The sequence below is a fragment of the Papio anubis genome, chromosome 6 (assembly GCF_008728515.1).
Source record: "Papio anubis isolate 15944 chromosome 6, Panubis1.0, whole genome shotgun sequence".
Classification (NCBI taxonomy): Eukaryota; Metazoa; Chordata; class Mammalia; order Primates; family Cercopithecidae; genus Papio; species Papio anubis.
In genome coordinates, this window is record NC_044981.1 from 166,357,117 (window position 1) to 166,500,866 (window position 143,750).

Sequence of the window (143,750 nt, forward strand, 5' to 3'; positions counted from 1 at the left end):
TGATACACATAGAAGAAATAATAATGTGGATTTTTTAATATTAAAAGTTTACACTCTGGAAAAGATCTTACTAAGAGAATAAAAAAAACAAGCCACATATTGAAAGACAATATTTGCAAAATACAAATCTGAGAATTTGTATTCAAAATATGCAAAAAAAAACCCTTAAAACTAAACAATAAGTTAAGCAGCCCAATTAAAGATGCACACAGATCTGAACAGACACCTCACCAAAGAAGATCTACAGATGGCAAGTAAACATACAAAAAGATGCTCAACATAGTAGAGAACTGAAAACCACAATGAGATAGCACAGCTGGTATATATCTGTTAGAATTGCTAAACTCTAAAAAAATGACAAATTGCTGGAGGAAAGACAAGAACTCTTCATTGCTGGTGGAACACAGTGTAGAAGACCATAATATGCCACCTCAAAATATAATGGTAGGAATCTAGAATATGCCAACCCAAAATATGTCTCTTTGGCTTAAGAATTATTCCAAGATGATTATTTTGAAAAAATGCTATGAAAGAAGTTCTGAAAACAGAGTAGAAGTTACTCTTGTGTAAGGAAAATTTACATCTATAAAGGAAATCCCCATTTAAAAGCTACCTATCTCTCTTTCCACCAAGAAGAGAAAGATAACTAAATCACTGAAGAGTCTTATCAACAGAGAATGCACGCACTTAAGTCTGTATATCAAACTTTACCTACTGTCCTTTTGCTGGTTACCTTCCCATTACTGCACCTCAAATCTTCTTTAAGTTGAAGATAGTATTTACACTTGAATTGAAAGCCAATTGTTGGAGATTTACTCATTTTTCCCTGAGTGTCTCCCATGTATCCATAAGGTATACATGTTTTCAGACTTTTCCACATTTTTCTCAGTTTAATCTGTCATTTGTTACAGAGGGTCCCATCTAAGAATTCTGAAAACAGAGAGAGAAAATTATTTTTCTTCCCCTATTACAAGTGGGGCAGATTTTCCCAAAGCTCAACAAGTCTCACCTTACAATCCAAAAATCACATTCCTTAATACTTTAGCAAATACTTTGATGTTATTTCCAAATAAAAGGTACCATGCAATTATGTACAGAAACCCTATCCATAATGACCAAAGGGGAAAAAAAGAATCAGAAAGTCTTACAATAGATGACTGTGTGGGAACCCACTCAGACATCAAAAATTGTTATAAAGATTATTGGAATGAAAACATTTGAGATACTGAGGATAAAGGAACAAATCTTACCAGAACTTACTTTATCAAATTAGAGCAGAGCTCCCAAAAAATACAGCTGCCATTAATATCATCCAAGGAGTTTCTTGCAAATTCAGCTGATATGAAGACAGCCTGATCATTCCCATTAGCACTGATAAATGAAAATGAAATCCTAACCTCCCAACTGACTGAACAGATCCATGGTTCAATTATCTCCCCCCAGGTCCCTCCCATGACACGTGGGGATTATAGGAACTACAATTCGAGATGAGATTTGGGTTGAGACACGACCAAACCATACCATTCCACCCTGGCCCCTCCCAAATGTCATGTGCTCACATTTCAAAACAGAATCATACCCTTCCAACAGTCCCCCAAAGTCTTAACTCATTACAGCATTAACTCAAAAATTCAAGCCTATGAGCCTGTAAAATCAAAAGCAACTTAGTTACTACTTAGATAAAATGGTGGTATAGGCATTGGATAAATACACACATTCCAAATGGGAGAAATTGGCCAAAAAAAAAAAAAGAGCTACAGGCCCCACACAAGTCTCAAATCCAATAGGGCAGTCTTTAAGCTCAAAGGTCCAAAATGATGTTCTTTGACTCCATGTGTCACATCCAGGTCATGTTGATGCAAGAGGTGGGCTCCCATGGCCTTAGGCAGTTCTGTTCCTGTGACTTTGCAGGGTACAGCTCCTCTCCCAATTGCTTTCATGGGCTAGCATTGAGTGTCTGTGGCTTTCTCAGGCACACAGTGCAAGCTGTCAGTGGATCTACCATCCTGGGGTCTGGAGGACAGTGGCCCTCTCCTCACAGCTCCATTAGGCAGTACCCCAGTGGGGACTCTATGTGGGAGCTCCAACCTGACATTTCCCTTCCACACTGCCATAGCAGAGGTTCTCCATGAGGGCTCTGGCCCAGCAGCAGACTTCTGCCTGGACATCCAGGCCTTTCCCTACATCCCCTGAAATCTAGGCAGAGGTTCCCAAACCTCAATTCTTGACTTCTGCACACTTACAGGCCCAATACCACGTGGAAGCTGCCAAGGCTTGGGGATTGCACTATCTGAAGCAACTACCTGAGCTGTATGTTGGCCCTTTTTACACACGGTTGGAGTGGCTGGGACACAGGGCACCAAGTGCCAAGGCTGTACACAGCAGGATGGCCCTGGCCCTGGCCCAGGAAACCACTTTTCTCTCCTAGGCCTCTAGGCCTATGATGGGAGAAGCTTGCCGTGAAGACCTGTGACATGATCTGGAGACATTTTCCCCATTGTTTTGGTGATTAGCATTCAGCTACTTATTACTTATGCAAATTTCTGCAGCAGGCTTGAATTTCTCCCCAGAAAACAGGGTTTTCCTTTTTATCACATCATCAGGCTGCAAATTTCCCAAACTTTTATGCTCTGCCTCCTCTTGAATGCTTTGCCACCGGATACCCTAAATCATCTGTCAAGTTCAGAGTTCCACAGATTTCTAGGGCAGGGACAAAATGCCCCCAGTCTCTTTGCATAGGAAGAGTGACGTTTACTCCAATTCCCAACAATTTCCTCATCTCCATCTGAGACGACCTCTACCTGGACTTTATTGTCCACATCACTGTCCGCATTTTGGTTAAAGCTATTCAACAAATCTCTAGGAAGTTCCAAATTTTCCCACATCTTCCTGTCTTCTGAGCTCTCCAAGTCTCTAGAAAGTTCCAAACTTCCCCACATTTCTATAACTTCTTCTGAGCCCTCCAAACTGTTCCAGCTTCTGCCTGTTACCCAGTTCCAAAGTTGCTTCCACATTTTGGGGTATCCTTATAACAGCACCCCACTCTCTGTGGTACCAATTTACTGTATTAGTTTGTATTGGGCTGCTATAAGGACACGCCCAAGACTGGGTAACTTATAAAGAAAAAAGGTTTAATTGACTCATAGTTCTGCAAGGCTTGGGAGGCCTCAGGAAACTTACAATCATGATGGAAGGGTAAGCAAACATGTCCTTCTTCACGTGGCAGCATAAAGGAGAACTGCATAGGGAAGTTGGGGGAAAGCCCCTTATAAAACCATCAAATTGCATGAGAACTCACTCATGATCCCAAGAACATCATGGAGGTAACCACCCCCATGATTCAATTACCTCCCACTCTGTCCCTCCCACAACACATGGGGATTATGTGGACAATTCAAGATGAGACTTGCATGGGGATACAGCCAAAAAATATCAGGAGACATCAAAATTAAATGCGGCCGGGCACGGTGGCTCAAGCCTGTAATCCCAGCACTTTGGGAGGCCGAGACGGGCGGATCACGAGGTCAGGAGATGGAGACCATCCTGGCTAACAGGGTGAAACCCCGTCTCTACTAAAAAATACAAAAAGCTAGCCAGGCGAGGTGGCAGGCACCTGTAGTCTCAGCTACTCGGGAGGCTGAGGCAGGAGAATGGCGTGAACCTGGGAGGCAGAGCTTGCAGTGAGCTGAGATCCTGCCACTGCACTCCAGCCTGGGTGACAGAGCGAGACTCTGTCTCAAAAAAAAAAAAAAAAAAAAAATTAAATGCAATGTGTTATCCTGTATGGGATCTTGGAACATTAAGTTAAAAAGGACATTAGTTAAAACTAAGGAAATCTGAATAAAGTATGAACTTCAGTTAATAATAATGTATTAGTAATGGCTTATTAATTATAAAAAATATACTATATTAATATTAGATGTTAATAATAAAGAAAAATGGCTACGGTGTATATGGGAACTCTGGGTGCAATCTTCACTTTTTTTTTTTCTTTGGAAATCTAAAACTTTTCTTTTCTTTTCTTTTCTTTTGAGACAAAATCTCTCTCTATCACCCAGGCTGGAGTGTAGTGGCATGATCTCAGCTCACTGCAACCTCTGCCTCCCAGGTTCAAGTGATTCCCCTTCCTCAGCCTCCCAAGTAGCTGGCATTACAGGTGTGCACCACCATGCCTGGCTGATTTTTGTATTTGTAGTAGAGATGGGGTTTCACCATGTTGTCCAGGCTGGTCTTGAACTTCTGAAGTTCAGTGATCTGCCTGTCTCAGCCTCCTAAAACTTTCCTAAAATAAAATTTTATTGTAAAAAAAGGGATCATAGAGGAATATTATGAGTAACTGTATGCTAACAAATTGGATAACCTAGATGAAATAGGCTCATTCCTAGAAAAAGACACAAACTACCAAAACTGACTCAAAAAGTAGAAAATCTGAATAAATGTATAACAAGAGATTGAATTAGTAATTTTAAAATTCTCACAAAGAAAAGTCCAGACTCAGATGGTTTCACTGGTGAATTCTACAAAGTGTTCACAGAATCAAAATCAAACATTTACAAATTTTTCCAAATAATAAGAGGAAATGCTTCCCAACTTATCTTATGGGGTCAGTTTTCACCTGATATCAAAATCAGAAAAGGACATCACAGAAAAAGAAAACTACAGTACAATATCTGTTATGAATAGAGACACAAAAATTCTCAAGAAAATACTAGCAAACCAAATCTAGCAACATATAAAAAGGACCACACACCATGACCAGGGAGATTTATCACAGGAATTCAAGGTTGGTTTAACATTCCAAATCAGTCAATATAATAAACAATATTAAATGGACAAAAGCCATATGATCATGTCAATAGATACAAAAAGAGTATTTGACAAAATATAACACCCTTTATGATGAAAAACACTCAACAAACTAGGAATAGAAAGAGACTTCGTCATCCTACGTAGAGAACATCTACGAAAACTCACAGTTAACATCATACTTAATGGTTAAAGACAATGATTTACCCCAAGATCAACAAGAAAACAAGAATGTCTATTTTCACATCATCTATTTAACACTGTACTATAGTTTCGACCCAGGACAGTTAGGCAAGAAAATAAAAGACATGAGATTGTAATGAAAGAAGTTAAAGTATCTCTATTCACAGATAATATGCACTTGTATGTAGAAAATCCTAAGGAATTCATAAAAATACCTTATCAGAGTTAATAAATGAGTTCAGCATCGTTTTAGTATACAATACCCACACACAAAAATAATTGTATTTCTAAACAGTAGCAATGAACAATCTAAAAGTTAAGAAAATTCCATTAACAACAGCATTACAAGTGATAAAATAGGAATAAACAAAATAAGTGAAAGATTTACACATTGAAAATTACAGAATATTGCTTAAAAAATAAAGAAGATCAAAATTAATGGAAAGACATTTCATCCTCGTGGATTAGAAGACTTACTTTTTTCTTTTTTCTTTTTTTTCAAAATGAAGTATTTCTCTGTCATCCAGCCTGGAGTACAGTGGTGCAATCACAGCTCACTGCAGCCTCAACCTCCTTGTCTCAAATGATCTTTCTGCATCAGCCTGTTGAGTAGCTGGAACTACAGGCATGCGCCACCACACCTGGCTAATTAAACAAAAAAAAATTGTAGAGATAGGGTCATTCCTATGTTACCCAGGCTGGTCTTGAACTCCTAGGTGTGAGCGATCCTCTTGTCTTGGCCTCCCAAAGTGTTGGGATTATAGGCAGGAGCCATGGCACCCAGCCAGAAAACTTAATATTGTTAAGACAATAATACTCCCCAAATCGATCTACAGATTCAATATGACCCCATCAGAATCTTAGCTGCATTTTCTGTAGTAATCAGCAACCTGATCCTAAATTGAAAGGACTCACTATACCCAAAATCTTGAAAATGAAAAACAGAGTTAGAGAACTAACACTTTCCAATTTCAAAACTTACACATAGTACTAACATATTGACGTATAAATGACCAGAGTAATAGAATTGAGAATCCAGGAAAAACCCTTATATTTGTCATCAATTTATTTATTCATTCATTTTTTGAGACAGGGTCTTGCTCTGTCACCTAGGCTAGAGTGCAGTGGCATGATCTTGGCTTACTGAAAGGTCCATCTCCTAGGCTCAAGCAATCTTCTCACCTCAGCCTCCCAAGTGGCTGGGACTACAGGTGCACACCACCACGTCTGGCCAATTTTTGTACTTTTTGTAGAGACAGGGCTTTGCCATATTGTCCAGGTTGGTCTCTAACTCCTGGACTCAAGCTATCCACCTGCCTCAGCCTCACAAAGTGCTGGGATTACAGGCATGGGCTACTGCACCTGGTAATCAATTTATTTTTGACAAGAATGTCAAGATAATTCAATGGGGAAAAAGTAGTCTTTTGAACAAATGGTGCTGGGACAACCGCATATCCACATGCAAAGCAATAAAGCTGGACTCCTACCTCATGCCATATATAAAAAGTAACTCACATTGGATTACAGACTAAATGTGAGCTAAACTTATAAAACTCTTAGACAAATACATAGAATTAAATTTTCATTACTGGAGTTAGGCAATACTTTCTTAAATATGATTCCAAAAGCATAAACAACAAAAGAAAAAATAGATAAATTGGTCTTCATTAAACTTAAAAACCTTTGTGCTTCAAAGGATACCATGAAGAAAGTAAAAGGTTAATCTAGAATGACAGAAAATATTTGCAAATCAGATGTCTGATAAGGAACTTGGTCCAGGCATATTAAAAGAAAACTCTTAAAACTCAATAATAAAAGACAATCCCATTAAGAAGTGGGCAAATAATTTGAATAGACATTCTCCAAAGAAGATGACCAAAAAACACATGAAAAGATGCTCAACCCCCTTAGTCACTAGGGAAATGCAAATCAAAAGCATAGGGGTTACTTCTTCAGACTCACCAGAATGGCTGCAATAAAAAAGATAATATGTTGATAAGAACGTGTAAGAATCTTAACCTTCACACATTTTTGGTAGGAATGTAAAATGGTGCAAATGATTTTGTCAACAGTCTGGCAGTTCCTCAAAATGTTAAATGTAGAGTTGCCATATGACCCAGCAATTGAAGGCTAACTAGAAGCCATGTTCGGAAACATGAAAACCCCAAGGATAGCACCAGTAGGCACTCAGTGGAGACTCTGCTTTTGCTCCAGGCAAACAGGATGTTCCAAGGGACCAAGGGAGGCCAGCATCTGCTGTAAGCACACAACCCATTTAGAAGATGAAGAGTTAAGAACTCTGGGAAGGCTCATGCCTCATCGCTGCTGGGCCTTACAGAGGAGGCACAGGATATGAGGTTTGGTCCAACCCAGCTGGCAGGGCTGGCTTTTTCAGTTAAAATGGGCCCAACTTGGCTAGGTAAGGAGGACAGAGGGCAGGCACTCCAAACAGGGTTGAACTTGCGTTCCCTCACATGCCTGTCTCCACCCTGACCCCAAACTACGAAAGTCCTCAGTCCTTCTCTAATTCAGGAACCAAAACTGTTTATGAATGATATTTCTGGAGTCACAGGGCTCTGGCAACATAAATCTATTTTCATCATTCAACTTCTATACTAAAGGATAATTCATCACGATTACCATCATTATGTCTTATATTCCATGTTAAAATATACTACAAACAAAGTTTTCTTGATACCTAAGAGGGTCTATCTAAACTTACCATATGTTTAAACAAATCAGAGCATGTATGATTCTAGAATGTATAAAACTCTGTCTAAAACAGAAATCCAAAATCCTTTTGGCTTGCCTGATTGCCTGGTTCTTGATTCAGTATGTTTTGGACAAACCTCCTGATCGTGTGAGGTTCTCTCACTGTCAGCACAAACAGGGCTCATGTTTGGTGTGTACTTCAAGGCTGGATATCTGTCTTTGTGCCCTGAATTAAATCATAAGCTTCCTGATTGAAAGTGATCTTCTAAGCCCCTGCACTGATGGCTCAGAGAGGGTGAGAGACTTTCTCAAAGCCACAGAGAAACTTGATTCCAGGCTGGAAATAAAATCCTTATTTCCTGACGCTGACCCAGCGCTCCAACTGTGTATGCATTCTTCTTACCACTGAAAACATAGTCTCCTGCTGGTTTCATCTTAAACTCAGTTACTATTGACTTAAACACTTTAGGATGTCACGCTTTTGCTGATCAAGGTGCAGCTCTGGCTCAGAACCATCCCCAAAGGAACCGCCGCACCGTTGCTCAGTCTACACATGAAGTGGCCATCACCCGCATGTTGGACTTACGTTTGCATTTCCTTCACGAGCATCCAAAATAATGAAGAGGAGAATTTTAACAGTGTTTTCTTGTACCTAGGTCCTTTTACACTAGGGAGGAACCTTAGGGCCTGAACTCATGTGATGTTCTTTAACAAACCAAAGGGAGGGAAGCTCCTGGCCATTTCCATCACTCATGCAAAGGCCCATGCCATGTTGAAGCTCTCATAGCTACTTTGGCATGAGATGCACATACATTATTTTTAATCTTTTAGCACTTGGGAGATGTAGTGTCCCCTTTATAGAGGCAGACAACCGAATGCCCCATTCACGGTCATCCTGCTCACTCTCTGCCACAGTGCCTGACTCAGTTCCCTCCCAGCTAACCTCCCCCTTCAGGCTGGTTTTCACAAAAAAGCAAAATTAAACTTGAAGGGCAAATGTTTCTGACACTGTATTTCTATTGTCCTTTGTCATTTCTTCAAAATACTCGTGTTTTTTAAAAGCATTCTTTTTCTCTTTTGCACCCAAATCAAGGTAGTGTTGCCTGAAGTAGTCAGAGAAGCTGGGGAAAGTAGCAAGTTTCAACGTAGATGCCCCCTCCCACATGCACAAGACATACAAAGAGGGAAGTCCAGGTCTACTGTGACACCCAAGGTGCTGCCAGAGGACAAGAAGATCAGAGCACACCTAGTCATCTCTGGGCTGCTCACAAGGGCCCCACACAAGGACGTCTAACTGTGCACATCACCCCACCAGAAAGAAAGCCACCCTAATGTGTTAGAAGACATTCTTCCAGGCTTCTTTAACATGTATGTTTTTAAAAAATTAGGATCGTACACTGTTTTATTTTTCTTTATGGTTTGAATAGAGCTATATAACCACATACCTCAACATTCAAAAGGTATTTAGTGAAATCTCCGGCTACCCAGCCCACTCCCCAGAGGTAACCAATGACTTCAGCTTTTAATGTGCCCTTCCAGAGATTTCTTACGCATATGAAGGCAAACAAATGTGAATTGTCTCTATCTTCCCTCTTCTAAACAATGGTACACACTACCCACACTGGCCCACTTCATGCTTTTTTCATTTAATTGGAGTATTTTGAAAACAGTCTTTTGCTGGATGTTCATAGTTCTACTGGGGCAGTACCCCTGATTCACAGCTGCCCCTGAACTGGAGAAAGATTACGTCTCATAATTATAAGGTGCCCCCAGAGATGTGACAGGCTCCTGTCACACTGGCCAGCAAAGAACCAGGCTGAAGACCCAGGCATTAATTTATCAGTCAAAATTTGCTGAGGAACAGGCCACTTCCCAGACCCCAAGCAGCCATACATTTAAAAGTTTTAATTGTCATATTATGAGTGGCAGGAAACTGCTGTGGCTTACCACAGACTACAGGCACACAGCAGGCACTGGAATCTTCACTGAATTAATGAATTAAACCTGTTGACCAGTTTTTTGTTGTTGTTGTTTATTTGTTTTTTGGAGAAAGGGTCTTATTCTGTTGCCCAGATTGCAGTGCAGCAGTACTCACTGCAGTCTCAACCTCCCATGTTCCAGCAATCCTCCCACCTCAGCCTCTCCAGTAGCTAGAACTATAAGCTCACAACCACCACACTCTATTTTTTTTTTTTTTTTTTTGTATAGACAGGGTCTCACCATGTAGCCAGTGCTGGTCTCAAATTCCTGGGTTCCAGTGATCCTCCTGCCTCAGTCTCCCAAATTGCTAGGATTACAGGCGTGGCCTGACTTGACCAGTTTTAAAATAAAACTCTAAAATTTTATTAAATTGATGTTGGCTGACAATGTCAGAAAACAGGAAGACAGCACAAGGTTTGAGCACAAAGTCATGAAATGTGTTCCATGCCCCTTATAGAGCAATGATTCCCACCAGTCCGGCCTTGTGGACATTGCATTTGCCATAATCTTCCCCCATCTGGAGCCAAATATCAGCATGCAGGTGAAGATGTTTTCAAACAACAGAAACAAGGAGGCAATGTTTCAAAGAATACTTGCACACGGTGACAAGAAGCAAGGCTGTTTTCTTGCAAAAGGCTTTGCCTCCAAATAACTCAAGAAGGAAGCACTGAATTGCTCTGACCAGCTCCACCCTTCTTCTGGTCAGACTTCGGTGGGAGCCACCGGGTCACACACACTAGGTGGTGTTCCACACTAGCGACTGCATGGCAGGCACTGCGTCTGTTGCAGGCAGGTGGATTCTCCTAAGAGTCTGAGGACTTCCCACCCACTCCCCATCCCACATCCTTCCCTTCAGCAGAACAGACCTTAGAAAGAGAAGAATGTCTGAGAAATCCCATTCATGAGAGGGCAACCCCGGGAGCCACCAGGCCACCAGGGCTTCAGAAAGGCCTGGAGGTTCACAGAAGTGTCCTCTTGAGTGGCTGTGTCTCTATTTGAACTCACTTCTTCAAGCTAGGTAGAAACTTACTCATTGAATCCATATTTTCCTGTGCTGGGCTGAACAGTAAAAGAAAATGTGGTCTCCATTTTATCCCCAAGAGAGCTTGGTATACAGTAGATACTAAAAGCATTTACTAAACGGCAGGTGACCAGCATGAGGCAGGCCCTACCTTTGTTCAAGGCCTCTGAGCACAGCAGGAAAAGGGCCCAACCCAGGGCACAGGAAGTCGCATCCCACGGGGCAGACGGCAGTGAGCAGTGAGACATGTTGGCCAGGCTAGTCTCGAACTCCTGACCTCGTGATCCATCCGCCTCGGCCCCTCAAAGTGCTGGGATTACAGGTGTGAGCTACCACGCCCAGCCAGAAGTGATATTTTAAAAGGGTTTAGGGGCTCAAGGAAGCCTTTACAATGTAGCAAATTTAAACACACACACACAAGAACACAACACCAAATCTGCAGTGAGGTCCCAATTAGGTCAGAAGTTACTTTGGCACAACACAGCACAGATGGGCAAGGCCCCTGGGCTAGGAATATTGTCTAAGCCAGGAGCCACTCAGGCCAAAGAAGTCAGGACCTCTGGGCTGGGCCCAGGCAAGGTCGTTTCAGAAAGTTCTAGCTCCTGCTCCTCAAGGATATTCCTTGAACCAGAATCATTCCCTAGAGCCAGCTGGAGATGTTCTACACCAGACCCAGAGTCCAAATCTGCACTCTCATGAGATTCAGCATTAATGTGCACATTAAAGATTGAAAAACAGGGTCATAAACAGCCCAGTAAGCATCTCACTAGTCACAGCTATCAGCTGTTTTTCAGTGTTCATTCATTCAACAAAATGAATGCCAGAGAGGCCTGGGCCTGAATGGGTGTTGACTCCAAGGTGCTGAACAACTGACCTGTCTTCATGCGGCTGATGGTTTGCTCAAGTCAGAAGTTAAGACAGTAATCACACATGCAAATATGTAATTGCAAACTATGAGAGACGCAAAAGAAGACTGGAAAACACAGGCCCTGATTTAAACTGAGTGTATAAGGAGTGGAAATAATCAGGTGAAGCATGAGGACAGAGAGCATTTCATCCCATGGCACAACCAAAGGAGCCTGGAGAGTCCCAGGGACGAGGAGGACGGTGTGGGCGGCCAGGCAAGCAGGAGCTTGTGTGTGTCTGAGATGCTCCAGGGAAACGCTGACACGGGAGTTGGCTCCAGGACGTGCTGGGGGCCTTCAGGTGTCTCCCACATTCCCCCACGCATCCAGGTGGGTCACAGGGTCACAGTATCACCACGTAAGAAGAAGACCCTCAAGTCTCACTGTCAGGGTGGGGTCACATGCACAGCTCTAGACCATTCACTGGCAGGGGCTGAGACTCGCCTTAGACTGTCAGAGTTCCTGGCCTAGAGCAGGGTCTGTTGGGAGGGGATGGCGATGCTGGCCTGCCATCCAAGCCCAGGGATATTCCAGCTGTAAAGGAGCTCACGCGTGTGCATGGCAAACATGAGCCGCCTCGGACCTTCAAGCCAGGGAGCATATGTGCACATCTGTGTCCTGTAGGAAACTAAGAAACACAGAAAGAACTCCATGTAGGAAAACAGAGTGCAACGGGTCTTAAAAGAAATACAGGCGGACATCCCAATGAGGAACCTGCTGGAGCATGGGACTCGGCAGTTGTTTGCTATGGAATGACTTCCTGGGCTGGCACGTTGGGACCGTTTAAAATCGGGCCACACACCTATGAGTCAGATGAGGTGGAGCCTGGTGCCTGCCCAGGTGCTGTCCACACAAGATCCACAGTGATGATGGCCCAGCCGTTGGCACTCGCAGAACTGCCCAGACGAGCATCGTGTCAGACTGCCCAGGGTGATGGCTAAACCCACTGTACCCTGTGGTCCCCTCTGAGCAGAGACAGTCCCTGCAGAGGGCCTGCCACTCTGGTTCACGCATGTGTTCTGCACCGACGCACCCAGTCCTGCTAAATGTAGAAGTTGGGGAGGGGTAGAAGTGGAGGACACAGAGGTCTCTGAACGTGGTCTCTGTCCAGAAGGGATTTACCGTACAGGAGAGAAGACAGAGTCTGTGCCAAGCTTTGTGTGCATGCTGTCTTTAATCCTGATGGCAACTCTAGGGAGGTGTCATTGTTCCCACTTTACAAATGAGGAGAATGAAACCTAGAGGGGTTTAATAACCTGCCCATAGTCACAAGACTAGTAAATGAAGGAGCTGAGGCTGAATTCAAGAAGGCAATTTTGAAAACACCTAAAGAGCTACAATGATGGGAGAGAGAATTCCAAATGGAAGGTCAGATACAAAGGGTGCCCTTTGTGGGAAGAAACACCCCAGGTGGGAGGAGATGCCCCTCACGGAGGGAATGGACAAGGATGGCCCATCAGCAAGGGAGCAGGATGAACAGGCCAGGTCCACTCCAGAAACAAGTGAGGGCTCAGGAGACTCTAGTGCTGAGAGGTGGGGCCAGGGGAGGGGTGCTAGGGGGTTGGCCTGGGCCCAAGTGTGTGAGGCATGAGCACAGGCTGTTCATCTGTCCCTGCCTTCACAAGACTTTCCTGAAAGGTTAATTCACTTAGGCAGATGCCTAGAACTCCAGCCTGTGGAAGAAAGTGGGGTCCCATTCCAATGTGAGCTCATGATACATGGAGGAATTAGGCAGTTCTCCATCCGAGCTGTGCTGCCCCCTGGGAGGGGCTGAGGGGATGCAGACTGGGTCACTGGAGTTGTATAAATACAGACAGAAAACACAGCAAAGTTGCAAAGAGCCAGGCTCTGAGTGGACACACCTGGGTTCCAATCCTCACCTGTATTGGCTGTGTAACTTTGGATAATTTATTTAACCTCTCTGATCCTGTTTCCCCTTTGTAAAATGGATAAAAACATTCATCCCAGAGTAGTAGTGCAAATCTAATATGAATACATGTTCTGTGCTCAACACAGGCCCTGGTGAGTGAATAAGACCCCAGCCAATGGGAGCAATTCATACACTCAACTTGCTCACCAAGCTGTTTGTTCTCCCCCAGGCCTAGAGATGGGTTCAGCATCTCACAGCCATCCACAGGGATGGCTGCTGAGCCCTTCTCAAAAACCCAAAGTTGCAAGCACAGTAAAGGGTGACCTCTTGCATGTGTGGAATTATAATAGTGCAGAATAGTAAACCTGTTTTGGGCTCACACTGTGGGCCTGAGCTGCTGGCAGATTCAGCCTTCCTGCAGCTGAACCACAAGCCCTCATCTCTGAGTAGAAGCCACTGCTTTCCTAGGCCTGTCCCTTTACTGCTGGTAGGTGGCTGTTTTCAGGGCATTTTTTAAAAATGAAAGAATCTTTTCATAATTCCATGAGCGAAAAGCTGTGTTGAGTGTGACCAGAGCCCACAGCTCTGAGTGGAGATAAAGAGTGGTAGGTTCTGCCCCCACCCCCCAAGCCACACAATTCAATCGGCCTCTGCTAGGTGACATCCACACCAGGGTCCATGGTGGGTGGGGTGGGTCACCAGGAGTACTCTGACCTCCACCACAGAAAGCCTACTGCAGGGCTGCTGACGGAAGTGGATGAGGTGGCCAGGCCTGCAGTCCTGGGCCTGTGCTCCCTGCATGTATTAGTCTGTTTTCATGCTGCTGATAAAGACATACCTGAGACTGGGAAGAAATAGAGGTTTAATGGGACTTACATTTCCACATGGCTGGGGAGGCCTCAGAATCATGGTAGGAGTTGAAAGGCACTTCCTACATGGTGGTGGCAAGAGAAAATGAGGAAGATACAAAAGCAGAAACCCCTGATAAAACCATCAGATCTTGTGAGACTCATTCACTATAACGAGAACATAGTGGGGGAAACCGCCCCCATGATTCAAATTATCTCCCACCAGATCTCTCCCACAACATGTGGAAATTCTGGGAGTATAATGTAAGATCAGATTTGGGTGGGGACACAGAGCCGAACCATATCATTTTACCCCTGGCCCCTCCAAATCTCATGTCCTCACATTTCAAAACCAATCACACCTTCCCAACAGTCCCCCAAAGTCTTAACTCATTTCAGCATTAACCCAAAAGTGCACAGTCTAAAGTCTCATCTGAGACAATGCAAGTCCCTATGAGCCTGTAAAATCAAAAGCAAGCTAGTCACTTCCTGGATACAATGGGGGTACAGGTATTGGGTAAATACAGCCATTCCAAATGGGAGAAACTGGCCAAAACAAAGGGGTTACAGGGCCCATGCAAGTCTGAAATCCAGTGGGGCAGTCAAATATTAAGGCTCCAAAATGATCTCCTTTGACTCCAGGTCTCACATCCAGGTCATGCTGATGCAACAGATGGGTTCCCATGGTCTTGGGCAGCTCCGTCCCTGTGGTTTTGCAGGGTACAGCCTCCCTCCCAGCTGCTTTCACAGGCTGGCACTGAGGGTCTGTAGCTTTTCCAGGTGAACAGTGCAAGCTGTCGGTGGATCCACCATTCTGGGGTCTGGAGGACTTTGGCCCTCTTCTCACAGCTCCACTAAGCAGTGCCCCAGTAGGGACTCTGTGTGGGAGCACCAACCCCACATTTCCCTGCAGCACTGCCCTAGCAGAGGTTCTCCACGAACATCCCGCCCCTGCACCAAACTTCTGACTGGACATTCAGGCATTTCCATACATCTTCTGAAATCTAGACAGAGGTTCCCAAACCCCAAGTCTTGACTTCTGTGCATTCGCTGGCTCAACACCACGTGGAAGCTGACAAGGCTTGGGGCTTGCACCCTCTGAAGCCACGGCCTGAGCTGTACATTGGTCCCTTTCAGCCATGGCTGGAGCAGCTGGGATGCAGGGTACCAAGTCACTAGGCTGCACACAGCTCAGGGACCCTGGGCCAGGCCAACAAAACCATTTTCTCTTAGGCCTCTGGGCCTATGATGGGACGGGCTGCCATGAAGCTCTCTGACATTCCCTGGAGACATTTTTCTATTGTCTTGGGGATTAACATTAGGCTCCTCATTACTCAAGCAAATTTCTGCAGCTGGCAAGAATTTCTCCTCAGAAATTGGGTTTTTATTTTCTATCACATTATTAAGCTGTGAATTTTCCAAACTTTAATGCTCTGCTTCCTTTATAAAACTGAATGCCTTTAATGGCACCCAAGTCACCTCTTAAACGCTTTGCTGCTTAGAAATTTCTTCCGCCAGATACCCTAAATAATTTCTCTCAAGTTCAAAGTTCCACAAATCTCTAGGGCGGGGTAAAATGCTGCCAGTCTCTTTGCTAAAACATAACAAGAGTCACCTTTGCTACAGTTTCCAACAAGTTCCTCATCTCCATCTGAGACCATCTCAGCCTGGACCTTATTGTCCATATCACTATCAGACTTTTGGTCAAAGTTATTCAAAATATCTCTAGGAAGTTCCAAACTTCCCCACATTTTCCTGTCTTCTTCTGAGCCCTCCAAACTTCCAATATCTGCCTGTTACCCAGTTCCAATGTCGCTTCCACAGTTTCAGGTATCTTTTCAGCAATGCCCCACTCTACTGGTACCTATTTACTGTATTAGTTCCTTTTCACACTGCTGATAAAGACATACTCCAGACTGGGAAGAAAAAGAGGTTTAATTGGACTTACAGCTCCACATGGCTGGGGAGGCCTCAGAATCACAGTGAGAGGTGAAAAGCACTTCTTACATGGTGGCTGCAAGAGAGAATAAGGAAGATGCAAAAGTGGGAAACCCCTGATAAAACCATCAGATCTCATGAGGCTCATTCACTACCACGAGAACAGTATGGGGGAACCACCCCCATGATTCAAATTATCTCCCACCAGGTCCCTCCCACAACATGCGGGAATTATGGGAGTACAATTCAAGATGAGATTTGGGTGAGGACACAGACAAACCATATCACTGCACCTGCCCCATCTCCATCAGACAGACCTGACACAGGGCCAAACACACCCACACCAGCATTCATGGGCAGGATCAGAGGCTCAGGCTGCTGAGAAGAGGGTCTAGGATGCATGAGGGCATTTAGGAAGCAGCTCATCCCTGAGTGGTGTCCTTCCTACAACCCATGGGGCCACATCCCTGGGGAACTGCTACCAGCTCGCGGTGCAGGACAGGTGAGTGTGGGCTCACAGGTAAACCCTTCTGAGGGGCAGACCTCCTTGCACACAGGGACCTGGGGCTGCTCATATGCTGAGGAGTGGAGTGAAGCCTCCTCAACAGTGAGACCCTCAAGGGACAGACCTCCACACATGCAGGGACCCCAGCTGCTCACCTCCTGAGGAGGGGAGTGGGGCTACATCAACATACTATTTATCTCAATCACATCTCTCTGATGTCTGCTGCTCCTGTCCATGCAGACACACGGTGTCACCTTCCAGGTAAACTATCCCACCTCTGGCAAAGAAGCATATTCATGCAAAGTTTTTAAACAAAACAAACCCACCTGAGGTGGTACAGGATTTAATACTCAGCACCAATCACTCGTGTGCCACCGCATAGCGAGTTGACTGGCACCAGTGGGCCTCACACAGGACCTCATGCATATGCGTACCATCTATCCTATCTCAGAAGTCAAGGCAAAAAGAGAGATCTGACATCACAGAACTAACTGATTTGTAATCCAGCTTTTGACAAGCGTACTGATGTGATAAGACAGAAAATAAATGCACCCACTCAGCAGGCAGGCTTTTAGGAGGAGCAGAGAAATTCCCACAGTGCTCTGACAGCTCTCGAGACAAAGGCTTCACAAACACCCTCCCGTGAGTGCAGAAGGGATGAGCTGCCAGCCAGGCAAGCCAGGCACACCTCCCAGGCTGAAGGTGGAGTGCAAACTCTTGGCCCTGCGGGTATCCACAGCTCACCACGAGTGAAACTGCTGTGAGATCTCCATTCCACACATGAAGCTCAGGCACGTTTTCCAAGAAAGATTGTCCAACTTTCATTGTACACAAAGAGCCCCGGCACAGAGATGTCCTGGGACCTCTGGCACAGTGCCAGGCCTGTTCTCATCTCAGGTCTCAGCTTCTCCTACAACATCCAGCCCACCAGCAGGGCCCCAGAGATTGGTCAGCTGGTATGAACTCAAGGAAAGCCAGGAAATGCATAAGAGCAGCCAATCAAACCACAGAATTAGAAGAAGCGTTGTGAAAGCCCTTCACACATCTGCAGCGGGGACCTTAAATTTTGTAAGATAAAGGATCTTTTCCAATTTTGATTAATCAACAAACAGCTAATAAGCTGTGGTTGAAGGCCTCCAGGATGTACAACTGCCTCACCCCAAATCCAGATAGGGGTCACAGTCTCTGTGTACACTGGAGCCAGGAACAATCTCAGTGCTGAGTCGTAGGTAAGATCAATGACGGAGACCACCCCCATAGGGCAGATTTGCATCACTGAAAGCCAGTGTTAGTGGAGCATGGTGGGGTGCGCCTGTAATCCTGGCTACTCGGGAGGCTGAGACAGGACACACACAAGCTGCAGTTCACTTACACAATGGAATACTAAGCCTCCATCAAAAGTAAGGTCTACTGATACATACAACACAGGATCACTTAAGCCCAGGTGGTCGAGGCTGCCGTGAGCCATGATTGCATCACTGCACTCCAGCCTGGGCAACAGAACAAGACCCCATCTCATAAATAAAGCCGTCATCCTAAGTGGCTAAAGGTCATGAGCATGAGTTTCCGTGTGAGTAGTCAAAACAGCAAGCGTGTTATGTGCTGAATGTGGCCACCAGAGAACATGGGCTAGAACATCTGCTGGGAACAGCCCCCACCTCCATCAGCAGGACACACACAAGCTGCGGTTCACTTACACAATGGAATACTAAGCCTCTATCAAAAATGAGGTCTACAGATACATACAACACAGATGGATCGTGAAGACATGACATTGAACTAGAGAAGACAGAAAGTGCTCAGCCTAATAATAAACTGGTCTTTGGCAATAGAGACCCTGATAGTGGTTACCTTGGGAGTAGGTACTCACTAGAAAAGGGCATAAAGGAACCTTCCTGGATGCTAGAATGTTCCACATCTTGATCAACAAGCTGTACACTTAAGATGAGTGTACTTCACTGTAATACACGCATTCACTGAACACAGCAGACACTGTCATTGGGCTAAGGGGGTCTGGGACAGCTTCCTGAACAGGCAGTGAATTGAGCCCTGAGGCAGGGATGCAGAGCTGAACTTCCACTGGCAAGAGTAGGAAAGGTTCAGCTTGCTGGGAGGTCACAGAATGGGTGAGGGGGGGGGCGGGGGGGAGGGAGGTGACAGACACCTGCAAATAGAACTTTCCTCATTAAAGTAGTATGTTGGATACTGTGATTTTCCCCTGATATCCATTTCTCCCCTTTCTAAAAATTGACTATCTCCATCTTCTTCAATTTTAGCAAGGTCTATCCCACAGCCTCCCTTGCAGCTAGATGTTACCACCAAAGCAAGCTCTGGCCAATGAACCTAAGTGGAAATGATGATCTACCCATTATCCACCACCCCATCTTGCCCACTGCCTGTTGGCCTAGGATTAGCAAGCAGTGGAATGCTTGGCTCTGGGTGGGAAGCCGTGGGTTAGGGATGGCAGAGTGGCCCTGTCAGCCCTGGAGCATTCTTTCAGCCTGGACAGTGAGTGTGTTTGGAGCTTTCAGCTGCTTCATTTTAGTTGTGCTGTATCCAAAACTTTAGTAACTGAAACCAAGTGTGTTCTCAATTTCCCCATGGATATGACTCTGGAAGGAAAAGATGTAAGGAGAACAGATGGAACACTGTAGAACCTTCAATGTGCAGGGCAGCAAAGTCTGTAACGACTCAAGTTCTAAATAGCACAGCTATCTGGTGGTAACAAGGTGGGATTTGTATTAAGGCGGCATTTATGCAGCAAGCATAAATGTAACCATATGATTCAGTTGATCATGTAAATGGGGGTCCGATATCCCCATGAGCCATCTTGTGCCTAAGTAGCAGGCCCATAATATTGTCTGATTCTCTCAGAGGGCCATTTATCAGTTTTTCAATTTCTTATAGCTATGCTTCTCTTTTCATGGGAAGCACAGACAGGGAACCCCAGGAGTTCACCTGTTTTTATGGGCAGTAGGAAGAAAGATGGCTTAATAGTGCCAATAACACAATTGCCTGCCTACTGGTCAGGTAATTTGGTGCCAGCTCTATGCCTACATATCCAGTATAATCCAGTGGGGGCTGTCCAGTCCTGGTTGGACTCCGGGTGGGTCCACACGGTTTGCAAGTTTGGGAATTTACTAAATGGATTTCTCTCTGTGTGATTTGAACTCCATCAAGTGACTGTTTTTGTGGTACCATTATACAGTTTCTGTCTCAGATAACTAAGTTGTCCTATGAGGTGAGTGAATTCTTTTCCTTCTCTAGCTATGCAATATTGTCCAATAATTGAGGCTTTTAGGACCTTTATCAGGGTGATTCTTTTGAGTCAGGAATTCATCAGGAACTGGGTCTGTAGTTACTAATTCTCGGGCTTCCCATGGCCATTGATCTCCCATTACAATTCCTCCACATACATAACATGAAGTGACATTGAGAGAGTGGGCTACATGCTAGGCTAATTGTAAAAACAAATTTCTTGTTTTTCTTGGAATTTCTACTGGCACATTTAATTCATCATAGAAAGTTTGAAACACTGGCTCAGGAGAGCGTTTGTAAACTCTCCTTGAACCAAGATATTTACTCGAGGATCCAGTCCAGCCCCGTCAATTCCTAAGGTCACACACTCCTCTTTTTTCCAGCGAGGATCAGGGGATTGGTTATTACTAGCTCTAAGGGGTTACATTGTCTCTTAGTACAGGAAGGGCCATTTTTTCCTTTCTGAAGGTGGACTGGATCCTTTTCTTTCTTTTTTTTTTTTAAATCTAAGTGGCCTAGATGACACAAGACCAATATTTACATTTATTTCCACACAGTCTTAATTTATGACAGATGTACTTATTTTCTGTCATATAGCCTCTTTTCCAATTAAGAGAACCACACCTTATTCCTAACATAATACTATTAATGACAGCACAGGCATCAAATTTTAACGTGACTTGTTTGGGCACCCCTTTTTCTTCTGTTTTGGCTAACACTTTACTTGTATCGTTTATGAGCCCCCACCAGTCCTCAGCCCTTAATCTTATTTTTTAAAATGTGGTCATGGAAGGCTCAGATGGAGAATAACACACATCAGGTTGGTCATTTCCTGGGCTACATACCTTGTATAGAATAACATTATACAAACAAGTTCTTTTTAAAGAGTTCCAGCACACTTTTAATAACCATAAAACAATAGGACTGTAGCAACCTCTTGTCCTACTTCAGTGACTTGATGTATATACTGGGAACAGTCCTCAGTCTAGGAAGGTCAGTTGAAGTCCTTACTGTAAAAGTCCAAATTTTAAGGAAAATGAGTCCTGTGATGAGTTTCCTTATGCTTCGGCCGTGCATGGACCAATCAGCTTCCGAGTGTGACTGGAGTAGGGCTTGTTGTCAAAGCTGCTCCCGTCCACGTACCGCTCAGTCTACTGATGTTTAAGGATGGTCTTGGAGGTTGGGCCTGCTAGAAAAAACTGAGTCCAATACCTCTACACAGTTATATTTAACTGGGCTCTCAGCTACCAGGAGCAAGGTGGTGGGGTTTAGAGTGTTGCAAACTTCAATGGCTATGTGGGGATTTTCACATAGCAAGCTTTGGTACTTGGTTAATCTAGTATTTGTTAACCAATGATGTCTTTTGGTAGTCATTAAGTTACCACAGCATAGGGGACCTTTATATTCAGGTTTTGCCTAAGGGTTACTTTATCTGCTTCTTGTGCTAACAGGGCCGTTGCTGCTAGGGCCCTTAGACCTGGGGACCAGGCTTTGGAAATCCTGTCCAGTTGTTTTGAGAGATAGACCACTGGCCTTGGCCAGGGCCCCACAGTCTGGGTTAAAACTCCAACTGCCATTTTTTCTCTTTCTGACACACAGAGTGTAAAGAGTTTTGTCAGGTCAGGTAGCCTCAGGGCTGGGACTGACATGAGTTTTTCTTTTAACTCATGAAAAGCTCGTTGCTGTTGCTTGTAATAGATGTAGTTTATCTAATCTACATTTTTATTAACCGTTACCTACTAAAATACTGACTCAAATCCTGTAGCTATTTGATTTCAAGCTTTAAATTGATCTAGTATTCCTCGTGGGACTTCATTTGTGTCTAAATAGACATGAGAGTCGAAAGCCCCATAAGGGACTTCTCTCGCTTTCCAATGTCTTATTTTTTTTCCTTCTGGTTGATGAAATGCCAGGGTGAAAGGGATAGCCAATTGGACTAAAGTGCAAGTGCCACTCCAGTTATTCGGCAGAGTGCCCAGTAAAGGTCCACCACAATACCACCACACATCTGCTTGGGGATGAACAAGGGCTAACTGATTGATAAGCTCTTGAAAATTCTTAACCTCACTGCATCCTTTCAGGTCTCCAAGGAACACTAAGTTTTCTCCCTGTTGTGAGAGACACGAAGTGAACTTAGTTTTGGGAGATGGAAGCTGGATGGCCCTCAGGGGCTGACTCGCATGATGCTGGACTTTGGGATATAGCAGAGAGAGCTTGGCATGACTTATTACTCCAGACTGTAGAATCCTTGAAAAGAGCTACCATGCAGCCCACACCTGGTCAACTGGAGGACCACCTTAGTGGAAAGGGGACAATCTGGGCCTCTGGCCTGCCATGTGCACAAGTGTAACAATTGCTTCTGTTTAACGTGCAGATGGAATATTTGATCTATTTTAACCAGGCATTTGCATCTTGGTATCCAGTCTTAATTGCTAAAGTTTGTTTTAAGTCTTTAAATTCTATGATCCTCTAGTAAAATGAATGTATGGTTTTAGGAAATCACAAAAACTGGTTGGGGCAGTCCATCCTTGCTCTTTAGTGGTCCACAGAACGTTGGACCAACTGTGGCATGAAAGCTCTACATCGGAGGGCAACACTCCTGGTTGGCACAGGGGTCTTTATTGAAATCTCCCTGGATTAAATGGTCCCAGTTTACTAATGCCCAGTCTGAGGAGAGTCAGGAGGGACAGAAGTACTTTTCTGAAGTAGAAAGCTGTCTTTGACTTGGCAAGTCCTCACAGGGTATAACAAAGCAAGCATTAAATGCAAGAGTTAGAGGTGAAATTGACTTGGTTATGTTAATAACTAGATGGTCAGCAATAGAACGAGGAAAGAAAAAAGAGTAATAGAATAGATGAAAAGAGTTAAATTTTTCTTAGCTTTAATTTGGTAGGGTTTTCCACTGGGACTATGGCCCATGACTCTGGAGGTCATGGCGCTTTCTTGACTTGGGTGTGATGAGTCCGTCCTTTCTTTTTTTTCCTTAGGATTCTTCTGAACTGGTGACGTGTGCTCACAATGAGGTTTCCTCTAAGAGTTTGTTTTTTTTTTTTTTACTTTTTTTTTTTTGGTTAGCAAAGCAGTTGCTGCTACAGATTGAATGTATTTGGGCCATCTGTTGGTTAACGGGTTAAGGATTTTTGATAGGAAGGCCTCAGTGCTTTCAGGATAAGTCCTTGTTTACACTGACAACAAAGTGGTACTGGAGTGTTATAAGGTTATGGAGAATACCTTCAATTATCAATTATAGGTTTTAAATTTACCTTAGCTTTTAAAGGAATAGGGTACACTTTCTTTTTAACTACTTGTATATCTCTCTCTTTGACTTTCCTTTTGCCTCTATCTGTTCTCTCTCTCTGCCTCTTTCTTTCTCTCTCTCTCTCTCTCTTTGACTCCCTCTTTGTCTGTCTCTTCCTTTCTGTCTCTTCCTCTCTCTCTTTGCCTTTTTTCCTCTCTGTCTTTTTGTTTTCCTCTCTCTGCTGGTCTTTCCTTGCCTCTGCCAGCCGCTTATGCTGCTGTTCTCTCAACCACTGTGTGTTGGGGGCAGGGGATCTAAAACCAGCTGTAACCAAGTGTCTACATACAGGAACTGCTCTGGGTTCCCTGGCTTACAGGTTACCTTGTGCCATACCTTTGAAACAAAGGACCTCTCCAGGCTTCCTTACAATGGCCAACCTATTTCTAATGCTGGCCAGTCTATCTTACACAAAGTTTTAAGTTTTCCTAGAGTCATAGTACTCCATAGTCTCCTTTAAATTCTTTCTTGACATTTTTCAATATAGTTCCTAGTAGCGTGGGCTTATTTGTGCCTGACCTATGCTTCTTTGAGACAAACCACCATGCTCACACCACATGCACACCACAAAACAAAGAATGGGTAAAAAGGGCACACACACACTTTTGCAGTTTGTGCCAAACTAAAACCAAAACCAAAATCAGAGTACCCAGAAATCCAAGCCAGGTCAAAACCAAAACCAAAGTATCAAGCAATCAAAGTCAAGTCAAAAACACCAAAGTGCCGGTACAGGCACACGAAGGGTGATCAGGCCATGATTCCACTCAAATGGAGTGGGCAAGTTCCCAAGACCAATCCTGTCAAGCAATTCAAACCAAGTCAAAACCAAAACCAAAACCAAAGTGCCAATAAAGGCACGCCATGGGTGATCAGGCCATGCTTCCACTCAGAGGGGGCAAGTTTCAAAGACTAGTCTTACCAAGTTTTAGATGTCCAGCCTCCAAGTGCCCATTCCTTCCCGGTGTTTAGCTCCTGCGTTGATTCTCCATGGGGGCCTGCCACACACTGCTCTGGCGAGGTGTCCCACCGAGGCGAATGCCTACTTGGGAGCGCTCTCAGGATCCACGTCACTTGGGCTGGTCGGAGTCCCCCACAAGGATGTTCCACAAGTCGCAGACAAAACTCCTCAGACACCGAGTTAAAGAAGGAAGGGGTTTATTTGGCTGGGCGCATTGGCAAGACTCCTGTCTCAAGAGGCGAGCTCCCCAAGTGAGCAATTCCTGTCCCTCTTAAGGGCTCATGACTCTAAGGGGGTGCACATGACAGGGTCGTGATCGATTGAGCAAGCAGGGGATATGCGACTGGGGGCTGCATGCACTGGTGATTAAATTGGAGCAAAATAGGATAGGAATTTTCACAGTGCTTTTCTATACAATGTCTGTAATCTATAGATAACATAACTGATTAGGTCAGGGGTCGATCTTTGACTACCAGGCCCAGGGTGTGGCGTTCAGCTGTCTGCTTGTGGATTTCATTTCTGCCTTTTAGCTTTTACTTCTTCTTTCTTTGGAGGCAGAAACTGGGCATAAGACAATATGAGGGGTGATCTCCTCCCTTAAAAGGGTAAAGTCAAGCTGGGAACTATGTCAGACAAACCTGCCTCCCATTCTATTCCTAAATAAGATATAGCTACCAAGATAAGAGGCTACATACCTCCCTTAAAATTTGCATACAAGGAAATTTCTTGTGGAAAAAGGACGGACAGAACTCAAAAGTTATCCCTCTAAGGTGCACCTGAGACAAATGCATATCTGATTGTTTCCCCTCCCCTACTGTTTATGTAAAAATGATGATTCACTAAGCCAGACTAAATTGTGTATTCAGTGGAAGGCTGATCAAGGACTCAAAAGAATGCAATCTTTTGCCTCTTATCTACTCATGACCTGGAAGCCCTTGCCTCAAGTTCAGCTTTACCTGACTAAAGTACATATTACACATACTGATTGATGTCTCATGTCTCCCTAACATGTACAAAAGCAAACTGTACCCTGACCACCTAGGGCACATGTTGTCAGGGCCTTCTGAGGCTGCCATGGGCGCAACCTTAACCTTGGTGAAATAAACTTTCTAAACTGATGGATGCCGGATGCGGTGGCTCATGCCTATAATCCCAGTACTTTGGGAAGCTGAGGCGGGCAGATCACCTGAGGTCGGGAATTCGAGACAAGCCTGGCCAACATGGCGAAACCCTGTCTACCAAAGATACAAAAATTAGCTGGGTGTGGTGGCACACACCTATAACTCCAGCTGCTCAGGAGGCTGAGGCAAGAGGATCACTTGCCCGGGAGGCAGAGGTTGCAGCCACTGCACTCCAGCCTGGGTGACAGAGCAAGATGCCATCTCAAAAAAGAAAAAAAAAATTGATGGAGAGTTGAGATAACTTTTCGTTCACAATGTAAATGTTTATTTAAAAACAGACATTATTTTATGTACCATTACAAATATACTACTACTCAACTGCTCGGGAGGCTGAGGCAGGCGAATGCTTGAACCGGGGAGGCGGAGGCTGCAGTGAGCCATTGCTCTCTAGCCTGGGCGACAGAGCGAGACTCCATCTCAAACAAAACAAAAAGAAAACAAATATACTGCCAATTAAACTGTGATTTTATCAAAAATAAATGTTGTTGATGACTTTACTTCCATTAAAGCCACTGTAGTAGCCAATGGAAAGCTTCCTTTTTGTTTTCTGAAGGTTCACTGAAAAGTCAACTGACAAAAGGCAGATTAATTGGAGAAAGGGCATACAAATTTATTGACATGCACATGGGGGAGAACTAGAGTGATTTTGCTGAAGCCCCAAATGGGGTTCAGAAGCTTATATACCATCTTGAGGTTACAGAATGGGGGTTTGGATTGTGGCATAACAGGTTATGGGAGTGGGAGACCTGGCTGACAACCACGGTCTTGTTATGTAAATGAGACCTCACAGGTAGAAGTCCTCAGAGAGAACAGCTGGTGCATGTTTCTTTCAGACCTCTGCAAACCAACAGTAAAATTCGAAACCCTCCAACCTACTGATGGACCCTCTGCTTGCCCAAGGGCATTCTTAAGTTAACCTGAAAAACCAGTTCAGGCAATGACTCTTTTGCAGAGGTTTCTTCATTACCTTCAGGGCACACAGGATTCTCGCTTTCCACTGTACGGTCCTCACTTTACCTGTTCAATCTTCATTTATCTTTCACTGCCTACTCCTGGGTAACACTTGGCCAGCGCACAGGTTTCCCACATCCTGAGGACACCAGCAGGCAAGGTTTGAGTGAGGGCTCTGCCTGCCTGGCGGTCACCCGCAGGTCCACAGCAGGACATGAGCAGAGGTGAGGGGGGCGCCGTCACCAGCTGCGACTCTTCCAAAGACCAGAACCATCCCTGAGCACCCGGAGGAACCAGGTAAGCGGCTCGGAAGCAGAGGCGCCAGGGGCGGGGCTAACGCTAGGAGGTTTCCTTACCCCGCTCCCTCGCTTGGGTCCTGCAGCCGCTCTCAGGCGTTCCGCCTGCCCTCCCAGGTGACCGCCTCTCTTGCAGCCCCGGCCCCCCGCGCCCGACTTCCGCCTACCGGCCCGGCTGTGGGCTGCGCCCCACGCCCCTCCAGCCGCCCTCCGCCAGCCGCCCCTCCGCCAGCCGCCCCTCACGCCAGCCGCCCGCCGCCAGCCCCGCCCCGCCGCCCGGCCGCCCTCGCCAGCCGCGCCCCTCCGCCAGCCCGCCCCTCCGCCCAGCCCCGCCCCTCCGCTGGTCCGCCCCTCACGCCAGCCGCGCCCCTCACGCCAGCCCCGCCCCTCACGCCAGCTCGCGCCCCGCATGGCTGCCGCCGGGGCCAGACCTGTAGAGCTGGGCTTCGCCGAGTCAGCGCCGGCGTGGCGACTGCGCAGCGAGCAGTTCCCCAGCAAGGTGGGCGGGCGGCCGGCATGGCTGGGCGCGGCCGGGCTGCCCGGGCCCCGGGCCCTGGCTTGCGCGCTGTGCGGCCGCCCGCTCTCCTTCCTGCTGCAGGTGTACGCACCGCTGCCCGGCCGCGCTGACGCCTTCCACCGTGGCATCTTCCTCTTCTGCTGCCGCGAGCCGCCGTGCTGTGCCGGCCTGCGAGGTGAGCCGCCTGACGGGGTCTAGACGGGGCCATGCCTCCCACGCGTGCGCGTTAATTCCGGGAGCCAGGAGGGAGACGGCGGAAAGCACCGCTGCTGCCCCATCCTCGAGCTCCCTCCCCCGCGCTTCCCCAGGAGCACCTTCTCCCGGGCCCTTCCAGGATGTCCTCATTTTTACTGCACAAGCTTCTAACTGCCCATGCGCATCGGTAGCCCCCAGCTTTTAATCAGTGGGTGCTAGGTATGGTGCTATTCAGATAATAGAAATTGTCTTGGAAAGATGGGTCCCAGTAGCTTTTTCGTATTTTTGGCAGTCGTTCTTAACGATCAGTCTTACTAATTTGATTAACTCAGACTAGCTCCAGGAGGCAACTCAATTGCGTGTACCAGACGAAATCTAGTTTCGGGATTTTAAAAGCTTATTCCTGAAAGCAAAAATTTTCATTTTTTAAAAAAGTATTTTCAGTTTTATGTGTAGAGGATGAAATATTTGAATTGCTGTTTTGTTTGAAGATATAACTTTTCTCTGCATTCTCTTTTAGTTTTTAGGAATCAGCTACCCAGGAAAAACGATTTTTACTCATATGAGCCACCTTCTGAGAATCCTCCCCCAGAAACAGGAGAATCAGTGTGTCTCCAGCTTAAGTCTGGTGCTCATCTCTGCAGGGTTTGTGGCTGTTTAGGCCCCAAAACGTGCTCCAGATGCCACAAAGCATATTACTGCAGCAAGGAGCATCAGACCCTAGACTGGAGATTGGGACATAAGCAGACTTGTGCACAACCAGGTGAGTAATCTTTTTTTAAAAATCTCAGTTCAGTTTCATCGCCTTTGTCAACCCAAATATTTCCAGGATAACTTTAAAGTTAAAATTAGGGAAGGTATAGTACTTTAAAATTTTTCATACCTCGAACACCTTTGTAAAAAAGAGGCTGTAAAGTCTGAATCACTGGGTAGTGTCACCATATAGGCATTTAATTTATGACCCTTTATCTAAAATGCCAGAACTATAGGGAATATAGTACTTTAGAGACAGCCAATTATTAAACTGTCTTCAAAACTAAATGATTACTAATAGTGCTGTCCCTTTCGTTTCAGATCATTTCGACCATATAATTCCAGACCACAACTTCCTTTTTCCAGAATTTGAAATTGTAATAGAAACAGAAGAGGAGATTATGCCTGAGGTTGTGGAAAAGGAAGATTACTCAGAGATTACAGGGAGCATGGGTAAGCAGTTTGAGGACTTCATCCATTAAGTGGTTAAACATAATGCTTGGAAGAAAGCTCAGTGTGTCTAGAAGAGAGGTACCTCAGCTGAAAATATACTTCCCGGACTGTGTTTTCTGACACCTATGAGGTGTGTTCCGCTCCCCGTAAAGACAAGGGTGGGTCTCCAGATGGTCACATAAATAGGGCTGCACAAGACGCTGGAAGCTTGGTAAGTTCCTCTGGGTCCCAGATCTGTTTCTCAGGTTGGGATAGTGTGAGTGCCTAGCACAGTGTCGGGCATGCAGAAGGGCCCCTTAAAAGTTTCTCTTTCATCTGGCCAGTTTTAGATACACAATTTTGTCAGTTTACTTACAGTGCATATTCGGGTAGTACTTGTGCTGACCAAGTATCTTAGAGGTTTATTTTATTATAGTAGCCAACATTTATCCAGCACTTACCTTACATACTGTTTGTGCATGAGCTCATTAAAATCCTGACAGCAGACCAGTAAGTCAGAAACTGCCCCATTTTGAAGGTGAGGAAATTGAGGTTCTGGGTATAACTTGCTTTGGTCACATAATGTTAAATTTTACAATTTGAGCCTTGAGCCATACACAAAACCACCACAAAATTAGATTTATAGACTCAAAATGAAAACATTAGCTTACTGGTTTGTAGTTAATACCAGTCCTACATTCCAAAACATGTTTGAGTCTTACTCTGTGCCTGACCTTGTGCTTGATAATAGGGATATAATGGGAAGCAACACTCCAGTGGTCAGATGCTCACAGTCTCATGGAGGATCCCAAATAATACTTGGGGAAGTTACATTCCATGTAATGACTGATAAGAGTATAATACTGGTGCCATCAGAACACATGTGACATCACTGAAGATTGCCTGGAAGGGACCACACGTGTGTCCATACCTGTACGATAAAAACGATCATGAAAATGCTTACCTTTAGGAGAAGGCAGAGCCTAGAGTAGGAGGATCAAGGATGAAAGCTGGACTTCAAATATGCCTTATTAGTATAAATGTGACTGTGGAACTGTGTATTTTAAGATTATGAAGTAAGGTAAGTTAAAAACCAGTCCCTAATCATCACAAGTAAAAAACTCTTGATGTAGTCATATAACCACACTAAGAACTCTTCTAGGTGACTTCAACACATAGGACAGTACATCTCTAGTGGAATATACCCTGAGAATGAAAAGAACGTAACAGTGTTAGTATTTTCAATAAACATGTTATTAATAAACTGTTGCTCTTATTTTGAGATGGTTGTGTGTATATTGGGGGGATAAAGGAAATGAGTAATTATGTTGGTGTTACTGAAAACTGAGGTGCTGGGCGTAGGAGGAAGATAATGTTGATTGTGTCTATGTACCATTTCTCTCTAAAAGGAACTCCAGGCTCTTTGGAGAGGTGGTTGGTTCCAGAACTGGGTCAGGAAATGTTCATATAATGTGGGAACGTGGTCATATCAAAGATTAAGGATGCCAGGAAGGATTACTAGGGCCATGTCAGAACTCAAGCAACATGAAAAGGCTCCTGCTGGCAAAAGATGGACAGTTTGAACATCTACAAGGACACTAACTGCATCAGATATGTTTAACGGGTTCAAAATGATACTTTTAAAAAACTCAGTAATCATCTTTGTAGGATACTTAGGAACAGACTTATTTTCAAATTGGTAAATAAAAGGAAAGAGTTTGAGTTCTAGGGGCACGTAAATTATGAATAAAGTGGTATGTGTGGGATTTACTTCAGAGTAATGATGGAGTTGGAAGTGGCAGAGAAAGGAAACACTGGACTTGATAAGTGTTGAAGCTGATTAATGGTACATGGCGGTTCATTATAGTATTTCCACTTTTGTGTATGTTCAAAATGTTCCAAAATAAAAGGAGAATTAAAAAGAAAAATGCTTCCTGGAGGTAGCTGTGTTTTACCTGAGACTTGAATTTGAGTTCCCAGATGAAAGAGTTTGGCAGGAGGCAGTAGGGTCTGAGGGAACAGCGTTTACAGTGTCCTAATGGTTACACTGGAACTTTCCTCGTATAATTGATGGAACATCAATCTGAAGGCATCCTACACTTCCTCCATCAGACCTGATGGTGCAAGTGAACACCATCAGTGTCTTTCCAGTTTCATCAATTACTTTAGCTTCTCTTACTCAAGGTATATCAGTTCTATTTTAATGTACGTTACAAAGACTAATGGTTATACTTAGAGACATGGGTCTGTTGGGGACAGCAGTGGCTCAGGGTGGCTGTAATCCCAGGAAGAAATGTGGAGAAGGAAATGAACATTTTTTTTTTTTTTTAGGACAGAGTCTCACTCTGTCGCCCAGGCTGGAGTGTAGTGGCACCATCTCGGTTCACTGCAACCTCTGCCTCCTGGGTTCAAGCAACTCTCCTGCCTCAGCCTTCCGAGTAGCTGGGATTACAGGCACCTACCACCACGCCTGGCTAGTTTTTATATTTTTAGTAGAGACGGGGTTTCACCATGTTGACCAGGCTGGTCTTGAACTCCTGATCTCAGGTGATGTGCCCACCTCAGCCTCCCAAAGTACTGGGATTACAGGTGTGAGCCACTGCACCAGGCCAGAAATGGGCTGGAAATGAACATTTGATGACTGAGTGAGTGAGCCTACCAGCTGAGGATACTAATGATAAGAAGGGCTCACATTTGTTGGGTGTCCTGTGATGTGCTGGGCAGTCCTAAGCCCTTGACCATTCTGTTATTTTGAAGCTTTAAGGAAATGCACTAAATGGAAGCCCATATAACAGAGCTGCATGGAGTACCTGGAAATTCAGATGGTCCAACTTGAATGAGTGAATAAATAGAGAAAGCTATCTGATTAAAAGGGGGTCCCCTCTCCAGGTGTGAATTGACAAGTTGTGGGGATTACTCCTGTTTTCATAATAGTTACGTTGATTTTTCAGGTGAAGCACTTGAGGAAGAACTGGATTCCATGGCAAAACATGAATCCAGGGAAGATACAATTTTTCAGAAGTTTAAAACTCAGATAGCCCTTGAACCAGAACAGGTAAAGTGGAACTCACAGCTCCTCACTGTGTTCTCTTCAGGCCATGTTTTATGAGTATAATCTGTGAGAAGAAATAACTTCATAGTAACACTAGTCTGTTCCTTAGGAGCCTATAAAAGCAGGCTTTTGTTACCTTGTTAGAGGAGTTTCTCACACAGATGGGCCATGTAGAAAGGTGTTTTGCAGTGCTGATCCATTTAATAGTTACTAAAAGACTAAAAGTTACACTGTTTATCATACAGGGTTCATTTTCTAAAGAAAGCATCAGGGATGGGAGATGAATGAGATGTTGCCTGAGGTACATGAGGTTTAGGCACAAATGGCCCCCCCACAAAAAGAAAAAAGGTGATTTTTGCCCATTTCCAACAGGTACCTTTGGCTTGTAAAACAAACGCGGCATGTTAACATTTTCTCCTTAACCTCCCCTACCATAAATGTAAATCACGAAGGAAAAACCCATAAACCAGTCACTGGTTCAAATAAATACCCAGGGGTTTATAGGAAGAATAGATCTAGGTCTTAAACACTAAGGCAGTTTTTAGCAATGCATATGCTTTTAGACAAAATACAGAAAACTACTCAGTTGCTGTAGGAAGCTTATTACAGTGAAATTTTACTTATGTTTGTAGTAGTTTTCAAAACACTGTTTCACTTGGTATTTGTCCCTCCTAAAATTTTTTAACTATGAAGGCAGGGACAGACTCTGGGCAGAACTCTGCAATCAGAGCAGAGGCTCATTCTTAGTCCCTTCACAATATATTCATAGGACTAACATTCCAACATTAGGTAGTAAAAGCATCATCTAGGAAATATATTTTGATGCCCTCTGAGTCAGATAAGCTGAAATAGTCACTTTGGGGTATTGAGAAGGCATTAATGGCACACTGGCACAGCCAGGTCTGATGGAGGAACTGTGACATGCCTTTTGGGTCAGTGCTACATCAAGAGTAGGAACATTCATGGAGTAGATAGCATGTTACCATTGGAAACTTTTAGGTAAGGTATTGATTATTTGAACATGATCCTCATTGATTTTAGATTCTTAGATATGGCAGAGGTATTGCCCCCATCTGGATTTCTGGTGAAAATATTCCTCAAGAAAAGGATATTCCAGATTGCCCCTGTGGTGCCAAGAGAATATTGGAATTCCAGGTATGACCTAAATAAGGACGATTTTAGTGTGTAATCACCATGATTGTTTTAAACATTAAAAACTACGCCAAGGTAATTTGTGCACATGGGTCCAATAGCAGTACGGAAGGGTGGCCTATGATGAAAACCGTCAGTTTCCTGCCTCACCTTGGGGCTAGTTCCCTGGAAGGAACTGTCTTGTCTTTTTCTGTTTCCTAGTTTTCAGACACTGTCTGTTGACTGACTTCTGTCAAGATGAGTGTATCTACACTGTCTCACCTCCAGTGTGGTTACGTCATTATTGTTAGTGCCTCTGTTAACTTTTGTTATTTTAAATAATTTATACCTTCCTTGTTCCATTAATTGAAGTCTTTGACTCCATACTTTATGAGAGGAGTCTTTACTGTTTAATCTTGGTTTGTGGATTTGTTAGAACAAATGGATATAAGCATTAAAGATAAATGTGCCCCCCTGCCCAAAAGGATCTGTTAGCATCAAAATACCAAAATCCATTTTGGGTGGAAATGCTCTTGAGCTATGGATTCACTAATCTTCCCAAAGTCATAGCTAGTATTGGTTTGTTTCTTTGGGTAAAAAAGGAATTATGAGGACCATAACCAAAACTCTGCTTGGTTCTTAGTGCCAGAGCTCTCAGGGTCCAAAATGAGGTGACAGGATGGTGGCTATTCTGCCTATTCACTCTTTCAATTAGACTACTTCTAAGATTCTTCTCTGGTCTCTATAACTACATTGACAGATGTCCTTTTTGTATTCATGACTAGTAATTAGTGTTTCTTGAGTCAAGAGTAACAATATCTGCAATGATACAAAGTAAAAGTTGCCTAAATAGAAGCCTCAGCCCTTTTGAGTGGCATATTAGTAATGAAAATAATTTATTAACAGCCACTTGTGAACTTCTTTCTCAAATGGAAAACACTAAACAGAAGGTGAGAGGGGCTTTGAAGTCATAAGGAAGTTTTAGATTGTTAAAACATGGTAATTGTATAATGTCTATAATCCTGCTTTGTAGTATGAGGATTGAAAGACCAAGATTCCTATAATCATCCTGGCTGAGAAGGTCTCTTAAAAGCAGTGCTCCCTGCTGTGAAGTGGCTTTCTAACTGTGTGTCACCCTCTTCTCAGGTCATGCCTCAGCTCCTAAACTACCTGAAGGCTGACAGACTGGGCAAGAGCATTGACTGGGGCATCCTGGCTGTCTTCACGTGTGCTGAGAGCTGCAGCTTGGGTACTGGCTATACAGAAGAATTTGTGTGGAAGCAGGATGTAACAGATACACCGTAAAGGCATCTTAAAGCCTTGAAAAATGTTAATGCTCTTTTATACCTTGCAATTCCATTTCTGGGATTTTATCCTAAAGAAATACTTATACCAAAAATAAAGGTGCAGAGATGTTGAGAGATTGCTTACACAGTGTCTACATATTACTGAAACAAAAGTGTCCACTGACAGAGAATTAAATAAATTTTGGTACATCCACCGTGGAAGGCTACACAGTCTTAATTACAACACCTACATTGACAACCAAGATACCATTATAGGTGGTATTCGTGGTTTGATCCTATTCTTGTAAAAATATTTGTATGTATGCACAGAAATCTGCAAAGATGTACACTTAGTGCACTGGTTACCAACGAATGGTGGGACTAACTAAAATGATCGTTTTACTTATACGTGCATTTCTTTTTATAATAAAAATGGGTTATGTGCCTAATGAAGTCAAACTATCTCACTCTGAGAGCACTTCCCACCCAAAGTTTTTTAAAACACAAAGAAAAATACTTAGGTAAAACTCCAACAAACTTGTCTGATCATTAGCTGATTATCACAGGCTCTAGTATGTACTGGAAGCCCAGAACATTAGAAAAATACCAAACCTCAGGTTGGTGAGTATGAAAAACAGGAAACCCAGTAATTCTGAAGCAGCAGTATCACAGTTGGCAGGATCAGGAACAGTGGCTTTGTGATCACAGAACTGGAACTGGAAGAGGCTCTACCTTCAGAACCGATCTTCGTCAGCCAGTGGCCCTGCTTACAGATGAGACACTGAAAGGCAAAAGGCGATGGTCTTCCCTTTCCATGTCAGCGTTGTACACATGTTCCCTGTCGCATTTACAAGGCTTATGGAATGTAAGCCAGGATAAGGGTCTGGCCCAGGAGGCAGCAGCCTGAAGAAAGGAAGGCCCTGAAGTCAGTTTTCAAAGGGCTGACCCTTGGCCTATTATGTTTCTGATATATTTGTTTAAGCACCTTGGCCTATTATGTTTCTGATATATTTGTTTAAGCAAGTGGCTCCGAAGACTACACTAAGGTTCCTTCCATCCCCTAGTAGCTCACACTTGACAATTCCCAGTTATCTCAGCACCAGTGATGCCTGCCCTGAAGACACATTGCTGTTGATCAGTGCCTGAATACTGACGGCTAATTCTGATCAATTTCTCAGGCTTATTTCCTTAATCTAAATTGGCTCACATTGTCCCCTAACACATCTCTGTTAACTGAAATGCATTGCCACCATAAATCCTCACGTTTTCATAGGTAACGTCACTTGCTAATATAATTGTCTATTTGGCTATTTGATTTGTAATTTAGAAATTTCTGTCCTAGTAGTCCGTATTATATAAGTATGTATATGCAATTTGTACTAGCTGTGTGTGTAAGATGCAGTTATACATAGCACCATATGGAAAACTGCAATATGGAGTTTCTCCCATGGGGAGGTTTGACACTAGGCTACTTAAGAGCTAGAGGGTACTAGTTTCGAACCTGGGATGGCTAAATCAATGAGAACCACCTATAACTATGGTGTCAGCCTGTGGCTACTGGAGTAAGTTGTCATCAACTAGTGACGAGTTGGTCACAACACTTAGTAGGAAGCACAGTGGCGTAAGGAAACCTGGACTAGTGGGGCCTTCATATCTAAAATTATGTATTATTCTGCATAGGCAGAATGTGTTAGTACGTTATGAATGCTAAGGGCTTTTAAAGCAAACATGTTATGGTCTTTCTGTGGTAAAAACTGTTACTTGATATGGACATTCTTGCAGGTATTTTGGCGTACTCAGCCAAGCTGTCATTGGTGTTTATTCCAGTCAACCTCCAGAGATGATCCTAAAAGTTTACAGGGCCTTTCCGTTTGGAACAGGTATATCAAGGTGTATCAAGAGGGAGACAAACTGGTCCAAATCACTAGAAAGAAAATGTCACAGCACCGACTGGGCATCTGTGTTAAAAAATAGCAACTATATTAAAAATAAACTGTACAATATAAAAAATTTAAATTAAAAAATGCATTAAGCAAGTTGCCTTTAGAAACGTGAAGACATTTTAAAACACAAGGTAATGAGAAGTCTCACCTACGTAATCATGGCTCCACAGACAGTGCTGTCCATGCATCCACCATTTCTCAATACCTACAAAGTTTTAAGATCTGCTTGGTTCAGATACTGTCCAGCCACAGCAGCTCTCCTCTGCTGTAGAGAGCAGCATATTCAGCTTTGCCTTTTTATTTCAGATACTAAATATCCTTTGACAGTTTCAGATAGTACAGCCAAAAAAAAAACAGTTTTACGTGTTTTTGGCAATCATATTGGTGATAGTATTTTTGTTACTCTTAAGAATGTTATGGTGGAGGTGGGAGGATGATTTGAGCCTAGGAGTTCAAGACCAGCTTGGGCAACAGTTGAGTGACTTTGTCTCTACAAAAAGTAAAAAAAGTGAACTGGGTGTGTTGATGTGCACCTGTAGTCCTAGCTACTCGGGAAGCTGAGGTGGATCACTTGAGCCCAGGAGTTTGACTGCAGCAAGCCATGATTGTGCCACTGCACTCCAGCCTGGGCAACAGAGTGAGATCATGTCTCAAAAAAAATTGCACATATAACAGATAAAGTAATGATAAAGTAAATATGTAAAGTAAATGAGTAATTATGGGACATTCTAATTCCTCATCCCCTGTGTCTTTAAGAAATAAAATTCTCATTGTAGAAGAAAGAGTATATATAATATAGAATTGGTTAAATAAAAACCCTGTGAGCTTTGAATTGGACATATTAATATGAAATCATTTTATCTTGAAAACTTAAAAAGGGAAAGAAGCAAGTATTTATCCTGTTATATGGAGTATAATCCTTTTATAAAAGTATTCACGTTAATAAATGAAAAAGAAATGACTAAAATGTCATTTTGCAACCCACTAATGAATTAATAGATCTAGGAATTACACGGCAGCTTCCAATTTGCAGGAAATACAGAGAATAGGGAAACTACACCATGAATTTCCAACTAGCAAACCCCAGACTATGAGAAGCTCTAAACACTAAATGGCCTGTAAATTGGAAAGAAAAGAAATGGATAAGGAACTTCAATTATCTTTAAATGCGTGAGAGTCAGGATAATAGTTCCTGCTTGAGGGAAGCCAGGAGTGTGTGTCTGGAAGGACCATAAGGAGGGGCTTCTAGGACAGGCAGCAAAATTATGTTTCTTGACCTGGTTGGTGGCTGCAAGGGTATCTACCTTTGAATAATACATTATGCTATACATTTGTTAGGTTTCCTGTATATGTAGCTACAACTATAAGAGATGATTTTTTTTAAGTTATATACATTAAAGTCCTAGGCACTGATAGGAAAAATATTGGAAAGGAAAACATAGAATTACTATTTACAAATGATTACATGCCTAGAACTTTCAATGCAATCAACTAAATCAGCAGTAATAGGAGTTCAGTAAACTTGGAATAACAAAAATATTATCAACAATAAATTTTGACAAAAATTTATCAACAATAAATTTTAAAGTGTTAAGAGAAACTTCCAGTAATAAAACAACAGAAATGGTAATATCTTAAGGAAGTAATACTTATGAAATATAAAAGCCCTGTGTGAAAAAGATTGTAAAACTTTACTGAGGAACATAAGACCTACATACCCGAAGGGATACTTCTTTCTTAGATAGGAGATAATATTGGAATGATGCCTTTCCAGTTAATCCATACATTATTGGCATCACTAATGACTGGGAAACGCAAGAAAAGGGCATTTCATACGCCGTTCTCTTTGGACTGCAATCTGGTATCAACTGATTAAAACTTAGAATGTGTAGTCTAGTTCTTCTTCCAGGAAAGTTTACTACATGAACACCTGCACTCTCCAAAAAACACACATACAAGGATGTCCCTGCAGCGCTGTTTATGACACTGAAAAACTGGAGGGCATGGCAATGACTGTAATTACAGGAACAGCTCAGTAAGTGAAGGCACCTAACAAGAGCATCCTAGATTCCCAATCACGGAAATAGGTTTATGATATATTGACTGAAAAAAGGGAAAGCTATACAATTGAATGTATTCTATCATTTTTTTCCAAAAATGGGATCAAATGCCATGCCCAGAGGATAGACAGAATGGGCTTAGAAGATACCCACTAATCTGGTCATTATCTTGGGGAAAGAGGCAGAAGAGAAAGGAAGGAAGGACCTCCCCTTTCTGATTTTATTCCTGAGTCACCTGAAGATGTACTTTTACAATTAAAAAAAAAAAAAAAAAAAACCCACCCTAACAATGAAACCTAAGAACCCACAAATGTCCACCTGATATTCCATGAGAAAAAAACTGCAAAACAAGCAAAAAAAAGTTACTGCAGAGAGTTGGCAGCCTGTGGAGAGGGCATCAGCTTCTACACCTGAAGGACCCACTAATTTTTACCACTTACTAACTGTGTGACCTCAGCCGAGCCCCTCAGCGGGGCCATTGTCTCCAACAGAGGAACAAAACCCGACTGCAGCTCCGGGAGGATTCCAGGCACCACAGGGAAAGTGCCTAGAAAACAGGAGTTGCTCAATATATAGAAGGTAATAAATACACGTTTCCTGAGCAACTGTGAGTTCTGATCATTAATTTGCTTTCACTGAAGCATGTAATGAAATATTGACTGAAACAAACAAGCAGACACCAAAATGGTTTCAGGCATTATATCTAAAATACAACTTTTTAGAAAACAGTATGATCACATGACTCTTACAAGGTATCATAACAACAATCTAACACTTTTATAAACTGCATTTATTGTACAGAGTACTCTGAAGAAAGAAAAAATATGTACAGCCATTCATTTTCATTAACACATGTATTCTGTCCTGCAATACTGGAGAGGCGGAATGTGTCTGGCACAGAAATAACCCCTAGGAGTTACAAATTAGAAAAACAACACTTTTAAAAAAGATTTTTACTTTTCTGGTAGAAATATAAAAACTGTGGTTCATGGGGAAAATCATTAAAATTAAAAAGTCCAATCAATTGTAGAGGTGGCTTTCACTCTTAGAGTTTTCTCCCTCAAACCAACTTGTCAACAGCAGTGTTTAAAATCTACATATAAATAAATGGGCAGCGCTGCCCAGATAGCAGCACAGTATGAGCAACTCACAGTCACGCTGCGCGGTGTTCTCAGTGCACAAATAATGCCCCTTCCCGGCATTCCGCAGTGGGCACTTACAGAAGGGCATCACCTGGTGCCGCAACCTGCAACTCAACATCCATCTTCTCACACCACCACCAGTTAAAGGTACCAAAACAAACTGATTTGTTAAAAAAAAAAAAAAAAGTGGGTGGGGGAGGCAAGGGTACATGACAGCCATTACGTCGTCTTCCTGAATCCCTTTAGAATAGGGTAGATGTTTTCAAATGCTTCATAAATTTCTGCTCTGACTTTAGCACCTAAGACGACAAGTTGAAGTAGAGATAAGAGACCGAAATGGCACTTCTTAACATATTAAGAAGGTAAAATTATTATTACCTTAAAGCTGCAAGCACAATTCTCACCATACCCAGTCAGATTAAGGCACAGGCATGAAAACAGTAATGGTAGAACCCCCTGTCACCCCCCAATGTTTTATTTTTGTTTATAAACAATACTTTTAAAAAATCATCTTAGTGACTCCAGCATCTCGCGTCCATTCTATAGCTCAAGAGGCATGTGTTCACACTTCTCTCCTGGTCCTGAACCAGGCCCTAAACTAAGCAGGACGGCAATAACAACCGAATCTTTTTCTCCCAATTGCTGCCTTCAACTAAGCTCTTTTCTGAATCTTCCTTTCTTGTCACATAATCATATTGCTGAAGAATCGTAAAGCTTCAGATAACTAATTCCAAGTGAAAACACCATCTTCTATTCAATGCAGTGCTCACCTCCTCACTGTAAATGGAAACCTGCTTGCAGGGCTGTGGTCAGACTTCCCTGCTCTCACTGTGCCTTTAGTGGGCACGTTTCTCATAAGACTTGGGTGGGAGGCCTTTGTGCAAGAAGCTAGCCCACTGTCCCAACACTGAAATTTCTTTTCAGCACTGAGAAAATGCCATAATCGAAACACAAACATTCAGATACTACTTCCTGTTACAACTTACCTGTTAATACGACTTTTCCAGAAACAAAAATAAGGAGAACAATTCTGGGTTTGATCATTCTGTAGATTAAACCAGGAAATAACTCTGGCTCATAACTGGAAGGAAAATTGCAAAAACAGTTTAGAAATTAAGAGCTTTGCGTGCTTTTAAATAAAATGAGAACCTGTACAAGGAAAAATACTGAATAAACAAGCAAACTAGTCAAGAGGTAAAGCACAGTTCTTCAAGCAGCATCAAAGGATAGAATAATCAAAGCAAGTGAGGCCAACTTTTAGTCATCAGTTGATAACCATTGGACGGGAGGCTATTTGTCCTCCTATCGCTTTACCCTATTTCTACTGAATCTGGATTTTCTGATTTAAGAAAAAGAGCCCTGCAGTTACGTCTGCAGTCTCTGATAATAATCACCTACTTTTACAGTCCTAATAATTACTATTATATACCTAATAATCATTTACTTCTAAGATCTGATACTGTAACTTTTAATCAAATCTCACCTCCTTAAATTGAAATATTCTCTAGCTGTCAATTGTGTTCAGGAAATTCAAACACTCTGATATACTAACCTGAGAATTAACCTATACCTGATTGAGCTGTTTGACTGAATGGACTATTGAGGGGGGTGTGTGTGTGTGTAATTTTTTTTTTTTTTTTTTTTTTTTGAGACGGAGTCTTGCTCTGTTGCCCAGGCTGGAGTGCAGTAGCACGATCTTGGCTCACTACAACCTCCGCCTCCTGGATTCGAGTGACTGTCCTGCCTCAGCCTTCCATGTAGCTGGGATTACAGGCGTGCACCACCACGTCCAGCTAATTTTTGTATTTTTAGTAGAGACGGGGTTTTACCATGTTGGCCAGGCTGGTCTTGAACTCATGAAGTCAAGTGATCCACCTGCCTCGACCTCCCAAAGTGCTTGGATTACAGGCTTGAGCCACCAGGCCAGGCCTGGTACATATTCTTCTAAGCCTAGTAATCTCATTTTTCTTAGTTCAGAGAGACTGAAAACAGGATGCCTCTGTTTCTGTGTGTCTGACCTAAGACAAAATTCAGGACAGGCTTCTCTGAGGAAGAGTGGAATGGGTAGACATATGGAACTCAAGTGGGAGCTTCCTAGGTGAAAAGGGAAATGAGTGTACTAGGCGTAAAAGCTGCAAGTGCACAGGCCCATGGCAGGAGGAACCAAGTGAGCCCAAGGGGCACACAGAACTAGTGTGCCTGTGAACAGACACCAGAAGACCATGAGATGAGGCTGTGAGGTGGGCAGGGCTGCCTGCCTGTGAGTCTTCACCTGCAAGTAGCAGGGAAGATAATTAGAAAGTTGTTCCTACGGCTCAACTTCACACTTTGCTGGCAGATCTGACACAATGTTGACTAAAAGAGAAGATCCAAACTGGGAAAAAAAAAAATTGATACAAGAGGTTAGGTTAAATTCATGCATTCCAAGTGTATTCAGCAATCAAATGATAAAACATACAGAAGCAGAATCAAATTCAGTCCAGTAAAGGGGAGTTATGGGTACTGCTAAGTGACAAGGGAAGCAGAGGCTGGTGAGAGTGATAAATGTCACTGAGAACATCAAGAAGACAATGCAAGAATACATACAATTATAACCATGTCAACTGTTCTCACATACTGAATATTTTACATGTGTTTTATTCTGAACAATGTTTAGATTATAAATGAATTGTTGCCAAAAGCAATCATAATACATTTCAGACTTACCTACTAAACTGTTGATGGGTGAGCACAAGACCTTCTAACCTTATAGGAAACTTCACATCACAGCTCCCCACCATGTTCTGAATCTTGAAGTCCAAGAACTTAGCTGGAAAACCCAACTTCTGTACAACTCTAGCATATTTTCTTGCTGCCAGTCTGGACTGTTCTTCACTAGGGAAAGGAAAAAAGTGAGTTATTCATACTCAGACTCAGCTAAAATATTTATTTAGACTAATAACTTATAAAAAGTCCTAAACAGGAAACTAATAAAGTGTAAACTGGTCAGCCCCCTTGCAATAGGAGAAAAGACTGACAGACATTCACAATTTCCTTATAAAGTATTCCTGGATCCTTGACAGAAAACTGTAGGTCTGCCAAAATGACCTTTCAATCTGCCAAATTATTGTAGCCCTAGATTTTATGGATGTGAATTATTACCATCATCAATCATCACTATTTCTATGTTTTAGCCCATGCATTTCTACTGAGAGGGAAACTAACAAACTTCATATTGATCAGAAAATGTTGATGAGATTTATTATTGAACAATGTATTCACTAATTCTATTCTCTTTTATACCAAGACTCATCATGAATAGACATTCCTATGATGTCATTTGTTGAGGCAGTTCAGAGCTTACATAAGAAAAGCAGAATGTGGGCCAGGCATGCTGGCTCACACCTGTAATCCCAAGCACTTTGGGAGGCCAAGGCAGGTAGATCACCTGAGGTCAAGGGTTCGAGACCAGCTTGGTCAACATGGTGAAACTCTATCTCTACTAAAATTAGCCGGGTGTGGTGGCAGGCACCTGTAATCCCAGCTACTTGGGAGGCTGAGGCAGGAGAATCACTTGAACCTGAGAGGTAGAGGTTGCAGTGAGCCAAGATTGTGCCACTGCCCTCCAGCCTGGGCGACTCCGTCAACAAAAAAAAAAAAAAAAAGGAAAGAAAGAAAGAGGAGAGGAGAGGAGAGGAGAGAAGAGAACAGGAAAAAAAAAAAAAGAAAATAAGACAGAAAAGAAAAGAAGGAAGGCCGGCCGGGCGCAGTGGCTCATACCTGTAATCCCAACACTTTGGAGGCCAAGGTGGGTGGATCACGAGGTCAGGAGATCGAGACCATCCTGGCTAACACAGTGAAACCCCGTCTCTACTAAACATACAAAAATTAGCCAGGCATGGTGGCAGGCACCTGTAGTCCCAGCTACTTGGGAGGCTGAGGCAAGAGAATGGCGTGAACCTGGGAGGCAGAGCTTGCAGTGAGCCCAGATTGCGCCACTGCACTCCAGCCTGGGCACAGAGCAAGACTGTCTCAAAAACAACAACAACAACAACAACAACAAAAAGAATGTGAAAATATTACCATAAAAAGACTATCAGGTGCAGGGGATCAGGAAGAACAAAAATCACGCATATATATATATGCTATGCTTTTAATTTTCAGGTAAATTTACTGGTGGTTTCTTGTCTTGATGAAACAGTCATCCAACTAGATATACAATATTCAGTTTTCAGATGCTCTGGGACAAAAAGACTAAATGCTGCATGAAAAGCTTGCCTTGATAAACCACAAGTTTCTGATATTCCATGCAGGGGAAAACAAGCAAACAAAAAGGCTCTTAATTAAAGAGGTTACTACTGCATGTTGTGGCCAAGGGGAAGTGAAAGGCAAGAACAGATCCTTGTCCTGAATTCTGAAAAGCCTTGGAGACCAGGAGCCAGAATGTCCACACCAATGACATTCCCCTCACTGAAAGACAATTTCGAACTTCAGAATAAGCAAAAATATCCACAGCCCCCTTCTATGTGTTGACACCTCCAAGTACATTTAATACGCTTTCATTTAAAAAGTTTTAGTTCATTTGTTCAGTTCATTTATGAAGCTAATGTCACTAATTTTCCCCCCAGTTTTTGACTTCTATCAGGTATATGAGTTCTGTTTAGAACAGTCAGGGTCCCAGAGCACTAACCTTCCGACAGGATCACTTCAGATGCAGAATACAGGCAATGACATTTTATAACAGGGGTGCATTCCTTAGGATCTGCACAACTCAAACGCTCATAATGAACGCTAGTTCCAGTGAGATGGCAGGCTTCTGCAGTCAACACATGTGGTGCTGTCATGCTGCCCGGCCCAGTAAGGTTTGCAAAGCCCTTACACCATTAGCTTAGAAGTGTTCTAATGCCTGACCAATTTTTTCTTCCATTTCAAGATGTATTTGTGTTATTTACAACATTTTTCACATAAAGGGAATTTTATTAATAGTTCTGATGTTGTATTACATCTTACCTAATTTTATTTTATTTTTTTTTTCTGAAGACAGAGTCTTGTTCTGTCTCCCAGGCTGGAGTGCAGTGGCATGATCTCAGCTCACTGCAACCTCCGCCTCCCAGATTTAAGCGATTCTCGTGTTTCAGCATCCCAAGCAGCTGGGACTACAGACATCCACTACCACGCCTGGCTAATTTTTGTATTTTTAGTAGAGATGGAGTTTCACCATGTTGGTCAGGCTGGTCTTGAACTCCTGGCCTCAAGTGATTTGCCCGCCTTGGCTTCCTGGGATTATAGGTGTGAGATACCATACCTGTCCATATCTAATTTTTAAGAAAATGAAATCACTGGTATCTACAATTAATAGAATCAACCATTTTAATAAGAAAGCAGTAATAACATGTTAATGTGCTAACCTAATAACCTAAAAACTCATTCACAACCCATAAACCAGAAGAATGAATTTCTTACGGCTACCTCTTGGCTCCTGTGCACACCATTTTCCCAGAACTGAAAATCAGTGCCGTGGTTCGTGGCTCTCTTATCCTCATGATTACTGCAGCAAACCGCTAAAATAGAGAGAATCATTAGTGAGGTCATGCCAAACTGCTCACTTTTGTTAGGAGAACTACACATTGACCAAAAAATCACAACTGGTAGGAAGGACACAGTACATCTAGTTGTCGAAATATTTGTCCTGTATTTCTGCATATCTGTAAAGGATTTGCATACACCACATGTAACAAATATTCCTTTGCATAAGGAGCAGAAAATAATCAATTGTGACAAAGTTATACCAAGATCTGTATGTTCTTTCACATGAGCATTCCACCAAGAGAAATGTTTGCAAAATTTGGTTATGTTCTCAATAAATACCAGTGCCTCTGTTTCTACTTTATATTTGCTGCTTATCATGACTATAGCTTCTCTAATGATAAATTTTGTTTTATTAATATGAATTTTCAGGCAAATAAACCAATAAACGTTTTCTACCTTAATGGAATTAATAAATCAGATTACAAGCATACCAATATGTAATGAAGTAAAATCCTGCTTCCAATTGGCCTTTAGAAACAATATTAATGTATTAAACACATATAAATGCAAATTAGGAAAAAAACACAGTTTTAACTTTTATTTTCTGCCTTTTTGCTTGAAACACGTTAATTCTTTCAGAAAATTTTCTTGCTAAGATGGTAACTCATGGGGAAAATATTTCAACTCTGGGTTGAATTAATGGCCTCAGTTATTAGGTACATGATAAGAAGCAAGTAATTACTTTGAAACAACTTAAATATTTTAATACATTGTATTTAATTATACAATAAAAACCTATGTATTTCTAATTGAGATGACTCTGACAAACTAGATTGCTTTAACAATTTTATTTTTTTATTTTATTAATTTTTGTTTTTAGAGACAGAGTCTCACTTTGTTGCCCAGACTGGAGTGCAGTGGTACGATCATGGCTCACTGCAGCCTCGAATTCCTGAGTTCAAGAGATCCTCCTGTCTTGGCCTCCCAAGTAGCTGGGATTATAGGTGTGTGCCACCAACCCCAGATAATTTTTTAAATTTTCTGATGAAACGAGGTCTTGTTATGTTGCCCAGGCTTGTCTCGAACTCTTGGCCTCAAGCGATCCTCCCACTTTGGCCTCCCAAAGTGCTGGGATTACAGGTCTGAGTCACTGTGCCTGGCTTTTAACAATTTTAGTTTAAAAACTGCTCTATGTCTTCCCTGTGTTTTTATCAACATCTAAAAAAGCTAGCAGTATATAGTAGTTTATCTAAGTCCCAGGAAAAGCCTAGCTATTTTGCATTTCCAGAATTTCCTCTACTATTTCTATTGGTTAAGTATCACTTCACTTAAGATTATAAAGTAATAAAATTATGTATTCAACTAAATATGATTATAATAGATGAAAGATTAATTCTTAAAATGCTACATGTCATACAGACTCATTATGAGTGGTTAAAAGGAGATTTTCAGACCCCTAGCTTAGCTATCTTTCAGATCTTAGGCGTTATGTTTCAGGGATTTTTAAATGCACCCTAAGTCCATTACTAACACTTCTCTCAACCCAGCTAATGTTTATCCAAATTACTTTGCCTACTACAGCTGGCAAACATCATCCCTATACATACACAAAATTCTTCACATGATCCCAATACAATATATATGTAACTTAGCTTGTTTTATAGACTGCTGTATTCCCAGGGATTCTTATATCACAGACACTCAATAAAAGATACAAAACAATGCACATTTTACTTTAGATCTTCATTTTGTTGGTGTCAAGGAATAAGCATAACACAAACTCTTTGATATACAGATTTTTTTTTTTGAGATGGAGTCTTGCTCTGTTTCCAGGCTGGAATGCAATGGCGCGATCTCCGCTCGCAACCTCTGCCTCCCAGGTTCAAGTGATTCTCCTGCCTCAACCTCCCAAGTAGTTGGGATTACAGGCACAAGCCACCACTCCCAGCAAATTTTTGTCTTTTTAGTAGAGACAGGGTTTCACTATGTTAGCCAGGACGGTCTTGAACTCCTGACCTCAGGTGATCCGCACACCTCGGCCTCCCAAAGTGCTGGGATTACAGGTGTAAGCCACCAAGCCCAGCCGATTTTTCTTTTTTTTTTTTAAGAGACAGGGTCTTGCCATGTTGCCTGGGCTGGTCTTGAAGTCCTAGGCTCAAGCAATTCTCCCTCCTCAGCCTCTCAAACTGCTGGGATTACAGGCATTAGCCACTGTGCCTAGACTGATCTACAGACATTTGTTACATAGCGTGAAATACATTAAAACATAGAGACATGACAGAGAAGACAAAAAAGAAAAAAAAAAGAAATACATTAAAATAGATCTAACCTTGGGATTATATTCGGCATTTCGGGCACGAAGTGCAATGGTCTTTAGGTCAAGTTTACAACCAAGATTCACTGTGGATACAATATTTCTGTAAGAAATTTGAAAAGAAAACATGACTATTTAAATTACTTAACCTTCACTGGATGAGGTGTTAGAAATTATGCAGACATCTGATTATTTCAACCAAGCTTTAATTTTTTAAAATTGCTCACATTTATTGTTTAACAAGTATCATGCACATGTTGAGCATTTTATATAGATTATTCCATTTAATACTTACAATGCACTGTGGTAGAAGCTACCAGTATTCCCACATTCGGATAAATAAGCTGAGGCTTAAAGGTAGTGCAACTTCCTCAGGATGCACATGGCTCCCAAGTGGAAGAGCCAGGATTTGAGTCTGTCTCCAGAGCCATGCCCTTAGCCTTCTCACAGACAAACTCATTTCTCACCTGTGAGCTCTAAAAAGCCATCACCACCACCACCCTACTCCTAAGTCACTTTTTTTCTTTTTTTTTTTTTTTTTGAGACGGAGTCTCGCTCTGTCGCCCAGGCTGGAGTGCAATGGTGCAATCTCAGCTCACTGAAAGCTCCACCTCCCGGGTTCACGCCATTCTCCTGCCTCAGTCTCCCGAGTAGCTGGGACTACAGGCGTGTGCCACCATGCCTGGCTAATTTTTTGTATTTTTAGTAGAGATGGGGTTTCACCATGTTAGCCAGGATAGTCTCGATCTCCTGACCTCATGATCTGCCCACCTCGGCCTCCCAAAGTGCTGGGATTACAGGTGTGAGCCACCGCGCCTGGCAAACCTAAGTCACTATTTATTATGAAAATGAGTTCTCTCAAAGTAAGTATCTTTTGAAAGACAACAGCTAAGTGTCTTTAGCAAAAAAAAAAAAAAAAAAAAAAAAAAAAGCAAAACCCTGCTTTCTCTTCTAATTCTTTCTCAGTAAATAAGGATAAACGGAGCCATCTGGGTCCACTGACCCTTTACATTTCTCAGTGTTCTTAAATCACTTAATGAATAACTTATACAAGGATAAAGATATACTAAAAGCAACTCTATTAGAAATTTTAATAAAAATTTAAACAACAAACCTACATTTTCATTATACATTTTTTCTGCTTATGAAAGTATATATACTTGGCCAGGCACAGTGGCTCACGCCTGTAATCCCAGCACTTTGGGAGGCCGAGGCGGGCAGATCATGAGATCAGGAGATCGAGACCATCCTAGCTAACACAGTGAAACTCCGTCTCTACTAAAAATACAAAAAAATTAGCCGGGCGTGGTGGCGGGCGCCTGTCGTCCCAGCTACTCAGGAGGCTGAGGCAGGAGAATGGCGTGAACCCAGGAGGTGGAGCTTGCAGTGAGTCGAGATCACACCACTGCACTCCAACCTGGGCAACAGAGTGAGACTCCGTCTTAAATAAATAAATAAAGCACATATACTTGAAACGGGCAATGTCCTTTGAATGCAATTAACTGCACAACAACTGTCTTGCATGGACCTGGAAATCACCATCCCAAGAATATGGAGTCCAGATTTCAAATACATAGGTTCAAATACAATAGGTTATAGCTCACTGTTGCTTCTGGTTCTTTTTCTTATACTGTCAAAATGCAATACTTTTGAAAACTTGATGGCCCATAATTTTGTTCAAAAGAGAATGGCAGTCTATGATACACAACCGTAAAGCCAATTAGGTTGATCCACACAATGTTTTCATTTCCATATCATCTCTTTCCTTCCAATCACCGTTGTATACACACCTGCCTTTAGCATTTGTCCACTGATGAACTATATCAAGTAGATTTTAGTACATCTATCACAACTTTCATCACATAATTGTTGTATGTATTCTTATATGTTTTCATTAATTAAATAAATATTTGCCTTAATCCCTCTTAAGCCTACAAGACTGAGAGGGCACTGAATTACCACGCAGGAGGGTTCTTAGTAGAGAGCAGCAGTTCAGGAACGTGGATGACTGGATGCTCTCGGGAGTATCAGAACAACAAAGGCACGGCAAGAAACAAACACCTGACTGTACTGTTTATACTTTATTATTTAAATCAGAAATGCAAACTTAAATTTTCTTGGGAGTCCGACAAGCATGCTGGACACAAGGGAGCGGTACAGACAAGGGTGAGCTAAAAAGGGCTGTCTCTAAAATCACTTTGTTTTTAAAATTGTGTGTGTGGTCAAACAAAATTGTGGAGGCAAGATTTAGGTCTTTGGGTAAAAGTCAGCATCCACGATTACACACCACTAAGTTCCAAAAATGATCAGAGATAGCTTAAAAACAACCACCATATATGTAACAAGGTGAATAAATGCAAATAGGAAATACTACATCTAAAGGGAGTATGAAGGAGGAAGGTATCTGTACAAGAAAACTGAGGAGATGCAGAGACTGCAAGTAACCTTTTAATTTGGTCATAAGCTTTCTAACATGAAAAGCTGCACGCTTCTTATTGACTGGGATTATTTGGAAATATTTGCTGTTTTTTCAGGAAGATGAAATTATTTCCTATCCCTACTACCCTGTTACATATAGAACCCACTTCACTTAGGTAGAAAAATCCATTTAGGACAAGAACAGTCATCCTCATTTTGTGGGAAGGACATAGACCTTCAAAGATTCATATGCAGTCCCCACAGTAAAAATAAAAAACAAGAACTGCCAAAAATTATACTGATACTGTGACTAAAGACCTAAAATAGCATAAGGGAAAGAGACTATATAACATTGTGATTTGGCGATATCAGATACAGGGAAATGTCTATAATATAATAATAATGACAGTGAAAATCAGATTAAATTTTATCGGCTCAGGTATATAAACACAAATGACCACATTTCTAAACCTGTTAAGAACCTTTTACTGGGGGCACTAAGATGGCTTTGCTTCCCTTTCCCAAGTGTGAGATAAAGCAAATTTTGATACACAATTGCTGTTAGCGCCATTCCCTCCCTTAATAAAAGGATCCATCAGAGAACAGAGCAGGAACACAACTCACAGGGACTCCTAAGTGGGAGGAAACATAAAACACCAAGTACTCACTGCAGCTGCGGTACAATCCCAGAACTCTCTGAAGCTGGAGTGGCAGGAGTGATGGGGGTCATGGGGGTCAGGGGGGAGGGATACAGTGGAGTGGTGCCCGGCAAGGGTGCAGTTGTGAGAGTCTGTGAGTGGAAGAGCTGTGGTGCCTGGCCTGAGGTTCCCTGTGTTGTCTGCTGGGATGCTGACTGCTGAACGGCTGCAGTGGCCACTGCCTGTTGCTGCTGCTGCTGCTGCTGCTGCTGCTGCTGCTGCTGCTGCTGCTGCTGTTGCTGTTGCTGCTGCTGCTGCTGCTGCTGTTGTTGCTGCTGCTGCCTTTGTTGCTCTTCCAAAATAGACAGACTATTGGTGTTCTGAATAGGCTGTGGGGTCAGTCCAGTGCCATAAGGCATCATTGGACTAAAGATAGGGATTCCGGGAGTCATGGCACCCTGTGGAAAGCAAGGAGAAAAACAGGTTAGGCTGGCTGCTGCTGAGTGTTTGTGGAAGTTTCTTGGTGGAACAGCAGGTGAGATGTGCAAAGACAGACGCCTTCTGAGAATAATGGGGTTATTAAACTTTAATTACGGAAGAACCAGCTATTCTTACACACATTGCTTTCTTCTTTAATACCACACAGTGGATAAACATGAAGAAAAATGGATAAACTGAACTTTGGAAAAATTAAAAACTTCTGTTCTTTGAAAGACACCATGGAGAAAATTAAAAGGCAGGCCACAGACTGGGAAAAAAATACCTATAATACATACATCTGAGAAAGGACTGGTAAACAGAATAATAAAGAGCTCTGACAACTCCATAAAAGAAGATCAACAAATAAAATAATGAAAAAGGGCAAAAGATGTGAAGGGCATATTACAAATGAAGATACAGGCATACCTCGGAGATACTATGGGTTAGGTTCCAGACCATCTCAATGAAGCAAGCAGCATGAATTTTTTGGGTTCCCAGTGTCTACAAAAATTATGTTTACACTATAGTCTATTAAGTGTGCAATAGCATTATGTCTAATAATATGTATATACCTTAATTTAAAAACGCTTTATTGCTAAAAATGCTAACAATCCTGTGAGCCTGCAGCAAATCGTAATCTTTTTGCTGATAGAGGGTCTTGCCTCGATGCTGACAGCTGCTGACTGATCAGGGTGGTAGCTGTGGCAATTTCTTAAAATAAGACTGACGAACCTCGCCACAAGGACTGACTCTTCCTTTCACTGAAGGTGTCTCTGTAGCATACGACGCTGTTTGACAGCGTTTTACCCACACTGGAACGTGGTTCAAAATTGGAGTCAACCCTCTCAAACGCTGCTGCTGCTTTATCAACTACATTTATGGAATGAATATTCTACAGTCATCAGTTCACCAGGAGTCAATTCCAACTCAAGAAACCACTTTCTTTGTTCATCCACAAGAAGCAACTCCTCATCTGTTCAGGTTTTATCAAAAAATTGCAGCAATTCAGTCATATCTTCAAGATTCACTTCTAATTCTAGTTCACTTGCTATTTCCACTACACCTGCAGTAACTTCTACCACTGAAGTCTAGAACCTTTCAAAGTCATCCACGAGGGTTGGAATCAACTTCTTCCAAACTCTTATTCATGTTGATATTTTAACCTCCTCCCATGAATCACAAACGTTCTTAATGGCATCTAGAATGGTGAATCTTTTCCAGAAGGTTTTCAATTCACTTTGCCCAGATCCATCAGAGGAATCACTATCTACGGCAGCTACAGCATATGCCCCTCCCTGCTTCCTTTCTTTGAGACAGGGTCTCCATTGTAGCTTTTAACTTCTGGACTCAAGTGATCCTCCTGCCTCAGCCTCCCACGTAGTTGGGACTACAGGCACATGCCACCACGACCAGCTAATTTTTAATTTTTTTTTTTTTTGTAGCAACAGGGACTTGTTTTGTTATCCAGGTTGGTCTCGAACTCCTGCCTTTGAGTGATCCTTCCACCTTGGCCTCCCAAAGTACTGAGATTACAAGCATGAGCCACCATGCCCTGCTCTATTTCTTAAATAGTAAGAATTGAAAGTTGAAATTACTCCTTGATCCATGGGCTAAAGAATGGATATATTATTTAAGCAGGCATGAAAACAATATTAATCTCCTTGTTCTTCTCCATCAGAGCTTGTGAACAACTAGTCACACTGTCAGTGAGTAACATTTTGAAATCAATCTTTTTTTCTGAGCAGTAGATCTCAAAGAGCTTAAAATATTCAGTAAACCATGCTGTAAACGATGTGGTCTCATCAGGTTTTGTTGTTCTGTGTGCTGAGAACAGGCAGAGTAGATTTAGCGTAATTCTTAAGGGCCCTATGATTTTAGAACAGTAAATGAGCATTGGCTTTAACTTAAAGTCACCAGCTATATTAGCCCCTAACTACAGTCAGCCAATCCTCTGAAGCTTTGAAGCTAGGCACTGACTTCTCCTCTCTAGCTATAAAAGTCCTAGGTAGCATCTTCTTCCAGTAGAAGGCTGTTTCATCTACATTAAAAATCTGTTATTTAGTATAGTCACCTTCATCAATAATCTCGGCTAGATCTTCCAGATAACTTGCTGCTTCATGTTGTATTCTTATGTTGTGGAGAAGGCTTCTCTCCTTAAAGCTCATGAATAAACCTCTGCTAGTTTCAAAATTTTCTTCTACAGCTTTCTCTCCTCTCTCAGCCTTTACAGAACTGAAGAGAGTCAAGGCCTTGCTCTGGATTACACTTTGGCTTAAGGGGATGTTGTGGGTAGCATGATCTTCTATCCAGACCAGGCAAACTTTCTCCATATAAGCAATAAGGCTGTTTTGCTTTCTTATCATTTGTGGGTTAAATTAGAAGGAGTAGCACTTCTAATTTCCTTTAAGAACTTTTCCCTTGCATTTACAACTTGGCTAACTATTTGGTGCAAGAGGCCTAGCTTTTAGCCTGTCTCAGCTTTCAACATGCCTTCTTCATTAAGCATAATCATTTCTAGCTTTTGGTTTAAAATGAGAGATATGCAGCTCTTCCCTTCATCTGAACACTTAATGAAACATCACTGTAAGGTTATTAATTAGCCTAATTTCCCCATACTGTTGTGTCTCAAGGAATAGGGAAGACCAAGGAGAGAGAGAGACAGAGAGATGGGGGAATGGCTGGTCAGATTGTAGATATTTATTAAGTTCCTATATTATACGGGTGCAGTTTATGGCATTCAATAATAATTACAATAGTAATATCAAAGATCACTGATCACAGTAACAGATAATAATGAAAAGGTTTGACTGGGCTCAGTAGCTCATGCTTGTAATCCCAACCCTTTGGGAGGCCAAGGCGGATGGATCACTTGTAGCCAGTAGTTTGAGAACAGCCTAGCCAACATGGTGAAGCTCCTTCTCCACTAAAAATACAAAATTTAGCTGGGTTTGGTGGCACATGCCTATAATTCCAGCTACTCAGGAGGCTAAGGCAGGAGAATCGCTTGAACAGGGGAGATGGAGGTTGCAGTGAGCCGAGGCTGCACCACTGCAATCCAGCCTGGGAAACAGAGTGACTGCAAAAAAACAAAAAAAAAAAAAAAAAAAGAGAAAGTTTGGTAACAATAACAGATAATAATAAAAAGTTTGAACCAAAATCTAACCCCAAGTACACACTGTTGGAAAAATAACGCCAACAGACTCACTGGGTACAGGTTTATCACAACCTTCAATTTGTCAAACATGCAGTAAAGTCAACTGCAGTAAAGTAAGGCGGGCCTGTGTATGAGTGGCTGACAAGCACTTGCCAAGGTGCTCAGAAACATTAGTAATCAGGCAAATAAAAATCAAAACCACAGTAAAATACAACTAAGCAATCACTAGAGTAAAAGTAAAAAGATTGACAACACAAAGCGCTGGTGAGGATGTGGGGCAACTTAAATCTCTTATGCTGCGAAACAATACAGCCACTTCAGAAAACAGTTTGGCAGTTTCTTATAAAGTTATACATACACTGATATAAGACCTAGCAATCCTACTCCTAAGTATTTATCTATGAGAAGTAAAAACAGTACATTCAAAGTCTACACAAATGTTTATAGTGCTTTTATCCATAATAGCTCCAAACTGGAAAGACCCCAAATGTGAGCAACTAGAGAATGGATGAACCGTGGAACATCCAAACAATGGAGTGATACTTAGCTATACAATGGATTAACTACTGATATACAAACAGTACACCGGGCTAAGAAGTCAGACATACACAAAAAAGCACACACTGTATGAGTCCATCTATATGAAATTCTAGAATAGACAAAACTAATCTTCAGCATTGAAAAGCAGATTCAGTAGTTACCTGGGGCCAACAGAGTGACTATAAAGGGGAAGAGGGAAGAAGGGACTTTTTAAGATAATTGAAATGTTCTGTAACTTATACATGTATATATAATTATCAAAACAGACACTTAAAATGTGTTTTTTGTATGTAAATTACTTCAACAGAAATTATTGGTTTTTTGTTTTTGTTTTTGTTTTTGTTTTTGAGACAGAGTCTAGTCTTGCTCTGTCCCCCAGGCTGGAGTGCACTGGCACGATCTCTGCTCACTGCAACCTCCACCTCCCGGGTTCAAGCAATTCTCCCTGCCTCAGCCTCCCAAGTAGTTGGGATTACAGGCACCCACCACCATGCCTGGTTAATTTCTGTATATTTAGTACAGATGGTTTCGCCATGTTGGCTAGGCTGGTCTCGAACTCCTGACCTCAGGTGATCCGCCCACCTTGGCCTCCCAAAGTGCTGGGATTATAGGCGTGAGCCACCGCACCCAGCCTGAAACATTTTTATCGTAGATGGGTGGTTGAGAGCTTGAAATGTAGAAGGGGAAAAATAAAACTAGAAAATAATTTGGTGAGGGTGATTTTCAAAATCAAAGATCCTATATAATTATTTGGAACATTCTCATAAGTGTTTATCAAAAGATTAGGTGTTTTATAGATATACAACTTCCAAACAGACTCCCCAAATAAACACTATTGTGCCCATTCAAAACCTAATAGAACATCTCAACAAAATCAGGCTTAAAAAATATATTAAATCATTTTCAAAAACAGATCATTAAATGCCCGTCCTTGCCTTTTGATACCATCTCTTGCAGTTCAGATTTCCGCCCTCCCTATTCTCTCCCTCCTGCTGTATTACCTGAGGGGAGGCCAAGCCCTGAGCGTAAGGTGGCAGGCTGTTGTTCTGATCCATGATGTTCACTTTCTTCTTGGCAAACCAGAAACCCTTGGGCTGGAACTCGTCTCACCATTCAGTTTTTTCCTACAGCATCTCCAGCACACTCTTCTCAGCAACTTCCTCAATTCCTTGGGTTATCTTGACACCAAGAAACAGTGATGCTGCTTTGGAAAAAAGTCTGAAGTTTAATTTAAGGATCCAGGTAACCTATACAGTCCTATAAGCCAGTTCCATGGCTATACAAAACACAAACATGAAAACCAATGAAGCTATTCTGGAATACATTTGTTTTTACCTTATAATCCCAAAGTCTTATTCCTTCCAGGTTTCCGGCGATTGCATGTAAAATCACCAACAAAACCAAAATCATTTTGTTACACGTTTAAATACTCAGATAATGCTCAAAATCAAGCTGTCATAACTAGCATTAAAAACTTTTGAGGAGGCCGGGCACGGTGGCTCAAGCCTGTAATCCCAGCACTTTGGGAGGCCGAGACAGGCGGATCACGAGGTCAGGAGATCAAGACCATCCTGGCTAACCCGGTGAAACCCCGTCTCTACTAAAAAAACACAAAAAACTAGCCGGGCGAGGTGGCAGGCACCTGTAGTCCCAGCTACTCGGGAGGCTGAGGCAGGAGAATGGCGTGAACCTGGGAGGCGGAGCTTGCAGTGAGCTGAGATCCTGCCACTGCACTCCAGCCTGGGTGACAGAGTGAGACTCCGTCTCAAAAAAAAAAAAAAAAAAAAAAAACTTTTGAGGAAAAACACCTACAGAAAACTAATTCCTAAGCAAACTGTAATATCAGAGCAGAATATTTATTAAGCACTGTATACAAAGCACTGTTAGGCAAAGCTCAGATCTTTAAATATCCCAATTTTACATCCTCTACAATGTCTTGGGCAAAAAATTAAGTAAATATTAAATTCAATCCAATATACTTCAGAGTGATCATCTATCAAGCTCCTACTGTAATGAAACTGTAAAAAAAAAAAAAAAAAGCTGCACAAAGATAAAGCTCTGAATTTTTATAAATGTAATAATCTTACCTCTTTAGAACACAATAATGCAAACTGTGCCTGTTATCTGACTATTCTTAAATCGTCATCGCTTTACTCACTACACATCTGAAATGAGTTTATAATAACATATTCTCACATAGAACTTAAGAGGTCTCAAAGTTACAAATTATACGTCCAAAGACCCTTCAGGCATATGCACTTCAAGCATGTGCTGGTACAAAGTAGACACTCAGATATTTGCTTAATATATGAAAGACTCTGACGATCACTTTGAAAGGCCAAAGGCCCCCAAAAACTATCTATCCTATATACTCATCACTGAAAAACAGATCAAAAAAGAAAGCAAGCTGTGCTTCTGGAAATAAATATATCAAAGACATTTTTTAAATTATACTTTTTTTTTGACAGTTATCCTATAATAACAAAAGTGCTGCAGATGAGGATATAAAGACAGGAAGATGTAGTCCCTGGCATCAAAGTGTTCAATATGAAGGGTATGCAAATAATTACTGTAAAACACAGTATTATAGTAGCAAGTATGGCCTAAGCTAAGTTCTTGAAAGCCTACATGTCTTTGTGATCTCTGCATCTAGCACTAGGCCTGGAATGCAGCATGTGATCATGAATGAGCCCATATACACCCCTGGAAGAGAAGACAATAAAGACTAACAGCCAATCACTATGAAGAGAGGGCGGTGTTTTCACAAAGCAGGGATCATCTAACTTGGGTCTCACAAGATGAGTAGGAATTTACAAATCAGGGCTTCAGACAAAAGAGAAATCAAGCAGAAAGAGATAACAGATTGAAAAAACATGCAGAATGCAGGCGACAAGCTTAGTATGACTGTATAGAAGGTCACTGCAGATGAGACAGCACATATTGGTGGGCTCATACTATCAGGAGTTTTAAATGTTACTGCATAGGCAATAATAACAGTTATGGAATTTTGGAAGTGCAGTATGAATAGATCTAATTTGGCAAGACTAGATGAATTTGAGAGGAGTAAAACTGGAGGCTGGAAGTTCCGCTTCAGGAACTTCAGCTTCAGGAACTTCAGCTTCAGGAACTTCAGGTGAGGCAAGAGATAATGACGGCAGGATTTAAACCCATTGTAAGCATGACTAGAGATTTATTTATCCAGGACCTTCGGTGGCTTCAGGCCACTTTTTGCAAGTAAGTCTACAGAAGAAACCGTACGGTGATTACTGCACTAATTTATCTCAGAAAAGAGTTGTTTGCTGGGTATCTTCAGCTCTTGGAAATTGAAACATCAAATCCGATATTTTTTGGAGGCAATCAAATTAATTCTGCATGGCCTTCTAGTGTCTGTACAACTAAATGAAGCACAGTCTTTTCACAGAAAAGCCTATCTAGAGATTTGGAAAACCATGATGGCCTGAACCGAGAGATGGGAGGCCCCGTAAATAAATGGTGTGTATTCTATCTTAAGAGCTACCGTGCCCGCTGTCTCAGGCTTCTGACAAAATACCTAAGTCTCAATGTTGGTAGCAAAACCGGCGGGCACAGACCAGGGTGAACCTGCCTTCTAACATGGAGAAGAGGCGGATGGCAGGACAGGGCAGGGTAAACTTCGGGTCTTCGATGCAAGGGACTGTCTGTCCCGCCCGCCGCCGCCCAGTCAGTAGTACCCTGCACCCCACAATCGTACGATGGGAAGCCGCTTGCGAAACACAGCAGAGTAGGGCACCAGGCGGGAGCGGCGGCCGAGCGGCCGTTACAGGCCGGAACGGCGGCAGCACGAGAGGGAGGAACGTCCCCCGCGGGGCCTGCACGCGCGCCAATTCCTCGTCTCTTCCCCACCATTGCCCCCAGGCCTCAATGCAGTGGTCGCCTCCGCCCGAACCCTCAGAAAAGAGTACAAGCTATTACCTGGGTCACTGCAAAGATCACCATGGGCCAGAGGAAACGAAGTTTCACAGCCGGCGGCCCAGACGCCCGCCACAGCGAACCTGCATGACCTCACTGAACTCCTGGCGCGCGTTGATAATGTCACTTCCGCCAGCTCTGCCCTCGGCTTCAGCGAGTTGCTCCCACTAGGGTCGAGGCCCTGCGAAGTGTGGGCATAGGTCACTTCCTGTGTTTCCATAGGGGGCGGAGCTTAAGGTAAGGGGGGCAAAGCTCTTGAGGAGTTCCGGGGCGGGGCCGCCGTCCCACAGCCGTCTCTAATTGGCCCTTGCAGGACGTAGGAAAGATCGATTTTTACATGGTGTATGTGTGTGTGTTTTGTTGTTGTGGTGGTGGTGGTGGTTTAAAGCAACTAGCGGCGTTACCTTTGGCAAGTTACCTGACGTCTCCCCCGCAGTTTCTTCTGTAAAATTGAATAATGATAATAGTGCTTACCGTTGGGCTGTCGGGAGATTGACAGAGATTGACAGTACTTGGCACTCAGTAAGCGCGTGCTCCTTACTTGTGCAAGAACGCTAGCTGATCTTCAAGGGTGTAGAATGACAAGGAACACTAAGCAAAACAAACGGCTTGTGTTTACACACGCATTTATATTCAGTTCTGCCACTCCCATTTCATGCACTGTGGTCACAAGGCTCTATCCGCAGTTGTTTCTTAGTGGGACTAGAACTTAGTGGGAACTGATTTTCCCTTCTGTAGTTCATTGTGGCGTAATCATGTTATACTGCTTGTTTTCTTTGTACTTTTTATTAGCAGTGAGGTTGTGAGCTCTTTAAGGATAGGAAATGTTATATACGTTTTTTATTAGCCAGGACAATTAACGCGCTCACCGTTATTCGAGTTGGCGTTGCGCCATAGTTCTGCCAATTTTTTTGTATGGTCAGACTTAAATTTTCGTCCATTGGGGTGAATTCCAATGTTTTCTTCGACGGGGGGGCGGGAAACCTTTACTTTTCTGTCAGCTTTTTTGGAATGGGCGGGACCCAACTACCAAAGGGACAAGCCGCCCTGCAGCCCTCCAGGAGCAACGACTAGCGCAAGATAGAGAGGCCGGGAGCGAACTTCAGGAGAATCCGGAAGTGGCGTAACGTCCGGTCAAGGCCGCCATCTCGCCGTGAGACAGCAGGTGTTGGAGCGGCGGGCGGAGCCGTGCGATGTTGTCTTCCATAGCCATGTATTCAACTCCTGGCAGAGACTTGGGGATGGAGCCGCACAGAGCCGCGGGCCCTTTGCAGCTGCGATTTTCGCCCTACGCTTTCAACGGAGGGTAAAAACCCGAGAGAGCTCCGCTTTCACTTTCGCCCTTCCCCCATTTGCTGAAGCCCGTTTGGGAGTCACCGCCGTGAAGGCGCTGCCCGGGTCCCCTGCAGGCCTCAGAACCCTGAGCTGAGTGGGTCCGCACAAGGCCGGTCTCCCTGCCGTCCTCTCATGCCCTGCGTTTCCTTCTTCAGGCTCGCGTTGCTCAAGTTTACTTGGTGATTGCGATACAGCCTTGGTTTTTAGGGTTTCCCATTACAGCCCTGTCATTTGGGTTTTTATGTGGACCGGAACTCCATGCTCCTTGCTGCTGTGAGACGGTAAAATGGAAATTGAAACATAGCCTCTGCTCTGTGGAAGAGCAAAAGGGACCTCATGTACACGTTCCTTATGCCAGCAGGCGAGGGTAGAGGTTTAGCGTCTGAAACTTAAAAGTTAGGATTATTTGGTCTGTGTTGTTAGATGCATAGCTGGGTTGGTAGCCGAAACGTCTTAATTGTAGCCGCCTGATTTCTGTTATTTCTAATTGTAGCAGTTTGATCATTTTATTTCAAATGGAAAGTGGGATTGGTTGAGTAAACTTAGTTTCATAGATAAGTGCTTTTTTTTTCTTTGTCAGGCGGAGTCTCACTCTGTTGCCCAGGCTGGAGTGCAGTGACCTGATCTCAGCTCACTGCAAGTTCCGCCCCCCGGGTTCACGCCATTCTCCTGCCTCAGCCTCCCAAGTAACTGGGTCTACAGGCACCCGCCACCACGCCCGGCTAATTTTTTGTGTTTTTAGTAGAGACGGGGTTCCACCGTATTAGCCAGGATGGTCTCGATCTCCTGACCTCGTGATCCGCCCGCCTCAGCCTCCCAAAGTGCTGGGATTACAGGCATGAGCCACCGTGCCCGGCCTTTTTTTTTTTTTTTTTAACGTTTAGCTTAAGTTCAGGAAAACAAAATACTCAGAAGATGGACCTTTTAATATGTGTGATCTTGTATGTTATGTTCAAGTTTTGGTTTTTATTTCAATTACCAACTTTATCTTGAGTAATATAATTTTCCGTGGTGGCACGCCAGAGATATAGGGTTATAGAAAGATGCTCTGTTTAAGACTCTTGACAGGGAAGAGCTGTAAATTGAAGCAGTGGTTATAGTTACTAATCAAGCCTTGTACATTAAAATATATACACTCAATTTGAATGAACCGATGGTTCTTAAAGAAAACAAAAAGTATTGGCTGGGCACTGTAGCTCGCACCTGTAATCCCAGGACTTTGGGAAGCTAAGGCAGGAGGATCATCGCTTGAGGCCAGGAGTTCAAGACCAGCCTGCACAACATAGCAAGACCCCATCTCTACAAAAATAAATTTTAAAAACAAAGCAAAAATGTTAATTGGTTCCTCATAAATTTGAAATATTAATGCATATTTTTGGAGTGCGTTAGAAAGACAACGAAAGTCTGATTTTAGCCTTGGTTCTGCCACTAAAGGACAGTCAGGTCTTTGGGTACTTCTGAACTTCTTGAACCTAAATTTTCTTCCTTAGTAGCTTCATAGTCTTTGGTGAGAATCGAGAGAGATGCATTTTGTAAATTGCGAGCCGTCATCTTATTTAATCATCATGAAAAGTGAATGTTCGATGATGTTAGCATCCTAGGGTTATATTAGACATTAAACTGTCAGGGTCAGAGAGCTGGTGTGAAGTTGAGCCAGGACTTAGCTATTTCACCACTGAGTTTATTCATGCTTTTCCATTATGCTCCTTAACACTTCCTGTGATGACTAATTAAGTTGTACATTGTAGGGAGGGTTATTAGACCCATTTCATAACGCTATTCTCTATAAATAAGAATTTTCAGTGTTCAGTATGCCCTACTCATTACTCACTTTTTAATCCCTAGTAATCCAGTTTAAGCCATTACTGCCCTAAAAATTACTTAGAACTTTCTCATTACTTTTTCTCAGTCATTGTTCTTTTTCTTTAGTGTTTACTGCAGCTGGCTTTCAGGCAGCCTTTGCTTCCACAAAATGAGGCCTCATTCTCTTTTTCTACTCTGTCTTTGAATGTAGTTAAACAAGTCATTAGCCGCCTTGTTTATCACTCAGCACTCTTTCATGTCTCATTGCTGGGAGGATTACTCCCAAATCTGGTTTTCCAGTTCTGCCTCTCGTGAGTCCCTCAGTTCTGGCTTCTTCAGTAAAACATTTCTAACTGGTTTTTCTGCTCTCACAATAACTCAAGACAGCTAACAAAACAAAAAGCAAGCTAATTATTCCCCTCAATCTCCTCTTCTCCTTTTTTATTATTATTTTTTGAGACAGAGTCTCACCCTGTCACCCAGGCCGGAGTGCAGTGGTACGATCTTGGCTCGCTGCAACCTCCACCTCCTGGGTTCAAGCATTTTTGCCTCAGCCTCCCGAGCAGCTGGGATTACAGGTACCTGCCACCATGCCTGGCTAACTTTTGTACTTTTAGTAGAGATGAGGTTTCACCATGTTGGCGAGGCTGGTCTCGAACTCCTGACCTCAGGCAATTTGCCCACCTTAGCCTCCCAAAGTGCTGGGATTACATGTGTGAGCCACCGTGCCTGGCCTCCTCTGCTCTCCTTTAAAATACTTTTTATAATTATGCCATGATTCTGCTCATTTAAGTTCTAAATCTGGGATGTCATAATTGGTTTTCCCAGTTCCTAACATTTATGTAGATATAAAAACTTGTCTGTTTTGTGTGTTTGTGACGATTTCGGATTTACCTGTTCACCCTGTTACCTTACTATTGCATTAGTAGTATTAAAACAGTGTTTCCTTCCCGTTTCACATGCTATGTTATTGTCAGAGTAGTCTTCCTGAAACCACACTTTGTAAATGGAACTTCTCTCTCTCTTGCATCTTTTTAAAAGACCAGATCTCATGCTAATGCCCAGGCACCATCATAGCTCACTGCAGGGTTCAAGCAGTCCTCCCACCTCAGCCTCCTGGGTAGTTACAACTACAGGTCATTCTTGCTCAGAAAACTTTCATGATTTCTTGCTAAAATTCCAAAATCTTTAGCTTGGCATTTGGGATTTTGTACAGTAGGAACCCTGTCCATCACATAAACCTTACGTCACTACATGTGTTTGTGCAAAAATGGCTGCCTGAATGAGTTGCTTGAATGTACTATTTGAATTATTACCTGTTTGCCATTGTTTGCTGTTTGTATTATCTGGAATGGCATCCTTTTCTGCGCGAGAACTTTAGCACAAATCCCTCCTCAGTGAAAATAGTGACTACAGTTTTCTGAGTGCTTACGTCTGTGAGGCACCATGCCTTTAATTTCCACTATTGCATTGGAGCAGTGGTTATAGTTATCAGTCAAGCCTTGTATATTAAAATATACACACCCAAATATACACACCTTGTGACACAGGTACTGTTATCGTCAACTTGGATTTGGAGAATTTGCCTAAGATCACATACCTAGTAAGTAGCAAGAGTGTGTCTCTGTCTCATGTAATTCCAGAGCCCAGATGCTTAGTCATACTCTAGTGCCATAGCAGTTATAGCTAACACTTACTAGAGGACCAGTTACATGTCAGGGACTGCTATAAGGGCTTTACATACTTGATTCTTTGAACACCCTATTGAGGTAGCAACTGAAGTGATCTCTGTTGTATTTATGATGAAATTGAGGCTTTGAGAAGTAACTACCCACAGTCTCATATCTGCTAACTGGGAAAGCCAGAATTAGAACCCAGGCAGTCTGCTTTTGGAATTCATACTGTAAATCTCTTTGATAAGCTGTCAAATTGTACAGCCACAGAGGAAAAAATTTACTGTTTGTCCATTTGTCATTGTATAAGGACTTGGGTATAAAGAAATAAGCAGTATATAGGCGTTATATAAGGACTTGGATATAAAGAAATGAGAAAGAAAGACAAATCCCACCTTCTCGAAACTTCTAGAGCTTGCGTTGTAGTACCGCTGTCTGTAGTTGACCCTCAAGGGCGCAGATGTGGTGTTTAGTTGTTCTGTATTAGTAGTACCTTGCACAAGTAAGCATTTAATGTGTTGGTGATGATAAATCATTGACTTTTCTGTTACCTCCTGCCAAGGAGACTTTGCCCTGATTTAGGCTTATTAATAATTTGTTTTTCCAGGCAACTTGTAACCAGGGGTTCATTCTCTTGCCGCTCATCTTTCCTTTTCCCATTTGAATCATGTTTTGTTGACATCTAGAGTATTTGATCCCAGTATGTGCTATGGAGCATTCTTCTATTTGTAGGGATAGGATTACCACCCTGGAGAATTAATGTTTTTTTCTTTTTTCCTCAGTACTGTACTGGCAATTGCTGGAGAAGATTTTGCAATTGTTGCTTCTGATACTCGACTGAGTGAAGGGTTTTCAATTCATACCCGGGATAGCCCCAAATGTTACAAATTGTAAGTAAATATTTCTGAAGACATTTCACAATGCTTTTGTATTGATTTAATGCCGTGAGAGTTTCTACTTCTAATTGATTTGTTTCATGAGTTTTTAAGTTGCTGTTGGGAGCATTTTTATTAGAAAACCATTTTCTAAGTTAATGTTTCCTAATAATTCAGTGTGCAGTCTTAAAAATATTTGCTATATTCAGGGTACCAAAAGTGCTTTCGGTAACCTAAATGTGTTCACCCCAGCATTTTACCATGAAAATTTTCAAATGTGCAACAAAAGTAAGAGAGTTTCATAATGAAAACTCGTATGCCATCACCTAGATCTTACTGTTTGTATTTTACTATAATTACTTTATCACTTTTTCCATCTATACATTTGTCTTAGTCCATTTTATGCTGCTGTAACAGAATGCCGCACACTAGGTAACTTATAATGGACAGAAATTTACTGATTTACAGTTCTAGAGGCTGGGAAGTCCAAGACTGAGGGGCTGGCATCTGGTGAGGGCTTTCCTGCTGTGTCTTAACATGGTGGAAAGCCAGAGAGAGAGAAAGAAGAGCGAGCGAACCCACTCCTGTGATAATGTCCATTCGTGAGGGCTGAGCCCTCAGGACCTAAACACCTGGTCCCAACTCCCAGTACCATCAGAATGGCAATTAAATTTCAACATGAGTTTTGAAGAAAGCATTCAAACCATAGCACCAGTAATCATTAAAGGGTATTTTTTTAAAATCTGCCTCCCCACACTGTTTTTTTTTAACTTGAAACATTTGTTTTAGAAATATCCTAAGCCATTATATCCATAGCTCAGTTTTAATAGGCTAGCTGTGTTTTTCCTAAAACATGAAAATAAAGCCAAAACTTAAAAAAAAAAAAAGCCTGCATAAATCAGCTAAATACATACTGCAGATTAGTAGTGGTCTGTATTTAACAGTTTTGGAAATACTTATAAATGGTCATGAATTCCTGGGTTAGTTACAAAAGTCTGTTAAACTTGAATTGTAATAGGAATGAATGGGACTTAGGAGGTTTAGGTCCTTTGGACAGGCCCTCCTTGTATTGTAGGAAGTAGGTACAGAAGAAAAGATATATTTTCTTCCCTGGTCCCAGGGATGGCCCACATCTTATCCCAAAAAGCAGTGAAGTTTGTTTTCATCTTTCCAGTTCTCTGTCCACTTGCATCTTCTGATACCCTTTTTCTGCTTTCTGTTTATAGTGCTCTCGTGTTACTTTTTTTTTCTCCTTGAGGATGATACTTATACAACTTGAAAGTAGTAAATATTAGAAATAAGATTTTAAAACAACTTTATGGATACCATCCTTGTACTGGCTTTTACTCATCTTTTAAGTGTTGCTTTAGTTACATTTGCTGCTGAAGTGAGCCCTTCTTTTTTTTTTTTTTTTTTTTTTTTTTAAATGAAACACATCAGGTATAGAGAGAGAGAATAAGCACAATACAGCATTAACGAATGCCTGTATATATCCCTCATCCCATGTCCTGTGGGCGGACCTAGAACTAAGGTTGCTTCTTCTAAACCTGTTTGAGACTGTATTCTTTGCATGAAAACTCCCATTCCTTTGATGCACCTGGATATTTGGGAAAAGCATCTTAAAGTTCTAAGATTTCTGTCTTTCCCTGTTGGTATTGTCCACCAATCTTGTTAGTAAAGGCAGTAAAGCCTTATAGGGAATTGGAGTCTTCACCTCAGTGCAGTGAGGTTGGTGGTGGGGATAGAGTAGGTGATGTTAGTGATGACCCTAGAAGTGTCAGCTGCTCTCCTAGTAGGACAAGTATGGTTTGTGCGAGTCATTCATAAGTTTCCAAAAGGAATTATGTGGCCTCTGCAAAATATTGTGTAGGTTTCTTTATAGATTCGTATCAAGATCTAGGAATTAAGTTTTGAAATACATGGTTGAATTTGTATGTCTATACCAAATTTTAGTCCTTTCCATACAGATGGACATTTGGCTTTTGTTTTGTTTTGTTTTCTTACGGGGTGCTATTTAAATGAATGCTCACTGGTGAGTCTAGAGCATCCCTCTGCATGCTGGCATAAGTATATTGACAAGATGGATTTCTAGCAGTAGAATTGGTGGAAGTGGTGTGTATTTAAATTTTTAATGGATACCACCAAATTACCCATCTAACAAGTTAATCAGTTTATACTGTTTCCATAACCTCACCAGCATTTAGTTAGGTGTTTTTAGCCATTATGATTGGTTGAAATAGTCTCTTTTTTAGATTTGGATTTCTAAGTAACATAGAGGCTCTTATGTTTATGGTGACTTAATGTCTCTTTTTTCTGTGACTTGTCTGTTCATAGAATGTTACCCTTCTTTTCTTTGTGTCATTACTGCTTTTCTTATTTGTAAGAACTCTTTGTAGAATTAAAATTAGGCTTTGATGGTAGATGCTACCAGTATATTTTCTTAGGGTTTTAAAAAGCTATTCATAAATTTCTCTGTAGAGTTTTATGTAGTCAAATTTATGAAATTTTTCTGTGTGGCCCTTGGATTGTGTTATATTTAAATCTGCCTTCATGAGGCTAGGTGCAGTGGCTCACACCTGTAATCTCAGCACTTTGGAGGCCAAGGCTGGCGGATTACCTGAGGTCAGGAGTTCAAGACCAGCCTGACCAACACGGTGAAACGCCATCTCTACCAAAAATACAAAAATTAGCTGGGCTGGTGGCAGGCGCCTGTAATCCCAGCTACTTGGGAGCCTGAGGCAGGAGAATTGCATGAATCCAGGAGGTGGAAGTTGCAGTGAGCCAAGATTGTGCCACTGCATTCCAGCCTGGGTGACAAGAGTGAAACTCCATCTCAAAAATCAATCAATCAACCTACCTACCTATCTTCCCCAGCCCAAGATAGTAAAAAAATTCACCCATGATTTATTTAGTCCATTCATAGTTGCATTTTTAAGGTCTTTGATCCACCTATAATTCATCTGGACTGAGGGTGAGATGTAGGAATACAGAACCCCCTCCCCAGAAGGGTGGCTGCTTGTCCCATTACCATTTAGGAAATAATGGAAATAGGGGTTTTAAATTTAAAATTGCCGAAGATATGCTTTGCTCTACTACCTAACCAGCTCCGTTTTCTGAAATGTACTTTTTACAGAACAGACAAAACAGTCATTGGATGCAGTGGTTTTCATGGAGACTGCCTTACCCTGACAAAGATTATTGAAGCAAGACTAAAGGTAGATGCTTTTGTACGTTTCTACACTATTTCAAATTAATAGCAGTTCATTAAATTCTTTCAAGCCTACAGCATGACTGTTGGTCAGAATAGCTAGAGAGTCACTAGGTTAGTAGATGAATTACAAATGTATGCTGGAAATGAAATGATATCATTAAGGCAGGGTCATTAAAGTACCATAATGTGAAACAGCAGGACATTCCATTTGTTAGTCTTGTATCACATGAAGGGTTCTCTACCCTTTTAGAAGTAGCCTAGGAGGAGTTCTGAAGATACTCTTACCTCAAAAACAAAGCAAATCAATTTCTATGGCAGGAGAGAGCCCAGAAAAGATTTGACACAGGAGCGTGGTTTGCATCACTATCAGCTGACAAGTTTTTCCTCTTTACAATGCTGTGCTCTTAGTTGGCAGGGTGCGTGAGTAGAAATATGAAAGAATGAATAAGCCAGGAGCTTGGACGAGAGTCACAACATGCACCATTAACTTCTGTCACCTGACAGGCTTCAGTTGATAGCCAGCTGCCGGAAGTCAGGGGTGATCACCTTCTGTTTTGCCTATTTGTGAATAACACTTGAAATTATTTACACTTACGAGTGGTTACTGGAGTATGTAATGTATTTATTTAACTGACAGATGCTTTTTGAATGTGTAGAAAGGATTTCACTCAGTATTTATTGATTGTTAATACTTTTTTAGAAACTTATATTGAAAGCTATAGTGACTTACATTTACTGGCATATTGATATGATAATTGCTAATGTTTATTTTATAAATGGGAGTTAGAAGACAAAAGTAAGCATGTCATTGTTAATAAAACAAGGAATGGTGAATTCAACATAATGCACACCCCTTCCTAAAGTTTTTCTCTCATACTTCGTTAGGTGGTGAAGTAAATAAATGTTGGTGCTTGGTTTCAAAATGAAATGGAATGAATTTTTTTTTTTTTTTTGAGACAGAGTTTCGCTCTTGTTGCCCAGGCTGGAGTGCAATGGCATGTTCTTGTCTCACTGCAACCTCTGCCTCTTGGGTCCAAGTGATTATCCTGCCACAGCCTCCCGAGTAGCTGAGATTACAGGCACCTGTCATCACCCCCATCTAATTTTTGTATTTTAGTGGAGACAGGGTTTCACCATATTGGCCAGGCTGGTGTCGAACTCCTGACTTCAGGTGATCCACCCACCTCGGCCTCCCAAAGTGCTGGAATTACAGGCGTGAGCCACTGCACCCGGCCTATGAATAATTTTTTATAGTTTTTATCTTGGAAAGACATTCCTCTGTAAAAATCTTACCCGTTACTTATAGTTCATTTCTAATCATTTTTCAGTGTTTTGACATTGTTTAATTTTACGGTACTAATTAGGTATCTGTCTATTTATTTAGATACAGCTTCTCGCTTTGTTGCACAGGCTGGAGTACAGTGGTGCAATTGTAGCTCACTGTAGCCTTCATCTCCTGGGCTCAAACATTCTCCCACCTCAGTTGAGATTACACGTGTGAGCCACTATGCCTGGCCGTTAGGTTTCTCATTAGAGATGGCTGCTATATGGTTAACAAAAATTGGTGATCTTGAATTCATTTTATGTTTATAATTTTTGTGACGTTTCTCTACCAGTGGATAATGTAGGGTTCCCAAGGGTGTAGTAAAACTAGGATTTGCAGTCACTGTATTGTCATGCTAAGACCCTGTGTTGGATGCTTGTGTTCTCTACTGGAGATGTTTGAAGGATCACAACCACTGCTGTGTATTAAAATCATGCAGAGTAAGGGTGCTGCCCTGTGTCTTCTGTTCTCACAGACATCTGCTCCACAAAGAGAGGGACTTACATCTGGGTTTGATCAGGGGTTGGCATAATTTTTTCTGTAAAGGACCAGATAGTAAATATTTACAGCTTTATGGGCCATTTGATCTCTGTCATGACTATTTGTTTCTGCTTTTGTAGTGAAAAAGCAGCCACGGACAATATTCATAGAAATAGGGGGTAGGCTGATTTGGCCCCTGAGCCAAGCTACAAGGGTCGTTTGCTGACCCCGGTCTATATGCTGAGTGAGGGAGAGAGATGGATTTAAACCCATCTTCCTCAGGCCATTTCATGTGCCCTCTCATGGACATTAGCTCTTGGATTAGCAGTACCCAAGAGTACCCGAGATAAGGGTGGTATGGAAAATAGAGCCTTTAAACCAGAGAGCTGAGGGCAAACTTAGTATTCCTTCCCTTAAAGTTTTATCTTAGTAATACTGTGTTGGTTGATCATGAAAGAAATAGGCATGCTTTCCCCTTTCACTCACTTTATACTGTTGATTGTTCTAGTCTATAATAGCCTCTGCCTCTGCATGCCTGTTAACTTTCGTCAATAATTGCAGATGTATAAGCATTCCAATAATAAGGCCATGACTACGGGGGCAATTGCTGCAATGCTGTCTACGATCCTGTATTCAAGGCGCTTCTTTCCATACTATGTTTACAACATCATCGGTGGACTTGATGAAGAAGGTAGAATTCCTTTTTTCTGGAAAATGGTGGGGAGGAGGAGTTATTATGTCCTAGATGTGTGTGTCTCCACCTAGAGTTGAAAAGAACCATAAATACCATCTGACACAAGTCTCATTTCATTTCTGATAATGAAAGTGATGAAGAAACTGAAGCTAATATGCGACATCCAAAGACACATTAAAGCTCTAATAGTGAATGTTGAGCAGCCGGTTATTTTGCTGTTTTCTCAGGATCTTGCATGAGTTAGTAGTAAATAATTAGGCATTTTTATCTTATAGAAAGAAATGACCTAAATGTGATTCTGAGTATTGAAAATTTTTTTATTAACATACTTCAGAAAAGTTTTTTAAAGGTTTTAGAAGTCATTTGGGGTGATTAATAATAAGCATCTATTCCAGTGTTTTCAGAACTTTTTGAAACACCTCTTTGATTTTCTGTCAGAGTGAGACCAGGAGTCCCTGAGAATGTTAGTCTTGTTACTTAATATTCCATCCTGTTTTTGATCCAGAGCTACATTACCCCGCATGGACACCAATGTTTTCCACCAGTTCTTGTTTGGATTGGCTTCTGGTTGCATCTAAAAAACCAAGTACAATCTCCCAGGACAGATCTATGTCACCATTTATAGTAGTCCATTGAGATAAGAAGTTACAGAAGTGTCTAGACGAGGACATCGTTGGTGTAAGCCCATATTCTGTGTTCCTTCTGGCTGAACTTGTGGCTGAAGTAGCCCTAAAAGTGGGGGCAGAGGAATTCCTATAAGGGACTGTCCTGAACCTAGTTGGGGTTCCAGAACACTAAATCTCAGGGTAATCAGTCAAAAGCATTTAGTGCTGCAGCAGTCCTCTCAGCAGACAGCAGGAAAAGATGTGTCCAAGGAAAGGGAGTTGATTTGAGTGTTTAAGGAATTTGGTTCAGGGCCAGGGATAATTTCTCTGTGTTTAGCAACAGGGGTAATTTCTCAGTGTTTCAAGCAATAGCCTAAACAACATTATCAGTGCCTGGGAATGTTCAAGGCAGGCCTTGGCTTGGGTCAGAGCCTCCAGGGGAATACATGCAGCTGGCCACATCACAGAGCATCTCAGTTGGACACAGAAAGAAGCAAGGGGACTGGGGACCCTAAATCCTGTGAGGGATTCTAAGAGGAAAGAGCCAGGCTTCATTTCAGCGCCCTGCCTCTCAGGTGTTGACTCCTATCCCTTTCTGTTCCATGAGCATTTTCTTTGCGTGCTCCATCTCTGACTCAACATCCACCCCCATACACAGCCTTAGGGAGCATTTTGATCATTTTACCTACCAAGGTTTAGGTGTAGACAAATTAGGTTGACACAATTTCTTTTTAAGGCTTTCTTTTTGAGACGGAGTCTCGCTCTGTCGCCCAGGCTGGAGTGCAGTGGCCGGATCTCAGCTCACTGCAAGCTCCGCCTCCCAGGTTCACGCCATTCTCCTGCCTCAGCCTCCCGAGTAGCTGGGACTGCAGGCGCTCGCCACCTCGCCCGGCTAGTTTTTTGTATTTTTTTAGTAGAGACGGAGTTTCACCGGGTTAGCCAGGATGGTCTCGATCTCCTGACCTCGTGATCCGCCCGTCTCGGCCTCCCAAAGTGCTGGGATTACAGGCTTGAGCCACCGCGCCCGGCCAAGGCTTTCAACCTTACTTGAAAACTAAGAGAAAAAGCGTAGAAATAGTAAAAATAGAAATGAATTACCCTTAACCTGGGTAATTAGATTCTAGCTACAAATTAATTTGCCTAACTTTGCATGCTGGATGCTTCTGGTGTCTTTTTTGACTCACGTTATGCCTGGCTTTAATGTCAGATTAATAGATTCAGATTTTAGCAACATTAAAAATAGGTGCCGTTGAATTTCAGCAGGCCAGACAGCATCCTTTGAGTTTTTCCAAGAGTTAGAGAGTCTAATTTGGGAAAGCTGATACCTACTAAGCAGCAGACCTAAGATTCAGGTTTGACTTTGTTTCACGTCAGAGCCCTGTTCTTTGATTTCCATGTAACAGTGTTGCTAGTTTTGGTGACAACTTTAAGTGTCTCTAGAACTGTCTTTCTAAGGTTGTCTGGTTGACTTTAAGTGTTCTTTAAACTAATTGTTATTTTATAGGGGAATTTGTGTGAATAATAAAGTAGTCCTCTATCTTCTTTTTCTATTGCCCTAAGACATTTTTCAACTCTTTTACCTGTATTTCCTGGTACTTACCTCCATTTTCCAAAACTCTGTATTTATACTGCACTCTTTTGAGATATCTTTTGGTGTTTTCTTCTGGTAGATGATGGTTCTTAGTTCAGCTGTGTCCTCTTCCTCATTAGCATCCTCCTGTAACACATTACACTTTTGATAACATAGACCTTTAATGTTTTTACATGACTGGATAGATACTGATCTTTGTTGCGCCCAGTAGCATACATTCATATTTTCTTTCTTGTGTAACTCATTTTTATTTTTTTCTCAAGTTAACTATCTCTAATTGGCTCAGATTTCTTTAAACTTTTTGTCAGGTCCTTGTACATTCTCTGAATACAATTCATCTGGTTGTCAGACCTCACATACTAGGTGGATCTCTTTTCCCCTTGCTCCAGGATGGACCACCGCCATCCTGAGATTCCCCCGTATCATGTGCTCTCCTCTTTCTTGATTTATTTCCTTATTTTAGAGGCTTACCTCCGAAGAGATTTTTGAACAAAACAAAACCGGACCTTTTTGAGACTTTGCTTTTAGGATCTTTTCTTTACCCTGGCATTCTGAAATTGTATAGTGATGTTCCTTGCCTAGAGTTTCTTATTTATTGTGTCCTCTTTATCCACCTTCTCTCCTCTCCTCCTCCCCTGCCCCTCCCCACCTTCTCCACAGCCACCTGGATTATGACCCGGTACTTTATTTTTGACTCCACATGTTACCCATCTCTCTCTTTTTTCTTCTACTTTATGAAGATTTCCTTCCTTTTAGCTTTTCATCCTTTACTGATTGCTTTTATTTCTGGTGTCATTAATTTCCAAGAGCTGTTTCTAATTTTTTAGCTTTTTTAAAAAAAATCCTGTTTTTGTTAGATGTTTTGTACTTTCTTTGTATATTTCATCAGAGTGTTTTTTTTTTCCATGTTGTATGTTCATTTTTGGCCTTTGTCTTCTGTGTTAGAGGCTTCGTTCAACTTTCTGATTTTTTTTTTTTTTTGGCTGTCCATTCACATTGAAGTGTTGTATGAAAATTTGATTATAAAAGTCCTTGTTTATATAGCTTGTCAACTGACAGCCATTGACTGGGTGCTTCAGTAAGCAGCATTTTCTTCAGATGAAGAATTTCTTTAATCCTTTTTCCTGGGGTGAGGTGGGACTACAGGAGGAGAAGCCTGGTTGGCAGCTTTTTAGGCCTCGGAGGAGGGAGGGGCCTGATGGTCTGTGTTTTGTTTACGTCAACTTTCCATTTCATGTGTTTTGCTCCTACCCTTTGCCACTCTAGAACCTGGTCCCCTAAGTCCAGAGCCTCTGCTGATGTCTCAGGAGACTTCATTTACTGTCTTCTGTGTTGGTGGATGCAGGGACCTGGAGAGCAGTGCTCCATATTGAAACCTTGAGGACAGCAAGGTCCACAGCTCTTTCCCTTGGTGTCAACCGCTGTCGGCACTAACCTCTCTGTCTTTACTCTCTTAGCTGCTGTCATGCCTTTTAAAATTTTTTCTCCCAAATTAAAAGTGGCTTTAGTTTTTCTGTAGTGAAAATAATCAAACAATCAGTACATGTTTATACATACACTCGTGCAGTTTATATAAGTAGGACTTTGGTATCTGTTTTTCTGTAACTATACATTGTCTATTATCAAGGAGATCTAAGCTGTATGCATAGTGATTTTTGTATTTAATTAAATTTTTTTTCTTCTGTTTTTGCTGCTGTAACACATAGTTTTTAATAGCTGACTTACACAGTATGGCTGTACCATCATTTACCTAACCAGTCCTCTAAAGGACATATTGGCTTCCTGTTTTCTTGATATAAACAATATGATGAACATCGTTGTACATACATTTTTGTGAACTTCTCCAATTATACTTGTCTTGCTAAAATAGACTTCTAGTAGTTGAAGTATTGGGTCAGATAATTTTTTTTTCGTATTTTGTTGACTGTACCCTTTCTGAAGGACACACCAGTACCCCTAGTACCTGATTTTATGTAACCTTCCCAGTATTAGAATTAACACATGTTGAAACATATTTTTCCCCATTGAACAGTCTATTATTTTCATTTATATATATTTTTGGGCATGTTTTCATATGTTTGTTGACTTTATAAATTTCCTCTTTGGAGACTGATTAATGTATTAACTGTTGCCCATTTCCTTATTTGCAGGTTTTTTTCTTACTGATTTTCAAGGACTGCATTCAGCTGTGTCAAGTGTCTGTAATACAGACGCCCCCAGGAGTGTTGTTTGTCTCTTTGGGGCAGTGCCTTTTGCTACACAGAAGTTTCTGTGTTTCCTACAGTCTAATCTGTCAATCATTTCTTTATGACATTCAGTTTCTTGCCTTGTGAGAAAAACCTCCCATCCAAAGCTTACCTGTGTTTCTTTTAAGACTTGTCTGATTTTTTTACATGGAAATTATTGTGCTTTTTGGATTTTACTTTGATGAGGAAAAGCACTTTGTAGTCAAGATTCATGCCATTCTACATTTATTTTTATTTTTATTTATTTATTTTTGCTGTTTTATACTGATTTTAGTAGTGTCTCTCTTCCTTCTTCTAGGGGATCTTTAAAGCTATGTTCTTGGACGTAGCCCACCCTTTCTTCGGTTTGCTTTTTAAATTTGTTGTGTGTGGTTTTCTGACATAGGTCCCATCCTTGGGTAAAGCTTTTGGACCTCAATTTATATGTGGCCCATCATCCTCATGAGAGATATAATCATTTTTTTGCCTTTACACCTTACATCTCTTTCTTTTTTTGTATATTAAGGTTAGTGGATTGCCTGCTGTGATCTCATGTCTTGTCCCAAGCTTGCTTTCAGCAAAAATACTTCCCACAGTTTCTTAGGTGACCTCAGATGGTGCCTTCTCCATCAGAGAATTCAGTTTACACAATTTTTTTTTTTTTTTTTTTTTTTTTGACACCAAGTCTCGCTCTGTTGCCCCAGCCGGAGTGCAGTGGCGTGATCTTGGCTCAACACAACCTCCGCCTCCCGGGTTCAAGCGATTCTCCTGCCTCAGCCTCCCAAGTAGTTGGGACTACAGGTGCCCGCCACCACACCCGGCTAATTTTTGTATTTTTAGTGGAGACCGGGTTTCACTATGTTGGCCAGGCTGGTCTCAAACTCCCGACCTCGTGATCTGCCCACCTCGGCCTCCCAGAGTGCTGGGATTACAGGCATGAGCCACCGCGCCTGGCCAAGTTTACACAGTTCTGTAGTAGGAAACATACAAAGCTAACAGTGGCAGTTGTACATGGTTAGTATGAAGATTGTCCCTATATCACATCTCCCAGGGTACTGAGTTCTGGTATATAATGTGTTTTCCAAATCAGTTATGTTTTTAAAAAATCATACATTGTAAATGATTCGTGATTTCTCATACCCAGAACACAGTTGTTTTTAACAGGCCTTTTTAAAAATTGTAGAATTACCTGTGTACTTTTTAATAAACTCGAATAATATAGAAACATAAGAAGTAATTCCTTTCTTTTCTTGCCTCTAATTCAGTGCTGAAAGATAACCAACCACAGTTTGTTACTTATCTTTCCAGACTTTTTTGTGCTTGTACAAAGAGTTTTCTTTTAAACAAAAATAGTATTGTATTATACATGTTACAGAATTCCCTTCATTTTACTTTGTCTTGCGGATGTGTCCCTTGGACCTGTCTATATACATAGGTTGTGCTTTCCTTCAAGTTCTCCTCTTCATTAGCTTAGGAGAGCCAAGATACAAAGACTTTCTTATAAATTACCGTTTGAGTTTGGTTGATGTGCCCTACACAAACCTCACTATCTCTCTCTGTGTTCTCCCTACTCTCTTGTGGGTCCTTACCTACTCCCATGGCTTGGATTATTTTTGTGAATTCTCATGGCTTCCAACTCTTTTTACATCTGCAGTGGTTAATTTTCTTGCCATCTTTACCTGAAGATCATAAAAATGCCTTTCTCCCTCTTAAACTCACCCTTTCTTTGTTAATATTGTATTTTAACTCCCAATCATAGTTTACCCTTGAACAACACACCAACACAGGGGTTGGGGCTGTCTGCTGGGTGGCACCTGTGCAATGGTGCCTTTGCTGGTCGTCACCTGTGCGATGGTGACTGTGTTCTGGGTGGCACCTGTCCTATGGTGACTGTTCTGGTTGTCACTTCTGTGACGGTGACTGTGTGCTGGTTGTCACCTGTGCGATGGTGATTGTGTTCTGGGTGGCACCTGTCCTATGGTGACTGTTCTGGTTGTCACTTCTGCGATGGTGACTGTGTGCTGGTTGTCACCTGTGCGATGGTGATTGTGTTCTGGGTGGCATCTGTGCGATGGTGACTGTGCTGGTTGTCACCTGTGTGATGGTGACTGTGTTCTGGCTTTCACATGTGCAACAGTGTGTGTGCTGCAGCTGTCACCAGTGACTGTGTTCCAACTGTTCCCTGACGTTTTAGCCAAGGTGATAGTCCATTTTGTGTCACGTTTTGACTTGATTTATTTTTGTGATGATTTGGGATTGTGATTGGATGCCATCCTTATGGATACTATTTTCTTCTTTAAGGAAAGGGGGCTGTATACAGCTTTGACCCAGTAGGGTCTTACCAGAGAGACTCCTTCAAGGCTGGAGGCTCAGCAAGTGCCATGCTACAGCCCCTGCTTGACAACCAGGTAACGATGTGTGTCTAACTTGTCATAGTATTCATTTGAAGTACTTTTCTCCAAGTTCTCTTCATTAGCTTAGGAGAGCCAAGATATAAAGACTTTCTTATAAATTACTGTTTGAGTTTGGTTGATGTGCCCTACACAAACCTCACCATCTCTCTCTGTGTTCTCCCTACTCTCTGGTGGGTCCTTACCTACTCCCATGGTTTTGACTGTTTTCCTGTATTCTCATGGCTTCCAACTCTTTTAAGTCTGTAGTGGTTAATTCTCTTGCCGTCTTTACCTGAAGATCATAAAAATACCTTTCTCCGTCTTACCCACCGTTTCTGTGTTACCCAGTATTGTACTTGAACTCCCAAGCCTACAGTTGACCCTTGAACAACACACAGGAATTGGGGTGCCAATTCCCCAAGCACTGGAAAATCCACATATAACTTTCGACTCCCAGAAAACATTACTAATAAGCCTACTGTTGACTGGAAGCCTTGCCAATAATGTAAACTGTGGATTATCACGTGTTTTATATATGTATTATTTGCTGTATTCTTATGAGAAAGCAAACTACAGGAAAGAGAATGTTATTAAGACAATCATAGGAAGAGAAAATACCTTTACGATACTGTATTTGTTGATACTGTAAGTTTACATCATCTGTTTACAAGGAGAATCATCTGTCTGGAGTGGTGGACAACCACAGCTGCAGACCTCAATCTACAGTACATATCAAGCAAGTCAGCCTTTTCTTGTAATGTCATAACTTTCCCTGCTTTTTGGGGAGCACTTCCAGCACCACTAGTAGCACTTTGTTTGGGTCACTTGTTATTTAAGGCTTATAATATTGCACTAAACACAATGAAAAACAAAGGAGAACCTTGAGAGATCACTTTAACTTCTTGTAATCAATTTATGTGTATTTTATGGTAGTAAATGATTAATTAGTATCTACATATAGTTTATACATTTGTGACATACCTTTCTCTTAATTTTTAAAATATTTTTAGGCTACTCGGCTCATCTGAGTTTTTTCAAATTGTTGCAGATCTCCAAAATCTCCAAAAATGTTTCAGTATGTTTATTGAAAAAGTTTATGAATAAGTGGACCTGAGCAGTTGAAAACCGTGTTATTTAAAGGTTACCTGTATTTCTAAGTTGTCCCTCTTCTTGATTACTGCTGGCTAAATTCAGACCTACATTATTAGATTATTGGATTTATTTCCTAACGTCCTTTCTGCCTACAAGCTTACTTCCCTAATTCATCCTGCTCAGTTTTCTGAAGTGTGTTACATATAGCTACTCCTCTGCTTATTGCTTATTGACCTCAGCTCCTGTCACCCACTACACCCAGACCCTAACTCTGCTTTTCTCAGAAAAGATGTGCTTTTCCTGACTCCGTCCCACATCTCCAGTCTGGAATGTTCTGTGCTCTTCAGTGTAGCCTTCAGCACTCACCTACTTAAAAGTCCTTTCTGCTGAAGCCTTTCTTCTTCTAGGAGACTTAGTGGACAACTGTTGGGGCTCTCCTGGCTCTTAATTTCTTCTTAGTTATAACAATTCTCTCATCACTTTGCTTGCATATGTCCACCTCTCTAGGTCATGTGCTCCTCAAGAGTGAGAGCTTTGCCAGTGAACCCTTGTCAGATTTCTGGTGTGTGTGATTCATCCAGGTCTGGAAGGGTCTTCATTCAATCTGAGGGACATTTTAATTTTGTGTAGCATTTTCATCACAAATCCTCGTACACATGAGGGTGTTGGGAGAAACTTGAACCTTTCCTTTGTGCTTACTGTCACCTGACGTCTCACCCGCGTTTCCTGTCCCACCAGGTTGGTTTTAAGAACATGCAGAACGTGGAGCATGTCCCGCTGTCCTTGGACAGAGCCATGCGGCTGGTGAAAGATGTCTTTATTTCTGCAGCTGAGAGAGACGTGTACACTGGGGACGCGCTCCGGATCTGCATAGTGACCAAAGAGGGCATCAGGGAGGAGACTATTCCCTTAAGGAAGGACTGATCTGTGTGCTGTTGTCACCAATCAGTTCAGAACTGGTTGATTTTGTACTTTGGAACTGTACCTTGGATGGTTTTGTTTATTAAAAGAGAAACCTGAAGTACTCATTGTGCTGTAACTTGTCTTCTCTAAGCAAGACAGAGATAGGAAGTAGAATTTCTTTTAATTTTCTTCATTTTTCCCACCCTTTTCTATTTTTCCGAGATTTTTTTTTTTTTTTTTTTTGCATTTTAAGTAATGAAAACAGGTCATGTTAGTTTTCCCTTACACTAATGAGCTAGGAATTTATCTGTAAAAGTTAACCTTCTGGGCAAACTTACCTTATGAAGAGGGCTCTGATATTTATTCAGCCAGCTTGCCTGAAGGGCCCTTTCAACCATCCCTAAGGGAGAGTATTTTCCAGGGTTTTATTAAGACTCTAATGGTTATAAATGAAATATCTTAAGATTTTTCACTTCTGGGATTGTTAAGCAGTCTGGAATAGCTATTTTGTAGAAAAATCTTCAACCAAAATAAAATTGTAAAAAAAAAAAAAATAGGCCTTTATACAAGCTTTAGCCAGAAATCTGGGATAATTTTTGCAAGCACTTTAGTAATGTTATAATTGAGACCTAAGTTTTCATAGAGCCAAAATTTTTGTTTTAGATCTATTAAATACATTTTAACTCCATTATAATATTTGGGTAATTTTCTTGTTGTTGAACAAGTCAAATTATACATAACATGGGAGTTATTGTTTGCTTTGTACCAGAGCAACCTGTGGTATAAATGGAATTTTACTAAGTTGGTGGTTAATCTTAGATACCACTTTTGTTTATTTTGCCTTTTATAAATAATTTAATTCAAATTATCAAAAGCTTCTAGTAGATACACATTGTAAACATTTATTGCACAAACATCAATGCTGTCACTCACTATCAGAGGCATTGGGGACACAGTGGTAAGACCTGCTTCATATTTCTCTTACAGCATCTGTATGAGGATTCTCCAAAGACTCAGAACCAATAGGATGTGTTTGTATATAGAGAGATGAGAAAGGGTTTACTAAAGAAATTGGCTCAATTATCGAGACTGAGAAATCCCACGCCTGGCTATCTGCAAGCTGGCGAACCAGAGAAACTGGCAGCATGGCTCAGTCCAGGTCTGAAGGCCTCACAACCAGGTAAGCTGATGGTATAACCCTTGAAGTCCTGAAAATAAGGAGTTGGTTGTGAGGGGTTGCTAATCAAGTCCCTGGCTCGAGGAGAAAAACGGTGATTTCTTTGTCTTTGCCTTTTGGTTCTATCTGGGCTCCATTCAGTTGGATGGTGCCTGCTCACACTGAGGCTGATCTGCACTCAGTCCACAAACACCTAGGCCAGTCTCCTCCGGAAACATCCTCACAAACAAACCTAGAAGTAATACTTTACCTGCTGTCTTGATATCCCTTAATCCAGTTAAGTTGACACCTAAAATTATCCCAATGTCCCAACTAAAAACTAGACTATCCCATTTCGGAACTACATTTTTTCATCTTTATATATATTAGGTGTATTCTTTTTCTGAAAGATTTCCCATTTTGGAGTTTTCTGTTTATGTAAAGTTGTATATCTAGGATTTTCTATAAGGTTCTCACCTCCCAAGGTTTATAGGGAAGTTCTACAAATTGAGGAATGATTGATGGCACATAATTAGTGTTTCATGATTTTTTTTTTTACCACCTTCAGCTAACATTGTTTTAATCCAGTGTTGCTGTAGACTTTGAACATGGTCTCAGTTTTGGAGTCAACATGACTTAGTCCAGAATGTGCTTAGCACGTGGCTCCTAGAGCTAACCTGGCTACTGATTATGTGGGTAGCTTTTATAGATCATTCAGGCACATTCCTTGTGTGAAAAGAAAACCTTTGATAAAGATTAGAAGTATGATTCATTCTTGAGAGTTAGCCTTGAAGATTCCAGTGAGAAGCTGTTCTTATGTAGAGACTTCCTCTTCATTACTGCCTGCAAGGGGATTGGAAGTATCTGATGATATTATAAATGATTGATGGAAAACTGCTTGAGAGGTTGGCCATGACTCCATTTATACACACTGAATTCATGTAGATGTTTGGATTTGTCTTAATTATCAGGCAGATGGCATAAATACTTTCTGGCAGTCTGCTCAGAGGGGCTGTGCTGACTGGGTAGGTTAGAAACAAACTCAGCCTGTAGTTGCCGGGTACCACTCGTGCCTCCGTATTTCCCATGCAACCATAGCTCCTGCTCTAGTCACAGTGACTTTGCAAGCCTAGCCAAGAAGAATGTAGACAACTTAGTAGGAAAATAGTATTTCTTACCAAAATGTCTCAGCCAAGCACAGTGGCTTACGCCTGTAATCCTAATACTTTAAGAGGCTGAGGTGGGGAGATCACATGAGCCCAGGAATTTGAGACCAGCCTGTGCAACATGGCAAAACCCCCTCCCTACAAAAAATTAAAAAATTAGACGGGTGGTGGCACACGCCTGTAGTCCCAGCTACTCAGGAGGCTGAGCTGGAAGTATCACTTGAGCCCAGGAGGTCGAGGCTGCAGTGAGCTGTGATTGCGCCACTGCACTCCAGCCTGGGTGACAGAGCAAGACCCTGTCTCAAAAAAAAAAAAAAAAAAGAAGGCTCAAATACTAGCTTGATAGTATTCCTTTTTCTGCCTTTCTGTACCTGTTAACCTGGGTGAGCGCTTCATGGCCCCAAAGTGTATTAACATGCTTTCTGATTCTAGGTCTCTCATTCCTTGTATTTGTGAATTTCAAACTGTAAATGGGAGATTCTCTGTATCAGAATTACATAGAGCACTTGTTCAAAATGAACTCCTAGGTCCAACAGACCTATTGTCTCAGCCTCTGGGCTAGAAATCCCAGGTGATTCTTACGCATACACAATTTGAGAACTTCTTTAACTCCTCATCAGTCAGGTTCAATCAGAGAAACAAGCCCTAGGAGACATAAAAAGAGATTTATTTCAGAGTTTGGCCTCACATAATAGGAGCTGATTAGATGATCTTTATGAGCCTGTTTCTATTTGGTCTAAGAGCCCCATAGCACAGGCTATCGAAGGGGCAATGGTGTGAATGGAGGAGGGTCAACAGGCTGGATTGGGACCTGGGACTGTGGGGGACACCTGTGGCAGTCCCGCTGCCTTAGACCTTTCACGTCAGTGATCATGTACTGGCCTCCTTTGTCATGGCTAGACATGCCCCTGGCCCAAGAGCTTGGGAGAAGTTGCAGAAGGGCCTGGCAGGAGCTTCAGGAGCTGGGAGCCCATGTGCAGCCCGTGCCACCAGCTGAGTCAGCAGGTAAAGAACATGCATGAGCGGTGACAGCCCATCATGCTCTGCTCAGCAGCACAAGAACAGATGGCTGCTGCCTCACTGCACCTTCTGCATCTTAGGCTCCCTTGTTTGAGTGCGAACCCACCAGAGTTGTTCAGTACCCATCAGTGGTCTTCATTACTGCATGAAGTCCAAGTCTTTCTTCTTTGCTTTGTGAAATTAATTCAAACTTAAAGCTGTTGGAACGTTAAATTATTCTGAGCCTTGAAAGAAATGTGGCTATGCAGCCTGAGTCATGTGGGGCATGCAGGTGCGACTTCTGCCTTTTTTCCCCCTTGTAAATAATTAAGACAAAAGAGCACCAGATATAAGACCCCTCAAATCACTCCTCCTCCTCACAGAGTAATAAAGCAATCTTGAAATGAGCGGCAATCTGTAACCAATCAAATTGCTGTGGCGAATGCACTGGTCTTGTATGGAAAATGTGATCCTGCTAAAATTTCTAAGTGAAACCTTCTCCACTTTGAAACATTAACCTTACTGGTTCAGAGTCAGTGTTTCCAGGGGGCCATTCTCAAGCTTTGTGCTCAAATTAACTCTCTACTTAATCATATTTTCTAAATCTTATTATTTAAGGTTGACAGTTTTCAGATCCCTCTGTGCCATCCTCGCCTCCCCACCCAACTCCCTACCTCTTCGACATACTTCTTCAACTGGCTGGGCTGCTTTATTAAGTGGGTGTGATATTCTCATTCTAAATACAACTAACATTGTCTGACTTCGTGTACTGTCCCCTTGAGCTTTATAAATCATACTCTTAAAGTCCAGATCAAGTTTTATTTTCTCTATTGAGATTTTCCCAACTTTTCTAGATTTCATGAATTTCTTCTGAGCTTCTATTAACTTGACACTTATAGTTTATGTTAAATATGAATGCAATTGTTTGCTGTTATTTCTTAAATACTGTCCCTCCCATTTACTTTTCTTATATACACATTACACAAAGTTTGGACACATAGGAGGCGCCTAAACCTATAAAGAGACATGGAACTTGCTAAAGGATCCAGGAGTGATCCGCTTGTTGGTGTTGATTGAAAATCCATCTTGCTACCTACTTCTGGTTGTGAGAGAAACGTGAAATCTGTGAGCAGGACAAACTTCTTTCCCTCCCTCCTCTGGAGTTCCTAGCGGCAGGCCTGGGTCTCAACTTGGGAAGGAGCTTCAAATCCTTTATTTCAAGTTGTCACTTCTTTGGAGGGGTAGTAGCTCTGTCCATGGGCAATGTGGAATGTTGGAGGAGCCTGAAGGCAAGTGAAGTTAGGAATACAAGTGTCTCACCATCGAGTTCCACTCAGCAGGATGAAGAGTGTGGGTGCATTACATCACCCACAGGATCGCTGCTGATTTATCTGTTAACATACCGTGCCTGTTTTCTCCCTAGACAGGGAGGGTCCATAGTGTATGTGGATGCATTTCAAAACAGCCACTTTGTATGGCCACTATGTCCAGTGAAAACAGAGGCCCGTGGCCCCACTCTTGCCATGAGCACCCTCCCAGCCAGACTCTACTCTTGAAGGAGTTTAGCTTCCAAGTTGCTCTCCCTTGTCTGAAAGGCTCCTGGAACTTGTGGATCATCTTTGAAAAATATTTCTATAATGGGAAAATATTTTAAAAACAGCATGGGGCGTGAGCTGATGTCCACAGGGCTGATTGTTAGAAGGTATAGGTGATCGAGAGTGTGATCCTCCCACTTTGTCCTCAAGCTGACCAATGGCCTGACCTCTTCTGCAGTGAGAACCTGCTGGAGAGTTGGCTGAGATTCAGGAAATCAAGGGACCTTCATTCTTCAACAAAAACCAGGCTCCACATCACCCTCCAAGAGGCCGCCAGGTGGCAGTGTTGACTCATCCTGCCTCTGAGAACCATAGTTTTCTAATGCTCAGAAAACTGCTACCACAGTTTTCTAGTGCACAGACTTTATTGAGTGACTAGAAAGGGGCCTTGAGTCTGATCATAAATCCTGTTTCATAACCTGGAAGGAGGTACACCTTTTGTACCAGCTGTTCCTCAGATCAAAGTGGAAAGGACAGAAGGAGACAAACTGAGCAAAATTGGTAGTAACCTATGCTGGAGGTGTCCTAGGTGTGTGTAGGGGTTGGGAGGCGGGTGGGTGGGGGAGAGGGAAAGGGAGGCAGGAGAGAGAGAGAGAGAGAGAGAGAGAGGGAGGAGGAGGAAGAGGAAGAGGAAGGAGAAAAGAAGAAGGAGGAGGAGGAAGAGGAAGAAGAAGAAGAAGAAAGAGGAGGAGGAGAGAAGGGAGCAGGGGACTGGTTGTGGTAAGAAGAAGGAGGAGGAGGAGGAAGAGGAAGAATTAGAAGAAGGAGAAGGAGAAGAAGAAGAAAGAGGAGGAGGAGAGAAGGGAGCAGGGGTCTGGTTGTGGTTTGGAGAGACAAAAATCAGAACACAGAATTTTTTCGGAGCTGTAAACTTTTATAAACAAGGAAAATAATGGGCAGAGAACACATTAAAGTGCTCTGTCCAGGCTGCTGACTGGTGGCAGAACAGATTAAGACTCAGGGTTTAGTTTTTCTGTTTTTCTCTCTCTCTCTTTCTGGGTTTTCTTTGTTTTGTGCTATCGAGTTCTTATTTCTTTTACTTCAATAATTTTTTTTTTCAAATGAATCTAGATGTTATGATGATCTGAGGACACAAGTTGGTAAATGCAATTGAGATTCTTGGTTGAAGATTTTGTGTAGGTGATATTAGTAGAAAGTATCCACAAAGTCATGGAGCAAGATCTCCGATTTACAAAGTTCTAGGTCCGCCTCGACCTTCCAAAGTGTTGGAATTACAGGAATGGGCCCCTGCGTCTAGCCTTATATTGACATTTTTCACTTACATTTTAGAATTGATTGTTGAGAACCCCTTGAGTGACCTAGAAGGTCAAGAGACTGCTAATCTGTCTGTGATCTGTTTGATATTTTTTTCTCCTCACTGAAAATGCTAAGAACATTCATTGACAAAAACTGGAGACACTGGTAAGCTCTTACCTCTCTCATCCCATGGGACTGCACCAGCCTGTCTTACTGCTTCCTGGGAAGTTCTATACACAAATTCTCTGGGACCTTCTCAGGTTAGGCAAGACCTCCAGAAGACCTGCCAGCCATCTTGCTCCTGAAGTTCAAGGCTCTGAAAGCCTTAAATGTCATGAAGCATGAAGCATTTCCAGGAAATTTGTGGTTTCCTCCTGAAACTTCTCAAGGATAACTTTTTCTGAAAACTGCTTACAGCAACTTGATGGAGACCAGCATTTCCGAGGGCCCAGAGGAAGGATCAGAGAACAAGGACAGGGATAGGGAGATTTGGTCATGACAGTCAGAGGCCCATATGGTCTGCAATACTCCTTTCTGGAGGCTTTAACGAATATGAATAATCGAAGATGCCATCTGCATAATGAGAGCTTTGGACACTAAAATATAACTTTTCCGAGAAGTTGAAATTTGCTTATTTATGTTGTTTGTTTAGGGGTACGGTTAGGATATTTTATTCAGACACTCAGTGTGCTCAATTTTTTCATTTTTTCAGCAGTATTTCTGGAGCTCATATTATGTTCTAGGCACTTTCTGAGTCCTGGCGATATAGCAGTTAATAGAGAAATGAAATCCCTGCTCTCTTGGGATGCAGAGCAGACAAATACACCAGAAAACCTCAGAGGGCTATGAGGAGAATTCTGAGTGTGAGGTGCAGGTAGTGGGCGGGCTTCAACTCTAGACCATGGAAGAACTGCACTGAGACTTGAATAACAAGAAGAAACAGTGATGAGAGCAAGGGTCTTGGCATCATCTCTGTGGCAGGCACTGGGGATGCAGCAGCAAACAAAACAGGGAATAAGCCCTCCTCTCAAGGTGCTCACGTTATATTCTAAGGGGGGAAGAAATACAATCAGTCAAAGTGAAACTGTGTGTAATCACGCATTTGAGACTCTGAGACACTCAGGGTGCTGGGGGAATCGAAGCAGGCAGGGTGGGAAGCAGGGGCTAAACTTTGAACAGGGACCACTGGAAGGTGATGGGCTTGGAGGGATGAGGGAAGATTGACAATGCAGACAAAAGCCAAAATAGACAAATGGGATCTAGTTAAACGAAAGAGTTTCTGCACAGAAAAAGAAACTGCCATCAGAGTGAACGGGCAACTTACAGAATGGGAGAAAATTTTTGCAATCTACCCATCTGACAAAGGCCTAATATCCAGAATCTATAAAGAACTTAAACAAACTTGCAAGAAAAAAATCAAACAACACCATCAAAAAGTGGGCAAAAGATATGAACAGACACGTCTCAAAAGAAGACATTTATGCAACCAACAGACACATGAAAAAATGCTCATCATCACTGGCCATCAGAGAAATGCAAATCAAAACCACAATGAGATACCATCTCACACCAGTTAGAATAGCCATCATTAAAAAGTCAGGAAACAAAGGTGCTGGAGAGAATGTGGAGAAATAGGAACACTTTTACACTGTTGGTGGGATTGTAAACTAGTTCAACCGTTGTGGAAGACAGTGTGGCGATTCCTCAAGGACCTAGAACTAGAAATACCATTTGACTAGTGATCCCATTACTGGGTATATACCCAAAGGATTATAAATCATGCTACTATAAAGACACAGACACACGTATGTTTATTGTGGCACTATTCACAATAGCAAAGACTTGGAACCAACCCAAATGTCCATCAATGATAGACTGGATTAAGAAAATGTGGCACATATACACCATGGAATACTATGCAGCCATAAAGAAGGATGAGTTCATGTACTTTGTAGGGACATGGATGCAGCTGGAAACCATCATTCTGAGCAAACTATTGCAAGGACAGAAAACCAAACACCACATGTTCACACTCATAGATGGGAATTGAACAATGAGATCACTTGGACACAGGAAGGGGAACATCACACAGCAGGGCCTGTCGTGGGGTCGGGGGAGGGGGAAGGGAGAGCATTAGGAGATACACCTAATGTAAATGACGAGTTAATGGGTGCAGCACACCAACATGGCACGTGTATACATATGTAACAAACCTGCACATCGTGCACATGTACCCTAGAACTTAAAATATACCTATACAAAAAAAAAACATTGGCAATGCAGGGCCTGGGAAGGATCTTCTTGCAGGTAGAACAGAAGCCAAACGACACTTCCCTCCATTCTAAGCCAAATAACCTAGTGGTTCTTCTATGTGACTCAAGAGTGCAATTGAAATCCTAACCCTGAAGTCATTTTGTAGAGGCGTCAAGCTTCTTGGTGTGAGATGTTTCCTGGTCCCCTTCAGAAAAGGGCTCTGACGGGGTTTAGCAGAGCTGTTGCCGGACGACTTGGCATGAGCACGTCTGGATACATCAGGACTTTGTCACAAGAGTGGGTTTTAGTTTTAAATTCCTTAAATAACCAACAATTGGGATATGGTTAAGTAATTTATGAAATGTTCACCACATTAACTATTTTCTGGCCATTAAACGTGGTGGCCATGAAGACCTTGCAGCGACATGTCAGAATATTAAAGCAGAACATTAAATGAAAATCAAAAGGATACAACATTGTACACACTGACTGCAGGTGTGTGAAAACAAAAATGCAGAAGAAGAACATCCAAACTAACGTAGTGGACTGGCCCCCTATAAATTAACTAGTGGACTGGTTCACTTTATTGACCATTTTAGGACAAGATTTTATACATTTGGAATTCTGTATTTAATAGCTCCCCTTGAATTTTTGCATGATTTTAAAATACCAGCCAAACTTCTTACAATGTTTAAGTTTGATTGTGGCAGCAATCTAGCAATCAATTTAATGAAAAATATCTAACTGGAAACTTTGAGTTGGTAAAAAATCTATTTAATAGGTTATTTCACTTTTAAGTACCCTGTTGCTATCAATAGTTACATCTGATCATCTCCTAATTAGTAAATAATGAAAACTATTGTTTTCACAAGTATTAATAGGCCACAGATATTCTGGGGTGGGTTGCTGGCAGGAGGAAGATGCTGACTTGCTGACTGAGGAGTATGAGCCCTGTCAGTGCTGCTTCTGTACGTAAACACTGTTAGTTTAGATGATGGCCTCACCAAAATAATATTCTGATTTATCTGCTTGATTATGAAAGTGCATAATTAGCAAGAAAAATCTGAGACATTTTAGACAGACATAGACAAAACCTCTGGGTTGTCTCGAGAAAACCCAGAAAGCACTTCTGTCAGGCTTCATGAAGGGGAAAAGGAGTTTTCACCTGTAGCACACTTGACAGAAATCTAATACGGCAAATGATACTGAGAAGTGGAGCGTTTCACTAAAAAATATCGGGCTAATAAATGTTGGGAGCCAATATGTAAACACACACTCACACCCACTCACGCAGGAAAAAGCTGATGGAAAACAACCAAGCCCCTTTTTATTCCACTGGAAGCTGTGAGTAATGCCAAGTGTTCACACTTGAAAATGAGACACAAACACATTTTCTCTCATGTTTTCCACAAATGTGAAGAAACGATTGTCAGTCAAGACTTGTCAGAAGATTTGGTATAAGTTTGAGGGCACATTTACTTTCTCTTATCACTTTAACAAGTCTATGTTGTTCCCATGTCCCATATAAATCTGCTAGAAAAATAAGTTTGGAATTTCAAAGTAGAAAAACCTTGGAAATGAGATCTTCCGTGGCTTGAAGTTTACACCCAGCCTGGAGCTAGGCCCTCCACATGCATCAGCACATCTCATTCTTGGGTGAAATTTTAAAAATTGATATGTAATATTTGTACATATTTATGGGGTACGTGTGATATTTCGTTATTGCATGATGATCAAGTCAGGGTATCTGGGATGTTCAGCACCTTGAGTTCATCGTCTTTCTATGTGCTGGGAACATTCCAAGTCCTGTCTTCTAGCTATTTTGAAATATGCAATACATTGTTCTTAACTACAGTCACTCTACTGTCGAACATCAGACCTCACACTCCTTCCATCTAATTGTCTGTTTGTACCCATTAATCAACCTCTCTTTCTCTCCCCCACACATACCACCTTCCCACCCTCTACTAGCGACCATTCTACCTTCTACTGAGCACATCTCTTTCTGACTCTTCCATCTGATGTGGGTAAGGGTATAAGTGCGTCTGTCCTGAATTAGAGTTGTTTTCTAGAGGGCACGATCTATCTTTGTTTATCATTTAAAGTGTCCAGCATGCTTTGATTTATTACTAAGCATGAGCTATTTTTTACTTGAATTTCTATAATGCTTTGTTCATTCATTCGTGTTTTTTATTACGGAAATGTCAAATAAGTCCCTTGTATATTTCACCCACTTCAGTAACTATTTATGGTAATCTTATTTTATTATCCTTGTTTATTTTGGAGTAAATCCTAGAAATCCTATAATTTCATTAGTAAATATTTTAGTGCTCCTAAAAGATAATGATTGCATTTAAAAATATAATCACAGTATCACAATTGTACCTTTAAAAATTAACTGTAATCCCTCAACATTCAATACGCAGTCCATGTTCAGATTTCCTTGATTGTCTCATGAAGGTGTATTAACATGTCATTCACATCTGGAAACAAGCCTCTTTCTCTCTTTCTCTGTTTCCTTGAAATTTACATGTCAAAGAATCCCAGTCGTTTGTCATGAAGAATCCTCCACATTCTAGATATAACTGATTGCATTCCTGTAGTTTCCATCCTGTCTTTTCCTATAAATTGTTAGTTAAATGTAGAGGCTTGATTAGATTATGTTCACTTTTTCATCAATAAAGCAAATTCTGTTCATATAAATCTTATCATTGCTTAGATGAACAGATTAGATCTGTTTCCTTTTCTCTTTTCTTTTCTTTTCTTTTTGAGAGAAGGTCTCCCTCTGTTGCCCAGGCTGGAGTGCGGTGGTATAATCATGGCTCACTGTAGTCTCTGCATCCCTGGGCTCAGCGGTCCTCTCACCTTAGCCTCCTTAGTCGCTGGAACTACAGGTGTGTGCCACTATACCTGGCTAATCTTTGTACTTTTTGTAAAGACAGAGTTTCGCCATGTTGCCGAGGCTGACCTCAAACTCCTGGGCTCTAGGGATCCACCCCCCCTCAGCCTCCCAAAGTGCTGGGTTTATAGGCGTGAACCACAGCACCTGGCCTAGACCTGTTTGTATTGGTTAAATGATAATGTACTAGAAGAGAAATCTTTTTGTGATATGACGTATCTTGAAGTATCATTGATTTTTGAGTTTGTGTCAATATGAGATAAACTTTAGTTTCTAAAAATGGCCACAAACTTTCTTCAGATCACAGAATCACAGATTTCAACTTGGGCAGGACTTGAGCGTCTCACTCCTGTAGGATCCCTTTCTGCCTTCCTGGAGGTACAGTCACCTGTGCTTTGCATGACCAAGTCCAGGATGAGGACCTAGTTACAGGCAGACAGGCCCCTGGTAAAACCTCTCACAGTTTTCCCGCTTTCCCTTCATGACTTTTTTCTTCTAGGGTTGTTGTCTATTTTGTTGTTGTTGTTGCCTGTTTGTAACAGGTTTCTATTCTATCATGTTACCCTCCTCTGTGTTAATAATATAAATACCTAACACATTTTCTAGACTATCTAGCCCTTTAACCGAGGTTTTTTTTTTTTTCTTGTTCTTGTAATTCTTTTTACAGCTAAGCCCTTATACTTAACACTCTCTTTTCTATGCTACTGATGGTTAACACCTTGATTTACATACTTTATTCGAGGGATAATAGTAATACTGTATTGCGAGTAGTCTCAGTCACCTCTGTGTCATCTTTCCTGCTGCTGTGTTGAGACTATTTTGGGGAGTATGCCTCAGCGACAGCTGTGAGCCACATTTAACCCACCAGCTGAAGTCTTGCCAAGTGCCCTTCATGTTCCTGCGTGTGCAGATGGCTCTGCCTGAGACCCATGGCAGCAGCAGGGTAAATGTGACTGGGGCGTCTTCTGGGGAGGCTCAGGTGGTCCAGGTTCCCTTTTAGAAACTTCAGAGTCAAGCTATTCGTAGTGATGACTCTTGCACGCTCCAGCTGCCTGGCCTGTTCCCTACCCATGGGGGCTCAGATCCCTGATGGCCTTAAAAGGAGAGGGCTTGAGAAAAATGCCACCCTGAGTCAGGGTGTGGGCTGCACAGGCCAGCAGCTTGTCTCTGAGAGTGATGCCAAGGGAGTGGTTTGCATGAAAGAGAGAGGGTTCTCCAAGACATCAGCCTCAAAATAGCCTGGCCATCCTGAACTTCCCTTAATAGCCTGCCACAAATCAATCACCCACAATCTAGGGAAAGCCTTTGTAAGCCTATTTGGACATTAGGCTTGTGCCACCTTGAAGAGCAATTGAATTCCACCTATTATTCTGAGGCATAAGATATTTTTCTGTCCTGTTTTCCTAAAACTAAAGCTATCTTTAAGTTTTGAGGGTATCCTCTTGCCTCTGTGGCCTGGGAATGGTGGAATGTGATGAGAGTGACGGGGTGGCAGCTGCACCCAGGATGCTGACTCGGGGTCACTGTCGGCTTCAGTTGATGTGGCCACCACACGTTAACCATGTGACATCAGTTTCTGGGCAGAAGCTAAGTGTCTTGCCTTCTGCAGTAGATTTTATCTCAACGAATTGTCCAGAAAAGGAAAAGCCTGTTTATCTTAACTTCCTCTGTGACTGTATTCCAAAATAAGCTTCCATAGGAAAAACATTCCATGCAAGTATGGCAAATGGCCTGGGCTAGGCCACTGCTATTCTCCTTTCCTTTAGAGAAGTACAGCCACGTCAAGTGTGTGTCTCCGAGGATTGCATTAAGGAAGACTTTAAGAAGAGTTACAGATTGGAAGGGAATTTATGTGATTTTTCCCTCCAGAATGCATCTGAGGGGGGCTCACTCAGCAGGTACATGGTCTTGGGTCCTCAGAGAAATCCTGGGTTTTACAAGGGGCCCTGAATGTTTATAAGACATCAGGTTAGAATGGGAGTCCAGGGGCAATATGTTGGAAAACCTAACAAGAACTGGAAATTTACAAGAAGTAAGGTGCAAGGGCTGAGGAGACGTGCTATTTCTTTACTTTTGCAGAACAGCTGTGCAGCCAGTCCCTGGGATAGGCTCCTGTCTGGGGGTGTGCACTCACAGGCTGCCAGAGTGAGCAGTGGAAATGCAGGTTAGGCTTCTCCCCTTGCTGCTCAGGCCGCTGTGCTCCATGCAGCCTACAGGAGGCAGCCTGGCTCCTCTGCTACATGTACTGTCAGGGGCTGGGCACCTCCCCTCACTTTTAAGGGTCTCTGACCGTCACTTTTCTGGCAACAGCAAGTTGTTACCGTTGCCCAAAGATACTGAAGTGGTTGTAGGCTCTGGAATCCGAAAGACAGAGAATCAGGCCTACGCCATCTCTTCCTGTCTGTGGCCGCAGGCAATTATTGGAAGTCCCTAGGCCTTGCTTCCTCACTTACAAAATGTGGATGATAGTACCTTCCTCATAGGAACCCAGTGAAGAATACGTGAGATAATGTTTGTAAAGCTCTCGTTCCAGTGCCTAACACAGTATGTCCTCAGTGAATCACAGTTATTCCTGTTACGCCTTACATGCTATTCTCTCTGCGGGGACCCACAACCGCTGCACCCACCCCCAGCTCCCATGTGCCTGGAAACTCATATTCATCTTTCAAACGTGAGTCAGGTTTTGACTCAAGTGTGCCTCTCTGTGAAGCTGCCTCTGATCCCATCCCCCACCTTCTTTTTCTCCGTCCATTTCCTAAACCTAACTCTCACTTTGCAAGCCAGAGAGTAACTTCTGACCCAAATGTCCATTCGAGTCTATTATTCACTAGAGGGTAAGGACCTCCCTATCTTTCTCCCATTGGCTCTAGCTCCATGGCTACCATTATTGCATACTAATTATTTGTTAAAATAATGAGTTCAATCAATTCAGTGGTGTCTTGTGAATAAAACTTTGGCTGGCAGCGATAAATGTCTGATTCTTGAAGAATCCATTGTCAGTAAATGCAGTTTTGGAGGAAGAACCTTCCAAATACATGGTGGGCAATGGGAGGAGATGAAAGGGATTTTTGTTAAAAAGTGAGGAACCACGGGGCTACCATCTCCTCCCCGCCCAGTGGGAACTTGATCTCCATATTAAGTATTTGTTTTCTGAGCTTTGGTGCCGTGCTTTGCAGCTGACCAGTGTCCTCCTGGGACCTGATGTGGCTTTTTCCCTTTGTCTGACTAGACACCCTGTTGGCCTTCCTGGAGCCTCCAACCCCTGGCCACTCTCCAAGGTCCCTTGCAGTCATTTTGCTGCAAATAGCCCTGAGATTCAGACCCTACTCTTCTCATCCTCTGCCTCTGTTTTGCAGTTAAAATTCTAAGTGTGCAAAATTTTATAAATGACTCCACATAACATGATGACTATATTTTCGGGTCCCCAAACTGAGCTCACCAATGAAGGATTGATTTCCGATCTATGAACTGATTAAATGACAACACTTATAAAGTTACAAATATTAAATCAGATTTAATAATGTACTTTAAAAAATGTGTATGTAGAATATGATTTAAATTTAGAACCATTTCAGAATATTTACAACATGGTAACCACACAGGTCTTGCGGTTATTCAAGCTTCAGTAATTCAGATTTACAGATTGATATGGTTTGGCTGTGTCCCCACCCAAATCTCATCTTGAATTGCAGTTCCCTTAATCCCCACATGTCATGGGAGGTAATTGAATCGTGGGGGTGGATACCATCATGCTGTTCTGGTGATAGTGAGTGAGTTCTCATGAGACCTGATGGTTTAATAAGGGGCTTCCCGTAACCCCTCTGCTCTGCACTTCTCTTTGCTGCCACCGCGTGAGGAAGTATGGGTTTGCTTCCCCTTCTGCCGTGATTGTAAGTTTTCTGAGGCCTTCCCAGCCCTGCAGAACTGTGAGTCAGTTAAACCTCTTTCCTTTATTAATTACACAGTCTCAGGCATGTCTTTATTAGCAGCATGAGAATGAACTACAGTAAAATGGTGCCAGGTAGTGGGGCACTACTGTAAGATATCCAAAAATGTGAAAGTGGCTTTCACAAATGTGTAACAGGCGGAGGTTGGAACCATTTGGAGGGCTCAGAAGAAGACAGGAAAATGTGGAAAAGTTTTAAACTTCCTAGAGACTTGGAGGGCTTAGAAGACAGGAAGATGTGGGAAAGTCTGGAACTTCCTAGAGTCTTGTTGATTGACTCTGATCAAAATGCTGATAGTGATATGAACAGCGAAATCCAGGCTGAAGTGGTCTCAGATGGAGATGAGGAACTTGTTGGGAACTGGAGTAAAGATCTTGCTATGCAAAGAGGCTGGCAGCATTTTGCCCCTGCCCTAGATATCTGTGAAACTTTGAACTTGAGGGAGATGATTTGGGGTATCTGATGGAAGAAATTTGTAAGCAGAAAAGCATTCAAGAGGAAGCAGAGCATACAAGTTTGGAAAATTTGGCTGGGTGTGATGGCTCATGGCTGTAATCCCAGCACTTTGGGAGGCTGAGGTGGGATCACTTGAGGTCAGGAGTTCAAGACCAGCCTGGCCAACATGGCAAAATCCCATCTCTACTAAAAATACAAAAATTAGCTGTGAGTGGTGGCACACACCTGTAATCCCAGCTGCTCGGGAGGCTGAGGCAGGTGAATTGCTTGAACCTGGGAAGTGGAGGTTGCAGTGAGCCAAGATTGTGCCATCACACTCCAGCCTGGGTGACAGGCGAGACTCTATTTAAAAAAAAAAAAATTGGAAAATTTGCAGCCTTATGATGCAGTAGAAATGAAAAACCTACTTTCTGGGGAGAAAGTCAAGCCCTTGGCAGAAATTTGCATAAGTAATGAAGAGCTGAATGTTAATCACTAAGACAATGCAGGGGAAATGTCTCCAAGGCATGGTTTCATTGGCTAGGCCCAGGGGCCCTTGGTGCCCTGTGTCCCAGCCCCACCAGCCATGTTTTAAAAGGGGCCAAGATATAGCTGTGGTCATTGCTCCAGAGGGTGCAAGCCCTAAGCTTTGATAGCTTCCATGTGGTGTTGGTCCTGCTGGTGCACAGAGGCAAGAGCTGAGGTTTGGGAACCTCTGCCTAAATTTCAGAGGATGTACAGAAAGAACTGGATGTCCAAGCAGAAGTCTACAGCAGGGGTGGAGCCCTCATAGAGAACCTCTGCTAGGGCAGTACAGAAGGGAAATGTGGGGTTGGAGTCTCCACACAGAGCCCCCACTGGGGCACTGCCTACTGGAGCTGTGAGAAGAGGGCCACCATCCTCCAGACGAATGAAAAAGGCTCCACTTTTTTTTTTTTTTTTTTGGAATGGAGTCTCACTCTGTCACCCAGGCTAGAGTGCAGTGGTGCGATCTCTGCTCACTGCCAGCTCCACCTCCCAGGTTCACGCCATTCTCCTGCCTCAGCCTCCCAAGTATCTGCGACTACAGATGCCCGCCACCACACCCAGCTAATTTTTTGTATTTTTAGTAGAGATGGGGTTTCGCTGTCTTAACCAGGATGGTCTCTATCTCCTGACATTGTGATCTGCCCACTTTGGCCTCCCAAAGTGCTGGGATTACAGGTGTGAGCCACCACACCTGGTCAAAGGGCTCCACCTTCTTGGGAGGAACCACATCTATCTTTTTATTCCTGTCGTAGAACAGCCCTAGGAAGTATTGAAATCATTGCCTCTTTCCTATAGCCATTGCTCCTTAATTCCTAGTTCAGATCCTAGTATCAAGCCTGGAGACTCCAGTAATATCCAGGTCTCCTGGTCTTACCCTTGCCCACGCTCCACAAAGTAAGGGGAGTGATCTGCCTTACATGCAAGTATGACTATGACCCTGCCAGTTCCCTCTTTAACATTATTAATTGCTTTTTAATTCACTTAAGAATATTTACAGACAATGAAATAAACTCTTTTAGGTACAGTTCTGTGTGTTTTGACAGATGCATACAGTTGGTAACTACCATGTCAATCAAGATATAAAATAGTTGCTTCACCCCACAAAATTTTCTTCTGCACTTTTGTAGTCACCTCCTCTCCTAATGCCCAGCTCTTGGCACACTGATGTGTTTTCTGTTCCTCTAATTTTGCCATTTCCAGAATATCATAAATTAAATCATACAGCATATCATTTTTTTAAAAATTAAACTTTTTATTTTGAGGTCATTGTGGATTCACATGTAATTGAATACAGAGAGACTCCATATATACTTTATGCTTCCTCTCCTAGTGGTAACATCTGGCAATCAGATTCTGACATTAGTACAGTCAAGACACAGAAAATTTCCATCAATTCAAGGATTCCCTATGTATCCCTTTTATAACCATACCCGATTCCCTCCTTCACCCTTCCTTAAACCTTGGAAACCACTAATCTGTTCTCTATTTCTATAATTTTGTCATTTCTAGATTGTTATATAAATGGAATAATACAGTATGTAACCTTTTAGGATTGGATTTTTCACTCAGCGTAATTCCCTGGAGGTCCACCCAAGTTGTTGCAAGTATCTATAATTAATTTCTTTTTATGCTAAGTAGGGTTCCACAATATGGAAGTACTGCAGTTTTTTAGCTCTCCTCTGCCAATATACACTGTTTCAATTGCTGTAGTGTAGAAGATGCCTTGAAATTGGATAGGCTGATTGCTCTCACTTTATTCTTTTTCAAAATTGTTTTAGCTATTTTAGTTCCCTTGTCTTTCCATATAAATTTTTGAATGATCTTGTCTATCTCTGTAAAAATATTGCTGGGATTTCTTAGCAACCATGTGAACCCTGTATATCAACTTGGGGAGACTTCACATTTTTACTATGTTCAGTCTTCCCAGTCCTTGAACGTGGATCTCTATCCATTTATTTAGGTCTTCTTTGGTTTCTTTCGTCAGTATTGTGTAGTTATAGCACACAAATCCGGTACATGTCTTAATATATTTACACTTAAGTATTCCGTTTTTTTCCCCCCTTTTTCAGACAGAGTCTCGCTCTGTCGCAGGCTGGAGTGCAGTGGTGCGATCTCAGCTCACTGCAACTTCCGCCTCCTGGATTCAAGCAATTCTTGTGCCTCAGCCTTCTAAGTAGCTGGGATTACAGGCATGCACCACCACACCCAGTTAATTTTTGTATTTTTAGTAGAGACAGGGTTTCATGATGTTGGCCAGGATGGTCTTGCTCTCCTGACCTCGTGATCCACCCGCCCCGCCTCCCAAAGTGCTGGGATTACAAGCGTGAACCACCACGCTTGGTCAGTATTTCCATTTTTTGAGTGATTGTAAATGGTATTGTATTTCAATTTTTGGTCCATGTGTTTATGGCTGGCATATAGAAATATAACTGATTTTTGTATGTATGTTTTCTATCTGTGACCTTGCTGAACTCACTTATTAGTTTTAGGATTTTGTTTTTATAGGTTCCTTGGGATTTTCCATGTAGACAACCCTGTTATCTGCTAAAGAGAACAGTTTTACTTCTTCCTTTGCAATCTGTATTTCTTTCATTCCCTTTTCTGTCTGGACTGCACTGGCAAGACCTTCCAGCACTATATTGAATAAGAGGGGTGACGGCAGACACCCTTGCCTTGTTATACAGTCTTCACTGTGTTGAATAAGAAGGGTGACAGCAGACACCCTTGCCTTTTTCTACAATCTTAGGGGGCCAGAATTTAGTCTTTCACCATTAAGTATGTTACCTCTAGGCTTTGTGTAGATGCATCTTATGAAGTTGAAGAATGTCCCCCTCTATTTCTATTTTTTTCCGAGAATTTTATCATAAATGAGTGTTTGATTCAGTCAAATGTTTTTTATGCATCAATTCGTATGATCATGTGGCTTTTCTTCTTAAGTCCGCTAATATGGTGGAATATATCCACTAACTTTTGAACACTGAACCAGCCTTGTATTTCTAGAGTAAACCCCACTTCATCATAGTGTATAATTCTTTCAATACATTGTTGATTTATGTTTGCTAATATTTTGTTGAGGAAATTTCTGTGTATATTAATCAGGGTTGTTTGTCTACAGGTTGTTTTTTTTTTTGTAATATCTTTGTCTGCCTTTGGTATGAGGGAGATACTGGCTTCATGAAATAGAGAAGTGTTTCCTCCTCTTCCATGTCCTGCAAGAGGTTATGTAAAACTGGTGTTAATTCTACTTTAAATATTTGGTAGACTTCTCCAGTGAAACCATCTGGGCCTAAAGACATCTTTTTAGGGAGTTTTAAAATTGCGAATTCAATATTAAGAATTATAGGGCAATGAAATGATCTATTTCATATTGGGTAAGTTGTGGTAGACTGTATTTTTCAATAATTTGTCCATTTCTTCTCAATTATATTTATGTGTGTAGAGGTGTTCATAGTATCCCCTTACTGTGCGTTTGATGTCAACAGGGCTTCTAGTGATATTCCTTGTTTCATTTCTGATAGTGGTTATTTGTAGCTTCTCTCTTTTTTTTCTTTGTCAGTCTTACTAGAGGTTTAACAATCTTATTGATCTTTTCTAAGAATAACCTTTTTGTTTCATTGATTTTTTCCTATTATTTTTCTGTTTTCAATTTTATTGATTCCCGATTGTTTCTTCATTATTTTTTCCTTTCTGTTTGCTTTGTGTTTATTTTGCTTTTTTCTAGGTTCTTGGGGTGGGAGCTTTGATTGTTGATTTGAAACAAATAGAATATGTTTCTAACCACAGTAGCTGGGATTACAAGCAAGCACCACCACACCTGGCTAATTTTTTATTTTTAGTAGAGACCAGGTTTCTCAATGTGGGTCAGGTTGGTCTCGAACTCCCAACCTCAGGTCACTGGCCAACCTCGGCCTCCCAAAGTGCTCGGATTATAGGCATGAGCCACTGCACCCAGTGCATGTGTCTTTTTGGTAGAATGAATTGTTGTCATTTGGATACATACCCAGTAGTGGGATTGCTGGGCCAAATTGTAGTTCTGTTTTAAGTTTTTCAAGAAATCTCCAAACTGCTTTCTATAGTGGCTGAACTAATTAACATTCCACCAACAGTGTATAATCATTCCCTTTTCTCCACAGCATCACCAGCATCTGTTGTTTTTTTGACTTTTTAATAATAGCCATTTTGATTGGTGTGAGATGGTATCTCATTGTGGTTTTGATTTGCCTTTCTCTGATGATTAGTGATATGGAGCATTTTTTCACATTTGTTGGCTGCATGTCTGTCTTCTTTTGAGAAGTGTCTTTTCATGTCTTTTGCCCATTTTTTTAATGGGGTTGTTTTTTGCTTGTTCATTTGTTTAAGTTCCTTATAGATTCTGGATATTAGCCTTTTGTCAGATGTGTGGTTTTTGAATATTTTCTCCCATTCTGTAGGTTGTCTGTTTACTCTGTTGATAGTTTCTTTTGTTGTGCAGAAGCTCTTTAATTATGTCCCACTTGTCAATTTTTGTTTTTGTTGAAACTGCTTTTGAGGACAGAATTACAAGTTCTTTCCTAAGGCTAATGTCCAGAATGGTGTTTCCTAGGTTTTCTTCTAGGATTCTTAACAGTTTGAGGTCTTACATTTAAATCTTTAATCTACCATGAACTAATTTTTGTATATGGTGAAAGGTAGGAGTCCAGTTTCATTCTTCTGTGTATGACTAGACAGTGAACCCAGCACCATTTATTGATTAGGGAGCTTTTCCCCATTGCTTATTTTTGTTGACTTTGTTGAAGATCAGATGGCTGTAGGTGTGTGGCTTTATTTCTGGGTTCTCTATTCTGTTCCATTAGTCTATGTGTCTGTTTTTGTGCCAGTGCCAAGTTATTTTGGCTACTGTAGTATTATAGTGTAGTTTGAAGTTGGATAATGTGATGCCTCTGGCTTTGTCCTTCTTGCTTAATATTGCTTTGGCTATTTGGGCTTTTATTGTTCCATATGAATCTCACAATAGTTTTTTCTAGTTATTTGAAAAATGACATTGGTAATTTGATAGGAATAGCATTGAATCTGTAGATGACTTTGGGCAGTATGGCCATATTAATGATATTGATTCTTCCAATCAATGGGTATGGAATGTTTTTCCATTTGTGTTACCTATGACTCCTTTCAGCAGTGTTTTTTAGTTCTTCTTGTAGAGATCTTTCACCTCCTGGTTAGAAGTATTCCTAGGTATTTTATTTTCTTTGTGGCTATTGTGAATGAGATTATGTTCTCGATTTGGTTCTCAGCTTGAATGTTATTGGTGTATAAAAATGCTTCTGATTTTTATACATTGACTTTGTATTCCAAAACCTTACTGAAATTGTTTATAAATTCTAGGAGCCTTTTGGTGGAGTATTTGGGATTTTCTAGGTATAGAAACGTATTATCTGCAAAGAGAGATAATTTAACTTCTTTTTTTCCTATTTGTATGCCTTTTATTTTTTTCTCTTGCCTGACAGCTTTGGCTAGCATTTCCAGTACTACGCTGAATAGGAGTGGTGAGAGTGAGCATCCTTATCGTGTTCCAGTTCTCGAGGGCAATGGTTCTGGTTTTTTGGCTATTCACTGTGTCATTAGCTGTGGATTTGTCATAGACAGCTCTTGTTATTTTGAGGGGTGTTCCTTTGATACCTAGTTTCTTGTGGGTTTTTTATCATGAAGGGATGTTGGATTTTATTGAAAGCTTTTTCTGTGTCTATTGAGATGATCATATGGTTTTTGTTTCTAATTCTGTTTATGTGGTGAATCAGATTTATTGATTTGTGTGTGTTGAACCAACCTTGCCTCCCAGGAATAAAGCCTAATTAATCATGATGAATTAACTTTTTGATGTGCTTTTGGATTCAGTTTGCTAGTATTTTGTTGAGAAGTTTTGCACATATGCTCATCAGGGATATTGGCGTGCAGTTTTCTTTTGTTGTTGTTGTTGTGTCTTTATCAGGTTTTGGTATCAGAGCGATGCTAATTTTGTAGAATGAGTTAGGGAGAATTCCCTCCTCCTCGATTTTTGGGAATGCTTTCAGTAGAATTGGTACTAGCTCTCCTTTGTACATCTGGTAGAATTCAGCTATGAATCCATCTGGTCTGGGGCTTTTTTGTTTGATAGATTTTCAAATTATGGATTCAATTTTGGAACTTAATATTGGTCTGTTCAGGGTTTCAATTTCTCACTGATTCAATCTTAAGAGATTTTGTGTTTTCAGGAATTTATCTATTTTTTTTTCTAGATTTTCTAGCTTGTGTGCATAGAGATATTCATAATAGTCTCAGAGGATCTTTTGTATTTCTGTGGGATTGGTTGTATAACATCGCCTTTGTCATTTCTGATTTGTGTCTATTTGGATCTTCTCTCTTTTTTTCTTTGTTAACCTAGCTAGTGCTCTATAATCTTGTTTATCCTTTCAAAGAATCAACTTTTGGTTTAGTTGAGTCTTTGTATGGATATTTCAGTCTCAATTTCATTCTGTTATTCTCTGATTCTAGTTATTTTCTTCTGCTAGCGTTGGATTTAGTTTGTTCTTGTTTTTGTAGTTCTTCTAGGTGTCGTGTTAAATTGTTAATTTGAGATCTTTCTTTTTGAGGTAGCACTGCAAATGTTCCTCTTAACACTGCTTTTGCTTTTAAAATCTCCCAGAGATTTTAGTATTTTGTGTCTCTGCTTTTATTTATTTCAAAGACTTTTTTGGTGTTTGCCTTAATTTCATTGTTTACCCAAGAGTCATTCAGGATAAAGTTGTTTAATTTCCATGCAATTTTGTGACTTTGAGAGGTCTTCTCACTATTGACTTCTATGTTAATTCTACTGTGGTCTGAGTGTAAGGTTGGTATAATTTTGATTTTTTTGAATTTATTGAGACTTGCTTTCTGGCCAAGAATATAGTTTATCTTGCAGAATGTTTGGTGTGCAAGATGAAAAGAATGTATATTGTGGGTTGATAGGTGTATTCTGTGAATGTCTATTAGGCCCAATTGGCCAGGTGTTGTGATTAAGTCCAGAATTTCCTGGTTAGTTATCCGCATCTATGATCTGTCTAATGCTGATAGTTGGGGATTGAAGTCCCCCACTATTATTGTGTGGCTGTCTAGAAGTACTTCTTTTATGAATCCTGTTGAATTGAACTCTTTATCATTACGTAATGGCCCTTCTTTGTTCTTTTTAACTGTTGTTGGCTTAAGATCTGCTTTATCTGATATAAGAATAGTGATCCCTAATCTTTTTTGTTTTCCATTTGCATGGTAGATTTTTCTGTAACCCTGTGCTTTGATCCTATGGGTGTTGTTACATGTGAGATGGGTTTCATGAAGATAGCAGATAGATGGATCTTGTTTTTTAATCCAACTTTCCACTCTATGCCTTTTGAGTGGGGTGTTTAGACCATTTACATTGAACACGAATATAATATGTGAGGTTTTGATCATGTTGTGAAGTTCTTAGCTGCTTGCTTTGTAGTTTCGATTGTGTGGTTGCTTTGTGGGGTCCGTAGGCTATGTACTTCAGCGTGCTATTGTGGTAGCCAGTATCACTCTATTGCTTTCGTGTTTAGACCTCCTTTAAGGATCTCTTGTAAGTCTGGTTTAGTGGTAATGAATTCTCTTAGCACTTGCTTGTTGGGAAAATATTTTATTTCTTTTAGCTTAGTTTGGTGGGATATGAAATTCTTGGTTGGACTTCCTTTTCTTTAAGAATCCTGAAAATAGGCCCCCAGTCTCTCCTGGCTTGTGAGATTTCTGCTGAAAAGTCCACTGTTAGCTTGATAGTGTTCCCGTTGTATGTGATTTAACTTTTTTCTGCAGCTATCTTCAAGATTTTTTCTTTAGGGTTGACCTTGGACAGTCTCATGACTCTATGCCTTGGTGATATTTGTTTTGTATGGTCTCTCACAGGTGTTCTCTGGATTTCTTGTATTTGCATATCTACTTCTCCAGCAAGAATAGGGAAATTTTTTTATTTTTTATTTTTTTTTTTATTTTTTGAGATGGAGTCTCACTCTGTCGCCCAGGCTGGAGTACAGTGGCGTGATCTCGGCTCACTGCAAGCTCCACCTCCTGGGTTCACACCATTCTCCTGCCTCAGCCTTCCCAGTAGCTGGGACTACAGGTGCCTGCCACCACACCCAGCTAATTTTTTGTATTTTTAGTAGAGCCAGGGTTTCACCGTGTTAACCAGGATGGTCTCGATCTCTTGACCTTGTGATCCACCCGCCTCGGCCTAGGGAAATTTTCTTGACTGATTCACTCAAATATGTTTTCCAGATTATTTACTTTTTATCCTCTCTCAGGAATGCCAATAATTTATAAGTTTGGTCTATTTGCATAATCTCATAGTTCTTGAAGATGTTGTTCATCTTTAAAAATTCTCTTTATTTTGTATGACTGGGTTAGTTCAAAAGACTAGTCTCCAAGCTCTGAAATTCTTTCTTCTGCCTGGTCCAGTCTATTGATAAGACTTTCAATTGTATTTTAAAATTTCTTAAGTGAGTTTTCAATTCCAGAAGGTCTGATTGATTTCCCCCTTTGGAAGATGTTTGTCTCTTCCCTCATTTCGTGGATTGCTTTGAAAGTTTCTTTGTGTTGATTTTCAACCTTGTCTTAGATTTCATTCAGCTTCCTTGAAATCCATGCTTTGAATTCTTTATTTGTCATTTTTGAGTTTCCATGTTGGTTATAGACCATTGCTGGAGAGCTAGTGTAATTATTTGGTGGAATCACTATATTCAAATTTTTCATGGTGCCATAATTCTTGTGCTGGTTCCTTCTCATCTGGAGATGTTGGCACTTCTAATTTTTGTAATTATTTTCATCCAGGATTCTTTTCTTTTTCTTTCTTTTCCTATAGTATTATTATTATTTTTCTTTCCTTTTCCCTTTACCCCTCTCCCTAGGGGTGCAACTGTAGAGAATGCTGGGTGGGATCTTTTGGCTTTATTTCTATAGCCCTGTGCACTTCTTTCAGGTTTTATATTGGGCTGTGCAGTTCAACCTACAATCCAGTAGATGGCACTTATAGGTAAGAACCAGCAGCAGCCAACGTGACTGGGTCTGTACTTGATCCTTCTTTTTTTTTTTTTTTTGAGAGGAAGTCTCGCTCTGTTGCCCAGGCTGGAGTGCAGTGGCCGGATCTCAGCTCACTGCAAGCTCTGCCTCCCAGGTTTACACCATACTCCTGCCTCAGCCTCCCGAGTAGCTGGGACTACAGGCTTGAGCCACGGCGCCCGGCCTACTTGATCCTTCTTTACTGGCCGAAGCTCACCATTGCCTCAGGCAATGGGGTGACTCTGGATTACACAGTGGTCTGAGTCCCTGCTCAGCCCTAGGGAGTGAATGGGGGCCACAATGGGCAGGGCTGGACTGGACAGGTCTGCCTACAGGTCCACCAATGGCAAGCACAAGCATCCTTTTACTTTCAATCTGCCTATATCATTGTATTTGAAGTGAGTTTCTTATAAAAAGTGTTTATTTGGGTCATGCTTTAATTCACTCTGCCAATCTCTTCCTTTTAACTGGTTTATTTAGACCATTTACATTTAATGAAATTGTTGATACATTAGGTCTGAAGTTGCCATCGTTTTTAAAATTTTCTGCTATTTCTCTCTGTGTTTTGTTTTTCTGTTATCCCTACCTTCCTATACATTTCTTGAATATTTTTGTTTTACAGTTCCACTTTGATTTATGTATTGCACTGTTTATCTCTTGGTGTAGCTTTTCTGCTTATTACACATAACACAGTCTATCTGTGTCAGCATTTTACCAGCTCCCATGAAAAGTAGGAAAAAAGGTGACCTCCTTTATGTCACCTCACCCTCCTCATTTATAATTTAGTAATCATAAATATTTAATAATAATATGTTTAATGTAATTGTCTTAAATATTTCCTCTGTGTGTATTTACAACCACATCAGTTAGGGTTATAATTTTTGCTTCAACAACAAACATAATTTAGAATATTCAAGAGGAGAAGGAAAATGTATCATATTTATCTATATTTTTACTATTTTCCTTGTTCTTTTTTTCTTCCTAATGATTGAGAACATGTCTCAGAGCAGTCTGAGCAATGTGAGATATGAATTTTTTTTTTTTTTTTTTGTGAGAGACAGGGCCTTACTCTGTCACCCACACTGTAGTGGAGTACAGTGGCATGATCATAACTTATACAGCCTTAAACTCGTGGGCCCAAGTGGTCCTCCTGCCCCAGCCTCCAGAGTAACCAGGACTACAGGCATGTACCGTCATGTCAACTAATTTTTAAATCAATCTTTCCTTCTTTTCTTTTCTCTTCTTTCTTTCGTGGAGACAGGATCTTGATCTTACTGTGTTGCCCAGGGTGGTCTTGAACTCCCACTCTCAAGTGACCCTCCCACCTCAGCCTCCGAAAGTGCTAGAATTATAGGCATGAGACACCATGCCTGGCCTGATAGGGAAAATATATCAGACCCAGAGAGACATGAGCATGAAACTCCAGTCATGTCCCCTGCAGCCATACCTGGGTGCAATTTTTAAAAGGCATTTTGATTCTTTTTCCTTTCTTCTAGTTTCCAGGCTAACTGATAAATTACCTGAAATGTTACCACAAGTTGCACAATGTAACTCTCATCCATAATCTTCATGTTCCTGGAATTTGTGATACAAAGAAAAATGTATAGCCAACCGATCACTTTTGTTATTTTAATAAAGCAAAGTAAATTCTTGGTAAACAACTTAAGGACAGCACTTCTTTTTTCCTTTTACAAACCACTTGTAGCTACTGTTAATTGGAGCATGTGTCAGGGCAAATTGCATGTGTCTCCTGGGCTTCAGTCCTCAGCTTCAGCCCAGATAAACTCCCTACTTATATTAATTTTGCCTCAGTTTTTTCCTTTAGGTTGACATAATCCAAGATTCTTTCTTTTATTACTTCTTATCTGTTTAGAAAACTTCCCTCAGCCATTATTTTAGAGGACGTCCGCTGGCAACAAATCCTCTTACTGTTCTTTCATGTGAAAATATCTTCAAGTCCCCTTCATTCACCTTTATATTTTCTCTGGATAAATAATCCTGGGTTGACAATTCTTTTCTTTGAGCACATGAAAAATACTGTTACTTCCTTCTGGCTCCCTGGTTTCTGATGAGAAATTCCATATCATTCAAATTGTTTTCCGTTATAGGTAGATGTTATTTCTCTCATTGCTTTCAGTATTTTTTCTTTGTCTTTAGTTTTCAAAAGTTTAGTCATATCATGCTTTGGCAAGGATTTCTTTAGGTTTATCCTATTTGGAGTTAACTCAATATTTTGAATCTGTAGATTTATGTCTTTTGCCAGATTTAGAAAATATTCATCCACTATTTATTTGACTACTTTTTAAGTCATGCCCTCTTTCTCCTCTCTCTGGGACTCCAATAACATAAATGTTAGACCTTTGATTGTGATCCTATAGGTCTTCGAGGCTCTGTTTATTTATTTCTGCTGTTCAGATTAGGTAATTTCTTATTTTATTTTATTTTATTTTCCTGTTCACCAGTTCTTTCCTCTGTCCCCTCCATTCTGCTGTTGAGTCCATCTACTGAGTTTTAAAAACATTTCTGTTATTGCATGTCTCAGTTCTAAAAAATTTCCATTCAATTATTCTTAATACCCTCTAATTATTTGCTGGAACTTTCTATTTTTCTAATATATTTCGAGTGTTTTTGTATTGCTTGTTGAATTTTTTTTTTTTTTTTTTTTTAGAGATTTGAGTCTCATTTGTCGCTTCAGGCTGGAGTGCAGGCCTGGATCTCAGCTCTCACTGCAAGCTCCGGCCTCCGGTTCTCACGCCATTCTCCTGCCTCAGCCTCCCAAGCACTGACTACAGGTCACCACCTCGCCTCGGCTAGTGTTTTGTATTTTTAGTAGAGACGGGTTTCAATCGGTTAGCCAGGATGGTCTCACATCTCTGACCTCTGATCCCCGCCTGCCTCGCCTCCCCAGTGCTGGGATTACAGGCTTGAGCCACCGCGCCCAGCCTTGTTGAAGCATTTTATTTACTTTTATTTTATTTATTTTTTTTTTTGAGACAGAGTCTTGCCCAGTCACCCAGGCTGGAGTGCAGTGTCACGATCTCGGCTCACTGCAATCTCCACCTCCCAGGTTCAAGTGATTCTCCTGTCTCAGCCTCCCGAGTAGCACACGCCACTATGCCTGGCTAATTTTTGTATTTTTAGTAGAGACAGGGTTTCACCATGTTGGCCAGGCTGGTGTCAAACTCCTGACCCCAAGAGATCTGCCCGCCTTGGCCTTCCAAAGTGCTGAGATTACAGCTGTGAGCTACTGCGCCTGGCCTGAATTATTTCTATGATGGTTGATCTAAAATATTTGTCATAAAATAATTGACATCTCTGCCAGTGTTAGTCCTTGTTTCACTCTCTCATCAACATGTGACATTGTCAGAGCTTTATTAAAGCCATTTTGCTAGGTATACAGTAATATTACATTGTGGTTTCAATTTGTATTTCCCTAATGACTAATTATATTTTAAATCATTTTTATAATGGGTCATTTGTTTTCTTATTATTGTACCTTCATTGGGTTTTAAAAAGCTTCCTAGCACCTAAAACACTCCTTACCATGGCAGGTAAGGCCCTGTATAATATAACCCCTGCCTCTCTTTTCATCTTTCACTTAAGTACTGTCCATATAGCTTGATACTCTCCTGAAACAAGTTATGCTATCATAATAGACCTCCTTCATATTCCAGCTCCCAAATCTGTAATTCTACCTGCACCTTTTGCTCTTTATTCCATCCACATGAAACTGGAGAAGGTCTCCCCTATTAACAAAAATCAAACCCTTCACAGGAGATTTTGATCCCATTTCTCTCATGGGATCATTGTCTAGAACTTCTTTCTTTTCTTTTCTGTTGTGTGCTATTGATCTTTCATTAGTATTTAGTCATCACCAGTAACTAATATGCCTTATTACCTCCCATTATAAAGAAATAAGAGAGCCTCCCTTGTTCCCTACTTACCCTCTAGCTATTGTACCCTCTGGCTGATTCTTTTCATAGTCAAACCTCTCAAAAATGTTGTCTATAGATGCTGATCCCACTTCTTTCCATCCTTCCCTGCTTTCTGATCTGGCTTTTGTCCCCACTACACTAAAGTGATCTTGTCAAGATACCAGTGATCTCCTTGTGGCCAAATAGCATGATAATTCTCTTGATTGAAACAGTCTATTCTCTTAGCTTTGGTGATGCCACATTCTCTGAGGTTTTCTCCTGTTTCATTAGCTGCTTCTCAGTTTTCTGTACACTTTCTTTTTCTCTATCCAACTTGTAGTTGTGGGCATTTCTCAAGGCTTCTTTTCTCCTTCCACTCTCTCCCTAAGCTTTTCAACCAGCCCCATGGCACTACATGCCATCTATATGCTAAATTTATATTTCTAGACTAAACCTATCCTTTCAATCCCAGACTAAAATATTCAATGACTGTAACATCACTATTGAGATTCTCCAATAGAAACATGTCCCAAAGTGAATGTTGGCATCTAGCTGTTCCTACAATCTGTTCATCCAGGAGTCTTCCTCCTGTACCCTTTCATCAGTTGCTCACACTATAGACCTGAACTGCTGTCCTTTCATTCCTTATATCTACTCCACCATAGATCTTGTCAGTTCTACCTACCATACATATCTCAGACCCAACCACATCTTCTCGTCTTCAGTAACCATCATCCAACTTATCGTCTGCACAGGTCTGGGCCATTCTGGTAGCCACTGCACAAACTTATATAGCTATTCCCCCACCAATCTCACCAAATAGCCAGAATGACCTTCTTCAAGCGTATGGAATCGTACCAATTTCTCCATCATGTTGTGTTGCTCACCCACATGGATTATCCATGTGTGGCCCCTGTGTGTGTGTTCCCTCCACGTGGCTCATCCACATGTGGTCTGTGTGCATCCCCTCCAGGTGACTCATCCATGCTTGGTTTTTGCGTGTGTGTGTCCCCCTTGCAGGTAGTTGGTCCATGTGTGGTCTCTGTGTGCGTGTCCCCCCCAGCTGCCCCTCCTCCCTCATTTCAAGCCCCTCTCCCATTGACCACCATCCTCCAGCTCCCCTGACCTCATGTTTTCCCTTGAACCTATAGAGTTATTTTCTCTCAGTGGCTCTGGCCAGTTTGGTGTCTCAACCTTGCTCATTCATGCATGGTTCCTCGTTCCTGCTGCTCAGTACTTGCTGCACCTCCTAATAATAACCTCCTTTTAAGAAGGAATAGGTTCCATACTTCACTGTTCACTGTGGCCTAGCCTGTGTGTCTCCTTTATAACATTTACCCCATTTGCATTTTTATTAGTTTTTTATTTCCTTGAACTCTCTCAGTCAATAGATGATAAATTCCAAGTGGGAAGAAACTATGTGTTCTATCTATCAACATATTCCCAGCATCTACATAGTATCAAGTGTATAATAGGCATTCAATAAATATTCTTAGCTAACTATTTATAACTCACACTCAAGTTCCTTCACTGTTTCACACATCTAATCTTTTGTGTTGTGGAGGTATTCTCTTGCCTGACTGATCCCACCTTCTTAAGGAGTTTTTAGAATGAAAGGTATTGGAGGTCTAAATGATCATTGGCTTCATAGTTCATACATGTTCTTCTCTTACTGAGGGTGTAAAGTACCCACAACCCCCACTGCACCTGCAGGAAAACGATGGGAACTACCCACAACCCCCATCGCGCCTGCAGGAAAATGAGAGTGATGCTCACTAGTCGTCAGAATGCAGGCGATGAGGCTGCACATGAGCACGTGGCTGAGACAGGTAGAGTGGAGACTGCCCTGTATCCATAGCCAGGCTACCCAGTGGCTGGGACAGGTGGAGTGGAGACTGCCCTGTATCCATAGCCAGGCTGCCCAGTGGCTGGGACAGGTGGAGTGGAGACTGCCCTGTATCCATAGCCAGGCTGCCCCAACTCAAAGAGGTGGCACATTTCAAGTATTGTAGTATATATAAGAAGAGGTTCTTAGAGCTAAGAAAACCTGATTTTTGCCAGCTGCCATCTGAATTCAAACTTTAGATTAGATCTGAACTCAAATTTTTGTCTTATTGTAAAGCTTAGTTTCAAGAGGAAATGACTGTGCTGTACGTTTTGTATGTTTCCCGTGATGTTAATGTATATGTAAAAATTTGGTAATTAATGTACGAATTCAGAAATATTCTGAAATCTAAATCTGGGTGGCAAAATTTTGGCAACAATTTGAGACTGTCAAACTTGTGAAAGTATGTTGCTTTGGTAAAAGCGTTGAACTAGAAATTTAAAGATTCTATCATTGATGTAAACCCCAAAGTACAAATGACAGACCTCAAGTGACATAGCCCACAGTCTAGTAGAATAAGTTAGTCATGTGTAGACGTGATTTGCACTGGCTTTATTTTAGATTGAGGGAACATGTGCATGTTTGTCACGTGGGTGTAATGCATGCTGGTGGTCACTGGGCTTGTAGTGTGCCCATCACCCAAATAGTGAACACTGTAACTGACAGTAAGTTTTCAACACTCGCTCCCCTCCCAACCTCCCCACTTTTGGAGCTTCCAGTGTCTATTTCCATCTCTATGTCCATGTGTACCCATTGTTTAGCTCCCATTTATAATCGAGAACAAGCAGTGTTGGATTTTCTGTTTCTGAGTTAGTTCACTTAGCATAGTGGCCTCCAGTTGCATCCATGTTGTTGCAAAGGACGTGATTTCATTGTTTTTTATGGCTGCTGATTAAGATTGATCAAAGGCTAACACCAATCTGTAACTGGGCACTTGTGTATAAATAGTCGATGTTCTGTTGACTGCTTTGGGGAGAGCGGGAGAAGTGACAGGGAAGGGCCCCCCAGGAGAGGATGCCAGACAGGAATGCAGAGCAGAGAAAGCCACAGATGCAGCAGAGCAGCGTGAGCACATGTAGCTCACACAGCGTGAACGCGCAGCGAGTGGGGAAGGCTTGCAGGGGCAGCTCCTTTGGGGCCTTGGGGAGCGTGTGACGGATGATGACCTTTGATCTCAAGACCACAGGGCAGTCAGAGAAGGGAGCCACACAGCCAGCCGTTGTCCTGGTTGCTGTGGGGAGTGGTCTAGGGTAGTGCTGGTAAGAGTGATAACGGTACAGAGGTTGCTGTGGTGTCCAGGTCAGAGATGGACAGCTAACAAGCTCTCCCTGTTATCTCAGTAAGGACCACGAGGCCACCCTTAAAGAAACTGGAAAATGCTTTGCTTTGTTATTTTAAATATTTTCATTTATACTCTGCTATGTAAATATATATTAATATTGTTATTGAGAATACCCCACAGTTACATAAAGAGTGAAAATTCCACTAACCACTCACATGCAGCCCACTACCCTCCCCAAAGCCAGCTAGGCCCATAGCTGGCCTCTCCAGACACCTTGCCGCAGGCCGCTGGCAGCCTGGCCCCTCCCGTCTCCACACTGCTGGCAATGCCTCGCCTCAGATCTGCAGCACAGGTTACATCTCTCAGCTAGCCTGAGTATTTATTCTTTTTCAGAGCAACCTGATTATTTTGTTCTAGAGAAAGCACAACCTGTAATTATTTGTTCACTTGAGTATCATCTGACTCCTCCATTGTAATGAACCCTCTGAGGCAGCAGCGTGGTCTCGGTATATCTGCCCCAGTGCTTGAAACAAACACGATGTAAGGGAGAAGCACAGTAAATAGTTGGCAACTTCTACGGGGCAAGCTTTGGGGTGCAAATATTCACATTTTTTTCTCTCCACATGCAAGTCTTTCCCTCTCTCTCTAGTTGATCCTCATTATTCATGGATTTCTTATTTGTGAATCTACCTACTCACCAACATTTATTGGTAACCCTCAAATCAACACTCTCAAGTGCACAGAGAAGTGAAAAGTTTGTGTCTTCAGAGCACATGTTCCAGCTGAATGAGGTGATGCTCGGCCTTCTGGCTTCAACGCACGCTGTAAGCAACTGTTTTCTTTTCACAGTTTATTTAGTACCACTTTTTTTCCCACATTTTTATGCTTTTTGTTGATGATTTCACTGTTTAAAATGGCCTCAAGCACAGTGCGGAAGTGCTGCTTAGCGTTCCTGAGAGCAAGAAGGCTGTGAGGTGCCTTTTGGAGAAAACACGCATTAGACGAGCTTCATTCAGACAGGAGTTACAGTGCCGTTGGCCATGTTACTTACTCCACAATACATACTAAATAAGGTGTCTTTAAACAGAAACATACATAAAACAAGGTTTTATATTGATGGGTTGATGAAAAAGCTGTGTCCTGAGGCTCACGGGAACCTAACCCTGTCTTTCCTCCATGAGCCATGGTTCACTGTTCACTAATTCAGTGTTTGTGCTGAAAAAGAAAAATGACATCCTAAGCCCCTGAGCTGACTGAATGGACTCCTTCTTGACCAAGGGAGCCCCAGAGAAATTTTAAAAACTGAGTTCCTGGCCATGATGGAATGGGGAGGTTGGACGCACCTTTTTATACCCACTCCCGCGCTAATCACACGAGGGTTCAACAGAAGCTACAGCCCTTTCAAAAGACTTGCCAGACTCCCCTTCTGTGGTTTGGACACAAGACGGACCAGCATTCCTTCGTGATGAGAGACCAGCGACCACGGACTGATTCTGGCCGGTGTACACAGGATGCCTCTGTGTCCTCCATTTCATCTTCCACATGCAGAGCCTAATTTTAGTGCATTTAAACGTTAAGTGCTTACCCCAGATTGAATGTGGACAGACATGCACGCATGTTTGCTTTCGACGCATGCATCCACTCATCACGAGTAACCTGTTAGATATGTATACTTAGCCAACCCATTTGGCATAAATTCCTGTTCCAGCCTTTCCTCCCTCGAAGTGCCTGCTTTTGGTTTCTGCTTCCCAGCCTGCAAGATGGCCAGCCTGCAGGGTGCAATCCTTTGTAAGAAATAAAGCTCTCTCCTCGCCAAGTGTGTGAACCTCGTGATTCTTCAGTCGACAGCAGTGACTTCACAAAACACAACCTACAAGTAACGAGCATACTTGTTTATTTTGCTCAAACTTGCCTTCCCCTTACTAACAGTTGAGGAGGAGGTTAGAAAATAAATGTGTATGCGTATGTTTATTTATATATTTGTTTCTTGTCTATCTTCTATGAATCGCCTGTTTATTTTTTGTCCATTTTTCTATTGAGTTGTCTTTTTCTTATCAGTTTGAAGAACTCATTTATAAATTATTCATATTAATTTTTAACCTCGTAAATACTTTGCAAATATTTTATTCCAGTAGACACCTTAAAAAAAACTTCATTTATGTTTGCTTTTCTCATAGGGTGGTTTTAAGTGTGTGTGTGACGAAGTCTGCCAGTATTTTCCTTTGTGACTCCTAGGCTTGTTTCTTCTATATTAATGTAGGTTGAAGGCTTTCTTCAAACTATGCTGATAAAGTGTACTTCTCTGTTTTCGCTAGGTTTTAAAAAGTGAGGCTTTTAATTCATCTGGGATATTTTCTGGTGTGCCACGGCATAGAAAACTGTTGAATTTAAGCAACTCGTCAGTCTCCTTTTCCTGTTCTTTTCAATTGACGTCCAAATAATGCCTTCAGTATTGTTGTATTGCTGCCGAGTGAGGAGCTCTTTCCTCCCCTTTTCCTCTTCCTGTATTGCCTCCTCCTGCTGCTGTCAGTCTAGAGAGTGGGCTCAGAGCCACTGTGGTGGGAGCTCTGTGACCCAGAGTTGGTTCTCATTTGCAAGAATCTCCATTCCATTCCCCTCTCCAGCAGCAGGTCCCATGGGCTTCCAGTTACACTTTATCTATACTTTAAACAAACCTTTAAAATCTTTATGGATATGTTTAGACTAAAGTCTAGACTTAAGTAAGACTTTAATAGGGAGAGATCCGTTTAAACCTGAAGAGACTGGGAGGAGCAGAGTGCTCCGGTCCTGTCAACGTAGATGATGCTGCTCTCTTATGACTTATGTCCCCAAGTGCTCCTTGTTGGCCGCATGCCAGCCTCATCGTGAAGACGTCAGGCATCAGCCAACTGGGGCAGCAGGGCCTGGCACCCTGCCCTGAATCCTTGGGTGTCTGATCACGTCACTGAAGAGAGACAACCTCAGCCGGACGCCTCTGGCAGGATCCTCCGTGCACAGCAAGACAGACCCTCCCTGCCCTGTCAGCTGGCCGTGGGCTCTTTGTGGGCAAAATTAGGTTTCCTCACATCAGTGTGGGGCTACACTTTGCTTTTTGGCCCTCACTGGGCAAGAAGTTAAGGTGCACAGATGAGCTTCCTGCTCCCGTCACCTTTCCCTTTCGTGTCCCTAGCTCAATAAAGCTAAGGATGGTTAGAAAAGAACGTGGAAACTCCAGAGATGTGTTCCGTCACTGATCCCAGGGCCACAGGGCGCACAAACCTCCAGAAACAAAAGGAAGGGAGCAGAAAAAAACATCGTAACACAACAGCCATCAGCATGAGAATGCTGGAGCCTTAGGGTCTTCCTTCCAGATATTCGGTAAAGTCTCCAAAAGCCTCCCCAGTGGAAGCAACCTTCATTTCTTTCATCCTCCACAGGCCACATGTCCAGAACTCTGTATTGTTTCTCAGATTCTTTAATGGAGTTAATTATTTTAAAGGGGAAAAAATGCCTAAAGAATTTAACCGCTAGGCTTATTCCAGGGCCATATTTTCCTGGTGATCAGATGTTCACAGACACGGTGCAGTGATGGTGAGGGAAAAGAGGTTTAAGCATAACAGCAGAAAGGATCTTGCTCCCTCTCCTTCAGGGGCCTCTGAATATTCTCCAGTGGGTTGTGAGGTTGGTGCCGTATCTCAGGAAGTCATACCAGCTAGACACCTGTAGAGGCCAGTGTGTTCCCTTGCTGTGGTGTGTGTGGGTTAGAAAATAATTTCCAAGTGTTTGCTTTTCCATTAAGCTTCATGAGATCAGAAGAAAATCTTACCCGCTGTCCGGAGCACTTGCTGGTCTCTCGTGCTTCCTGCTCTGCTTTTCCCTGGTGCTTTTGTAAATGAGGCAGGTGCTCAGAGAGCCTGACCAAGAAGGGCAGCCTTGGTTTCCCACTCAGCAGGCAGGAAGCCACCTTCTAGATCAGCAGAGGTCCTCCCTGGAGACTCCATGGGCCTGTGGGACACCAGCTTCTGTGGCTTGCTTGGAAGACTGGGAGGGAGCTGGACAAGCTTGATGCCTGCTGTTTGGTGACCTAGGACTCACTCCTACTCCCCTTCCCAGGTGGCTGCAGGACTTGCATTTAATTTCCTTCTCCAGACAGCTGCAGGGTGTACCCTTCATTCCCTTCCCCTGATGGGTGTGGAACATGCCACTCATTCCCCTTCCCTAATGGGGGCACAATATGCCCATCATTCCCTTTTCCTGATGGGTGTGAGACATACCGGTCAGTCCCTTCTCCCGATGGCTGCAGGATGGGCCCATCGTTCCCTTCCCCTGACTGGTGCAGGACATGCCCATCAGTTCCTTCTCATGATGGATGCAGGACATGCCCATTATTCCTTTCCCCTGATGGCTGCAGGATGTACCCATCATTCCCTTCCCCTAGTGGGAGCAGGACATGCCACTGATTCTCTTCCCTTAATGGGTGCAGGACATGCCCCCTCATTTCTGTGCCCCAATGGCTGCAGGATGTACCCCTCATTGCTGCAGGGCATGCCCTTCATTCCGTTTCCCAGATGGCTTCAGGATGTGACCTTCATTCCCTTCTCTGATGGCTGCACGATATACTCCTCATTCCCTTCCCAAGTTGGTTGCAGGACATGCCTCTTATTATTTTTCCCAGATGGCTGCAGGACATATCCTTTCCCTTTCCCCTAGATGGCTGCCAGATGTGCCCCTCATTCTTTTACCCAGATAGCTGCAGTACATGCCCCTCATTTCCATCCCCTGATGGTGTGAGACATGCCCCTCATTTCCTTCTCCTGGCAGTTGTGGGACATGTCCCTCATTTCCATCCCCAGATGGCTGCAGAACATATCCCTCATTTCCTTTCCCTGATGGCTGTGGGATATGCTTCTCATTTCCTTCCCCTCATAGCTGCAGGACATGTTCCTCATTTCCTTCCCCTGATGGCTGCAGACTGCCCCTCATTCCCTTTTCCTGATGGCTGCAGAACATGTCCCTCATTTCCTTCCCCTGACAGCTGGAAGACATGCCCTTTATTCCCTTCCCTTGATGGCTGCAGAACATGTCCCTCATTTCCTTCCCCTGATGGCTGCAGGACATGCCCCTCCTTTCCTTCCCCTGATGGCTGCAGGACATGTTCCTCATTTCCTTCCCCTGATGGCTGTAGAACATGTCCCTCATTTTCATCCCCTGGTGGTGGCAGAACATGTCCCTCATTTCCTTTCCCAGATGGCTGCAGAACATGTGCCTCATTTCCTTCCCCTGATGGCTGCCGGATATGCCTCTCATTTCCTTCCCCTGATGGCTGCAGGACATGTCCCTCATTTCTTTCCCCTGATGGCTGCAGAACACATCCCTCATTTTGTTCCCTTGATAGCTGCAGAACATGCCCTCATTTCCTTCCCCTGATGGCTGCAGAATGTGTCTCTTATTTCCTTCCCCTGATGGCTGCAGTGCATGCCCCTCTTTTTCTTCCCCTGATGGCTGCAGGACATACTCATTTTCCCTCTCCTGATGGCTGTGGGACATGCCTCTCATTCCCGTTGGCTCTGGCAAATGACAGTTCCTCAGAGAGGTCAGTACTGCTCTGCTTTGGCAATGCCTGCTTGTTGTTTATGGACTTGTTCTTTTTGGGCCGGACGTTCTCTCTTCTAGTCTAGTAGATGGGAGCCTGGCATTTAGTTCAGTACATGCTTGCGGAGTGAATACGTGGGTCCAGCTCTCCTGCCTGTGCACTGGGGCTACATGGCCATGTGACATGGAGCAGGTGACCTCTTGTCTCAGCCTCAGCTGCTCACACCACATGGTTTTTGAGGGAGACTTGTTGATTTGGTCATAGAAGTGCCTGAGAAGACAAAGCAACACCAGGACCCACAGGCAGGAAGTGAGGCAACCGGCTCCATCAGTGAGCAGACAGTGGGGAGTCATCCGAGACAGAACGAGAACCACGGGGGCAGGAAGAGTCAGAAACAGCAGGGGCAGGGGGGTGTGACTGAGGAGACAAATATAATACCAAGAGGCCAGAAGAAAACCCTCCTGGTTAAGGGTTTCAGACCCCTCTGTCATCAGGACCCTCATCCCACCCCAGAGAACCCACTCTGGGTGTGAAGCTGCATTCCTAATTAGGGAGGGGTGTGTCTTATGTGCACTGCAGTTCCACAACTGAGAAATAAGCTTAGTCAGAAAATCAAACAGGAGAGAAAGGGAGGGTCCAGTGGGTCAAGGGCCTACAGGCCAGGAGGATTCCTGAAAGGCCTTAGTGTCAGGCAGCAGTCTTTGGGTCTGATAGGGAAGGTCCACTTTCCTGAGGGGTTGATGGTCAGGGACAGATTTCAGGGAACGCCAACAGGTAGGGATCTGGAGTGGGCCGAGGGCCTCCGTTAGCCAGGCCCCGCAGGGAAGGTGCTTTGGAGAGCCGGCTTTTCCACTCACCCTCCGGGGCATGGGGGCTGGCTCCACGTGCCATACCTTCTCTGTCCGTCTCTCATTAGCTCTCTGGGGGCACTACAGTGCTCAAATCAGGATTCTAAAGTTCACAACTGGCTGTTCTGAAGAAACGTGAGCCACTCACGCCTGTAATCCCAGCTCTCAGGGAGGCAGAGGCGGGAGGACAGCTTGAGCCCAGGAGTTCGAGACCTGCCTGGGTAATATAGCGAGACCCCGTTCTCCACAAAAAGGAAAAAAAAAAAAGACAAAAGACAAAAAAAAGAAACGTGAGCCCACAGAAGGGCCCTAGCCTCATGGAAACTCTCTAAAGCAGTGGTCTGAGCTATGGCACCCAAAACCGACACCTTTTGCTTTCAAAAGCCTCTGCACTCCAATCAATACATGTGAGTCCTTCCCCGCTCCCTCCCTACGCCAACCCTGAGTGTGGGCTGGATTTAGAGGCTTTAGAACAGAATGTTAAATAGAAAATCTAGTTACTTACAGTGGAGAAACCTGGCAGACCCACCTCAACCAGGAGATGAAGGCTAACATCACCCAAGCCACGTTGCTATAAGGCAGCTCACGTTCTTCCCCAAAGCCAACAACCTCAATTTAATCATGAGGAAACAGCAGACAAACCCACTTCATGGGATATTCAAGGAAAGCCTGAGGAACGGTCACAGACCAGAGTGCCTGAGAAGGCATAACACCTAAATGCGGTGTAAGGTCCTGGATATGTCCCGGGGCAGAAGAACGGGTGAAATCTGAATATGGTCTGGAGCTTAGTAGTGGTGGTGTGCCAATGTTAACTGCTAGTTTTGATACATGTGCTAATGTTAATTCTTAGTTTTGATACAAATGTCAACATAAACTCTTAGTTTTGATACATGTGCCAATGTTCATTCTTGGTTTTGATACATATGCCAATGTTCATTCTTAGTTTTGACACATGTCTATGCTAATTTTTATTTATTTTAATTTTATTTGTTTGTTTACTAATTACCGTCTATGGACTCACAGAACCAATGTTAATTCTTAGTTGTGGTACATGTACCCAGGTTACACAGAATTTTGACATTAGCAAAGCTGGATAAAGGATATATAGAAACTCTGTACTATCTCTTCAACTACTCTGTAAATCTCAAAGATTATTCAAGAACAAAAAGTTAGAGGAAGGCCCGCGGTCAGATGCCACTCTGTTTCACCTGGGGTGCCCTGGTCACTCTGGCCCTGGGGCAGCCATGCAGTGGGTCCTGCCTGCTTTGCTACTCCCTTCATTCTGTTCACGCATGTTAGCCATGGGCTACCCCAACTCCACTCCCCACCCTTGCAGCCATGCCCCGGGCCTCCAAGTGTCCAAGAGGGTCTTCAGACTAGGTGGGGGACAGTGTCCAGGACCTTCCTCACAAGTGGGGCAGTTCAGGCCAGGCCAGGTGCGGTAGCTCACACCTATAATCCCAGCACTTTGGGAGGCCGAGGTGGGCAGATCACCTGAGGTCAGGAGTTCAAGACCAGCCTGGCTAAAATGGTGAAACCCTGTCTCTACTAAATAGACAAAAATTAGCCGGGTGTGGCAGGTGCCTGTAGTCCCAGATACTTGGGAGGCTGAGGCAGGGAATCTCTTGAACCCGGGAGATGGAGGTTGCAGTGAGCAGAGATCGCGCCACTGCACTCCAGCCTGGGCGACAAAGCAAGACTCTGTCTCAAAAAAAAAAAAAAAAAAAAAAAGAGGGGCAGTTTGGGAATCTCAGCCCAGGTCAGCTCCCTGACCATCTCAGCTGCTGACAACCAGCCAACTGGAAACTTTCAACTGAAATTCTGTGCCGTCATCAACCTGCCCTCATCAGTAAATTCCTGGAGGGCCCAGGCCCAGACAATGGTTGTATTCAACTTGAAAGCAGACATATTTGAAGACAAAGCCCCTGCCATATGTCTCGAGCAAGAGCCAAGCAGAGCAGTGGGCTTAAGGGGAGGGGCACAGCACACAGTCTCTCCTCTCTGGGAGACTCTGGGAGGAGGATTACTTCGGGCTGCAGACATAAAAGGGAAGTGCTTCTTGCTCCTCCTGGCTCTGCAACTGGGTTTTGTTAGCCACTGTAGGTCAACAAAGGTAAGAAAGGAGCTTCACGTTAACCCAGCCGGCCCAGAATCCAGGACAATGAGCTGGCACAGCAGGAGGCAGGAACAGGAGAAGGCAAAGGAGCCTGCCTGTGAGCTCATTGTGGTGCTAGGCTCTTTCAGTGCGTTATTTCATTTCGGACAGCACCTCTGTTTTGTCACATAGATGGAGAACCTGGGACTCAGAGAGGTTCAATTCTTTTCCGAAGGCACGCTACCTAGAAAGTGGAAGAAGTTGAATCTGACCCCAAAGCTTGTAAGATTACAGATCTTTTAGCTTCTTACAGTTCACTGAAAACTACAAACAACAGCATAATGTTTCCAAGTTCAGGCTCTGAAGTAAGATGACAGGGTGTGAATCTTGGCTTTGTCATCCAGTAACTGCTACCTTGGATAAGTCAGACTATCCAATGCCTCAGTTTCCACATCTGTTAAAAAGGAGGGATAATGGTGGCATCTATTTCATTGGACTAAGTAAATCAATTAACACATACAACCTAAAAGAGTACCTGACATGAAATAAGTGGTCATTATAAATAATAGCTGCTATTGTTACATTTAAAGAGTTATTACAATGATTAAAAAAATCTGTCTTTGCAGATATATCTCCTGTTGCTTGCTTAACTTCTAGAACAATCTGTAGTTTCTTGGACTTCCCCTGCTTTCCTGCCTCAGCATCTTTATTCGCTGCGTCTACAGGACTTTGTAGGTTACGGGTAAAGAAAAACCCAACTAAAAATGGCTTAAAGAATAAAGGGACTTCAGGCGAGATTTGGTCCAGTCACTGAATCCAAGTTTTCCTTCATTTATCTGGTTTGCCTTGTGTATTTGCCTCTTGTGTACTCTAACATCATTGATTCTAACTGGGCCACAAGCCTGTCCTTGAAGTAACTGCTCTCATCAGGAAGATGGGAGATGCTGACTGACTGAAGCTGCTGAGGACCCAGCCCTGGAGCTGGGAGTGAAGGTCGGCTTTCCCCAGTTATGTGAAGAGGGAGCAGTAGTTTTTGAGAGGACAACCAGGGCCCTATTGTCAGAAGACAGAACCAATTCACTCTGCTGGTTGCCTTACCTACTATTCCCTCAGCCCTCCATACCTCCTTTTCCCCACTCCTCTGTAGTTCCTCCAATGCAGTCAAAATTCTATTCCCCCTTTGGGTCCCTCCTAAATGCCTGTGTGCCTGGGACATAGTGTGTGCCCAAAAGATTTGTGCTGAGTGAATGAAATTCCCTCTTCAAGGAACCTTTCCTGATACTACTGATAAAACCATTTCTGCCTTCTTCCAGCTTCCACAGATCTTGTTTCTATCTTGCTTATGGCATTTAGTCTTTCTGTTGTTGCTTCTGTGCTTGTTCTGATCTCTTCGTTAGACTCTCCAATACTTTGTATGTGGCCATTTTTTCCTACCCTTTCTTTCCTGGTATGCAAGAAACCCCATGAATCTTTGGTGATTTATTTAATAAATGAATGAGGAAGTACATGGCAGATTAATAGACTGAAAACAGCCATTTAGGTGCTGAATTGTTGTAGATTGAAAGCATGGGTCTGGGTGAAATTTCTGGGGAAGAGAGATGAGCCGTAAAGAACCCAGGCACACCCGCATCTGAGGGCTCAGCAGGAGAGACTAAAAGAGCAGGAGGCAGGAACAGCTGTCTGGCAACCTCTGTGCCCAGCAGTGCATGTGGCCTTGTGGCGGCAGCTGGAAGCTCCCCTAGCTGTAGGAAGATCAGTAACATTTTGCAAAGGAGAATGAGGAGAGGGCAGGTGGAGAGCCCTGGACTTCGTTCTGAAGGCTTCAGGAAGCCAACCAAGCATTTTAAGTAGGGGGTGAGTGGTGAGACTTGGGATTTTGATCAGTCATTCCAGCAGTTGTTCAAGTTCAATGGGAGGAAGAGAGACCAAGTCACAGCCAAGGCTGGGTTCTAAAAAAGAGGCTGGGCACGGTGGTTCACGCCTGTAATCCTAGCACTTCAGGAGGCCGAGGCGGGTGGATCACCAGAGGTCAGGAGTTCGAGACCAGCCTGGCCAACATGGTGAGACCCCGTGGCTACTAAAAATACAAAAATTTGCCAAGCATGGTGGCACGTGCCTGTAATCTCAGCTACTCAGAAGGCTGGGGCAGGATAATCACTTAAACCAGGGAAACGGAAGTTGCAGTGAGCCAAGATGGTGCCACTGCACTGCAGCCTGGGAAACACAGTGAGACCCTGTCTCAAGACAAATAAATAAATACGTAAATATTAGAAAGAGAGTTGTGGTGCAGAAGGGTGGTGAATTGAGAGGTGCTTAGGAGGCGGATCTGCAGAACATGGTGATTGGCAGGTGTGGGGAAGAGGAGCAGCTGCAAATCCGCCTTTCAGGGATTCTGAGATCCTGGAGCCTCACGCTCACGTGTCACCTTCCTCTCCTCCCCCCTTCTCACCTCCTCTCCTTCCTCCCCACCTCCTGGTCCTCATGCTCACATGTCCACCATCCTCCTCACCTTCCTCTCCTCCTCTCCTCATCCCCTCCTCACCTCCTGGTCCTCATACTCACATGTCTACCATCCTCCTCACCTTCCTCTCCTCCTCTCCTCATCCCCTCCTCACCTTCTGGTCCTCATACTCACATGTCCACCATCCTCCTCACCTTCCTCTCCCCCCTCACTCATCCCACCTCCTCCTTCTTCCTTGTCCACCATCCACCTTCCCTCCCTCCTTCCATCCTCCACCATCCCTCCTTCCCTCCCTCCACCCTGATTCCTCCTTCCACCATCCACCTTCCTCCCCCTCACCTTCCTCCTTCCACATGTCCACCATCCTCCTTCCTCCCCCCTCCTCATCCCCTCCTCACCTCCTGGTCCATACTCACATGTCCACCATCCTCCTCACCTTCCTCTCCTCCCCCCCTCCATCCCCCTCCTCCATTTACCAATTCATCATGCTCCGTAGTCACCATCCTCCTCCTTCCTCCTCCTCCACTCCTCATCCCTCCTCACTTATTCTGATTGTATCCGCGTGTCACTTAAACCTCCACCTCCATTCCTCCTTCCTTCCATGTCCATCCTTCCTCCCCCTCCTCCCTTCCTTCCATCCTCCACCTTCCTCCCTTCCTCCTTCCTCCTTCCTCCCCCTCCTCCTCCTTCCTCCCTCCTTCTGGTCCTCATGCCACCTTCCTCCACCTCCGGTGTCCACCATCCCTCCTTCCACCTCCATGTCCATCCTTCCTCCTTCCATCCCTTCCTCCTTCCTCCTTCCATCCTCCTTCCACTCTCCCTCACCTTCCTCCTTCCTCCCTATCCCTCCACCTTCCATCCCTCCTTCTGGTCCTCTTTTCATGTCCACCATCCTCCCTCACCTTCCTCATCCACATCCCCTCCTCACCTTCTGGTCCTCATACTCACATGTCACCATCCATCCTTCCACCTCCATCCCTTCCATGTCCACCTTCCTCCACCTCCTCCTTCCTCCCTTCCATGTCCATCTTCCCTTCCTCCCTTCTCCATCCTTCCTCTCCTCCCTCCTGGTCCTCCTCCTTCTTCCATCCTCCTTCCTCCCTCCTCTCCACCTCCTCCTTCCATGTCCACCATCCTCCTTCCTCCTCTCCTCCCCCCTCCACCTCACCCCTCCTCTCCTTCTCTCCTCCCTTCTTCCTCCTTCCTCCCCCTCCACCTCCTGGTCCTCATTCTGTCCTGTCTTCCTCACCTTCCTCTCCTTCTCTGCTCCCCCGTTCCTCACCTCCTCACCTCCTCTCCTTCTCTCCTCCCCACCTCCTGGTCCTCATGCTCACATGTCCACCATCCTCCTCACCTTCCTCTCCCTCTCCTCCTCTCCTTCTCTCCTCCCCACCTCCTGGTCCTCGTTAGAAATAGGCACAAAGAGCAGGACTAGGAATTAAGCGTGGGTGACGGAGTCGGACCATCCTGGGACCCGGGAGGCTGCTAAGGCAGATGGCTCTAGACAAAGGAGTCCCACAGGTTCCTAGAGCACAGCCCCATTTTCTTGGATTCAACAGTCCCATCTGGTAAGAAAGTGAGTCTCGCAGAGCCCTGTCCCCTCTGGGCCCCTCGGGACCCTGTTTGTGAGTGGCATGTCTGCAGGGAGAGGGTGGCTGTGCTGTCACAGGCTAGAGGTCTGAGGTGGCCAGTAGAACCAGTAGCCAGGTAGAGAATTGCAAGAAGGCCTGGGCCAACCGCTCCCAATGCCCAGGTGAAAGGGCTGTCCTGGGGGCTCCTCCAGGAAATGGGAATGAATGTAGGACTTTTCCCAGAGCCTGGGATCTTTTATTCCTTGGCAGGGGTAGTAGCAATCACTTTCACTGTCACCACAGTGACATTAATAGTCATGACTTACTGATGTTGAACACTGGTCACTGTGATCCATGATTGACACATATTATCCAGCCCAATCTTCACAACACTCCTTCGAGGTAGATACTATCGTTATGCCCACTGTGTAGATGAGAAAACTGACCAGGCGTGGTGGCTCAGGCCTGTAATCCCAGCACTTTGGGAGGCCGAGGTGGGCGGATCACCTGAGGTCTGGAGTTCAAGACCAGCCTGGCCAACATGGCGAACCCCATCTCTACTAAAAATACAAAAATTAGCCAGGGGGTGGTGGTGCATGCCTGTAATCCCAGCTACTTGGGAGGCTGAGGCAGGAGAATTGCTTGAACCTGGGAGGTGGAAGTTGCAGTGAGCGGAAATGGTGCCACTGCACTCCAGCCTGAGTGACAGAGTGAAACTGTCTCAAAAAAAAAAAAAAAAAGGAAAACTGAGGCACATAAGTAATGCATTCGTATACACCTGAAGTTTTGACCTGCAGGTTAGGGATTAGGAAATGGTCACCACCAGAATCCACGTAAGCAAACACTACGCTGAATTCTATGGGAAAATGTGGCTTTCCCAGTGACAGGGGAAAGAAAGTTTTATTCCCCTTGGGAATGTTGGACAGTGTGTTCATGTGCCCCGAATGTAGAAGGAGATTAACATCTTTCAGAAAGAGAGAAAGCATAGCAAACATTGCTAGAATACCTAGTATCCTAGCATTACTACACAACCCTGCATGTGCCCTGTTTCTAACCCAGCATTCAAAGATTTCACTGGAAAGTGAAGATTTCTCACCCTGTGAACAAGAGTTGTCTGACGGCATCCATTAGAGTCAAACAGGCACCCCCAAAACCACAGCCCTGGGCTCATGTAGGCCCTGGAATGCAGGATCCTGAACAAGAAACTGGTCCTCACCACAGGCAGTTGTATGTCATTGTTTTCTGAGTCAGTCTGCGGGAGTTGAAACTACAGATTAGTGAAATAAATTAATAAAATAGGGGTTCCCTAATGTTAGCAAACATACAAAGAAACTCTGATACAATTAACACAATGAATGTAATAGGTATTAGTTATGGAATACTAGCTGCCATAACCCACAAGCCTGAACTTTCAGTGGCAAAACACAGTAGAAGTTTCTTTCTTGTGAAGCTCACGGTAGGTGACCCTGAGGAGCAGTTACAGCAGTGGCGGAGGTCTCTGCTCCACGTAGACATTTAGGCACCCAAGCCGACGGGGTTCTGCCACCTTCCACGTGTGATTTCCAAGGTTGCCCTGAGTCTCAATATCCAGCAGGCAGATTGGAAAAGAGGGAACATGGAGAATCTGTCTTAGTCTGCTCAGGCTGCCATAACCAAATACCATAGACTGGGTGACTTAAACAGCAGGAGTTTATTTTCTCCCAGTTCTGGAGGCTGGAAGTCTGAGATCAAAGCATCAGCAGGGTCAGGCTGTGGGGAGGGCTCTCTCCTCGGGCAGCAGATGGCTGCCTTCTTGCTGTGTCCTCACTTGGCCTTTCCTTGGTGTGTTCATGTGGAATGAGAAAGATTTCTCTTCCTCTTCTGGTAAGGTCACCAATCCTCTTGGCTCGGCCCTATTCTCATGACCTCACTTAACTTTACCTCCTCAAAGCCCTATCTCCAAACATGGTCACACTGGGGATTAGGCCTTCAACATGTGAATTCTGGGGCGCATTCGGTTTATAGCAAGCCACCTGGGAAGGTTTTATGAGTCAGGCTTGGAAGCAGGATAACCGCTTTGGCCCATATTTCACTGATCGCACCTCAGTCCCTTCGCACCCAGCTGCAAGGGGGCTGAGAAGTGCAGTCCAGCTGTGCCCTGGGAGAGCAACATGAGTTAGGGGAACAGCTTTGTCAGCTTTGTCATTCCACGGTGCCTGCAAGTCTCCAGTTTCACCGAAAGGGATAGGGCATTTACATTAAATTTCAGCCTTGGCAACTGTGGCATCTCATAATAGGCATAAGGTAGATAAAGGTGGAAGTCTGAGCTATCTATTGACGCATGACAAATTACCCCCAAATTAAATGGTTTAATACTAAACAGTTATCCTCTAACACAGTCTGTCAGTGTAGCTTTGCTGGGCAGTTTGGGCTTGGGGTGTCTTAGAACACTGCCATGAAGCTGGGCTGAAGTCGTCTGAAGGCTTGACCTTGACCTCGACCTGGTTGGAAGATCTGCTTCTGAAATGGCTGAATCCCACGCCTGGCCAGTGAGTGTTGGCTGCTGGGTGGGGGGTTTCAGCTCCTCACCACGAGGACTCTCCACAGTGCTGCTTGAGCGCCCTCACAACATGGCAACTGGACTCCCCAGAGCAAGAGACCCGAGAAAGTGAGCAGGGTACACACGCCGCCTTATGACAAGCGGCACCTCTTCATTGCTTCGTGTTGTGTTTGTGCGAAGGGAGTTGTGAAGCACTGCCACGCTTACGGGAAAGGAAGGAGACTCTGCCTTTGGAAGGGAGGAATATCAAAGAATTTGTGGACATATTTAAAAATCATTGTGATGGGTATGTCTAAACTTAACCCGTAAAACTTGACCCCCAAGCCGCCTTATAAATGCTATTTGGTGATCTTAATTTTGTTGGTAGGTTTGTAATGCAATATCACCTAGGCACATACCAGCTGTGGGAATGTGGGCTAATTCCTGAGCGGTTTTGTCAACTGTTGAATAGGGAAGACTTGTGGCAGCCCCACTCCCAGCCCCGGGGACACCTTGTCTCTTGAGTGTGCACAACGCAGTGGGTAGTCGCAGAATCTGCCTCATAGCAGCTGGGTGAAGACTGAAGGCAGTGAGAGAAGCCGGCACATGGCACAGCGTGGCTTCCCCACTGTGAACCGTTTGTGTTACTAATGGCTGCGCCCCGTGCCTGGGATCTGGCTGTCTCTGAGCTCTGTTCATTTTGCAAAGACCTGTGGCTCCTCCGCTTTCCTCCTTTCCCCCAGCTTCTGGCCTTAAGAATAAAAAAGGAGGGGAGTAAGAGTTCAATTAACTGCTCTTATACGCCCCTTGGAGATGGATGGTTCTGCCACTCAAGCACAATGGTTCTGTGGAAATCAGCGAGGACGTGGGAAGCTTTGACATGGCCACGGTGTGGCTCTGCCTGAATTTTCCATCTGCGTTTTGTTTTCTTCCTCCTTCTTTTGTGCTGGGGTTGCTGGTGTGGGGTTTGCTGGGCAGCACACCCTCCGTGGAGTTTCAATGTCTGAAGGAAGGAAGGCCAAGCAGCTTGGATGTCGCCTGCTGAGCCTGAAGAAGAACTTGAGTGAAAATAATCCCTCTCGCCTTTGTTCTTCTCAGTTTGCTTTTTGTTTGCCTGACAGATGTTCAGCCTGGTCCATAGGCACCGACTGGCTTCTCAGAGCCTCCTGAGTGAGTCTCGGCTTATTGATTTCTGCACATCCGTGTTTTTGTCATTGCTACTTATGACGCCTGCGATCCGCCAGCACCTCCGGCCTTCCCTTGGAACCCCTCACTCTCCCCTGGTACACCCCAAACACGGGGCCAACGCCAGGAAGCTTGCAAAGCATAACTGCAGAGAGTTTGGGATCTTTCCTCATGACTTTAGCAAGTGCTATAGTACTAATGAGGCCACATGTTCCTATTTCTGATGTAGAAGATATTACCATTCTTCCAGAGGAGCCTTCTTTCTCTGTGGTCCTTCTTACTCTTTCTGGTGTGCTCAGATGTTTGCATTAATAAAAATTTGGTGTAAAGCCTGAAGCTAGAGTGGAAAAGAAAACCTGGAATTAAGAGTCTAGGTTCTTGCTTCGTTCAGTCTATTTAGCAAAACCCCCCCAATCTGTGTCTCTTGCTTTGTTCAGTCTATTTAACAAACCCCCCAGTCTGTGTCATCTTGTAACTTCTAAGAATTTGCATCTTAAGCAAACAGAATTAGGAACTCAGAGTACTGTATTATGTTAGGTTGAGATTAAAATTATACTGATATCATGTCAATACTGATATCCATCCTGTGAGCTAGGGCAGAGACCTAGAAATATGACCCAGAAAATACAAGTTTATTCTAGAAAGCTTAGAAAATACAAATAAGTAAAAAGAAAAACAAAGCAATATACAAACCAAGACAACCACTGTTAACCTTTTCTTCAACGTTCTTTTTGACCTTTTCTACACACTCCCCATCACTCTCTCTCACGCATCCACCACAACCATGCTGCCACAAGCCACTATCGTCTCTTGCAGGATTTATCTGGAAACTCTCTTTCCATCTGTGTATAAATCAATCTCATTGGCTACCAGAGCTCTTTCTTGGAGGAATAAAAGCAAATGCCTGGGCACTGAGGAGTGGATTGGTAGGTGAAAATAGTGGGTTTTGATGATACATCTAAAATTTTGATTGTATGTTTAAAATATGTTTAGAAAACCACATTGGAATCATGCTCTGCATATCAGTCCAGACTCCTTTAATCCCAAAAGACAGGAAACTCAATTCGTCTGGACCCAAGCAGTAATAGAATGCATAGGCTTACCAAACTGAAACTCCAGAGCAGGGTTACCTTCGGGCAGATGTGAATAAGTGGTTTGAATGAGTTGGTTTCTCTTTCTCTTCACTCTGCTCTCTGAGCTGGCAGATCCACTGTCCGCATCTCCACCAAACGTGGCAGCAAAGTGACCTGTCATCATTCTGTGCCACTCGGGGCAAGAGAGACGAGCTTACTGAGTGGCTTCTTAAGAAGAAAAATAACATTTTATTTTTTACAGAAGCCTCAGGAAACTCTCTTACAATCTTATTTTTCATAATTGGGTGCCATGGCCACAGATGTGGCCAGTTGGAGGGGATGTGCTGACTGGCTTATGCCAGGGGACACTCCTGAGGAGGCAACCCCTCGGCCACGTGGTGAGGATGGAAAGAGGTGGTTCTTAGAAACAAGTTTGGGTGCTGTTCCTAGAAAAAAGGAATGAATTTTGGACAGCAAACTTTTGTTGTGAGCTTTTTTTCTTTACTTAATAATGCTGGCCGGGCACGGTGGCTCACGCCTGTAATCCCAGCACTTTGGGAGGCCGCGACAGGTGGATCACGAGGTCAAGAGATAGAGACCATTCTGGCCAACACTGTGAAACCCCGTCTCTGCTAAAAATACAAAAATTAGCTGGATGTGGTGGCGGATGCCTGTAGCCCCAGCTACTCAGGAGGCTGAGGCAGGAGAATCGCTTAAACCTGGGAGGCGGAGGTTGCAGTGAGCCGAGATCGTGCCACTGCACTCCAGCCTGGTGACAGAGCGAGACTCTGTCTCACATAAATAAATAATGCTACATCAGCCGGCACAGTCACTCACACCTGTAATCCTAACATTTTGGGAGGCCAAGATGGGCAAATCACTTGAGCTCATGAGTTCCAGACCAGCCAGAGCAACATGGTGAAACACTATCTCTACCAAAAACGCAAAAATTCGCCGGGCGTGGTGGCGTGTGTCTGTAGTCCCAGCTACTCGGGAGGCTGAGGCATGAGAATTGCTGGAGCCCAGGAGGCAGAGGTTGCAGCGAGCCGAGATGATGGCACTATTGCACTCCAGCCTGGGCTACAGAGCAAGACCCTGTCTCAAAAATAAAAAAAGAAAGAATAAAGAAAGTATTACATCATGAACAACTTTGAGCACAAGCACATTGTTAGAGTTTTGTTTATTTATTTATTTATTTTTATTCATTTATTTTTGAGACAGGGTCTCACTCTGTTGCCCAGGCTGGAGTGCTGTGGCTCAATCCTGGCTCGTTGCAGCCTTGACCTCCCAGGTCCAAGTGATTTTTCCCACCTCAGCCTTCCGAGTAACTGGAGTAGCTGGGACTACAGGTGCATGCCACTATGCCTGGCAATTTTTTTTATTTTTTGTAGATCAGGGCTCCACCATGTTGCCCAGGCTGATCTTAAACTCTTGGGTTCAAGGGATCCACTTGTTTCAGCCTTCCAAAGACTGGGATTACAGGCCCGAGCCACCCAGAGTTTTATTTTTAATGGATGCATGGCTCAAAATATTTCCAAAGGTATGTAATCTGTCCTGTTTGTGTGTGTGTGTGTGTATATATATATATATATTTTTTTTTTTTTTTTTTTTTCTTGAGACAGAGTTTCTCTATTGTTGCCCAGGATGGAGTGCAATGGCATGATCTCGGCTCACTGCAACCTCCCCATCCCAGGTTCAAACGATTCTCTTGTCTCAGCCTCCTAAGTAGCTGGGATTACAGGTGCCCGCCACTATTCCCAGCTAATTTTTAGTATTTTTACTAGAGATGGGGTTTCACCATGTTGGCCAGGCTGATCTCGAACTCCTGACCTCAGGTGATCCACTCATCTCGGCCTCCCAAAGTGCTGGCATTATAGGCGTGAGCCATCATGCCCGGCCCCTATCCTATATTGTTATTTAAACTGTTCACACTTTATTGATATAGTATTAATATTATACAAAGCCTCTTCAAGCATATCTTTTTGTTCACTTGTTTGATAATTTCTTTAATTCGTTTGAACATTTTTATTCAGCACCTACCATGTGTTGGTCACTCTGCTCAGTACTGGGAATTGTTTCGTGAGTGAAACAGATAAACGTGCTCCTTCGTGAAGCTCATATTTTAACTGCAGTAAACAAATGCACAGCATGCGGGCAGGTGTGAGTGCTGAGAGTGCAGGGAAGAGACTGTAAATCTTTTCATCCTCTTCCTCCCCAGTTATTTTGCACATAACTCTGTAATGCACCTGTCCCACATTGAGAATATTGACCTCCCCTGTGAAAAGCACCTTGAAGGCAGGAAGGGATGATAGAGCTTCTACACTCACATTCTCTATGTGAATGTAAGTGCCAGGTGGTAGCTGATGTTCAGTAAGCACTCAGCAATGCAATTCCACTGCAGTCAGTACTGGGCTAAGAAGGCATGGACTGTTTGTCACGGTGGGTGCACAAGCATTCTCTTTTCGCTGTGTCTGTAGACTGGAGGACCATGCTAACTGACTTTTAGCTCGCTGATTGAGGTTGCGACGTCAGGTATTTGTTAGGTAGGCTTACATTACTCAGGCCCTAAGATTCACAGTGTGAGATGGGATTTGTGTCAGTCGGGGTCCAGACAAACTGCACTGGTAATTCAAACAGAGGTAGTCGAACCTGATGAATTGGTTACGTAGGTGCTGGAAGGCTGGAAGGGCAAAATGGGAGGTGAAACAACCCAGAGATTAGGAGCTAAAGCAGCTGCCACTCCATGGCTGGGGGTGGTGATGCAAAAAAAGAGAGGCAAGGTTACCAGAACCTACGGCAAGCAGTGCTCAGAGCAGTGTTCCTTGCCACTGGTGCTCAGCATGAAGTGGGTGGGACTCGACTGGGGCTGGAGCCAACCGACAGAAACAGGAAAACAGGAGGAAGCAGCTCCTCTCTTTCCATCTTTCAAACTCCTAGGAGCTCCCATTGGCAGAACCTAATAAGAAGTCTGCTATCAAGGGAAAAGCAAGTGCAGTTTGCAGAGTGCTGTGTTTTGAGTGTTTGGCCCCTCCAAAACTTGTGCTAAAATTGGGCTGCCTGTGTGACAGTATTAAGAGGTGGAAAGTTTGAGGGTGATTAGGCCAAGAGGACTCTGACCTCATGGGCGGAATTAATGTTGTCATGAAAGGGTAGGTTTGACACCTCTTGTCTGTGCCCTGCCTCCCTTCTCAGCCTGTCTGCCTTCTGTCATTAAAGGACACAGCAACGGGACCCTCGCCAAATGCTGTTCCCTTGATCTTGGACTCCCCGGCCTCTGTAATGGTAAGAAAATGATTTCTGTTCATTGTAAATTTCCCAGTCTCAGATATTCTGTTACAGCAACACAAACTAGACTGAGAAATGTAGTGTTAGCCCCAGCATTACAGAACAGAATATAGACAATGAGTCGAGAGACTAAGGTAAACAGTAGGCACAGTCCTCCTACTTGCTTCCATTGATTCCCTTTACCCATGTTTGAACTGCCACACAAAACACCTTCATGCTGGTTCCCAATAAGATGCAGCCATAATTTGTACCAATTACATTGCTCTCATCCAGAAACGTGAGGCGAAAGTTCCATTAGTTGCTGTGTCCATCTCAGTGTGATGTAAAGTCCCTCTCAAGTCCAAGCAAACTCCCACCCAAATGTTCTAAATCTAAAAACTAAATTGTACAGTTAACCACCATCAATGATTATTATGTAAAACAATAGGAGAAAAGAGTAGAGGAAAATAATATAGACAAACATACACATAACCAAAAGGAAGAAAATTCAAAGCTGCTCTGGCCTTATTTGTCCTGTAACTTATCTCTAGGCCTCAGTTGACCTCAATCGTGTTCTTTTTAAAGAGGAATTTAGTAATTTACAGAATGTGTGCATCATAGTGTATTGTATATCTACGAAAACACTGACATCCAGGGACATCCATTGGGTATTACTGAATGAGAAAGGCAATATTTGGAAAAGTGATAGAATTATTACACCCTTGTTAAGCAGTGACCCAAAGGCCAAATATGTCTCTGTACCTATATTTGTATTTGATTATATGTGCATTAAAAACATTGAAAGGTGGCCAGGCAGAGTGGCTCACGCCTGTAATCCCAACACTTTGGGAGGGTGAGGCAGGTGGATCACTTGAGGTCAGGAGATCGAGACCAGCCTGAACAACATGGTGAAACCCCGCCTCTACTAAAAATGGAAAAACTAGCTGGGCGTGGGGGCACGTGCCTGTAATCCCAGCTACTCTGGAGGCTGAGGCAGGAGAATCTCTTGATTCTTCCCAGAAGGCGGAAATTGCAGTGAGCCAAGATCACACCACTGCACTCCAGCCTGGGTGACAGAGCGAGACTGTGCCAAAAAAAAAAAAATATATATATATATATATGTATATATATGTATGTATAAAGGTATACAGCAATTTGATAGAGCAGGTCTACTGGTGATAAGTTCTTTCAACCTCCATATGTTTTAAAAATGTCTTTCCTTTGTTTTTGAAAGATATTTTTGCTAGGCATGGAATTCTAGATTGACAACATTGTTCTGTTGGTACTTGAAAATTGTTGATCCACTGCCTTCTCTCTTGCATTATTTCTGACAAGTAGTTGGCTGTCCTTCTAATCTGTTCCTTTGCACATTATGTGTGTTTCTTGACTGCTTTTTGTGTTTTCTTTTTAATCATTGGTTTTAAGTAATTTATAATGTACCATGGTTTATTTTGTTTGTTTCTTGTGCTTGAGTTGAGTTTTTTAAATCCATGGCCTACAGTTTTCATCAGATTTGAGACTTTTTCTACAGCCCACTGACGCATTATTCATGACTTTAAATTAATAGGCTGTTTTTTGTTTTTTGTTTTTTTTTTTGAGACTGAGTCTTGCTCTGTTGCCCAGGCTGGAGTACAGTGGTGCAATCTTGGCTCACTGCAACCGCTGCCTCCCGGGTTCAAGCAATTCTCCAGCCTCAGCCTCCTGAGTAGCTGGGACTACAGGTATGCCCCAACATGCCCAGTTAATTTTTTGTATTTTTAGTAGAGACAGGGTTTCCTTATATTGGCCAGGCTCGTCTCAAACTGCTGACCTCAGGTGATTCGCCTGCCTCAGCTTCCCAAAGTGCTGGGATTCCAGATGTGAGCCACCATGCCTGTCTAATAGACTATGTTTAATGAACAATTTTAGATTTTTAGAAAAATTGAACTATATGCAGAAACTTCTCACATGACACCACTCCCCTCTCAGCACACACATTTTCTCTTATTGTTCACCTTTTGCATTAGTGTGGTACATTTGTTCCAGTTAGTAAACCATACTGATACATTATTATTATTAACTAAAGTCTCCATGCTTTACAGTAGGGTTCACTCTTGGTGTTGCAAAGTTTTATGGATTTGGAGGAATATCATCTATCTATCACGACAGTGCCATTGGAAAAGCTTCACTGCCCTAAAACCCTCCTGTGTTCTGCCCGGTTTTTCCTCCTCCCCCCAGTCTTCCATATGGAATCGCTTCACTGTCCTAAAACCCTCCTGTGCTCTGCCCGGTTTTCCCTCCTTCTCACAACCTCCAGAAACCACTGCTCTTTTTATTGTCTCCGTAGTTTTGTCCTTTCCAGATTGTCATGTGGTTGGAATCATAAAGGATGTCGTCTTTTCAGACCGGCTTCTTTTACCGCGTGACACGAATTTTAGGTTCTGCCATGTATTCATGGCTTCATAGCTCGTTTCTTCTTACGACTGAATAATAATTTACTGTCTTATATACCACAGTTTGTTACCACACTAGCCTACTGAAGGACAGTGTTTGGTAATTATGAATAAAGCTGCTAAACATTTGTATGCAGGTTTTTGTGTGGATGTATTTTCAACTCTTTTGAGTAAATACCCAGGAGTGTGATTGCCAGATTGCATGTGAAGACAGCATTGAGTTTTGTGAGACAGACCATCTTTCCAAGTGGCCGCGCCGTTTTGCATTCCCACCAGCAGTGAATGAGAGCTCCTCTTTCTACACGTCCTCACCAGTGTTTGGCGTCACTTTAAAAGATTGTGGCCATTCTAATAGGTATGTCCTGGTATTTCACTGGTTTAATTTGCAAGTCCCTGATGGCATCTGCTATTGAGCGTCTTTATTTGTTTTGGGTTTTTTGTTTTGGCTTTTTGTTTGTTTGTGTTTTGGAGACAGGGTCTCAGTCACGCAGGCATCAGTTCAGTGGTGTAATCATGGCTCACTGAAGCCTCAAACTCTGGGAGCATCTTTTATATACTTACCTGCCATCTGTGTATCCTCTTTAGTGAAGGGTCTGTTCAAATATTTTCCCCATTTTTAACAAGGTTACTTTTTAATTGTTGAGTTTGAATTATGTACTCAACATAATATGTACATTATATACAAGCCCTTTGCCATAATATGTTTTGCAAATATTTTCTCCTGGTCCATTGCCTGTCTTTTAATTCTCTTGACAATGTCTTTCACAAAATAGAAGCTTCTAATTTTAGTGAAGTCCAACTTAACAACATTTCTTTTCATGCATCATTATTATGGTGTATTTACAAACTCATTGCCAAGCCTAAGGTCTCGGTATTTTCCCCTATATTATCTTCTAGAAGCTGTGTTTCATGTGTGTGTTTTTTTGTTTTGTTTTGTTTTGTTTTGACGGAGTCTCACTCTATTGCCCAGGCTGGAGTGCAGTTGTGTGATCTTGGCTCACTGCAACCTCTGCCTCCCAGTTTCAAGCGATTCTCCTGCCTCAGCCTCCCTAGTAGCTGGGACTACAGGTGCACACCACTCCCAGCTTTTTTTTTTTTTTTTTTTTTTTTGTATTTTAATAGAGATGGGGTTTCACCATATTGTCCATGCTCCTCTCGAACTCCTGAGCTCAGGAAATCCCCCCCTGCTCGGCCTCCCAGAGTGCTGGGATTACAGGTATGAGCCACCACACCCAGCCTTTGTTTTATGTTTAGGTCTATAATCTATTTTAATTTTGTGAAAGGTACAAGGTCTGTACCTAGATTCATATTTTTTTGCATAATAATTTCCTTTTCCTACTTTTTTTTTTCCTGGATTCCATTTGCCCTTATCTATTGCCTCATCTTGACAGAGTTTTTTTTACATTGTGAGGTAACCCAAGCCTTCATTTCTGAAGGGTCTGAATCTTTTGTGATTTTACCTTTGGTACATTGCTTAATTTTCCATTCATCTTTACTTGGATCTGGAAATATCCCTGAATTCCAGACATAGTCTCTCTTCTCTCCTTCCATAGCAGCAAACCAATTTCCCTCGGGTAACTGGGATCAATTATCCCAGCACACACAGTAACCCCTTTCTTTGTCTGTTGATTCAGTAGCATGAGGAGCGTGAAATGACCAGGTGGCAGTTTCAACTTCCATTCATTAGAACAATTATGTCTTCTTTTGAGAAGCAAAACCTCTAAATCAGCCTAAGTTAAAGGGACATACAGCAAAGGTCCTCGCATGGGTTAGCAGACAGTCCAGCAAGACAGACCACTTTCATGTCTCTCCTTTGATTCCTGGGTTCGGCTATGGGGGAAACTGTTGCTGGATCGAAGCTCACACGATATCCTGTTAGGGGAGCACTCAGATATTAGGGGTGTAGCTAAGTTAAGCCATGCCATTATTCAGCAGCCAGATGCTTGTAGTTGCTGGGTGTGGGAGGAGAGCCGTGCTTGGTACTCAGCAGGGACACTGTGCCTCGGTGGCTCCCTGCCAGTGCGTTCCTGCCGTTTTAGAAGTGGGTGAACCAAGTCCTGGCAAGTCAGTGCTAGCCACCAAGGTACTCAGAGGCCCTGGGCTCTGAACCTTTTCCAAGATGTTGTGGAGGTCTTCCAGAATCAGTGGCCCTCTTTTCGGTTTCAGAGCATGAATGGTGTTGAGGCAGAAGTCACTGAAGGTGATTGCTTAGAGTCAGAAGGGCCAGGTGGGGTTGTCTCAGGTTATGAGCCCGTTCTGTGAGCCCAGTGTCCCTGTGCAGAGACTCTGCCAGGAAGAGCGGGGGCCTGGCTGACCGTCCTGTTCTGGGACCCTGTTCAGCTGGAATGCAGTTTCTGTCACTGCTGCCCTCTAGGAGGCTTTGGGGAAACCATCAATATCTTGAGATAGAGCCTCGTTCTGTCATCCAGGCTGGATTCCAGTGGTGTAATCTCAGCTCACTGCAACTTCTGCTTCCTGGGTTTAGGCATTCCTCCCACCTCAGCCTCCTAAGTAGCTGGGACTACAGGTGCTCACCCCCACGCCCGGCTAATGTTTGTATTTTTTGTAGAGACGGGGTTTTGCCATGTTGTCCAGGCTGGTCTTGAACTCCTGGGCTTAAGCGATCCGCCCGCCTTGGCCTCCCAGGGTGCTGGGATGACAGGCGTGAGCCACCGCGCCCAGCCTACCATGTGATGTTTGACTCATAACTCTGGAGGAGTTCACACAATCGCATCCTGTTGCTCAATGAAACTGTACACGGACAAAATTTCCTCCATGCTTACGCCCCTCCAAATAAACACTAGGAAAGTAATTGATGCTGAACTCTCTATCATTCCAGTAGTAGGTATTAGCCGCCCAGAGAAAAACTAATTGGAAAAAACTCCCAACCTCGTCCATCTCATCAACACATACATTTTAGCATAAATTTACTTTGAATGTTATTTGTCAAAATTTATAGCATATGTATGCTCTTTTGTTCAATTATATACTACTAACAAGTTAGTAGTTATGTGATGATGATGCAATTCAGAATGAATTTCTTATATTTGGAATAGGGTGGGATTGTTAATTTAGTGTGTTCATGAACTCGAATGAAAAAATTACTTTTTTTCCCACTAACTTCAAAGTGAAATTTAGCATTTCCTTCCATTATGCATGCAAATGGCAGTGGTCTTGAAGTGTCTGTGACTTTGTCACCAAGAGAAATCAGAGATAGTTTCTATCACATTATAATTGTTGCAGATAACTTGAAACATTGTTTCTGCTTAGCGTTGCTTCAAAGTTGCAATAGTTACTGGACATATATATTGTTACTAGGATTAACAAACTAGATCTTGTTAATGTGTGTGTCAGGAAAAATTCTCCTCAAACCGTGTTTCTCCTCTGCTCTCACACCACAGCAGTCATCAGCACAGAAGAAGCCTTCTGTGGCCAAATGTGTGGGGTTTTCCCACACACCTAGCAGCTGACACCAGCTGGGTGTGCTCTGGGTGTTCTGACACCATCTTCCCAGATCTCACAGGTTGAGGGCTCAGTCCCCGAGACTGCCTGCCCCCCACACCAGCCACAGGCCCAGGCTTCTGGAACTTCCAATGGGCCGGCTTCCCATGGCTCCCTTTTTGGGTTTGGCTAATTTGCTGGAGGAGCTCATAGAACTCAGAGAAACACGTTGACTGATTTATTATAAAGGATATTGCTACTGCAAAGGATACAGATGAAGAGACAGGTAGGTCAAGGTATAGGGGAAGAGACACGGAGCTTCTAAGGTAGGTCGAGGTATAGGGAAGGGACACGGAGCTTCTATGCCCTTCCTGGGCGTCACCCTCCAGGAACCTCCAAATGTTCAACTGTCTGGAAGCTCCCGGATCCCAGTCCTCTGGGTTTTTATAGAAACTTCCAGATATCAGCATACCTTCCCACAGGCTATAGGAGGTCGCTCTCATGGGAGGGTCTTAGACCCACAACCAGAAAGGCAGGGAAGATTAGGGTCCTCCCTTGGGACAGAACTCTAATCTGGAAGGGGGCAAGAGGTCAGAGGCTGCCCCTGAGACCTAACACAGCCAACGTTATAACGAAAGACTGTAACAAAGGGTGTGGGAGTTATGAGCCAGGAGCCTTGTACGAAAACCGGTATCTCTCATACCACCACAGTGTGTTAAAGGGGCTCATGCCTGACTGTATCATGATTAAAGCTAATTTGATGGGTGTATTTTGGTGCACTTGGTTTCCTGTTTGATCTTGTGTATTTTACTTTCTTCATTGAAGGACATTATTCTGAGAAGAGGTCTATGGGTTTCATCAGATCACCAAAGAGATCCATGGCAAAAATTTAAAAAACACAAAGTTAATGGCTTATGGTGACAATATATATTTTTTAATGAATTTAATTTTTATTGAGGTGAAATTCAAAAAACATAACCTTAACCGTTTTAAAGTATACAATTCAGACACGTTTAGCACATTTACAATGTACAATTCAGTCACATTTACAGTATAGAATTCAGTCACATTTACAGTGTAGAATTCAGTCACATTTACAGTGTAGAATTCAGTCACATTTACAGTGTAGAATTCAGCCACATTTACGGTGTAGAATTCAGTTACATTTACAGTGTAGAATTCAGCCACATTTACGGTATAGAATTCAGTCACATTTACAGTGTAGAATTCAGTCACATTTACAGTGTAGAATTCAGTCACATTTACAGTGTAGAATTCAGTCACATTTACAGTGTAGAATTCAGTCACATTTACAGTGTAGAATTCAGTCACATTTACAGTATAGAATTCAGTTACATTTACTGTATAGAATTCAGCCACATTTACAGTATAGAATTCAGTCACATTTATAGTGTAGAATTCAGTCACATTTACGGTATAGAATTCAGTCACATTTACAGTATAGAATTCAGTTACATTTACTGTGTAGAATTCAGCCACATTTACAGTGTAGAATTCAGTTACATTTACAGTGTAGAATTCAGTCACATTTACTGTGTAGAATTCAGTCACATTTACAGTGTAGAATTCAGTTACATTTATAGTGTAGAATTCAGTCACATTTACGGTATAGAATTCAGTCACATTTACAGTGTAGAATTCAGTCACACTCAACACATTTACAGTGTAGAATTCAGTCACATTTACAGTGTAGAATTCAGCCACATTTACAGTGTAGAATTCAGTCACATTTACAGTGTAGAATTCAGCCACATTTACGGTGTAGAATTCAGTCACACTGAGCACATTTACAGTGTAGAATTCAGTCACATTTACAGTGTGGAATTCAGTCACATTTACAATATAGAATTCAGCCACATTTACAGTGTAGAATTCAGTCACATTTATAGTATAGAATTCAGTCACATTTACAGTGTAGAATTCAGTCACATTTACAGTGTGGAATTCAGTCACATTCAGCACATTTACAGTGTTATGCAACCATGGCCTCTATCTAGCGCCAAAACATTTTAATTACCTTCCCAAGATAGTCTTGACAATGGGGCTATTTTTTAAAAATCCGTTTTGATTACATAGCTTTTTTTTTTCTTTGTGAGAGAAAATAGGATGGGGTAATCAGTAAAGAAAAAAAAAATTGTAAAGCCTAAAGATACATTATACTGCTTTAGGATAACAGTCTGTGGGGCATGAGGGGAAATGACTGGGAATATGAATTAAAGGAGAAAAGGAAACAATGAAAAATTTCTGGTGGGTTTCAAATACCTATTGCATTTAGAACCCATTGGGTCCATTTTAAAGGGCGATATGGCAGTTTCATTTTAAAATGTAAATGTTTGTCCTAGGCCAGAAACAACATTCTTTCAAAAAATTATTATAACTCTTTTAGGTTTAGGGCTGCCTGTGCAGGTTATACAGGTAAACAAACTACAGAGTACTGTATAAACTGGTGTACAAATTATTTCATCACCCAGGAAATACATGTAGTACCCAATCGGCATTTTTATCTGCCCCCCTCCCACCCTTCCTCCTCCCACCCTTCAACCTTGAGTAGGCCCCAGTGTCTCTTGTTTCCCTCTTTGTGTCCATAAGTTATTTTAGAAGCAACATTCTTTGTAATTATTTCAATGCATGATAAAAAATTTTAAATGTCAACTTCAAAATATTGGCGAGGGTTTCCTAGTTTTAAGAACTCTCTTAGGGGATGCAAGCGGCGTTTTATTTAAAAACGTAGGGGAGGGGGCTCCTAGGTTCCCAGTTTTAGGGATTCTCTTAGTGGGTCCAGGCAGAGTTTTATTTCAAGTGTGTGTGGCAGGCTCCTAGTTTTCAGAATTCTCTCGGAGGGTGCAAGCAGGGTTTTGTTTCGGGCAGCTGTGGAGAGATCCAGAAGGGTCACTGCCTTGCAGAACCTTTTTGTTCATTCACCAGTTAAACCTGGTTTCCCAAGCAACTGCTGTATGTCAGGCATTCTGCCAGGTGCAGAAACAGAGCTGAGCTCATGGCCGGGTCTTGTGGTTGCTCCTGGAGGAAAGGGGGCCTGAATACTGGATGGAAAAAGTCCTATGAGGAGGCTGGAAAAGAACCTGTCAAGTTCAACTGTGAGCACCAGAGCCTGGGCAGGCAGAGACAGATAAGATGGGGCAGGTGGCAGAGGAGCAGCGTCTCTGTCCTTGGCAGTGTGAGCATCTGTCTGTCAGCAGCTGCCTGTGGTGGAAACCTGCAGGCAGCTTGTACCTCCTGGAAGCAGAAGGAGACACCCAGCCCTGAGTTGGGGAGGTGGACTGTCAGCAAGGGAGGGAACTGTCAGTGAGGGAAGGAGGGATGTGACTTCAGTCACATCTGTGAAGTCTTCTCCAAGGCCTGAAAAAGAAGGAGCCATCTAGCCTAGAAAGACGGGGCTCTAGGAAAGGATGGGAATTAGGGCATTTGATAGAGTCCCAGGAAAACTGGACATGTGAATTGAGGAGCAGGTGCAGCCCTGCAGGAAGTAGGTGAGGCAGGCAGGTGGTGTGAGCAGCTTTGCAGATATGGTCACACTGCAACCTTCAGAGTCTACATACAGACACATGTCAGCATTTGCAGTGTGTGTTTTTTAGGCTTTTTAAAATTTATTTTGTCCTGGTGTTGTGGCTCATGCCTGTAATCCCAGGACTTTGGGAGGCTGAGGCAGGTGGATCACAAGGTTAGGAGTTTGAGACCAGCCTGGCCAACATAGAGAAACCCCAGCTCTACTAAAAATACAAAAAAAATTAGCTGGGTGTGGTGGTGGGTGCCTGTAATCCCAGCTACTCAGGAGGCTAATGCAGGAAAATCACTTGAACCTGGGAGGTGGAGGTTGCAGTGAGCCAAGATCCAGCCTGGGTGACAGTGTGAGACTCTGTCTCAAAAAATAAAATAAAATAAAACAAAATTGATTTTCCTTCTTATTTCAAAGTTATTTCCTTAAAATAACTTTGTGGCAAGATAAAGTGCCCTGTATTTCATATATTTCCAGGAATGCTGGGAAGCAAAGAGAGAGACTATGCTTTTTGCAGTATCACAGACGTTACTGGACCGTTCCTATCAATGGGACTATTTCAGGGCTGCACTTGGCCAGGGCATCACAGTGGGCTGCTGGATCAGACCGAGAGGCACCAACCCAAATGCCCCTATGTGAGGTGGATGGAATGGTTATAAACGGCAGAGCTATGCCTGCTATCAAGGATTAGAATGAAACTATCTGAGCAGCCTCAGCAGACAGTAGCTGGTGACCCCTCGGGAAAGCCTTCCAGGATCCCCAGGCCCAGCTCTTGCCAGCCTCGAAACAACAAAGGGAGTGGTCTTGGGGACACCAGAACAGTCTGCAGAGATTAGGAACAGGGCAGCTTCTTCCAGTCAAACAGCGAGACTGAAAAGGAGTCTGAGGCTGCAGCCTCTCCAAATTCCTCCTGGCCACACGTGAACATGGTCTCTGTGGCCGTCGATTCTTCTGAGCCCAGCTCTTCCTCGTGAGTACAAATGCTTGTCTACTTATGGTCTGCGAAATCGCACAGACTCTGGGTCAAACAGATTAGAGTGTAGAGTCTGGCTTAGAATTCTAGACCCACCTCTTCTTCACTGTGTGATTTGGGGCGAAATAACTTAGCCTCTGGAAGCCTCCGTTTCGTCTTCTGTAAAATGAAAGCAGCGCTATTTATCACCATGCTGTGCCAGCACACTGCCCATCTAGATCCTAAACAAGGTGGACCCCAGCTGGCTCCCTGGTGACCAGCTCCAAAATGCCTTCCTTTGGACTTTGCGTTCTGTGAGAGAAGGCAAACCCTGACATCTGGTTTTATCCAGTTACTTAGCTTTTCAGTGACAGGCGACTGAACTCAATATTCTTCACTGACCGATCCCCATTGCATAGGGTTACTGTAAAGAGCATATGAGATCACAGGTGTTAAGGTGCCAAACCATGTGACTTATTTAGGACTCCTGACTTTCCTAGTGTTGCCTGGAGGATATTTAATCATAAAACAGTTAAATCTGGCATAGTGGGTTACCGAGAAGAAGGCAGGGTCCAGCTCACCGTACTGAGAGAGAGGTTGAGGCAGAAACTCCCTGGAGGAAGAGTGGGCGGCAGCAGCAGAGGGAGGGCAGGTCACGCGTGCACACCAACATGCACACACACAGGCATGCACACATATCTGTACACAGGCACACCCGTCTACACACACACGCATGCATACATGAACACCCTCCAGCACACACGTGTTCAGACCATGCTCTCGTTTACACGTGCGCACGGGCATGCACACTCATGCATGTGTACTGTCGACTCTATCCTGGATTACATGTTGAAGCCATGATCTCTATAGACACTGGTAAAGTTTGGTTCAGTACTTACTTGTTTATTGATATTCCATTTAGCATTTGCCAAATACCTTCTGTGTAACTTGGCTAGGCAGTCTTTTTTTCTCAAAGAAACGAAATCCAGTACAAATCCTCCCTCATCCATGAAGTCTTTCTGGGTTCTCCAATGGGATTGAACCAATCCTTCCCATAGAACTTCACTTACCTTCAGAGTAAAATTGTTGCACACACTTCTGTTTCCTTAAGTGGCTGTGGGAGCTGACATCCTAGGCCCCAGCGAAGAGGTCTGTTCCTGAAACTCAGTTCTTGGCTTGAGAAAAACACAGCTGGTTGGAGGTGCTTACACCACGGAGGCATGAAGAGCACGTGAGGGTGACTCATTTTAAAAGCAACGTGTTTATCTTATCTTCCAGTGCGAAGAGAGAGAATCCCCTACTTAGAGCACAGAAGCTGGTGCACCATCCCGTGCCGCACTGTCCTCTATCTGCCTGCTTGGGGAGATCCCTCTCCCCTCCCCTTCCTGAACGCAGGCACTAGGATTTGTATATATGTGCACATAAATATGGTATTTCCCAGAGGGCCTAGCATAAACATTCTTCATATGTGCTTGTTATATTGCAGTGAACTAACACCCACGGTCAGTCAGGAAACAAAGCGTGTTTCGTGCTACCTGGGGAACAGTCCGCAGAACCTTGATTTCACCTGGAGAGTCTCGGACTGCACTTCCGGCATGTGGGAGGTCCCCCAGCTGCCAGTCCAGGAATCCCAGGGTGATGGCCATTTTCTAAGGGTTACATCCCCCAAATATGTCACAAAACGTATTTAAACAAATACCTTGGCTTCTGCTTTTTATCTATACAACAGTTCTCAACGTGGCCACAGATTAAAATCAATCCTGATGCCTTGTTAGAGTGTACATTACCAGGCCCCCCAGGCTGACCGAGCCAGAACCACGCCTGAGGCCAGAGCATGTCAGTGGTCTCAGAGAACACAGGAGATTCCGTGGTACCCTGGCTAGAACACTGGACCAGATGGTCTGCAGGTTCTCCTCCAAGTCCGATGGTCTTGTCTATGTTAAAATGTCTCCAAAGAAGATAAGTTTTAACTCATTTAAATAAATATAAGCTACATGGCACTTTGAAT

The 143,750-nt window shown here is 42.9% G+C and overlaps 3 protein-coding genes and 2 long non-coding RNA genes across 17 annotated transcripts in view; 2 read left to right on the top strand and 3 right to left on the bottom strand.

Moving 5' to 3' along the window:
* LOC101008495 overlaps positions 1–2,035 on the bottom strand; it is an 11,687-nt gene extending 9,652 nt beyond the window's left edge. For all 5 annotated transcript variants that reach the window (XR_646689.4, XR_160733.5, XR_001902295.3 and 2 more), the window contains exon 1: positions 712–2,035. This is a non-coding gene — a long non-coding RNA (uncharacterized LOC101008495). The remainder of the gene's footprint in view (positions 1–711) is intronic.
* A 14,254-nt stretch (positions 2,036–16,289) lies between these two features.
* Positions 16,290–26,761, bottom strand: LOC108585667. Its single transcript, XR_002521865.2, has 3 exons — positions 26,428–26,761; positions 24,241–24,446; positions 16,290–16,339 (listed from the first exon to the last, which is right to left on the bottom strand). It is a non-coding gene; the product is annotated as an uncharacterized LOC108585667 (long non-coding RNA).
* Positions 26,762–27,077: 316 nt separating this feature from the next.
* PDCD2 (programmed cell death 2) lies at positions 27,078–34,219 on the top strand. 4 transcript variants are annotated; one of them, XM_003898423.5, is made up of 6 exons: positions 27,078–27,399; positions 27,940–28,182; positions 28,494–28,625; positions 31,556–31,659; positions 32,698–32,811; positions 33,934–34,219. In XM_003898423.5, exons 1-6 carry the CDS (start codon positions 27,117–27,119, stop codon positions 34,090–34,092), a joined length of 1,035 nt encoding a protein of 344 aa, XP_003898472.1. In that variant the 5' UTR covers positions 27,078–27,116; the 3' UTR covers positions 34,093–34,219. The 4 variants fall into 4 exon arrangements, 3 of the variants coding, with proteins under 3 accessions (XP_003898472.1, XP_017813989.1, XP_017813990.1); XR_002521864.2 differs by lacking the exons at positions 31,556–31,659; positions 32,698–32,811; positions 33,934–34,219 and adding an exon at positions 29,356–29,880 and having other exon boundaries at positions 28,494–28,836; XM_017958500.3 differs by lacking the exons at positions 31,556–31,659; positions 32,698–32,811; positions 33,934–34,219 and adding an exon at positions 30,014–30,532.
* Positions 34,220–38,761: 4,542 nt separating this feature from the next.
* Positions 38,762–58,378, bottom strand: TBP (TATA-box binding protein). 5 transcript variants are annotated; one of them, XM_009206461.4, is made up of 8 exons: positions 58,222–58,345; positions 55,272–55,474; positions 50,127–50,554; positions 47,056–47,143; positions 44,667–44,758; positions 41,925–42,092; positions 40,205–40,299; positions 38,762–39,517 (listed from the first exon to the last, which is right to left on the bottom strand). In XM_009206461.4, exons 2-8 carry the CDS (start codon positions 55,323–55,325, stop codon positions 39,438–39,440), a joined length of 1,005 nt encoding a protein of 334 aa, XP_009204725.2. In that variant the 5' UTR covers positions 55,326–55,474; positions 58,222–58,345; the 3' UTR covers positions 38,762–39,437. The 5 variants fall into 5 exon arrangements, with proteins under 5 accessions (XP_009204725.2, XP_003898469.2, XP_017813986.2 ...); XM_003898420.4 differs by having other exon boundaries at positions 38,846–39,517; positions 55,272–55,471; positions 58,222–58,378; XM_017958497.3 differs by lacking the exon at positions 58,222–58,345 and adding an exon at positions 57,821–58,129 and having other exon boundaries at positions 38,846–39,517; positions 55,272–55,471.
* Positions 58,379–59,317: 939 nt separating this feature from the next.
* Positions 59,318–118,727, top strand: PSMB1 (proteasome 20S subunit beta 1). 2 transcript variants are annotated; one of them, XM_003898422.2, is made up of 6 exons: positions 59,318–59,524; positions 63,812–63,919; positions 67,038–67,119; positions 69,481–69,610; positions 76,336–76,442; positions 78,258–78,545. In XM_003898422.2, the coding sequence occupies exons 1-6, from the start codon at positions 59,412–59,414 to the stop codon at positions 78,441–78,443; spliced, it is 726 nt and encodes a 241-aa protein (XP_003898471.1). In that variant the 5' UTR covers positions 59,318–59,411; the 3' UTR covers positions 78,444–78,545. The 2 variants fall into 2 exon arrangements, with proteins under 2 accessions (XP_003898471.1, XP_031523452.1); XM_031667592.1 differs by lacking the exons at positions 59,318–59,524; positions 76,336–76,442 and adding exons at positions 62,038–63,729; positions 111,445–118,727 and having other exon boundaries at positions 78,258–79,602.
* The last annotated feature ends 25,023 nt before the right edge of the window (positions 118,728–143,750 follow it).

Coding starts and splice junctions, on each gene's coding strand:
- PDCD2 (XM_003898423.5), top strand. CDS start 27,117: ATGGCTGCCGCCGGGGCCAGACCTGTAGAGCTGGGCTTCGCCGAGTCA. Junction 28,626..31,555: donor AGAGATTACAGGGAGCATGG/GTAAGCAGTTTG, acceptor TTGATTTTTCAG/GTGAAGCACTTGAGGAAGAA. Junction 31,660..32,697: donor TAGCCCTTGAACCAGAACAG/GTAAAGTGGAAC, acceptor CATTGATTTTAG/ATTCTTAGATATGGCAGAGG.
- TBP (XM_009206461.4), bottom strand. CDS start 55,325: ATGGATCAGAACAACAGCCTGCCACCTTACGCTCAGGGCTTGGCCTCC. Junction 47,144..50,126: donor GGGATTGTACCGCAGCTGCA/GTGAGTACTTGG, acceptor AATTTCTTACAG/AAATATTGTATCCACAGTGA. Junction 42,093..44,666: donor GTGTGCACAGGAGCCAAGAG/GTAGCCGTAAGA, acceptor TCCTTTCCCTAG/TGAAGAACAGTCCAGACTGG.
- PSMB1 (XM_031667592.1), top strand. CDS start 115,427: ATGCCTCTTATTATTTTTCCCAGATGGCTGCAGGACATATCCTTTCCC.